Below are 144,179 nucleotides of genomic sequence, written 5' to 3' on the forward strand. Positions count from 1 at the left end.
GGTTTTCTACCTTTGTGGCAAACACAGACAGACAGTGAGTATAAAAGTCACCCTTATTTTGCTGTGGCTTTAGCCATGGCTTCTCGCCTTTTTTCCTACTGAGACATTGTGCAATGCACCTTTTGGACTAAAGAACACATGGGGTGAGGTATTATTATTCAGCCCAACCAGTTGTCTCTGCTATCTGGCAGAATGGTTTGGGTTGGAACAGACCTTAAAGATTATCTAATTCCAACCCCTCTGCAATGGGCAGGGACATCTTCCGCTAGACCAGGTCTCTCAAAGCCCCATCCAGCCTGGCCTTGAGCACTTCCAGGAATGGGCATCCATAACCCCTCTGGGCAAACAGTTCTAGTGTCTCACCACCTACACAGAAAATAATTTCTTCCTGATATCCAATTTAAATTTACCCTCTTTCAGTTTGAAGGCATTCCCCCTTGTCCTACCATTATATGGTAAAAGTCCCTCTCTGTCTGTAAAAGTCCCTCTCTGTCTCTATTCTGGGCCCTCTCAGGTACTGAAAGGCTGCATTAAGGTCACTCTGGAGTCTTCTTCAGGCTGAACTACCCCAATTCTCTCAGCCTTTCAATCCCAATTGGCCTTTACATGCCAGGTAAATGGCAATCTAGTTCAGTCAGAAAGATCTGCTTTTAAAACAAATCCAAGTTTACCAGAATTTCGTCTGGAGCACATTGGTAGCAGGGGGTTAGGAGCTGGCTCCCTGGATTTATGTATTGGCAGGGTGAAGGAGACACGCTCTGCTCCCTGCTCAGCTGCAGCTGGAGCAGTGTGTCTCCTGCTTTTCTGTCAGCCCTGACAGCTGGCCTGCAGTGAACCACCCTGCATGACATATGCTGAGGTAAGAGATAGGAACAGCTTGGATCAAAGCAGTGTTTGAATGTTCTGCTAGGCTCTGATTGTATCTGGTTGTCTGACAAGTCACTTTTACACTCCTTGGGTATGTTTCAGAGGGAAAAGGGAGAGCTATGCTTTGTGACAGGCGTGTTCAGCAGTAAACCTGCCAGCGGTGTGAAAGGTGGTGAGATGAGACAATGTGCTTTGTTAAGGAAAACCCACCTGGCAATGTGCTGTATGCTCCTTGAAGCACCATGCTCCCAATTACTGAGCCACTGGGGAGGATTGGACCCAGCCTTCCCAAACTCACGCGTGCTCTGTCTCCTGGCATGACACTTCTGCTGGTGGTCCCACGCCACTTTGTGTGAGCCTTGCCCTCCAAACGTGTCACATTTGGGGTTAACATCACCACCAGCTCCCGTGAGAGGGTGAACAATGCCCACGTGCTGGCAAGCAGCTTGGAAACCCTGTTGCCTAAGAGCCATATATAACTTCAGGCACTTCCCCCCAGCCTTCCAGCTTGCAGGGGTATCATCTCCTAATGGAGCAGCAGATGTGTACTTCAACACCTGGTGGTGACTGGAATGCATGAACTCAGGATTCCACAGTGGGGCCAGAGGGTGTTTTCCAGATTATGGCTTCACGTTTCTTCTTCCTCAGCCTGTCACCCTGATGGGGTGAAGGAGCTGTGGGCAGGTACTCACACGTGCCCTCAGAGATCTGTGTCATTGCCCTACAGGTTTTGGTGCCTCTGCAAAACTGGGTCATCTCTCAAGTCTGTGCCTGAGCTCCAGCTCTGGAAACCAACATGTGTTTGAACTTAGAACAGGCAGGCTGCCTAAAGACTCCCAGTTTGGGATAGATGCTGGGGATTGCAACAGAGTCCGGTTCCCCTACGGTTTCCTAAATGGGACCTCCCGCTCCAGTTCAGGGGTTAGAGGGGCTGTTACAATGGGCAGGATCACTTTGGTTGGTTTGTTGGTTCCTGTGATACTTCCTTTTGTTGGTTGGTTTGTTGGTTTCTGTGATGCTTCCTTTTGCAAAGCTGTAGTTTCCCCTTTGTCATGGTTCAGTGGATAGCATTTACGGTTCCACCACCACCAAAAAATGTTATTGCACTCAGGTTTAATAATGAAGAGCTTAACCAGGATATGTTCAGGCCTGTGACTCTGAATAATGCAAGCTAGAGTGTTATAGACATAGGTTAGACTGATAAACAAGGGAAACCAAAGACAATGAAAGTATCTGATAAAATAAATAAACAGAAGGTCTCAGCCAGAATCTAGGTAACATTGCTGAGCTCCAGAGTGTGCCTTTGGTCCCACATCTTTTTTTGCTTTTCTACTTTGGCTGCCAATGTGGTATGATCTAGTTCTGGGGGCAGAGGGAAGGAAGGAAGTCCTGTGCCCCCTTCCTTCATAGAGCTTTAACCAGTCTGAGCCACAGGAAGATGACTGCTTCCATCTCCCACCATCCACAGGGAACAGTGGCAGGAGCAAGGAGGTGATTTGGGGCAGGACAGGGTGAGGAAGCAGGGCAGCTGCACAGCCCTGATGTCTGGTGTTAGGACATCTCTTGGGGGGCTGGAGGTGAAGAGGGGAGCTAACACCTGCTGCTTTCCCTCTGCTGGCTCCCTGCTGGGTTTTGTGGAGGGTGTGGGGTGGAGTCTGAGGTGCCCCTCCTCTTGCAAGCACAGCTGCATGACAATGCACCTCTCTAGCACAGATCTGTTTGCAATCTTACAAACCCCATCAGCATTGGACCTGCTTGGGTGCCTGGTATGCAAGCACTGTGGTGTCCTCATCCCAGTGCCCCTCAATGGTTGCTTTATTCCTTGAACTCTTCTCATCTGTCCTGTGGTAGGTGCATACACATCTTGCACATCTGTTTCTCCTGGTCACTTCAGGATTTTGTGCAATTTATCCCCTTTGCAAAGACTTTTGAAGGGTTGTGGGTGTGCAAATACCTCTTTTTGTCTCAACTAGAACCTCCGTGGGCAGCAATTGTGTACAGTACAGCACAGCTGCAGTCTTTAAGAAATAAACTGGCTACCTGCAGGCAAACAGTTTTACTGGCCTAGAAAATATCAGTGAGATCCTCATATACTGCAGGATCATCTGCCTTCCCTCTTGCAAAGATATCTCCTCGTTTGTGCATGGGTGAGTGTGTCCTGTACCCTGCTGGTGCCTTGCAGCATGTTTATGAACACCTCTCATTCATGTGGGTGGCATTCCATCAGGAAACAGGAGCAATAATGGGCAATTAAGATAACCAGGTCACAACGTGAAATGTCACTGTGCCATTAACAAAAATCTATAAACAGCCCAAAGACTGTAAATATTTTTCACATTGATTAATATTAATTTGTGTTTCTGGCTCATAATGCAGTAAGAATAAGATGAGAATTAGATCATAAGTAATTCATAAGCTATGATCATTAGATCATAAGATCAAGATAAGGAAAATGGAAGATTGTGCAGAATTTTCTCATAATGCGTCATAGAAACAAATCTCAGTCTACCATGTAGTGTTTAGCATTGGCACATACAATAAGCATAAGAACGTGGTCTGTGGCATGACCATCCAATTTGGCAAACCAGGACAAACTCAGGAGAGTCCACACTGTCTGCATTTGAGGGTGGAGACCAGGAAACAGAAAGGGGGAAATGAGGGCAATAGAGACCATTAAACCTTAACCCAGATTTCATTTGGCTTTAGATGACAGTGCTAGTATCACATGTGCAAGATGATTTACCCAGACTTTTACTTTTGCTTTCACAAAGTCTAGGTAAGGTTTTGATTTTGAAGGTGATGGTAGATTGTCAGCATACTGCTCCACCCACAGTAAAAACCACAGTACAAACGTCTCTACCATGAAATAAATAGAGGCTCAAGATCTGTCTGGATGACTGGTTGATCTCAAAAAAAAAAAAAAAAAAAAAGTCAGGCTCTATTTATTGTAGATATCTTCAGACAGTAAAGGAGATGGGGAAGACTTTTTTTTCCCCTTTGTTTTCTGTTCATTTGCCACCTTTATCACAATATAGCATTTTATATTTGAGTTTGTAGTGTTGTTTATTGTTGCCATCAGTGGAAATTAATGTATTCCCATCCATTTCTTCTCCTTTACAAAAGTGATCTGGACCACAATGAAGTCATTTTGGTAACATGACAGAGATATTTATAAAAACTGTTGATGTGCTGGTCTCTGTAACTCCCTTTTTTCACTCATTTAGCACTTATTAAAATGTCTGAAACTATTTACTAATTGCTGTGAATCTATACAATATTTGGCTTAAAATATTGCTTCTTTAAATTTTCCAAACCCGTGTGAAGTTATGGCCAGTACCGCAAGGATGAATGATGTTGTTAACTGTGTATTTCCCAGCCTGTGGATTTTAATCCCTGATGTTTAAAGGAAACACTGTACCACAGAGCAACTGCAAGTGATGTTTATTCATTACGGAGTGAGGGGGTGAGGGCTGGAAAATGTGACTGAGTCATAGAATCCTAAGCTTTCCCAAAATTTGGGTGTGTTCAGAAGCACAGTTCTCATCCCTGTGACTGCACATGAGACAACTAACATGGTCTCTTTTAATTCTGGGGAGACGCTTGAAAAACATCAATATTTTGAACCCAGTTTCTCACAGGGAAAGATGATAAAATCTTTTCATAAACCCTATCTTACTAGCACAATCCCTCTCTTTGGGCATTGTGCCTTTTATTACTGAGGCCCATGGAGGCAATAATTGCCCCACACCTCTCTTGGCCTGGGATTTGCCAGTGTGGGATTTGTCAGGCTGGGTAATTAAGGCTGCTATTCACTGCTGAAGTTTGCTTCCAGCTCGTGCTGCATAAAACACAGCTGGTGCTCTCCCTGGGCATGGAGTGGACAAACTCTGGCTGGGCATGGTCTTGGACACTCCTGGGGAGTCTCATCCTAAATCCAACTCAGACCAACTGGCGGTGCTGAGCTGTTCATCCCTGTGGATGGAGAAGGCACTGGCAGCACTGAGGGCAGGGCTGTGGACTGCAGGAACTGCCAGTCCTCAGTTGCACAAAGAGCTGCTTCTCTGTGTCAGGCCAGGGGCTGGGGGTAGTTGGGCTCATTGGGAGGAAGTGTGGGTGCTGGATGTCACTTCTCATATGTGCGTGGCCAAGGAAAATGCTCACTGCTGTTGCCTCACCAAATAAGTCATTATTCCAGAGGAGACTTGGCTAGAGGCTTGGAAAACACCCTCCCATTTTGGCATGACTTGTCCCTATGCTGGGACTTCTCAGCATTATGGTGAAATGAAATGAACACAAACAACACAAACTCTGATCCTTGGCCACTGCCATCCAAAATAAACAGGGCCTGGGGATAGTGATCCTACTTGGCTTTTTTCTGCATCCTCCAGTTATGGCTGGGAGGGATGAATTAACCCCACTCCTGTTAAGCTGCCTTGCTGACCCTTCCAGGCAGGAGATGGGTGTGTTGCTGCTGGCATTGCTGCTGGTGTCCCTGCCAGCCACAGGCACAAGGAAGGGAGATGTCCCTGGGGTTGGCTTCCCATGCTGCCACCTTGCTGTGTGAGGTTCTGCTGGTGCTGACTGCACCTGTGGGGCTGAGCTCTCCGTGTTGTCTCTGAAGACTGGGGAAGCTCCACACGAAATCCTGCTCTGATCCTGGCACAGCTGTGCAGGGTCCTCTTCTCCCTCTATTTTTTGCTACCTGCAGGTGCTGTGGCTCCTGCATGGCCCATCTCTCCCTTCATCCCTCCCCTGCGTCACTAGCATAGAGGTGCTTTGTGATAAGAGGGTGGTAACATGGCCCAACAGTCTTATCAGGTAGAAGTGTGTAACTCTCATGGTGTGTCTTTGCTGCAGTCATCCCAAGGAGTGACATCTGTCTTTGCTCTGAGTGAGCTGGGTGGCAGATCCAAACTGCCACCCTAAAACACTTCTCATCTGCAGTCTTCTGGAGCAAGAACAAGGCATATTGCTGTTGACTCCCCAAAATGTGGTAAGTTTGTGCATCTGCTGTTGAGTTTCCTGATCTCTGACTGTGCAGAAAGAGCAGGACTTGAAGCTGCTCTGCCAGAGCCTCTGGATGTCCCAAAATCCCAGATGTGTGCACCCTGCCTGCCCAGTCCCTTGGACTGAGATGTCCGGGCGGACCAGAACTATTGCCGATGCTTTCTCACAGCTGAGATCTCCCAGGCAGAAATATGACTCTTTGTGTTCTGTATCCCCAAATATTTTAGTGTTTGTTTGTTTGTTTTCTTTCCCCAAGGTAGGGTACTATTCTAAACATAATGGGTTTAGGTGCTTCACCATCTGTTTTTCTGACCTATCTGAGTTACTGTATTTCCACAGGTCCCGATAATGAAATGCTGATGGCAGCAGCTCTGTGCATTGACAAGAAAGAGAAAGGTGTTTAGGAGCCTAGAAGATTACATACAAAGACAGGTAACCCTCAGTACCCCAAATAACAAAGTTTTAATTTAAGAAGGTGTTTATTGAAGACAGCCCGAAGGGCAAAGTCCTGGAGGAAGAGGTCTGTTTTGTCTGCATTTTCACAGATGACTGGACAAATGACTAGAGAAAGTATTAACAGTGCCAATCTGGCATCGCATGTTGATTGATTGATTCTCCGTGAATCCTTTTTTAAAAACAAATAAATAAAGTAAATAAATAATAAATATAACAGCTATTAGATAGGCTATGCTGTCCTTCTCTGAGCTGTCTTCCAGGAGAGTGGACAAGATGACTCAAGAGGGAGTTTCTATTTCTGTGCTTTTAATGGCTGTGTCAATGTTTGAGCTGAACTGAAGAAATCCATCCTGGAAACAAAACTAAAGAGTCCTTGGCTTTTTGCCAGCCACTGCTCTGGCTGTGTGCTTGTCTGTTCCCAGGACTTTCCCGAATTTAAGGTTTTCAGGGTCAGGCTGTGCAAGGGGAGGTGTGCCAGGAGCCTGGTGGTGAGGAGCCGATGAGGGGACAGAGACCTGCCCACCCAACACACTGGGCAAGACACAGGCGTCTAGCAGTGGCCAGGGAGCCCTTGACTTCCACAGCACCAGTGAGTCACACTGCTGAGAGCAACGAGACAGTGTGGGCAGATATCCTGCTTCTGCAAACTGCGTGGCTGAGGTTTTAGAAAGTGAATGGTCTGTATGTGACAAAGAGTACCGGAAAACGCTTGCACACAATGTCTTGCTCCAATTAATATTGGAGCTTTTTAGTATCAGGCAAGCATGAGCACTTTGTAGCACCAAACCTAGGATTAGAGTGGATTTAGCTGTCCTGTGTTAGGGCTTATGCTTCTAAACATATACTGATTAATTTTCATGCTGGCTGACACAGCTCCTAAGCGATCAGTATGTTGTAGGCTTGTTATTGTTTCCAGTGTTCCTTTACCTGTGCCTAGGATGTCCAATCAGTAGTACGGGAGCACATCTGGACTCTCAGTATGATGTTTCTTGGTGCAGTTTTCTTGCATTTGGCCAGTTCTTATGGGCTAGAAAAACAAACTCTGTAATGATTCAGGCCTCGGTGTTTGGCAGGGTTTTTTTACAATGAGGGTGATGAGACACTGGAACAGGTTGCCCTGAGAAGTGGTGGATGCCCCACCCCTGGAAACATTCAAGGGCTCTGAACAGCCTGGTCCAGTGGAAGGTGTCCCTGCTTATTGCAGGGGGGTTGGATGAGATGACAAGGTGTCTTCCAACCCAAATTCTTCTGTGATTCTATAAACACTTTCTCATTCATGTCTATATTCAGCTCTGAGCTTTATCAGTGCAGTGTGAATCCCACAATGCTACCATGACCCAGTATTTCTAACACCAACACACACACACACACACACACACACATACACACACATACACAAATTAGCAGTTGAGCTTCTAAAACTGATCTGAACATAAGTGTTTTTACAAACTCAGGTTTCACTTGCCTTTGGTTTTGATTCTTATAAGATACCTGCTTTGAAGCACTTCTGCGCTCAGGGAACTTAATTTTGTTTTAATGAGAGTCCAGATCCTCTTAATTGCGTGATACTTGGCACTGCTAAGAATAACAGTAACAATCATAAGACCTTTGATATTTGCCAGAGGTGTACCAGAACCTGTGGGTAATTTTTTATGTGTGTTATTCTCCAGCCCAGTTTTCAGGTGTGGCTGGCTATTACTGCTTTCCAGTTAGTGGACCTGAACTTTAGTCATGTGTAACTTTGTTTTCTACATCTGATATGACACATGGTACCTGGAAGTTCTGTTTCTTTTTTAAGGATAACATGAAAAACTGCTTTGTCATAGCTGACTGCCTCAGTGTTTATCATCATGGTGCTAAGCCCCACCAGTTCATTTAATGCGCGTGAGCGCGTGTGTTTGTGGGTACACAGCACTGCTAGCAGATTTCTCCTTCCCAACCCACGCTAATTAATCCATCCATTAGTTCAAAGTCTGAGAGATGGGGGAAGGCAGAAATGATATTTAATCATGGACTGGAAAGCTTGTGCTGTTTGAATTATAATAGCATGTGTCAAGAAATGGGCTAATTTTTGGTCATGCTCCATTGGAGCTGGATTCAGCGCCTGCTGGAGTTAACAGGCTTGGCTTTGTTGACTCCAGCAACACAGGATACAGCTTGTGGAGGCTGACCCACATCCAGCTCAGACAAAATTGGTCCCATCTTTAATGTCATAAGATTTTTCTGCAGGGCTGAGTATTTCCAGGCTCTCTTTCCCACTACTCCAGCGTAATTCCCCCTTGCTGGTAAGTCACCAGTACTTCTTTAAAGGAAGTAGGGTGAATGATGCCAATGGTCCATCTGGGCTTCATTGGGAGGGAGAGGCAGCAGTAGGGCTGAGGAAATTGGGAGAGACTGTGGATAGTTACATCAATGTGCCGTAAAAGGGAGAATCGCCTGTGAAGAAGAGTTAAGTGGGCTCAGAGGTGCCTCTGGGCTATAAAAGGCCTGGAAATGTATTACCATGTTTTTATTTTCCTGTCTGGAGGGGTGGAACAGAGACAGGAAGATTTGATGGGACCTGCCCTCTATGGCTGTGGCTAAGAGAGTGCTTGTATGTTAATTTTCTTATTGGCTAAGAGAGCACATGGTGACAAAAACCTAACCCAAAAGGTGTGATTATTGCTAATTTCTGTATGTGTTCTCCAGGAAGCAAGTACCTTTTCTTGTGCTGATGCTGTGCAAAATTTTAGTGAGATTTTATTTATTTTTCCTGATTTTTGTGAATCATTTGACTCAGCTTCATCTTCTTTAATGCCCTTGTTTTTTCTAATCCATCCATAATAAGGTAAATGAATTTATGTCAGTGTGGCTTCTGAAGGAATATTTGTTAATTAATTCAAGCTACCTCTATTGTTTGCCTGTACCCATTGAACTGGTAGTAGCTACGGACAGACATAATGGCCCTCCCTGAGCAATTATAGTTTTATTTCCTTCTGACAAAAACAGCCCAGTTTAATAAGTGTTTGAAGCCTGGACTTTGGTTTTGTTACAAAAGAGGGGTGCTTTTAATACGCCTTAGTTAGCACTTGGTAGGAGCCTAGGGAAGACAAAGCATGTGATTCTGGATAGTGAGCTGAGCTCATCAGCCTGTTAACTTATGGACAGGAGCATGAATGGGACTGACCCTCAAAACCACTTTGATTTCGCAGATTTGTTAGGTCCACAGATCTGCAAACAAATCTTTCAGGTCTAGACACCAAATACAGTGTATGTATAGCATAAATGCAATAAGTTTTTTGTGTGCTGCTTGGCTGCAGTCACAAGGAAATTCTGTCCCTCTAAATGTGAACAGAAGGGAATTGAAGCAAAAGTGAATTTGGCTTTCTGTTTCTTTATCAAATGCATGCAGCCCTGGCATGCGGGACTTGCTGTACATAGCTTAAGAGAACACTTTTTTTAGTGCCTGTGCTTACAAAGGTGGCTGCTCCTTCCTGTTTCCCAAGTGCTCTTCCTCCCTTCTCCAGTGTAATCTCTCCTGCTGCTGTTTGCTTGCCTAAGGCTTTCATTATCCCAGGAGTATGATCTCAGCCTGAAATCCAAACCAAGATGTAAACACAAAAGCAAGTGGCAGAACTGTTGGTTTGGGGTTGTTTTGTTTTTTATTTCCCTTAGCCTGTGCTGTCTGTTTTCTGGAGAAGTCACCCTCATGTTTAGCATCTTGTTTAAATTGCTGAGGTGTTCCCATGTCTTTGAAGGGTTACCCTGCACTTGCTTGTGGCATGCTGTTCCTAATGACCTCCATTTATTGCTGACACATACTTGGCTCGTTTTATCTGTCTGTGATCTGGAGATGGGGGCAGGAGGAAGAATTGTGAGCTCTTAGCCTGATGGTGGGTAGCAGTGCAGAGCCCCCACACGACCTGACAGGGTGAGATAACGCTGTGAAAGAGGGAAAGAGGATGTTTACTAACTACAGTTCTCCTGTTAAAGCCACTCCAGTGAATAACACCACTGTGTTGGAAGAGTCTGGATCCACATGGATGTTGCTAGCCAGCTGTGGCGACAGGGTGCCTCGTGCCAGCACTGGAAGGGAGGTTGTTCCCCCTGTGCCAGGCTCCTGACAGTGCTGTCAGCATGAGCATGGTTTCTGGGAGCCCCCTGAGCCCCTTTTATTCCTATTCTCCCTCCCTCCTTACCACTTCATGGAGCCCAGCTTGGGAGCTGGTTGCACCACCCCTGACCGATACTCGAGTCACCCTGGTGTGTATGGGAGCTGCTTGGCAGCGAGGGCAAGCCTGGGGCACTGAAATGCTTCTTGTTGCAACACCTCCTGCGTGCTGTGCTGGTTCCAGTTCTAGCACTCCTCCCCTCCTCACTGACAAACACTGCAGGAATGCGCCAAGCCAAAGTCGCTGGGTTTCTGTTTAAATTTTCACTGTTTTTTTGACTCCTTGAATAAAAGAAGCTAAAGAGATGCATGACTTTCTGGGCTCCTAAATAAGACAGTGCTGTTCTGCTGGTGTGTCTTCAAAAATTAGCCATGGAATTTTAGGTCTTCCTATTACTACAGTTAGAGAGAGCTCCCTTCTCAGAGAGCAGGTACTCAGCTCCCCTGTGTCCTGCTAAGATACATTAAGAAGAGCAGCAAAAGCATTAGCTGTCCCCAAAAGCTTGGCCTATGGAATTTAAAATATGCTGTCCAAGAGGATATGAAGGTTTGAAAGACAACTATATTGTGGCTTCTAATGCAGTCTTCTAGGCAGCACAGAAATGCAAACAACTTATGTTATGATGCTCTCTTGAAAAAACAAGTGCAATTCACATGCTGTGCTCATGTTTCTGGTGAGATCTTCCATAATTATTTCAATGTTAGCCTGATTAGCTACTAAGCTTTCAGAGTGGAGACATGAATTGCTACTGTGTGTTTTCTTTCTGCCTTACAACTGGCTGAACAGCGATTTAAAGTCAAGTGAAGGCTGGGAGTTCAAACTCTGAAAGACATTTTCGCACCTGGGAGTGTTTTCAGCCATCCCATCTAACTTACATACTTCTATAACCTGGCATAATGTTTTCTTGCCTCAGTCAACACCATCATTGAAGTAATTATATTAAATTAGTTATGATCCAGTAACTTACAGCAGGTTTTGTTCCCAAACGGGATGCTTTGTCAGCACAGAACATTGTGTGTTTTAGATTGCAGGGTTGGAGTCCACTCACTCACTTTATTTTTAATTTTTAAAAATAAATAGCACAAGTTGGGATGTTTTCTAAAATGAACAAAAACAGAGAAAGCAAATATGATTATTTTCAGGGTTCCAGCTCAAGGGGGAAAAGGTCAAAGACTTGCAATGGATTTAAGTTATTAATTAACGACTACTTACTGGATTCTTCCTAATTTATGACTTCATGTATTGTAACTCTTTCGGTAAAACATCATAAACATGCCCACTGAGTAATTGTACAGTATGAACTGACAAAAAAAGTTTGGAACACAGCAGCTACAAGTTAGTAGAGCCCTTTTTTTTGACTGGAGAGGGTCAGAATTTACTCAGCAAAACACTTTGTTGAAAGAACAACTTCTCGGTTGTTTTAATAAAATAGAGGAATCCCCTCGATAGTGGAGGGGAGTCAGCTCTGCCAGGGTGTGCTCCCCATGCCTGGAGCAGGGCATGGCTGCAGTGCTGGGGGCTGAAGGGCAGCCCCACAATCAGGCCAGAAATCACCTGCATCCTTATTAGGGATGCTCCATGTGGCTCCCTCCAGGTGAGTGTGACTGTACTCCAGGTGTGGGTGAGAGCTGTGGTGTGTGCCATAGCTATGCTGAACCAACTAAGACACACCCTGGAGGGCCAAGGAATTGCTGGGCAAGGTGGGGGCCCTCATGGGAGACCCCCAAGAGGCTTGTGATGACAGACATTTTTCTGTGCTTTTATTTAAACAGTGCTGTGCAGTTTGACCAGAATATTAAAGCTGAAAATGACTGGGAGATTATCTGCTTCCCCACTAGCCTGCATATTTTGATATTTAACTGCCCTTTATAACCAGAACATCATGGAAGTTTGTGTCCCTTCTAGCAGGAGGGGGAATGGAGAGGGAGAGAGGCAAGTCTGAAGAGTGAGTGTGGAGCTGGGAAGGTGAAGACCAAAGAGCTGAGACATTTTCCCTCCCTGTCAGCTGGAGAACTTTTTGTGTAGGGAGGAATCCACAGTCCATCTTACTTCGATTTAGCCATATTCCAATAATAAATGCAATTTCAGTGTGAGAGGCTGAAACTTGCCTGGAAATCAGTGTTAATTAGACAGTGGCCATTTTACTTGTGGGAGGTATGGTCTCAGACAGAATCCTCAAGGGATCAGGATCCTGCAGGGGGTGGATCTCCCTATCTGCCTGATTGCTTCTCTGCCTCCCATCATCATGGCTATTTGCAGTCACTAATAACCTCATAACTTGCCTGTAAGGCATTGTCTTTGTCTTATGGATTAGAAGCTGAAGTGCAGCACAGACAAATGACTTGCCCAAGGTCACACAGGAAATCTCTGTGTGAGCCAAGCACTTCAAAACCAGTATTTCTGAATCATGGCTTTAACATCTCTGTACCAGCTTTGGCTTGGTTAAGTCTGCATCCCTGCACAGAAGGAAAGAGAGGAAAAAGCTCAAAAAAGCACAAAAGACACCAACCCCCATGTACACATTCTTTAGTGAGAAACACTGCCTCTAAGTCAAGCTTTTCTCTTATGCTCCGACCCTTCATATTTCCCTAGATGCCAGTTACTCTAAAGAGCTTTCCCAGTGTGTTTACTTGGTCAATGAGTGGACCCTTCAGGGTCACAAAGCCTTCTTGCCTGCTGCATCTTGGATTTGTCTTTGTTTTCTTTTCCTTTTGGTGGTGTTGTTGGAGGGCAGGCAAGGGAGGGACCTCCGAGGCAGCCAGCCAAGGGTGTGAGCAGTGCCAGGTTAAGTAATGGCTTTGCTGACATGGATTCCTGTAACTGCTGCCTGTTCCTGCCCTGCCAGGAACAGCCCATCAGAAAGTCTAATCAGTCCAGACCAGTAATCTGTTGACCTATACAGGGCTGCAGGAGGAACCCTGCACATACGTGTGTGTCTTCTGAGGGAACTTATTAATCAAATGTAATAATATTTAATTATCTTGGTAATAGGTGGCTGGGAGCTACAGGATGTCTGATGAAGCACATGTGAGAAGCTAGGGAGGTGTGATTAGGGTGCAGGATGGAGGGCACAGGTTGACCTCTGGGGGGATGCAAGGGAGCTGCTCCCAGGAGTGCCTGACCCCAGGGGCAGGATGCTGGTGATCCCTGCTAAGCGCTGCCTCACTCAGCTCATATCTGCTCAGTAAAGGGTATGATTCCCTGTCACCTTTTTTGTCTAAATCCTCTTTTGTTCATTCCAGATCTGATGGTCTGCAGAGATGGGGCTACAGGCATTTTGAAATGCCCAGAAAAATCCTCTGTGTTGCTTGGAGATTTAAAGCCATGTGAGCAGGCTGGATACACCACTTTATGATGTCCACAGGATTGGAAACTTTATCTTATTTTTGGTAATTGCTTAAAATGGGATGCTATCCTAAATTTGCTTCATTAAGCACAGTCTAGCTCTTTGACTGACTGATAAAGCAAACCCTGATATCTCACTTCTGCATTTTTTCCTGCCCACTTTGAGTTAATGAACTTATCCATGCCTCCTCCTTGTCACAATGTCAGAAAAGCAGCTCAAAGCCTAATGCTCTGAAGGTGACTGTTCAAAGGAACAGCTTGATGGACATACTGAAGTTTAGATATATTTTGAAGTCCTCTACCAAAAAAAGACATCAGGTTCTGAATGCCGAAGTATCATCATGGAAAGATTTTGCAAAAAAATAAGTGTGTTCATGGACTTGTTTTTGAATTATCATATCTGTTGTGATTTGTAGTGGTCTGTATCTGTGATAGAGTTGCAAATGATTTCCCTGACTGGGATTCTTTCACAGGCTTTAGCACTGAGCAAGTCTGTGCATTTTTCGTGTTATTCCTTGGTTTTAGGAAATTTGTGCTTTCAGCATTTTGGCCATTAAATATGGCCACTTCCATAGGGGTGATGTGAAGAGCAAGTGAACTCTGTGATGCGCTCTTGACTCAAATTTTGCTGGGGCATGGGCCTTTGCACAGAATCTGAAGTGGGGCTGGAAGAAACTGGGGGACAGAGGTGGAGGTGCTCAGTGAGACCCAAAGCTCCTTCCTCTGCTGGGGCAGACCTGAACTGCTGTGTCACTGGGGAAGAGAAGGGTTCATCTGGGCCTTTTGTGTTGACACAAAGGAGCTTTGCATTGCTTAACTGCCATATTTTAGGCAATACTTCACCTTGTGGGGAATGTCTCTGAGATGACACCATGATTTTAAACATCTGTTTTGCCTTTGTGGGCTGCAGGAGTAGGGATGTTGTCCATTCCTCCTTGGTGTGAAAGGGTGTGCAAGCTTGCCAGAATCCAGCCCTCTACAGACACCAAACAGTTGCTGTACAGCACTTGTAGAGAGTATCACAAATCTTAATTTTTGCAGGCTGATGTCAACCAACTCATACCCATAAAACCAGGGAGAATAAATTGTTGTTCTTTAGAATTTTCACATAATCAATTAAAAACCCTTTAAATATCTGCTGTTAATTAAGATTTTGATATTTCTCAGAATAGATAATGTGAGGGCTAAATACTTGTGACGATAGGAATGAGTTGTACTCTAAACACCAGCTGAAATTTGCTTTCGATGTAGTTTTTAAAAGGAGCTCCACTCACTGGTAAGGAAATTTCTAGGCTGTTATTTGTGATGACTCAGTCCTGAACTAAAAAAAATATCAATTGGAGCAACTACTCCAGAAGAAAATGTGACTATCCTACTGGGAAATTCTGTGTTCAGTGCAGAACAACTTGTTTCATTACTTACTAAAATCAAAAATATTTAATGGTTTACTAATCTCATGCATAGAAGCTAGTGTATGTATTGTTTTAGAGAAAGTGTATTTACGGATGCAAAGGGAATAGGACTGGGAGGTCTTTGAAAGAATTTGCTCTTTGCCTCACTACACCCGTGGCTGATATGGCCGACGCACACAGCACGCTTTGGTTTCGCTATGACATAGAAGAAAATTCTATCTTTGACCAAGAAGTGACCAACATCAGTTTTGTTGGTTTTTTTTTTTTCCTGACCAAGTCAGCACTTCTGCTTCCTCCTTTGCTCTCCACAAGGAGGAAATGTCATAGAATCATGGAATGGTTTGGGTTGGAAGGAGCCTCAAAGATCATCTTATTCCAACCCCCTCTGCCATAGGCAGGGACACCTTCTACTGCACTAGCTTGCTCAAAGCCCCATCCAGCCTGGCCCTGAACACTTCCAGGGTTGGGGCATCCATAATTTTCTGGGCAACCAGTTCCGGTGCCTTGGCATCCTCACAGTAAAGAATTTCTTTCTAACATCTAATGTGAAACTCCATCTTTCAATTTAAAATTTTTACTCTCCCTCCTATCACTACACTACCTGATAAGGAGTCCTTTCCCATCTTCTCTCCAGGCCCCCTTTGGGTACCAGAAGGTTGTTTGTAAGGCCTCCCTGGAACATTCTCTTCCCTAAAAACTAAATAACCCCAACTCTTTCATACAGGAGATGTTCCAGCACTTGCATCATCTCTGTGACCCTCCTCCGGACCTGTCTTATGCTGGGGACCCCAGAGCTGGATGCAGCTCTGAAGGAGGGGTCTCATGAGAGTGGATTAGAGGGGCAGAACCACCTGCTTCAACTTGTTGGCCACACTTTTGATGAAGCCCAGGACGTGATTGACTTTCTAGGCTGCAAGGCTGCATTGGCAGGTCATGCCTGGTTTTCCACCCACCTAGTGCAGTGCAGCTGCCTGCTGGCTGTGTGCTGGTGGGGCTCTGGGGGGTTTGCTCTTCCAACAGGCACCAGCTACCTCCTTAACAAAAAGTTCACCAGTGATGGTCTGGAGACATCCAAATTAAATTTTGTAGGCCTATCCCTGACCATAACCTTCAGAAAGAGGTCATGGTTCATGAATTGTTGTGTCATACATCTAATGCAGGACAAAGCCTGCCTAGTTACAGTCATGATGGGGTCGTGTGTGCAGAGATGCCTTGGCTGGCTTTGCAGGTGTGGGTGCTGGCCCTGGAGGCACTGTTGTTTTAGCAAGGCACTGCTAGGGTGCTGGTTCTACACTCTGCATGGCTTTCAGATCCCAGCCAGGCATGAGCCACGTGGATGTCTGGGGCTCTCTTGGCTCAGGGGTCTCCTTTGGCTGCTCCTAACCAAGCAGAGACAGGGCTGTTTCTAGAAACAAGAAAAGCTTTGCACCCACATAAAATGGTTACATTGTCATCCTTGTTACATCACCTGGACTACTCCACTGCCGCTGACTATGAACAAAGTCCCTCTGGCTGCCTCAGTCTGAGACTGGCCAGTTTACCTGCTGCAGGGCTGGTGGGTAGGAGGGTGTGCAAGCAAGTAGTGTGCCCATATGATGCTACAGTAGTGTGGTCCCAGGGTATCTTGTTCTTTTTGGGAGCTCCTGGGCCAGCAACTCTGGCTACATGGTCATACCAGTAATCACAGTCACACAAATGGTGGAGGAATAAATTATAGAAACAAATTCTATCTGAGCTTGAAATAACTGGGTCATGCTTCAGGGTATCCAAGTCACAATTTGAATCTGATTTGATTTACTGCCAGTCACAAGAATTGATTCTGGCAGGAATAATCAATATTGCCTCTTAATTCTCTTGAACAGTGTCAACACATTCATGTCTAAGAGACACATTCCCTGTGTTAATGCATGACAGTCGAAATGCTTCAGTGCTGGGTGAGCATACTGAGGGACCTAAATACACAAATCTGTGTGCTAGCTCAACCATGATGAGGATATTATCTGATTTTAGGTCTGGACTGAAAACACACCCTTCTCAGTGGCAGATGAACTTGTCAGTGCAGGTAGCTCTGGGCAGAGCAGATGTGCTGTGCGCGTGCTTGTGTTGCCTAGCACATGGTAGGGGGAGAAACTGTGCCAGTACCTTGTGGCCTGGGTACATCTGGGAGAGATGGACCCCTTTTAAATGTGGAGCCTCATGTAACTGTACTGTTTAAACCTGCCTTATCCATGTGTTGTGTGCAAGTTGGTCATAAGGAGCTCACTTGAATGGGCAACTCTTCAGGGCAACTATCTCCAGCAGTGCCAGGGTGAGCACACCTGAACAGCTGCACTAGTTTGTTTGGACCCCGTCCTCTCTCCAGGAGTGGCCATGTAAATGGGTGCTGGGGCAGAAGGCAGAGCTAGGCAGGTGTGCATGTTACTGCTCCCCTCGTGAGGGGGTGTTCACAGTAACTTCCTGAAAGTCACCCAAGAATTTCTGTCATGCACGTGTTCAGGGTTTTTACAATATTATGTGCTCATGTGGTTTTACAGTCTTCTCTGCCTGCATGGGGAACTCCCCATGAGTCAAGGTTTTAAGCAGCAGGTAACCTCTATGAACAACGCAATGTTCTGCACTTCCCTTCTCCCTCACTTTGTGTCCCCAGCCCTCAGAGCCAGGTTGGCAGTGACAGGAGGCTCAGCTCTCCTGGCTCTGATGCAGGCTGGCCATGGGCTGTGTAAGTGGTTCAGTCAAGCCCACTGCTGCAGAGGATGCAGTGCCTTCAGGTGGGCTTTGGGACAGATAAAGAGAAAACCTCTGCTCTCAGATGCTGCTGCTGCTCCACAGCATAGATCTGGGACCTCGCTGTGCTAAGTGATGCACAAAAAAATGTCCCAGCTCATGGCACGCTGTAAGCTAAAAGAATTCTGTCACGAACTCAGGCTGGAGTACAAACAGACATCTATACATTCTGTGGCTTTACTAGCAAAGATTTGCCAAGTCACTCATGGAAGTGAAGCAGTTTCCAGAGACTCTGCAAACCTGCTTTGGCAGATATTTTAGTAGGCATCTTTGCCAGGAAACTGAAGCAATAGCATGATATGGTAAGGGACACTCAACTCCCTTTCAGGGTCAACATAGTGTGAACAAATAGCCAGCTGACACAGAGCTGTATGAAAAGATACACATCAAATAAATGCTTGTGGGGAACGGATGAGAGATACTTGTCATAACCTTAAGAATATAACAATATGTAGCTATCTGGACCAGAATAATTGTTAGAAAAACACTTCAACTACATTCTGAGTATTCTCCATTTCAGTGCTGCTGAGAGACGTATTATAGCCAAGATATGAATATTTTAAATGATTTAGCTTTACAGATAAGAGAAAGATCTCCATTGTAAAGGGATATTCTTGTTATTTCCCCCCTCTTTTCTTGAAGTAAGAGTGAACCCCTTTGTACTGAAGATCAGCATTTTGTCAGCTTATATAAGTTTACACAGCATTCAGTGAAGACTGGAAATTCTGCAGTTAGCTCTTTTTTAAAGGAATAGATTGGTAAATTAAAAGAACAACAGAGGTGCAGAACTATTTCTCCTTCAACAACTGATGTTCGTAAGTGGGGACAAAAAAGTCACTTGAAATTTCTTGCACTACTTAATTTGCTTTTCTGGGATTTTTAGAATAACCAAATATGCATTTTGTAAGGTGTAACTGAATTCAGTTCATGCAAAGAATGTCAGTATTACAATTTTTTTATTTTGTGACTTTCAAATTTGCTGTCTTTCTGACAGAAGCATATAACTTTTCACATTAAGATAGGCTCTCTGCTCTCTTCATTGTCTGAATAAAAGGCAGAAGCTGACACTTGTGTATTATGATCTTTATACTGATGCACCTTTTGATGCAAAACCATTTTCTTTCCCTACTTAACTGGCAGCTTCCTTTATGTGGTACTGGGTGCTAGACAATGAACCTCAAGTGATTGTAATACTCTCCAGACGCTTCAATTATGTCACTTTTTCAGATTTCTGATGTGGAACAGGATCATCCAGTCTACTTGAACAGCCATCCTCCTCCCTTTCACAACATTTAAAAATTTTTCTTAAAAGGTGAAGTTGTTTCAAGTGCTCCAAATGTTGAACCAAGGATGTCTGGGTAAATCAAATAGCAGAGATGCCTTATTTATCATGAAGTGAATAAAACTGTGATGGATTCTTGTATCATGAACAAACTGGTCATTTTCCCATCACCCTGGAAGTGCCCCAGTTTCACAGCAGAAGGAATTCAGCATGTGAAAGCTGAAAGTCAGTTGTGTTTCTACTTTTTAAAGAAATGTTTGTGGAAGAGCTGTTGGGCGTACTCTGATACGAAGGAATGATGAGCAGTGGCCAAGAAACATGAAGGTCCTTTGGCTTTATTGCCTGGCTAGGGCATAATTTTATACTGGGGCTCTCCAGGAGATGTGGGATCTGCCTTCAGGGCAGATGCCATTCATCTATTGGAAAGTACACCTGCCTGTTGTTGCAGAACTGCAGAAATTAGGCATGCTAGCTTGTTTTTTTGAGAAATGGTGGGGCTGCAGGGAAAGGATGCAGCTTTCCAAAACCCTGTGTAAAGTTGAGATCAATGGGTAGTCTGACACTGTGGCACCCACAGCCTCCAAGGATTGTGGTTCAGTCCCAGATGCAAGCTGTCACCTGTGGGGTGGTGGGCAGGACATGGGCATCACTCTTGTTCTCATCACTCTGCCTGAAAGAGCAGGAGCAGCTGTGCTGTTATGTCTCACTCATCCTGGTGGGATATCTAGGGAAAGGTCCTGATAGATAATGAGCAGTACCCAGGCTTGGCTCTCTCCTGCCTCATGTCACTTAACCCAGCTCTTCCACCTCATCAAATGCTCAGCTTGTGGAGAAGACTCTGCACAAAGAGCTCTACCTGAATTCATGTTGATCGTCTTCTAACCTGGGTTTATCCCCCTTTGTAGAAAGAATAGAGGTTTTTAATTGAAGGAATAGAACATAATGTGGTGGTTGCATTTTCAAAGGTATGGCAAGTGTTGTGGCACTAAGAAAAAGAGTGTTGCAAGTGGTGGTAACACTGAATGAGATCCAGCTGGGTTAAAGCTCTGGCTTTTCCACCAAAGCAGATGCCTTTTGCCCTCACATGGTGGGCTAACAGGCTGGGAGTGTTGGAGGCTGCTGTTGGCCAACTCTCTTTAGCACCTTCCTCCTTGAAATAACCTGTTTTGTTAAGGCACTGGGGGGACATAATGAGGAAACAAAACAGGTAAATATATCTTTACTCATCCTTCTGCTGCTGTGAAGGGAATTTGAATGCACTTTTGAAATCTGCATTGACACAATTCCCCTGAGTCTGAGGTAATAGGGATCAACTTCTGTTGTGCCAGGATGTGAGTCTTGAGATCATCATGGCTGTGAGCCATTGGAAATATTTTACTTGGTATGAGGAGAGATGAATACCAGAGTTGTATGGCAGGTCAAGCTGAATAAAGACTCCAGTTAATCTCTGCTGAAGATTTTCAAAGGGAAGCTTTTATCCTTGTGCAAAGTATCTGTACCTGATATGTCTGACCTTGGGTGTTGTGTATTTCTCCTCTAAAACATGTGAGATTTGAAATGCTGCTGATCTGATTTGCTAGTTATTTTCCTGAGAAGAGCAGGTGTGTGTGTGTGTGTACTTCTGCTCTGTTTCAGTGCACCACCGTGAGAAGTGAAGGCAAGCAAAGCAAGACCCTATTGAGGGGTGAAAGAAGGGAGACAAGTGTGGGTTTGCCTGGAGTTCAAGTTACAGCTTCAGACCCTAGAGTGACTTTATTTGGGTAGGTCAAGGTGTGCAACTGGCCTGCCAATCAATGTATCTCAAATGCATTAAAAAATGTAAGATAGAACTCTTCCAACTAGAAATTGTTATAGAAGTGTGGACATGTACACAGAGAAATAAAAAGCTTTGGGGGAAAAGTGTGTATCTGCTGGATATCACTAAAAACCAGAAGGGCTTAGTGTCTTTCATTTCTATTAAAAATAACAGAAAAAGACCTCTGTTTAACAGTGTCACAATGTCTTCAGAATTCTTTAGGTTATGGTCTCAGAGCAGAGGGATCTAATTACTGAAAGATTTAGCTTTGCTAGAAGCAGAGAGTGTGGCTCAGCCAGTGAGCTACTGGAGACCTTACCACTCTCTACAACTACCTGAAAGGAGACTGTAGTGAGGTGGAGGTTGGCCTCTTCTACCAAGTAACAAATGAAAGAATGAAAGAGAATGGCCTAAATTTGCACCAGGGAATGTTTAGATTGGATATTAGGAAACATTTCATGATGAAGAGGATTGTAATCCACTTGAACAGGCTTCCCAGGGAAGTTGTTGAGTCAGCATTCCTGGAGGTATTTAAAAGATGTGTAGATATGGCACTTAGGGGTATGGTTTAGTGGTGGACTTGGCACTGCTGGGATAATGGCTGGACTTGATGATGTTTAGCAGTCTTTTCCAACCTAAACGATTCTATGATTCTAGTTTTATGCTCTTTCTGAATGTTTTCAACATTTAAGGAAAAATTGTGGAAGTATGTGTACATATTAAAGCTGAAAGCAAGGTCTTATGGAAAGGAGCAAGAATATACCTTGGATGTTCTTGCAAGACAATTTTGAACTGAGAAACAGTGGTGGGCAGGAGGACTCTGTTTTGGAGCAAAAACCCCATTCTTATTCTCTTCTTTCCTGCAATCCAAATCAAAATTTGTAATGACCTGAATGTTCACTGAGACTTATGCTAAAAACAAATCCAAGCAGTGGGGTGGCAATGCATCATTCTGTGGGATTTCCTTGTATGTAACAGCAGGAAGTCTGATGCTTGGTGTAAAGCAGAAAGGAGAAACAAGCTGTGGAGGGGGTGAGAATCACGAGGTGGTTAAGCATAGGTTTGCTGAGACTTGGTAATACTGGAAGAATATAAAGCAGGGGGCTTCATGCTCTTCATGGGGTGATGCAAGCAGGCTGTAAAAAGTCTTAATGAAAATTATTGATGAAAAGGTTGCAGCAAAATGAGAAGTGAAAGGGTAGATGTGTGCATACTAAAGAAAACGTAAAAAAATGTGGCTAGAATGAAAAAGAAACTAATCCATATATTTGGGAATGGAATTTTCTCCCGTTTCCCAGACAATGCTGGCATCATGTGGCCACTTTATTTAGCTTGCCTTGTACTAAAATATTTCTGAAAAATCTTTGCTCTTTGTCAGTATCTTTCTGATTGGGATTCCAATTAAAAAAAAAAAAAACCAAACAACCTCATGAACACTCAATTCAATGCTCATGGTGTAACTCTTGGGGGATGTCCTGTGCAGGGCTAAGAGTTGGGCTCGATGATCCCTCCAACTCAGAATATCCTGTGACTCTGTCACTATTAAACTCAGCTGCTTGTCTTGCCTGGATGTCCTGTGACACTCTCTCCATTTTCTAGAAGACACAAAGACTCTTAAATTGGTCATTTGGGGTCTTTTACTTTCTGACCATTGATCATGTTTTTAGAGTGATCAGTCAGCCTCTTCTAACACAGAGAACATGTTTTTAGTTGTGCTTGCCTTTTGAATCTAAATGAGAGGAAGAAATTGCCAAGTGCATGGCAGGCTGTGGTGGGAGTGTTTTCCCACTGCGGGGATGTTTGTAAGGAGGGGGAGCAGTGTTAGAGGACAGTAGGTTTGAAAGGAGGGAAAGAAGCTGAAGCAGCAATTCTTCCTAAACAGAAAGAATGTGGGGTGCAAGAGGAGAGGTGAAGCTCGTTTTGGAGAGACCAGGAGGAGGACAGATGTTGCAGGGGCCAGGACATACCCACACATGGTAAAAAGGAGTGAAAACAAGGAGGAAAGAGAGCTGCAGCGATGCTTTTCTTGTGTTCTCTGTAAAGGAGCAGCATCCTGTTTAAAGATCTTACAGGAGCCTTCTGTGATTGCTGGGCTATGGAGAAGAAAACTGTGCATATAATCCTGAGTTGAGCTGATTACTTTAATAAATCAGCCTATATGGGAGTGTTTTTACAGCAATTCTACTGGTATTTTTGAAGAATGGAAATCTGAGTAGAGACAGCATTTAATACTACCTGAAGTAGAATTCTCTTACACAGACCAGATTCAAAGAACTTTGCAGAAATGCTCCTGAAGCTCAGGTAAATAATGCTTGGGTAGAGCAGCTTTAATCAATGATACTTACAGCTTATTAACATGCATCTCAGCCTGGCAGGAACAGAATCTGATCAGAGGAGTTCCTCTTTGAAAGTTCTGTACATCCAGATAAAATGGAAAACTTGGCAAAAAACATAAACAAGCATAAAAGTATTTCTCCCAACCAAGTTTCAGATTGTATAAGAGATGATACAGCAATATTGAATTTAGTATAAGATAGAGCACATGTGTAATTGCACACAGGTAATATGTACAGGGGAGTGGTGCATGCTTGTAAACGTTTCTGTATTTATAAACACTTGTGTATATCTATATATGCACAGACACATTCCTTTTTGTGAAGCTTTTTTAGAAAAACCTCATACAGGTAAAAAAGAAATGAAAGTATAAATGTAAAATGAATTATAGAGTTGTTAAAGCTGATAAAACCAAAGAAGTCTCAGTCACAAATAAGTGTCAGGTGTCTGGATGCCTGATAGCAGCAAGTGGAAAGTCAGTTACTAGGAAACACATGCCTCATTCTAAAGTATGCAGTACTTGCTCTATAAATAGAGGCATTTGTTTAAATAAATATTGACTATAATTATGGCTCTGTCTTTATGGCTTTTAGGAACTTTTTACTATGTGTTTAGGTGACAGGAAATCTTTAATCTCACTTGGTTGAGTTTTTAATGTTTAATCTTGTTCAGATTGGTTGCTCTTTGTTAAAATATCTAGCTTGGATTCTGTCAAAAACTAGCAGGGAGTAGGATACAAAATTCCATAATCCATGATAATAGAGTTACTTGGGCATCTGCCTTACATAGTGTAAAATAGATAGTTAAATGTTTTTGCATCTAGGTGAAAATTCAAAGCAGATCACTAAATTCCTTCTCCTTTATCACTTGGAATATAAGTGCAGTTTCCTGGGAAAGTTTTCTCTATCTAGAGTAGGTCCAGGAGAATCAGACTAATTGAACTCAGTACTGCAAATCCATGAATGCAGGCTCTTTGCCTTCCTATGGTAGATTCTTTTCTGCAGCTTCTATCCAAAAGGGAAGATATTTTTATTTCTTTGGCTATACCTGACTAAATACAAAAGTAACAAATGCACATACCTATTCTATGTGAGGCTTGCTTGACCATTTGTTCATAAAGACTGCTTTTTCAGCTCTTATTCTTAGATGTGTTGATAAAAAGGCAGTTAAGGTACTGTGTGTGCTGTTTTATGTGCTCTGTCAGTGCCGTTTAAGCAGGAGACTGCATTGTTAAAAGTTGTTGGGCTGGATGCACATTAAACTCACCAGTATGTAGAGGTTTTACTGTTGGGAGTATGACTTACTGGAAGCTATTAAATAAAATTTTCTGAGTGTTTTGAAGGGGTATAAATGGCTGAAAAAGGAAAATGAGCAAGTAAATGTGGCTGGGGAGGATAGAACAGGTTCTTCTGCTTTAATGTGGCGCTAGGGAAAAGGTGAGCTTTTTGGTAGATTATGCTTTCTTTAATTGTAGCTCGGCCTTCTCAGTTCTCCTGGTTTGAAGAATAAAAAATTAATTCCTCAATGTTTTAGAGGCTTTTGCCTAGATCTGTGGGTGAAGGGTGGGATGTGTCATTAACAATGACCTTAATAATTTTGGGCCACCGTATTGCTGACATCTGTGTAGCTTTACCAGAACCATAGAGAACAACCACTGGCATGTGGAAGTGAAGTGCATCTTTACAAGGGAAACATGCTTACACCTCCTTCTGCCACAGAAAGAAACTTTGGTTGTGAAAGAAAAATAATGAGCTGGTTGAGGGTTTTTTCTAAACTGTTACTTCCCCATTTCAGTCTGGTTTCTCAGTGGAGTCAGAGCAAGTAACAGCTAAAGATACCATTAAATGTGCTAGCAAAGCATACTCTATGTTCTTCAGAATATTTTCTATGAGTATGCCTTGCAGGAAGGACTGGGATATCACATGCAATATAAAAGGATGTGCCAGAAAAAACAGCATTAACATCTTTGTTGTAGCTGGTTTCAAATCTAAATCTATTTTCAGGGAAAGAAGAAAACATGTGAAATATTTTTTTTTCTTTTCAGGGGGAGGAGGGAGGAGACCTTCTTAGCTATTTCAGATCATGGTTTCTTACCTCTTTTGTTAAAGTTTTAAGGCCTTCGAGGGTGTGGCTCCAAATATCTTTGATGACAGAATCTCAGGTAGGGAAGTTTCAGCCCTAATTTGTGAATGAGAAACATCACAAGAAATAGAGTACAGATTGAGTAATCAGCTCAAATGCCCCACGGAAAATTTGACTGAACTGGAAATGATGTCAGATTCCCGCACGAACAAAACTACTCTTTCCTTAAACTTCTAGAGAGGTCAGCACCCTGGTAATGGTAGGGGAGTGAAGTAGCTCTTGCAAAAAAAACCCAAAACCAAACAAAAAGCCCCCAACAACAACAATAACAAAACTCTAAACCCAAAGAAATCAGGATTTGTAAGACTGCATTTCTGCAGGAATTGTGGGCTTTACTTTTTGGGGAAGAGTGGATAAAATGTTAGAAATTCAAGATCAAAGCATTCTTTAAAGATAACTTTGTGGCTACTAAATTCAGGCTGAATACCCCTACTTTCCTGGGTTGTACCAGTTGCTACCCAGTTTGAGGACAGACAGGGAGGAAGCTAGTGCTTAGTTAAATGTCAGGAGAATATAACAGCCCTGATTCAATATATGTGAGGATCAGCAGGAGGGAGGATTGCACTTGACTCAGGTTGGCACTATGCTGCAGAATGCTGCCTGCTCAGAAGGAGACAATGTATAGTGAGATACTCCCTCAGCTTTGGAATATGGGCAGGAAAGGAGTACCAAGGGATTTGTGTGACCTTAAGCAGTCATTTAGAGAGGCTCTAGGTTTTAGATCTCATGTGTTAGATAGAGACTGGCAGGGACATGATGCCTGTGCATTTGTTGCACTGCTCCAGAGCAGAAGAGCAAGCAGGTGTTAGGGCTTGGGGCAGGTACTTTCTGGTAGCCCTTCTGGTTACCTGGCTACCAGTGAGGCCTTGCACAGCCTCAGCAGGTGGATCTGGTCTGTGGGACTGGAGGCTGATGGAAAAGCTTGCAGGGCTGCTCTGTAAAATGCAAAATATGTACCAACCTGAGGGAAAGAGTGTGGGAACTATGCCTCAGTGGTAAGGCTTGAGAGTAAGTGAAAACAGGCAATACCATAAAGGGTAGCAGGTGTCTTATGGATCCTGGCTGTGGACTGACTTAGTGCTCTTGGAAAGTAATTGGAAGCAGAGTTTAGTATAAAAGAAACCCACCCTCGTTGTCTGTTAGAGGCACACAGGATTTTGTCTGCTTAACACACCCTTTCTTTTCTTTTCCTGGCCTTAGCTGTGTTTCTATCTCATTCCCACCTTACAATATATTTAATATATTTAAACTTTTCTTTTGTGTCCTTGCCATGGCATGTGCTCTTTTGAGCAAGTCACTTTGAGTTTTGTAGGCACTGTTGCTTGTTCCCCACACAATTGCTCTTCTGCAGTGTGGTTTGTGAAACTAAATTTGAGTTTGCCGCTGATATTCCCTTTCCCAAATACATATCATAAGATATATCAAAGCTGTCATGGGATTTTTAAACTTATGAGGTGGAGTGGATAATTGACCACGTGAGACATGGAACTCTTTTAACATCCCTGAAAGAAATTGGGTGTTTTGCCTCTCTAACATTTTTCCTTGGTATGCTTGAGCTATCTGTAATTTATAATCAACTCAACCCTTCCAATGTTTTTAATGAGAAAAATACCCCTAATCTATAGCAATAGCTTCAATGTAGTGTATCTTACCCAGGTAATAAAAACATTCTACAGTATTTTAATTGGATATTGTGGAATACTCTTGGGTATTTTTTTAAATGAACATAAAGGTTGAATGCTGGAAGATACTCGATGAAAACAAATTGTATTATTAATCAAACCAAAACACAGAATTCTTCTCGTAGTGATTTGAAAATGCCCAAGACAGTCTTTAATTGAAATGCTACAGAAAATAACAGAATGAGAAACTGTGTACTTGATGTTTAATTAACTTTACAATGTATGTTCAGAAGCTTGTTAGATGGATCAAAATGCAACTATAGGATGTAAGAGTGTGTTGGCAACATAAGTCCATGATGTGTTGTCCAATAATAAATTTCAACTTAGATTAATAAGCACCTTCTTAATTAAACAGTCTTACCTTGTTGCCTGCTGAAATGGCTGATGCTAAGTGCCATTTCCAGTCATTGTCTGCCATTAACTTCAGCACTTGCTCTTCCTTACGAGCGTTATCTGTCACACAAAGAAACCAGGTTTTAACAATGATTTTTCTCTCAGCACCTGTCATGTAGCTGATTTTTTTCTTGGATTCTCTTATCTAAATCCAGGCTATGTTTTAGCCTTCTGTGACTGCGAAAAGGATGCAGGAGATTTAAAGAAAGAACTCCCTGAAGGTAGGCACCAGAATGGCCTTGTCCACTTTGTGGTTTTGCTCTGGGTCCTTTTCAAAAAAGCTAAAGGAGGACATCTGGAGTTCATGAAAAGGTCCAGCTCGTGGACTTGCAGCAGTGATGGATAGTGGATGACTGGGGAGGAATACAAGGACAGGAAAACCTATGATGATGCATTCTGGTTATGCTCTGTCTGAATCACATTGCCATGACTTTGTTGAAGCTGTGGATCTCCATACTACCAAAAGCTTCTTCCATAACTGGTCAGAGCTTGGGCCCTCAGGGCTTTCTCACCTATGCCCACTGTCCTCTTGGGTTAGCAGATGTGCTCTTCCATTCTACCATCACAGCAGCTGCAACTCTGCAGAGGCCCAGGTCTGCCCTGACACTGCTGTTTTGGTCATGTCCTCACCACTTCAGCACCGGCTGGTGAAGCCCCTGGCTGTCTAGTGTGGTGGGGCCACAGGCTAAATCAACTATGAGTCATTTCTCTGCACCTCACAAAAGACTCTTCCCTCTTTTTTAACTTTACAGCAGGTTGTGTGGGATGGATTGTAGTACAGTGCTGGCACCTCTCTTGTTACCCAAGTGATATAGAATGAGCACGGCCTGGCTTAGAAGGGATCTGAAAGTTCATCTCATTCCAACCCCCCAGCAACAGGGACGCCTTCCACTAGACTTTTTTTGCTCAAACCCTCATCCAACCTGCAATTGAATGTTTCCAGGGATGGGGTGATGCCTCAGGTTTTAACTTTTCTATTTTTCAAATCCTGTACTGCCTAGTGTGTAATTCTGAAGTTCCTTGTGGCCTGTTAGCTGCTGTTCTCTCATGCTGGCTAGACATAACAAACCTCTCCAGGTTTGCTCTTCAAGAACACCAGGCCCCAAAATGTGTAAACTAAAGCCTTGAGAGGGGGGGCAAACTTTGGGTAATTACATAATCAACTGAGGTTATAATTGGAGAATCAACCCTGATGTGCAAATGAACAAAATTTATAAAAGTGTGAAGAACCCCTGACCCAGGGTCCATCTTGGGTGTACCCTTTGGCTGCCCAGGGTGTACCTTTGAAGGCCCTTCAAATAAATACCTACTTTTATTCTCTTATTCTTGTCTAGTCTCTGTTCTCAGGTGGCCACCTCAGGGATCAGGGGGGGTCTACAACCTCTCTGAATAACCTGTTCCATTGCCTCTCCACCCTCACAGTAAATAATTTCTTCCTCATATCTAATCTAAACCTACTGTGTTTCAGTTTAAAGCCATTGTCCTATTACTACATGCCCTTGCAGAAAGTCCCTTTCCAGGTTTCTTGTGGGTCCCCTCAGGTACCGAAAGGCTACAGTAAGGTCACCTCAGAGCATGTGCTGCTTCAGCATAGGACAAGGGGTAACAGTTTTAAACAAAGGAGGGTTGATTTAGAATAGATGTAAGGAAGAAGTTTTTAAAGTGAGGGTGGTAAAACACTGGAACAGATTGCTCAGAGAGGTGGTAGATGCCCCATTCCTGGAAACATCAAAGGTCAGGTTGGACAGGGCTCTGAGCACCCTGATCTAGTTGAAAAAGTTCCTGCTTACTTCAGGTGGGTTGGATTAGACAGCCTGTAAAGGTCCTTTTCAACTCAAACTATTCTATGATACCCCCCAAAAAGCAAGGGAAGATGGTGAGCAATAATCTTGCTCCTGTTCAAGTACCATTTGATAGCTGAAGGAGATGTTGAGGACCACTTCCCTGCTGCTTCATCCTAGCAGGCCTCCTCTCTAAAAGAAGGAGTGTCCAACCTACACTCACCTACAGGACTCAGGTCAGGGCTGTCCCTGAATCCTTGCTACAGGCAGTGGGCTGCCGTGGGGGATGACAGGATACCTGTGGGGTTTGCTGGGCTAGGGGAAGTGAAGTGCCCTTAGGATCCATGGTAGGCTACGACGTGGAGTGGGATGTTAACAGGGAGGGCAAGCAAAGGTTTTCCTCTTGCTCAGATCTCAGCCACCTGACCCAGGTGCATATCAGTGTTATCTTGCAATATCCAGAACTGCCTCTGCTTTGTATCTTCTACTAGTTATTAAGCCCTGCTTTTAATGGGAAAGGTCTTGTCTCTGTTGGTGCAAAGGTACCAAGCGAGCTGAGTGTGGCCTCTAGTGGTCTGTTAATATCAGATACTGAGAGTCAGGGCATTCTGGGCTGCTCACCTGCTGGGCCATTGGTGCTTCGTGTTAATTAAGATCTGCAAATCTGTGAAAGACAAAAAAACGACCACCAGAGAGCTGGGATAAGGAGGCTGCTTGCTATCAAGCACCTGCTCAGGTGAGCCGAAACAGCACTGTGGGCATCAGTACTGCACTAAAAGAGCTGCCACTATAACCCGTGTGCAAACTTTAACTGGCGCCGCAACCGGATCTCACTGCCAAAGCATCGCTACTTCTGTTAAATACACAGGAGAAGCTTTCAGTAACATAAAAGCTGTAGGTCACTGTAATAGATGAGAATGTTTAGACAATGACAAAGTAAATATTAGGTCACAGTATTTGTAATTTTTTAATGTTTACTTCTCTAATTTGCAAAGCTCTGTTGTAGGGTCTTTGGTCCACTGTATATCAGATATGTTTTCCTATAAGCTGTGCAGTAGTTTCTTAGCAGCAGACATCTGATTTGAGTGTCAGAGGATGTCGTTTCAACATCTCCAGCTCATCTCACTTGGTGTACAGCAGGTTTTACTGTCCTCCACAAGAGAACTGCAGAAGCAAAACTGCTCACTCTGAGTGTATTAGAAACGGAAGAAAGCCCTAGCCCAACAGGATCCATTCCCTAAAGAACAGATTAAAATGATAAGCAATAACCATGCTACCAAACAGCTTATTTGTTTATCTGCTATCTTTCATTTTAATCCCAAGGAGTATAAGCATCTAGCAGATAAGGTAAATCAAGTGGCATTTCTGTTTTGCTTTTAGTTTCTGGAGGCTTTATGCTTGCGGAATATTCTTCCCATCCTTCATAGCATTCTGCCACATATGTGTTCACATCTGTGCTTGCCCTTTGAGGTGCTTAGATGTCTTGACATTGAAGAAAGTTATTACTAGCACTTTTTAAGTACAAAACATTCCTTGCAGTAAGAAACTTTCACAATTCTGTGCTTCTGATCTGTGGTGCTGACTCACAAACATGAGTAAACTGTAAAATTGTGCTTTTGAGAAGTGAGCCTTCCCTGGACATCCATCATGCCCCTGACTCAGATGTTATTTCCCTCTGAGGTATCTGGCCCTGCTTCAGTAGTGACTCAACTGTTTGTGGCACTGTACAGCACAAATAACAGCCTGGCATACTGAGGAAAGCTGAAACTGGCACTGATTATATATTAATATGCTGCAGCTAGGCAGCTACTTTGTCAGAAGCTGAGTCATGCCTGCAGCTGGCCAGAAAAGTCTGAGGTAATAGGGAATCAGGCATGCTGCAACTCATGCTCCTCCTTTCTCCATCCAGAGCCCCGTGTCATCTCAGTACTTCAGCAGCTGGGGAGAGAGCCCTCCTTTACCCTGCAAGAGAGAGAAACCTGGGAAGTAAAAAAGAGCTTAACTCCCCTTCTGTCTGCTGCAACTTAACCTGCTTGCAGTGGTCTCTGCCGTGTGATTTGTGCTGAACAACACGTCTGCTAGAGCATTGCAAGCATCATTAGGGTACTTTTGAGTTTTCAGAAGTGTGTAACACAGAACCCATAACAGTGTTTCTAAATATTGGCTCTTGAGTATCTGTCTACCAAGGCTTTCTACCAGGTCAGTTGACTTTTTTTCTTAATATAAAAAGGGTTCAATTTTTTTTTTAAATCAATTTTTTGTACTTGTCTAATAGGGACATGGATGCTCTCACTGGTGAGGTTAGTCACCCTTGGACTTTTTTTTTTTTCTTCCTGTTTGAGGCAGAGCAAAGACTTCAACAGCTGCTTTCTCCTTAGACAGAATCTCCCTCATCTCTGCTTTTTAAAGCTGTGCCTAAAAAAGAAGAACTTTCTAGGGTTTGCATGAAAAATACAGTAGAAACCATCTAAGTGTTAACATCTGCAGAGTGTTATTTTTCTTTGTAACGAGACTGGGAAATGGCGATGTCTCAGATAACCCTGAAAAGATATGGCTGGCAAAATCTGGCTTGGGTAAAACTGGTAAACTGTATTTTAGCCACAAAAGTCTTCTCCACTTGATTCCTACAGAGCTTAGGAGGTTGACTGTAAAGAATCATGTTTTCTTCATATGTGGAAAAAGCAACAACATTTGGAATTAAAAAAAGTATTTAAATGGCTGACTAAAAAGTGTCAGTAACTGGCAAACTGGAAAAACTGTCCCTCTGTCTAGCCTTCCTGATGGAGCTGCTTTTCTTGGTGAATAGACTGTGCTCTCAGCACCTTCTGTGTGCAAATGCACGCTCAGGAGAGGCAGGATGGAGCCACCTTTATGGGTGCATGTGCAGGATAACACCATCAGTCTGGGGCTAGGAAAAGGATCTCTGCAAGGGAAAGGATAGGGAAATAGGATACAGGACAGGAAAGTCGACCTTTGTTTGAGCAGTGTTTTCTAGCATATCTTTTCCTCACAGGCCTAAACTTGATAAACAACTTGTTTTATAGCAAGAAGCTATAGTACCTTTGAAGTCCTTTAACTGAAGAAAGTTTTGTTACATTTGCCTTTTCTCTGCTAGCTCAGATCTTGTTTTTTCTCATCTGGTATTCTAATCTCTATATGAGTCGATGCTTCAGGGAAAAGCAAAGAAATAAAATGAACACCTTAAAATGTAACACAAGTGTATAAAGTGTGGAGAGCTATGTGTGAGAAATGCTTCCTTGTCTGCAAGGGTGATCTGCCTGTGTAGTGAAGCACGAAATTTGGTTATCATCTTATTCCAACCTTTATTGTAGCTTGTGGAGCTGAAAGCATTATTAATGTAAATAAAATGATTCAGCCTTTCCTAGGTAACATAGTACTCTTTAATTTCCAGAGGCAGAGAGTCCTGCAGATTCTGTGCATCTGGTTCTGTGCATCCAAGCTGGCAATTGTTTTTACCCCACAACTTGCTTTCACAGTAGCTGTGGGATAAGGGACCCACGGAAGGTCTTTGTGTTCTGATCCAGTGCAATGTAGAACTGAATGCTTTCAAATACAGTTTTTTTTGTTGTGTGCTGGTCTCTTTAAAAACAAAATCCCTTGCGTGCCTGGTCCGAAGCATCCCTATTACCGTGGTAGATCAGGAACACGTGGTGTGACTGTCAGCGTGTTTTGGCAGATGCTTCAAGTCCGGGTCGGTCTGTGCCCTGGGCTGGCTCTGCTGGGTGCCAGGGGAAATGAGTGAAATCAGAGCTGCAGAGGAGCCAGGCCCTGCAGATGGCAGCAGAAGAGCACCGAAGGCAGAGCCCCGTCCGCTCGGTGCAGCAGCATCCCCGGCTCTGCCTCAGATGGAAAACCTCAGACATTCTCCACTGAATCCCTCACTGCGAGGCTGAAGAGTGAGGGCGGTGAATTCAGATATTCAAACCGTGTTGGAGTTCAATGCTTTGCTGACAAAAAAATAACACTTTGGAAGAAAGTGCACTGTAAAGAGACAAATCCTTAAACACAAAGTACATACTAATAATGTATTATAAGGTGATATCTTGTCAGTGTGTCCTGTTATTGTCCTGAGTAAATACTGACAAAGGAACTCAAACAAAGGTGCTGTTTCCCATGATGTGGTTCTTAACTGTGGTTTTGATGAATGCTTTTGTTCCCAGGCTGAGGTCTCAGGGATGCTTTTGGCAAACAGGGTACCAATATAGACTGGGAGAAACCTACTTCCAGAGTAGCTCTAACTTCCCAGTTAACAATTTCTCCCTTGATACATGAGATCAGAAGCCCTCAGACAGAAAAAGAGGTGAAGTAATATCATGAATGGTTCTTTGACTGTTGAGTAGCAGGGGCTGTTGCTGCTGGGGCTAAAGGGTGAATTGCAAAAGCTGTAGGACTCTCAATATACCTTGTCCTCATAGCTGTTCTCCCACACATGTTACAAGGTGGGAGTCAGGCTTCAGCTCTGAATTTCCATCACTCCCAGGGTGAAGTTTATTCTGGGAAAATCTTCAGCCAGTTGCTGAAGCCAGTTATGAGCCTGTTTTGCATGGTTAGCTTATATGCCAGGATCTAGCTCTGGGTGTCTGTTATGATTATTTATTATTGTGGGTGAATGTAATCATTGTAGCAGGCTGAAGAGGCCATTTACTGTGTATAATAATGGCTGATTTTATTTGTTGGTATGTTTTACTGTTATTAAAAGCCCTCCCAGCAATGGATCTAGTGTTCTGATATCAATCAAAATAAGACTGCTATGAGAAAAGGCTATTGCCCATGCAACACAGCTCTTCTTCAGCAGCATTTTTATTATGTATTTTTATATACATGCAGGTGGTAGTACATAACCTCTGGAATATGTGCAATTAAACAGTGTACTTGCACTCTTTTCAGAAATCGTGCCAATATACCATTTTTGTCTGCAGTCATGTTTCTGGTAGTGGTTTCTCACAATCACCATAATAATTGAAAAAAAGGGCAGTGTTCTATATAATGGGGTTTATTAGGCATGTTGAGAAGTAATACACAGCTCAGTGAACTTGTGTGTAGCCAAATAAGTTATGGATGTAGTACTTGCTGGCTTGAAAATGAGCTCAAAATGGAGTTTGCTTTTAGCATAAGGGTCAGCAGGATGGGTGCTTTGCTTTGTGTTTACCACCTGCCCTGTTGACCTCTAGAGCACTAGACAGGCAGCTAGGAGGATATATTTCCCCCCATATATTTGTTTTAAATAACAAAAAGCTTCATCTGGCTCCTGATATTCTGCAGCACTGTCAAGTCAAAATAGTCAAGTACTTTTAGCCAAATGAAGGATGGTGAGTCTCAGTAGTGCCATCGAGTTATTGGTTTCCTGGTCCAAGTTGGTGTGATACTTAAGGCTGTCACAGTACCAGTGTGTAGGGGCAAACAGAGTGGATCCCAATACAAAAATTCAGCTGTGATATGAGACGTGTAGAGTTTAAACATGTAGGTTTGGCTTGGGTAGAGCCTGGAAAAAAGAACCATCTCAGAACAATACTTGTTGCTTAAAGGATGTCACCAGACCTGCAGTCTTTCATGGTTGATCTTGATCTGTTTTGCTTAAAATATTTATGATTTTGAGAGAATGACATCTGCAGTGGTGACAGCACTTCTTGGCATGAGAAATATTTGGATTCGTATTTTAGTTCTGATAAAGGATTCCAAAATTCTGTGCTTAAGGTAGAAGATCAGCAGAAAGGACAGAAGGCAGGTCCCACTGTACATTAGCTGGAAGTCAGGCACTTCCCTTGGAAGTTGATCTAGTCACGACGATCCATACACCCAGAGATGCTTGGCTGTTTTGCATTTAGTAACTGTTCCAAGCACTGGACCACCCTAGGCTATGCAAGTGAAATCACACTGAACCATTGCTTGGTCACAAAAAATCTTAATATTTTAATTTTTTAAGCTCAGCTTTTTGCCTCTGTCAAAAGTGGCCATCAGCTGGGGAGGAGGGGGGAGTGGTTGACTTGCCATGGATTGCATGGAGTGTTAAGTGAGTGACCTTTGCAAGATTGTGTTTGGAAATATTTCTGAAATAATATTCCCATTTTCCTTCCCCTCATTTTAGACCCTGGCCTTGAAATACGTTCCTTGAATGCTCTCAGATACTTAACTAGTTTTCATGTTGAAGCTCATGGAAACTGGGCTCTGCCCATGTGGTCAGCTGTGTTTGTGTGTTGCTCACATGCTGCAGCAGCTTGACTTGAGCTGCTTCTCATCCAAAATCCATTTTCAGTGTTAGCTTGGCTTGAGACAACAAGCTGATATGGCACCTTGCAGAGATGTGGGTGTGTTATGCCATAGTGCATAACAAGGGTGATATCTGTCCCTGTAGCCTGGCATACAATGCAAGAACTCTGTCTTAGGTGGGATTTTGTTTGTGATGTGTGTCTGTCAATTCAGGCACTGTTGACTGAAAAAAACAACACTGATAATTTCTAGCAAAGCACAGACTGCTAGCAGAGGTTGGCACTGAGGCAAGGAGCATTGGAGTTACTGTCAATAAAGTTTTTAAGACAATGGGACTTCCCTGAGTATTCACTGCTTCCAGAAGACCTCAGGGTCTCCTCTTGAACCTCCTTTCTTCTACCTCTCCCTGCACAGCATCTTTGTGCAGGAGCATTGTAGGAGTGCAGGTTACAAAAGGTGGAGAAGGACCTTGAGATCATGTGGGCCATCTGGGTGAAGAGAGAATGAGCTCTCTGAGCCAGAAAAGTGTGTTTTAGATGAAGAGGGTAATCCAACGGATGCAGAGATGAATGGAAATGGAATTCATGCTATTTTCAGTGGTTTGCCACCAAGATGGGAGAACTAAGTAAACCTGGAAAGTGTGTTCTGGAGCCTATACTGCTGAGAAATTACAGAAGATGGTCATTGAGTGTACTGATGCTGGATGTTAAATTTCCTGGGCTCGAAAGATCCGCAGGTAGCTTGGAAATGACAAATAGCTTGAGAAACCAGGAAAATCACGTGTAGCAGAGAGAAATACCATAGAATAGAAGGAAAGAAGAAAAATATAACTCAGCAGAACAAGTATGAGATACTCTGCTTAAGCAGGAACAATGAATTGCACAGAAGCAGGATGGGGGAGTAACTCTGGGTATAACTCAGGGAGGGGAGTAAATCTAGTCTCTCCTACAAAAGGAGATGTAGGGAATGGTAATTTATCACAAGTAGCATATGCATCAGTAGTGTTATGACATTAAGAAAACAGACAAATATGTTACTAAAGTGTATCGTAGACATAGTAGACAGGATTACAGTCAATCAGATGTGCTGAGCAGACATACTGCTTCACATTGCTACCCCGGCACTGCTGGAGTTCTGTGAGCTGTTCTGTATGGAGTGTTCAGGAAAGATGTTATCTCCTGGGGAGACCCCAGCAGAGAGCATCATCAGAGAGCTCAGCCATCTGGCAAACACAGCCTGAGACAGCTTGGAGCAAACTGATGGTGTTTGGCTCAGAAAATGGTATTCCTCTGTAGAGTAGGGTCATGTTTTTAGACCTGCCAAGAGTGTTGTAGAGGAGGGCAGTGATCTGTTCCCTGTCTCTGTGGTGGGTACGATGAGACCTGATGGACCTGAATTGCTGCAACAGTGGTTAAGTGTTAGGAGAAATCTGTGGTGGTTAAGATGGAAAGGATGGGAAGAGGGACCAGTGTTATTGCTCAGAGAGCACACTCAGCAACTGGAGGCCTTCAAGAACAGAGTAAGCCCCTGTCAAGAGTGACACCAGAAACTCACGATCCCCCTGTTATTTGGGCTGCCTCTATAATTTTTTATTTAAGTGCTGTCTTCATCTTTCATCATTTTAAAAAACTTGTTGGATATTTTTTCCCTCTCTCCATTTGGAAATACACTTTCACACTGTGCAATCCATCCCTTTCCCGCACAGCTGCCTTCTGCTGCTCGCTGACCTTCCTCAGCCGCCGAGCTTGCGAGTGCCGCTGTTGGGGGGCTCCTTGCTTGCTGTCGTCCCTGGGGGGCTTGGCTGCGCTTCCTGCCCCGCTCCCCGCCCTCCGGAGCCTCCCGATTCGGGGCGGGCGCCAGGGGCCGCTGCCGGACCAGGAACGCGGAGCGGGAGCGGGGCGGGAGCGGCGGTGCCGCCGGAGCCCCCGGGGGCGGTGCCGGGCGGTGCCGGGGGAGGACAGAAGAGGCCTCCGGGGCTTGAGTGGCAGCGGGGGCTGGTGTGAAGGTCACGGGTGGGAAACCCGTGCTGGTGCCCGACAGGGAACCGCTGGAAGAAGTTTCCCGAGGCAGGGATGTGGTGCGCTCTGTGTTGGCAGGCGTATTCAATCAGTAGGAGAAGGTTTGCTGGTTTCTGGCAGCATGTGTGCAGTTATTGTTCACTTTCCAAGCCTTGGAAAGCAGGAGCATGATCTCCTGGTGGTCCTTCCCAGCCCTACTATTTTTATTTATTTTTTTTCCTTTTTCTTGAAGATCCAAAGTTCATTATGAATGCTAGTCCCATTTTTCCAATTAGCTGTCCAGGCCTCTGAGTATTACATAGCTGTCACTCTAGGCACTTGAGCACCTTTTCACACCTTTGTTGCAGAGTTTTTCTGTCCTCTTTGGAGCGAAATTTGAAGCATCCCTTAGGTGAATTTGAGAACTTACTCATTGACAGAGTAAACCTGCCCTATTTACTGGCCACCTCGGCTCTGAATTCTTAATACTGAGCACTTGAGTAGCATGTGACAACCTCAAATGCAATGTGACACGGTTAACTCTTATTGCTCAGTATTATGAGAAGATGTAATTTTGTGTGACTCCTTTCAAATCCTATCACCTTCTCAGGGGCTGAGAGAAAATCCTCAAGATTTATGTCATTTTGCTTTGTTAAGTGGTTTTATCTTAGGAAGAACATTTGGGATGTACTCCAGGTCTCTAAGAACAGATTCTGGATGGCTGAAAGACCTTATGGTTTGTCTACAAACTGGTCCCACATTGCAAAGCTATCTGCAAATGGTGTCTTCCCTCTTGTTCCCTGCAAATGAAAGGAAGCATTTTGCTATTAATTCACTTTCAACTCTACTTAATATGAATAATAACGATCTCATTAAGGGCTGACAAACCTGTCTATTTTAGAAACTTTACTTTAACATGGGATGATCTGAATTTCCATAGATAAATTGGGTGCTAGCATTGAGTAAGTACAACTTTGTAGATAATTAAAATCAGGATTAGTGAGAGAAGAGGTGAAAAATGGGGGTCAGATGCACACCATCATGGGTCAGTCACCGTCAGTTTTGTTCTTGCATTTTTGTGCTGTTCAAAAAAAAGTTTTTGATTTTGCTGGTTAGAACAAGTTTCAAACAGTTTGGTGCACTGAGCTACTCATATCTAAGCATGGCCTTATCTCAGCAACAGTGGTAAATTCTCTCACTTGACTAAAAGTTGCAGACTAAAAGGTTCAGATATATACTGAGTGTCCTCCTAACTTTATGGAAATGTTCCACAGACACCTAAAATAGGTGCAAGAAGTTCATTTTAGGTTAGAATTTTTTTATTTATTTATTTTTTAGTAGGGGGATATATTCTTTGAAATTAATTTGGGATTTCCTATGGACAGTGCTTTAAGTATTAATGTCTGTTTCTTTTGTTCACTGCCTATCTTATCTTTTGGCAGCCATTTTGTATGGGTGATAAAATGGGGATTCAGCTTAACGTGCTTTGAAGTGGAGCTGTTATTCTTGGAATAAAGTAAAGTGCTCGAGGTAACATGCAAAATTCATGCGGCTTCATTGTTCAAGGAATGAGATAATCATTTATGAGAAGTGCAGGATATAGAAGTTGTTTCGACCTCTGGCTGATTTCAGTGGTCCCCAGCCTGAGACCTTTCTATGATATAGTTAAGAGTAAATGCTGGAAAATGTAAGTTTGCACACTTCTGATTTGAGCAATAAAGAACTTTATTTCTCACTGCTGGTGGAGCACCCTTCATGCAAGTCTATCCCTTTTTAATGCACCATTATAATGCTACTGCCAGCCTAAAGGTTGTAAGATTTTTAATAGACCTGATCCTTCTTATGGATATTTTTTTTGTTAAGTCAGAAACTATGCAACTTGTAAGTGTTTCAATGGGAATTATTTAGTACCATGCAGAAGTGAAGTCTGGTGTGGGAGACTCTCCTGTAGTTTAATCTAGGGGGTTTGGAGTAGTCATCAGAGCCTAGAAGAAATTCTATCTTGTGCTTTGGGTAACACAGCTTCTTAGCGTTGCTGAAATTGAACCTAATTGTATCACTCTGGAACAACAATAACATAACCTGGAAGCAGCCGTTTAACAGATGCAGTGATGATAAAAGTAAAGTCAGGTCACAAAATTCCCAGAAGGTAAAATAGAGGGAGAGGAGTCCTACTGACACAGGCTTCAGCCTTTATGGCTGGCTTAGGTACATGGCTTTGAGACCTTGACTCTAGACCAAATTGATATTCTTTGAATTCTGTATAATTACAGCATCCACATGCCACCAGTGACTCTTCTGGTAGAAAGAGATCAGTCAATTGAAGAGCCATCTTCAGTTTTTCTTTTTACTGTTTCCCTTTGTGTTAGGTATCCCAGAAGTGCAGAAAGGGGCTTGTTGTAAAAGCATGGTCTTGCTCCTCTGAAGACCTCAGGAATACAGCTGGAATTTGGCTGTTTGCTGAGGATTCTTTGGTTATTTTTAGAAATAGGACATCCATCTCCTGAGGTACTGAGGCTTCATCCTGTAGCTTGAAGAGAGTAGGGGGTTCCAACAGAGGGCTCATGAATCCCTAGGGGAGTGAAAAAATGTAATTGCTATCTTTCTTTGTTTCTGATATCTACAATTTTTATGGTAAAAAGCTTATTTCTGTTCTGTTTGAAGAGCCGAACCTTTGTTTTAGTTGTCACTTAAAAAAACCCAATCAATGAACCAACCAAAAAACCCCAACCAAGCTGTTGCATCTCCCTATTGTCCTCCCACAGCCTCCCCAACAACCAAAACCCTAAAAAGGGAAATGCATTTTTCCACTGTGGTAACTCGCAGGTTGAAGGTCATTGGAGTGGAGAGGGAAAAAAGCCCCATCACCTGCTGAGCTTCTAGCTACTTGCAATTCATTCATTTTCTAGTAGGAGAAAGTGAAAAGTTTCCCCCACGTGATATAGGGGTGGTAGGCAAAAGTCAATGCTCCACTGCATGTCTCCTGGATGTATCAGTGGCCTGGTTCCTACCTCTTGCAATACTTCAAGAGTTTAGCTGAGAATCTTCTCCTACTGTCCTTCAGTTCCCAGGCCATCAGTCTAATGTCTACTGTAGCTGCCAAGTTTCTGCCCCTCATTGTTACTTGGCCGTTCTAAAGAAGGGAACTGTGGAGTGTTACTGGGTGGCAGTTGTGTGGATGTGAGCTGAATTCCACTCCTTCTCCAAAAATCGGGAGCAGAAGCTGGTGAGTAGTAGTTAGCATATACTGAGGGACCTGGAGCTTGTCAGAAGCCCTTGAGAGGGGCACCTGGTCAAGGTAGAGCAAGACAAACAGTTGAAAGTGGGCAGTTGCCATTATCATAGGGCTGTGTTTGAGGGTAACTTGTTCCATGGATGCCCCTCTGAGGATGAGAAGGCTGCAGGCGTGGCAGGAAAGAGTGGAACAACTGCTTGTATGGAAATGGTGATTCGAAGAGAACAGGCTTTTTAGAATGTACACCAATCCCCTCTGCTTCTCACTGATGCTCTGTAGAGGTATTCTGCAGAAACTGGATTACTTCTGGATTAGCTGTGCCTTTAAGCCCTTGTGGCGACTTCCATATTTACAACTTTGGTGGAAAGTAGCTAATTATGAATAGCTGTTTTATGTCACTAGAGTTGTTAGAATCATATGTGGATATTGGCCTTTTAAGATGTAGCTGAAACAGGGTACAAACCCAGTAAATCAGGACACTTACTTTTCATCAGTTGTTTCCATGTATTGTGCTGTTTACAGCAGTGTGAGAATTAGAAACTAAATATATTTCTCTGTGATGGTACCGTTTGCAATAATTTCAGCACAGCCAAAGTTTCCTGCAAATAAAGAAGAGGTTGAGTTTTATGAATTTACTACTTTTATTTTAAAATTGCTCCTGCAGTTGTTGTAAGTGCTTGGAAAGCAAGATTAGAACATTATTAGAAACTTGTCCCTTGGGGCACATCTTTTGTAGTATTAGCACTGGGAAAGAGGTGGTTGGGAGGGAAGCATTTATACTGAAACAGCAAGGTCAGGAAATATTTTGTGAAGTAATACACTACTGAATGTACAATCTAGTGCCCCTTCACTGTCACAAAGAAATCCTTTTCTAGGCAGAGTGCCATTCATTTCCTAAGTGCCCTCTCACCTCCCTTACTCGTGCACTGGCAGTATTTTCTTCCCTCCAATTATTCTTAAGGCATTAGGCATAAGAGTCTCCAGCTGAACCTATTCAAACATGGGCGTTCTGGTGAACTGGGTTGTACTTTTTGGCTTTTCAGCATTCTCTCCCCTGGCCATTTATTGTCACATGGCACCCATGGAGAATTTTCTTCATCTCTCTGACAGTCCATACAAAACAGATTTTATCTGTTTTCAGCAGCACTCCAGCTGTGAAAGTCTCTAATAGGCTGTAGGATTGAAGAGGAAAGCAAGGAAAGAGTAGGCTGTGGGGAGGAAAGGAGGTGGTGAGAGCTGTCCTTTGGTTTCTAGGATTCTTGACTGAGTTTGGTCTTGTAACTTCTTTTGACTGTCGGTATTATGTTAAATCTACAGAAAAGGAGACTGGGGTCCCACAGAGCCAGTGTCATTTCCTGCTTGTGGATATAAGGATTGGGATCTGTCTTGTCCCAAGTGGTTTTTGTTCTGCATCTAAGGAAAATCTTCTGTGGAGAATGTGCTGGCTTGCAATGGACAATGTGATCCTCATTCCTTGTTTTCTAGTAAAGCAGTGCATTCTGAGATAAAAACCTTTCCTGCCAACCTCTTTTGGTTTAAATCTATTTCTACATATTATCCAGTTTTCTTTCATGAGGGTTAAAAACTCTTTTTGAAGAAATTTTTGATTACTTTGCTCATTTAGTTTACTGAACCTCTGGCCCCAGTCTAGGTGCTGTATAGAAAGAGGTACGCTCTCATCAGGTTCTTTCAAGTCTTCTATCTGTGAGGGAGTGTTTTTACATGCCCTTTCCCTTGAAACTTCCTAATACTGAGGTGGTAGAACAGATCAGCACCCCAGAAATCTCTAAATAGATATAGAGTAGCTGGGATAGCTCTGGGTTTTTTCCTCCCTCTCCTCAGTGAAAATGTTTGCCAGTTTTAATTATGAGCCCTGGATGTGCATCTTGAGATTTGCAGCATCTGGAGCACGGTGCAATGATTTTTGCTCTGTGAGAGGCATGCAAATAAGTAGGAGCTTAAACTTGCTCCTTATTCTTACTGGTATCTATGTCTCTTCCTCATGCACGCTGCCTCATCAGCCCATACAAATTTCTGCCTCCTTGTGTCAGTGTGGAGGACACATTTTCAGACTCCCTTAGCTTTCAAGGCAGAGGGATGGATTCTCTTAGGGGAAACCCTTACTTGGCTTCAGTGGTTGACTTCTTGAATTAAATGAGTATTTTCTAATTGGATAAATTCAAGTGAGTCACGCAGCTACATACGATAGGGGAGGGAAGATTGGCACTGAAATGGTTTGTTTATTGCTGATATCCATGGATAATAGTCTTCATCATACCAAGTTTTCACTCCCACTTCCCCGTCCTGTCCATCACTTCATATATTGCTGAGGATAACTCTAAATGGAACAGCTGTGCCATCTGCCTCCAATATTATTTCAGTCCTCACTGTTTTGGGATAAATTTCGTAAAGTGTATTGCACATGCAAATGTTTAATTGAACAAATGGGAAGCCTCTCCAGTTAAGAAAGCTTTGCAAATGACAAGTAGTGTCCAATTTCCATTCTAATGGTTACTCAGGGGCTTTAAAATATGTGTGAATTCATCTAGCAGGGGCTGATGGTATATTGGAGGCAGATGGCTTGGTTCTGCAAAGAAGAAATGTAAGTGGCTTTTACTATAAATCTTATTTTTTTTTTTTTGGCAAAGGGTTGACACAATAAAGATGTGGCTATTACTGAGAGTGCTGTTTAATAATTATACTACCTTATGTTTTCCCTCAAGAATATGGTTAACTGACTAGAAAAATCTATTCTGAATTTTTATGTTTAACTATAACAGGTTAGGAACACCCTTTTCTTCCTCTAGGAAAAACTGAAGACTGGGCAGGTGATTAAGCAAAAGACAAACACCAGTCCTTGCAGAAACATTGCAACCTCTGGAAAGGTGTTGGACCTCGTGAAAAATGCAGCCCAGCCACACTCAGTGTCCTTGCCTATCTGAGAACCTTAAGACTAAGCGTAAACCTCACCTTCCCTATAGATTCTCAAATTTTTAAGGCAGTTAGGAAGTGGGAAATCAGAAAATATTTGAAATGTTTCTCTTAAAGCTGGGCTGGTGACCTTTGCTTGAAGCTTCAATGTCTTATACATCTTACTGCTCACGAAAGCTCAGCTGTGAAGCAGAGGATTTCTCAGTCACTTGGCTGAGCAGGCAGGGATGAGTTGCTGAATGCAATGGAGGGGAACATGCCTGTGGGATGAGTAGAAGGGGAAGGTCTTCAGAATTTTGATAGTGCTTGTCTGAATTTGCATTCAGTGAATGCATAGAAGTAGTGTGTCTAATGCAGGTTTAGCTGTTGTCTATGGCTCTGAGACACTTATGATACCTTAATGGAATAAAACATGAGCAAGTATAAATTTGTCAGTAAATTTAACTGCACAATAAGGACAGATCTTGCTAGCAGGAGCAGGAAGGGTGGACATCCCAGGTTTGCATAACTGAGGATGTCTGCATGTTTGCCACAAATTTGGTCAAAGCTGCACGGTCATCACACCTTTCTTCTCAAGGTTTACTGAGCTATACTTCTTCCCTGATACTTTCCCTCCAAAATAAACTCCTATCATTTTGCTTCCTCCTACCTCAGGATTTGGATGTATGTGTGGATTTTGTGGATTCTGGTGTTAGGATTGTTAAGATGTTACTGAGCTCTCTCTTTGGAAAGTTGTGACCAACAACTGAGCTCTGGAGTTCATTTTAAATCTATCATAAAAATAAAATTAAATAGTAAGAGAGAACTAAATGTACTACCTACCCTGGGGACCAGCTCTTGGCATTAAATACAAAGAAGACTTGAATTGAATCCTAAGAGTTGCAGTAACTATTGAAAAACCCACAACAGCTCCACACAACCTTCAAATAATAATTATCTGGTAGAAAGTCTGGGCTTATGTGTTTGAATTTGTATACTAATGAATACATGCATATGTCTTAAATATTAAAGTATGCTCATCAGGGCTCCTTTTATAAGAACAGACTGGATTATTGAGTCTTCAAGTGGCATTTTTTCATTGTTACTTGAGACAAATTGCACTAGAAAAAAGACAGACACAATGAAACCTTGACAGACTCCTTAACTAGGGTAGTTTTGGCAGACACCAAACTAGTGTTCATAAGCCTTCTCAGTGATTCTTATTCTAACTGTAATAAGCAGGTATTGACTTTGTTGTAATCATCATCAAGATTCATTGACCTGAGAGGTAAATAGTGGTAGCAATAGAGAGCAAAGCCAGGGTCAATACAATCCTCAAGGGACTGTTAATCTCTGTAGACTGAAAAGGAAGTCAGTATTGGTGGTATTACCTGATTCCAGTGTAAAAATTTCTTTTATATGCATACGCAAAGGAAAAGAGGAATGATAATCCAAAAATGTAATGTAGCTATTTCAATGGACCCTGTGTATAGCACTCAGGTCATAAAAGTTAATTATTTTAATAATAATATTCTACATGTAATTTTTTCTTGTGATGCAGTCTGAATTTGGATCAAAAGCAAAGGAAAGCTGTGAGATAGGGTGAGAAGGAAATGACACTGCCCAAGTGTTTTTTCTACATGGTGGGCATAACCCTGACAAGTGCTAAATATTGCCCTCTCAATGCAGCAGACTGTTGGAGTTGCTGCCATTGCTCACATCAGAATACCTAAGTGCTTGCTGCTTCTCAGGCTCAAGAGCCACAGTTCTTATAGCAAGGCAGGATCTACCTTAAAGTTGGCTGGTAAACTGGTCTGTGCAGACCAGGTCTTCTGGTCAGTCTTCCTAAAAAATTACCTGAATTTTAACTGAACCATGGTTTTGAACAGTGCATGTTTTTTTGTGTCATCTTGATCCCTGCTTGTCCCTCCCATGGTCTCTATTCAGTTCTTCTTCTCTGATCCATCTCTATCTCAGCTTGGGTAAAATCTTAGAAACTAGCTAACTTGATGAATATTCCATAGTTTTGAATGCCATGCCATTTGAAAACAGTGGTGAGCTTTTGGAGAACTTATGTCCCAGTTGGAGACAAATTTGGAGGAACATCCAAAATGAACATCCTCTGATAGAAGGCAGGTTTCTGCCACCCCTCCCCCACCAGGTTCAGGAAAAAATTCCTTGGAGGAAAGTGAAGGAAAAAAAAGCTATTTATTTGACAGACACAATGCACCATGGGAAAAGAATAATGCTAACTAATAAAACCTCTCACTCTGGAGAGAATCTGGTAAATTTCCAGAGTCCTTTGTGGGTGTGGCTTTCTCCTCTTCGGAGCTGAGACAACTTGGGCCCCTCCGGGCTAAGGTGTAAGGTCTCCTGGTGTGTTCTGGCATTGTTGAACAGTCCAGAGGAGAAGAAGATAAAACCGAAGTCCCAGGAAAACAAAGGAGTTTACTCTCCATTTCTCTCTTCCGAGACAAGGAGCCAAGAGCTGGGAAAAGCTGGAAGGTACTTGCCTCTGCTCTGCAGCAGCAGCAGCAGCTGTCTCTGTGTCCTTGGAGCACAAACTGCTTTGAAAAGTTCATCTGGCTTTTTTCGTTCTCTCACACCCAGGTTTAAAGACACAGAAAGGCACAGGACTCACATCTGGGCATAGAGCGGCGATAGGGGATACAGCATCGTAAAGTCACCCCAAGACAACTTATTTTGGATGGGCTCTTGCAAGTCATGGTTTGTACAGTACAGCAGTAACATGGCACAAAAGAACCACGGGGTCACAGCGATGCCAAATAACTGCTTTAGGAACGTCTGCAAAACATGTCTTCTTGCCATTGTCTTAGGGAGGTCAGGGGTCTGAAGGGTCCTTCTGGGCTTCAGAAACAAAAGAAAGCCATTCTGAGAGCCTCCTGTAGCATTTTCCCTGCTGTATGTGTCTGAAATGGGATTTGCCTTCTGATGAAGCACCCTGCCAGCCCTGCTGCTGTGGTTCATGAGTCACACTTCTTGATGTGCTTTCTGAGGGAATATTGTCAGCTCCTAAACAGCTAGGTAAAGATGGCTTTTCACTAAAAAACAAAATTGGCTGTTCCTGATTCGTGATTTGTTATTCCTCCTGTATGGATATAGCAGCTTGAAGTTTCACTCATTCACTCATGGAGTAGAAATAAAGTTGTGTGGCTTGGGAACTTGCTCAAACACATTGGATAATAGGCAGGGAACAGTAAAAGCAAACAAGCTTGCAGGCAAACCCTTAAGGTGAATTTCCTTCATATAAATTATTCAGTGAGTAATTTGCAAACAGCAAGGATGTTTGTAGAGAATGGATTTGGTTCATGAGTGACTCAACAAAGTAAAAATATATTTGGAAACACTGGACCATTTACTCGCAAAAAGTAACTGGACTGACTCTTTTCTCTCTTAGGATAGCCTGTAACTTTCAAAATTCACATGTTTTTAGAAATGCATAAAACTCCTCTTTTTGCAGTTGGTAGCATCTACTTATCTACCCATCAGCCTACAAACACAGGCTCTGTGATTGTGTTTTGCATAAAAAATTTAATTCAACGCTTAAATAGGAAATAACACTTAAATAGGAATATAACTTAAATGATATAGATATAAATGCTTTACATGTGCTGTATTCAGATATATGTACATATACAACAAAAAATATTGAGGTAATTATATAAAATGCATTTTAAAAATGTCAATAATAAGAAAGGAAATACTGTCTTTTCCACTGTTGATCATCCTGGCAGTTCATCTTCTACTAGACTTTCTGTAGGTATAACATTCTGGAAAGAATGTTTTGAAAAGTCAAATTAGCTTTAAGTTTGGATCTTATTTGGTATTATTTCATATTTGTCATGGTACAGGATGGAATTAGATCAATAAAACTAGTTTAATATGGTGGTGCTGTGGTTCTAGCCATTTTAATCTTTGGCAGCTCCTGCTGTCCTTTTTATCCCACCCTGTAGGAACAAAAATGCTGTTAGCGAGGATTTTCTTGCTATTTTCTAAGTCCGTGAGAGACTTTTCTCTCTCACAGAAGAGGTAGCAGGGAATGTAAACAACCAAGCCACCTGCAGCCTTGAAAAGTCTTGTTTATGGTATAGTAGAAAAATATTTTGACAATGGATGTTTTAGGATTTTAGCCAATCACCCCCAAGGGGTGGCTGATCCTTTGTCCAATTAGACTATGAAGAAAAAAGTCTATGAAAGAGTTTGTAAAATAATTAAATCAATCAATCTTGCTGCACAATTCCTGCCTGCTGGATCTTCTCTCCTCCTCCTCCTCCCTATGGCTGCGGGACACGGTGCTATACCGTAGGAACCAGGCCTGCGGTAATGCCACCCCATCATGTCTCTAGCTACCTGTTTCTCTTCAAGAGAGAACTTCTATCTAGAAAATCTTGTTTTGTTGGCTCTTTAAATGTTAAAGCAATATTTTTGTGCAATACCTTGCAAATCCTCTGTGTTATATTCTACAAAATGTGAATCAGACTACTGAGAGGTAGTTTTCCTTTATTGTCTACAAATTAATTTCCTTCTCTGAATGTTCAGCTCCAGACTTCAAGGCAGTTTTCCTGCATGGGAGATTATATTCAACCCAGCCTTCTTCTCAAAAGTTGGTTAGAGCTCAGAAAGCCAGACTGTTTTGTCTCTTCAGTGCTGTCCCGACCCAGAGCTTTTCCTAAAATGAAATGTTGCATCCAATATTGAGAAGTGCAAAGAAAGAGGGTGCTGCTATTAGTGTTAGAAACAACCATGGATAGATAGAAAACATGAAACAATTGAACATTTTCTGTACAGAATTAATAGAGCTGAAAAACAGGAGCTGCATAACTGTGACTAACTTTATTTAACCTTGGGTTCCAAACAGTTTTGTTGAAAAGAGGAAGGGAAGGAATGATAGTTCTGCAAAATATTGAGGTTTTTGTTGTTGTTTTTGGTTTTTTTTTAAAGAGAGAGGATTGCTTTTTTTCATGTAGCTCTTTGAAGTAGTTTCCTGACACACTGTAGTCATGGGATTATATCCCAGAATGAAGAAAAAAACCCCAAAGCCCTGACACATTGTGTCTACTACCATGTTCAGATTTCTATTGCCTGACATCTCTATTTAATAGTAATAATGATAACTTCTGTTACATTCTCCAGAAATGGGGCAATTCCTCTTCCCTGAGGTAGAATTAATTGTATTTGAGGCAAGGAAAACTTGAGCATAATGGTGATCTGCTGAAACACCCAGTTTTAGAGAATTCCAGCATTAAGGAGGTAGATATATTACTGACAAGGCAATACTTAACTAGAAAATATTTAAAAGAATTTGATAGAAGATATTTAAAAAGCCTTATGTAAAAAACTTCCTAGGCAGGAAACTGTGCCCCAAGTGCTTATTGTTATGTGTGCATACTGTGAGTGCTATAAATTGTGAAATGTATGCCCTCTTAATCTGTCATGAGAATATCAATTTGTCAAAAATTGATCATCAGCCCATCCCAGATTCATGCATCTGCTTTTCGCTGTGGAATGGTAACACAGTTTTATTTGAAAGATTCTTGCACAATCCAAATTTCTTTTTTTCTTAAATACAAATGAGACTGAGATATGTATAACCTGGTAAAAGGGAAGAAATGCTTTTTCTAAAAGCCCAATATTTCAGTGCAAAGTGCTCATTCATCCCAGGAACTACTTGCTGGAGATGTTGTTGCTGTTAGCACTAAATGGATGTTCCATTTCCAGGCTCACAGCAATGGAGCTAAAGAATGTTGCACCAGCATGACTCTGTGAGTCAGGCACGTGACACTGGACTAACAAATTCATGTGCCCCGCTCAATGTTAATCAGCTTCTACCCTGTGGATTCTCACATTTGTTTTTAAAGTACGTACTATCCATTTTATGTAAAGAGCAGATGTGCACTTCCAACATATGGTGCAATCAGAAAAGTCCAGAAGACAGTAGAGTACACATTGTCCATATTTTATAAGGGTTTGCAGCATACCGATAGCACATAGAGCAACTCTCTCAACTTTTCTGTCTGCTGCTTTGGAATGCCCCATCTCTTTTCTTGCAAATTACAGTTAGAAGTTGGTAACAGTTTCACATTGCTTCCATTTGCCAGAAACACTGTTCTTATCAGTTTTTACCTTCTTGTGTTCTTTGTGATACTAATTCAGCAGCTGTAGGTATCTCCCTGCCTGTCTCCAGTCCCTTGTTTTAGCTTTGGAAACAATGTAAGATCTTTTTTTTTTTCTGCATGAAAGCCAGAAATAGTTTTATTCTGTTAAGGTCTCTTGGAAGGATGGACTTTCTTCACTTCTGAGTTTGCTTAAGGGACTGAGGGCAGGCTGAGGGTATTGTAAGTCTTGTAAGAGCCCTGTTGTCTGAATTCAGCTTTGTTGTACTTTGGTGGCAGCAGTCAGTACCAAAAAGGGTAAGATGTGTTGCCCACATTGCAGGCTGTGTTTATAGTGTGTTAAATCTAATTCTGGATCCTTTAGCCATATAAACCTCCTGTTCTGCCTGCAGGCTACAATGTTATCCAAGTCTTTATTTTTTTTTAGGTTATCCACATCAGAGGCTGATCAGCCTTTTGCCCTTGCTAGCCTGTCTTTGTGGCTTCCTCCTGTGCCCTTCACATTGAGAAAAACAGTGTAAATTTGTGCTCATCCGAAGGCAACATTCACCTGGGTATGCCTCTCTTCTCCTGATCCAAGATCTTGGAATAAGACAAGTCCTCATTAGGACTTGGAAGTTGGAGGAGGTTTTCGCTGCAGAACTCTCTCATTGTTCAATCAAAGTGGCCAGAAGTCAAAAAAAGCTTATTTAAGGTTGAAAAGTAATCCTTGTTTCTGTGGAGTTTTGATCCAAGATCTTGGAATAAGACAAGTCCTCATTAGGACTTGGAAGTTGGAGGAGGTTTTCGCTGCAGAACTCTCTCATTGTTCAATCAAAGTGGCCAGAAGTCAAAAAAAGCTTATTTAAGGTTGAAAAGTAATCCTTGTTTCTGTGGAGTTTTGATTATACCTCGTATCTGTTCTTCACAGATACTGAGCACTCCAAATACTGTTGGCAAATGATGTAACTTCCAATGCTGTCTGATCAGAAAGCTCTTCTGAATAATGACCCTCTAAACACATGGAAACACTGAGTAAAAAGACTATTTGCACAGTCTCACGTGTGGGCATTGACAAATGATGGGGTTAAATCAAAACAACTGGCAGCTGCATGCAGAGCTGTTTCCTCATAATAAACATATGGACACAGTTCCCAGAGGAGAGTAGAATAGAGTTTGTCGGGGTTTGAGATGACCTTGCTGGTTTCCACTTGGGAGGGTGGATGTGGCTGGGCTTCTCTGCCCTTCTTCTGCTGTGTTCCCATTCCTCAGAGGGTTAAGCTGAGAGGACCAGAGAATTGGTGTATCACAACTTGTTGCTTTCTCGGTGTGACTGTAGGAGGTAGCAGAGATAAGATCCCCCGCAAAGCTCCTTCTGCAGTGCCTGTGCACTGCTGTCCATTCTCTGTGTGCCTCTGAACCTGGCCCTTGCAAGCACTAACTAGTTGTGACAGACTGATGAACAACCAGAAGTGGGCAAAGGCTGGTAACTAAATTCCTACCCTGGGGCTTCTGCTCATACAAGATTGGAACTGGAGGAATAATAGCAGAGACTCTGGGCTCTTGTGTGTCCCCCACCCCCAACTTACGCATTGTCTCTGAAACACTGAAAAGGGATTTCTGGGGCCTTGTGTGAAACATGATTTCCCTCCTGTCTGTTACCCAGGTACTGCTATTATATGTGTATCAATTTTCATCTTTCTTTCTCCTTCTATAAACCCTCTTTTATCATTGGGCATTCTGCCTGTCTCACCTTATAGGTGTGTGGTGGGAACCAACCAGCCTTTTGTTTTCTGCAGATGGAAGGAATATGACACCAATGTACTTTTCTGGTATGTTACCAAAATTAACATATTTCCTTCTCTGCCTCTTCCTTAGCACTAGAAGAGTGATGGGAGTGATTTGCTTTGGTTCTTAAATCTGTGGCAGGAGGCATCAGGGAGAAGTATATAACTGCATGTTCTGCAATGGCACAAAGCTGAGAGAAAAGCTTCAAGGGTAATGTTCTGTCCTTAATCTAATAATGTTCCTTGTTCAGTATTAGTAGAAAATGACTCTTTCTGCATTCCTTCATATTGCTCTGTAATAAACAACAGCATAATACTGAAAATATGAAGTAATTTAATAAGTTCAGGTTTTGTTACAGATAATGGATAACTATGCACAGGAGTATAGTAAGTCTTGAATGACAGTTTTATTTGATTACCAAGCCTGAATGCAATGTTCCACGGTGCTGCTTTACTGTAATGCTGTGTCATGCTGTAGGAAGTCTGATTGCCCTCAGATCCCATTGAGCAGTTCTAATTCTGTGGCCTCCTGTCTCATCAAAGCTGACAGACTATGCTGCAGCAGTGCTTGGGTGGAACCTCTGGAGAAGATTTCTGTGTGATAGGGAGAAGTCCTGGTGACTCAAACCCATCATCCCCGCTTAGTCCAAACCGGACCAAAGTCTCTGAGATAGAGCTAAGGATGTTAAGGTTTGATGCAGTTTCCATTTTCAGGTGTGATGTACTGCTCAGACTCGTGCCAAATATTGAGCCATTAAAATAGCTTGTGTGGTTTCACTTCTTTCCTTTCTTTTCTTTCTTCTTTTTTTTTTTTTTTTTTTAAATTAAATGAAGGTTTTTATCAGGTATTCTCACATTGTCCCTTGGCTTCATTTTAATGATCAGTGAAATATTTTCTAGTGGAGTAGAAAGATGGCAAAGTGCTTTGCTGTATTAAACACAATATATCTTTCTGTTAGAAAGTCACCATTATGAAATAATTATTTCTCAGACACTGACAGGCAGATGGAATATGTTTCTTCCTTCTCTTGTGCCCATTTTTTCCATTCAGCCTCTTACCACTGTGCTACTTTGGCAGGGTGACTTTAAGCAAGACAAGAAGACATTTGCCAGCTTTCTAACAAAGCACTGACACTGTCCTTTAATCCTGCCCTGAGAGAAGTCATGGTATTTTGCTTTTTCTTGATAGGAGGCAGCCAAATGTTGTGACATTTTGTGATGTGCAGGAGCTGGGGATGAGATTTTGTCCTTAGGCACTGAATTAGTTAACTGGTACATTTGTTTTGCACTCAATAAAGTTCAGTCCTGGTTTACTGAACACCCAAGACCTATGTGTCCAGTTTGTTTAATTCCTCACAGGCACACCCTGTGGGTGTGGAAGGGTCTGCACTTCAGGTAGTTTGCTGTTTTCTTTGTGGAGATTGCCAATTTTAACAAAGATTGTGTTGCATGTGGTTACTTTGTTGGGTTTGTTCGCAATTTGCTGGTTTCAATTTTTGGATGTTTTGGTAAGGTTGGTTTGGTTTTTTTTGATTCCTACATTTACACATATTTTAAGGAGGTATAGAATGAAATGGGTTTCAAATTATGTTTTTGATTTTTTTTCCCTTTTCGTACCTCCTTGACAGAGATCCCAGGACAGGAGGAACTATTTCTCAATTAAAAGATGAATTACTGGAATGCTCTGTGCTAAAGATCGAAGCTATATAATACTGCTTTGCTGGGACACCACAAGGACACAGAACTTGCTCTTTGCTAGAGAGAGAGATTTGAGATTGGAGAGGTCATTTGGATATGCTCCTAACACCACTGTTAAGTCATAAGACTGCAGTAAAAACAGCATTGCATCAGTATCAGGTCTTTCAAAGTGTGCTGTAAAAGCTCAAAATAGGGACTTCTCTGTATCCCAACCAGTGGATATAATTTATTTTGACTTTCAAAAGGCTTTCGTTATACAGATTCATAGAAGATGGTTGAGAATTCTTGGGTGAAGTGTGAGAGGAGGGGGCCCTTTGAGAGAAGGAACAAAGGCTGAGAATAAATAGCTAATTCTCAGTGTGGAGGGAGGTTAATAGTGGGGCAGACCAGCTAAGATCTTGAAAGGAGTACTGGTAGAGTGAGGGAGATCAGAGAAGCTGTTTTAAAGTCCATCACCTACTCTTTAACATCTTATTCACCACTAAAGCTAACTTACACATCTAAGGAAACTTCTTTTGTCTTCCTAATTAGACAGAATGTTAAAAAGCAGCTGGAACTGCTGCAGCTAAACTGAGGCCAAGCAGATGAATATTGAGGTGTCAGGGTCCTCTGAAGGCAGTATAAATATAGTGTGATGAGGGCACTTGTAAGGCAGAGCTACCGCCTTCTCTCTACATTTGCGAAGAGAATGCAAATTTGCAGGATTTGACTCATGTTTTATAATTCTAGACAAGGCACTTAAATAGGGAAAAATCAGCTAAACTTTTTATTTCTCCTTAAAGAAGGTATTTCTATATTGTTAGGCCAAATAACATCTCTTGACAGAGACCAGCTGTTATGTTTTGTGTTTTACTAGTTGGTTTATTTAGATCACATTGGCGCATTGAGCAGACAGTGAGAGGACCACTAATATGCAGCCTATGGATACAGAACTCAGATGAGAATTTTGCTCTAAGGAGCTGTAAGTCAACCTGAAAAAAGGATGAGCATCACCTTTTTTTATCCACTTCTGTGGATTTCTCTAATGTGGCTCTTTTTATACATAACGAGGCTCATTTTTGCAGAATGCCGTGTTTGGATTATGCATGTCATGTTTGGGGAGAGGAAATAAGGACTGGAACGAAGTAAGGAATAAAACCTGATTTACTTCTGGTCCCATTAGATTTGAATGATACTTATTAAGTCAAGTATTTGGCCCCAATTCACTTGGCAGAATGAGCCCTATATACTAAGGCTGTGTGCTATATATACCTCAATGTCCTTATTTGCAACTAGCTGTTAATGTATTACAGTTGAGTAAATAACACAGAACCAGTGATTTATCCTGCAAATAGAATCTTGTTTTTCTGCTTTGGAAAATCTGTGAGCAGTGCAGTCATCTTGGCACCAAAAAACTGTTCAACACTTGCTTTTTGCAAATAAGCACCTTAAATTCTTTTCTTCAACCATATCTTCTAGTGTGACTCAGTGGCATAAACATATTGGAAAGTGAATGCAAAAGAGGTCCATGTGGTCAAAGGATGTCTTCTGCATATTTTGAGACTTAAATATATATATATGTATTTAAATTTTGTATGTAGTATTCACTCAGACCTTTACTCATTGCTCTTTTACTCAGGGGAGTTGCTGAAGTTATTGCATGTCTGCGAGGTGTTTAGTAATACGCCTCATTAAAAAATACTTTGGGAACGGCATATTTTTATCTAACCTGTATATTTTGGGTCAGAAAGTGTATCCAGAATGCAGCCAATTAGAGATTGCTGTGATGATGTAATGGCCATTGGTTGCCTGGGGAGAAAGTGGGTGGAGGTGACAGAGCACTGCAGGTACTCCACTCTGTTGCCTGCATTTCATCACGGCTTTTAATCAACTCTCGCTCCCCTCTTTTTCTCTCAGACTATCAAACTGATTTTGGAAAAAAGTGTTAAGCCAGGAACAGAAATCCATTCTTTGTTCTTGAAAGGGTGACAGTGAGCACAGACACGATCCCCTGTGCAGGTGCAGGTAGAATTTCTCTAACACGGCCAGATTTGTCTATAGTTCATATGATGGGGATAGGTCATGGCTAAATTGTGTCCATTTCACTTCAAGGGATTAAACTGTGCCCACTGAAACAAAGTGCATGGCTTGCCCAGAGGAGGAAGGATATGGCCCTGAGTGATGGAGGAGATGGTATTGCATATAAGAATGTCAGGCAGAAAGTCACTGGAGCTTTAAGTGTTGGTTTTTTTTCAGCTGGATTTGATGAGTTATGTCCTGTGTCTAGGACCTGTATAATGGACTCCTTTTCCTCCTTTGGGTGTTGGGTGTATAAGGTAGATGTGTAATAGGTACAAACAGCACTCACACAGAGGTAAAGAAAGCAGGCTTTTATTTATTTAAGTCTATCCTTAAGCAATGGGTGAAAGCATCCATAAGCATGGAGAGCAAAATGAAGATATTCAACAAATACTGTCTTTGCAATTAAGCAACAGGCTGAGTTTTAGCTTAATTGTTAAATTTCCTTATTTCCTGTGTGGTTTCAAGTAACCTTCTGTTACTTTCCCTTGGTTCTGTTGCATATAGATACAGTGTCTTATGCTAGAATGGCTGAGAGGAGTCTGCTATGACCATCTGATCTGTATTATAGAGAGCTGACACACATCAGAATACTAAGTTGTGTCTTTGGTGCCAGTAATCTACACAACTCAACAGGCTGTGACTGCATCAAATTGCTGTGATTTTTGACAGAAGAGACCTTGTTTGCATAAATCCCTTGAATACCGATGGGAGTGTGATTACAGCTTTAACAAAGGGAGAGGTTGAATACAAATTTGGGAGGGCCAGAAAGTGTTTAGTATCTCTTATAGTTTTCATCAGAATTCTAAATCTTATTCATGCTGATGACTCTGATCTTTATATCAATGCACAAAAAGAGAAGAACAGAGGAGCAGAAAGACTCTTCTCTTTTGACTGAAACACTGATTTTGTTATCGTGTTACCAATGAGGGTCCATTTGGGATATTATTCAAGCACAGAGATCAGTGCTGGCCTTTTGTAAGAGCCCTTAAATGTTTGGAATACATTTGCCCTTGAGGGAGAAAACCTACTTCAAAAAAGTTAGAGTCAGACAGGGAGATAGAGAAGGTGGGATTGTGCTTTGCACATTGATGCTTGCTGGCAGAGCAGTTCTGCCTTAAGCTTAAAGCTACCTGCATTCTTTTGCAGCCCTCTATACTTAATAGCTGGGTTCTGTTTTCTATGTCAGGTTTTGTTCATGAAACAAATTGGCAATTAGCCACTGGCTGAGGCAACAAAGCGTATTTGTTTGGGATAAATGTGGTGATCAGGATATGTCTTGCTGTTTGGTTTCTTTTGAGATCAAAAATACCAGGTATGTGGGGTTTTTAACCAAATAAGTTAAACAGACTCCTTATTATACTTAGAATACACATTTAGTTTTATTTTCTATGCCCCTTATTGCCTCTTGTTGCTTCTGGGTGGTAGGGGTGCCTTCCAGACAGACCTGGACAAACCTGAGAAGTGGGCCCACAAGAGCCTCATGAGGTTCATCAAGACCAAGTGCCAGGTGCTGCATCTGGGCTGGGGCAATGTCTGACATGAGCACAGACTTAGAAAATAATTGAGAGCAGCCCTGTGGAGAAGGACTAGGGTGTTTTCATGGACAAAATGCTGGACATGAGCCAACACTGTGCTCACAGCCTAGAAAGTGAACCACATCCTGGGCAGCATCAAAAGCAGTGTGGCCAGCAGATGTAGGAAGGTGATGCTCCCACTCTACCCTGTCATTGTGAGACCTCACCTGGAGAACTGCACCCTCTGGGGTCCTCAGCACAAAAAGATGTGTACCTGTTGGAGTCAGTCCAAAGGAGGGTTGGATGATTAGAGGGGTGGAGCACCTCTCCTATGAAGTGAGACAGAGTTGGGATTGCTCAGTCTGGAGAAGAGGTGGCTCCAAGAAGCTATCGTGGCCTTCCAGTACCTAGAGAGTGCTTTATAAAAAATAGGGAGAACAACTTTTCACATGTGCAGATAGTGATAGGTCAAGGGTAAATAATTTGAAGCCAAAAGAGGAGAAATTTAGACTAGATGTTAGGAAAAAGTTCTTTAATCAGATGGTCATGAAGCACTGGCACAAGCTGCCCAAGGAGCTTTTCCGTGTACCATACAGGTACAGGATTTAGATGCCCTTTTCTACTTCTGATCATTGTTTGCTTAAAGTTGTTTAAGAACAGTCCTGACTCCCCAGAATGTTCTGTATGCAAAATTACTTTCCATATAGGCAATGTAATGGCATACTTAATCATATACCATACTGACATAGGTTTTTCCCATAGAGTTCCACAAATGGACAGGATGTATTTCTGTCTTTTTTTCCTGCTTATCTTCCTTCTCCACCTTTCCAACCTAGAAGAGCTGCCAACAAGGGACATTTCTTCTTAAAGGAGTAAGATCTGAATAATTAGAATAACCTTTTTAAGGATTACCATGGGTCATTAAATAGCACTGTAGGGAAAATAGAAATATAAATAGCATTATTGGTTTATGCTTTTATCAATAGTGCCTTGGAAGTGAGCACTTTAGGTCATCAGTTTTGACAATCCCAAAGAAACAGTTGTTAAACAAATGCTCCTAATCGATAATGCAGGGTTTCTAGGAATACTTATTTATTTTAGTTACCTTTTTTTGTGCCAAGTGGATGGACTGCCATAGGTAGCAGCAAAACCAGCTCATGTACTGCAAAGGACACACAAATTTTATTGGTCTTATCCAGTTCCTCCAGTCAATGAGCTGCTCTGAACCTCTGAACCTTCAAAGTTTTTTCTTCAGCACTGCTGTCAGTCCCATAAATGCTCCCAGGGGAGCACAAGCACAGGAACAAGAATACTTGCAATGTCAATTGTCAGTCTAGCAGCAGGGTGCAGTTCTGTTAGGTTGTCCAGTGTTATTTTTGTCATGACACTGACAAAGATGGATAATTCAGCAGTGCTGCCGTTCCAGGGTTCCAGCTGATGCAGATGTGCCTAAATGAGTATGGGCAATGTAAAGGGTTGGAGTGTGGGTGTGTGTCATGCATGCATGTAGTGGTGACTGAAGGTCATAGCGGGGGGGGAACTGAGGAGAAAAGCCCTGCATTTACCTGTCTTCCCAATTCCTTGGTACCAAAATCCTGTTGTCTTTAAGTGCCCTTACAGCTGTGGAAGAAGTTGGACTGCAGCACTGTGCCATGAGCACTCTTTGTGCTTGCATAGGTTGCATGACACCAGTTTGACACAACAGCGGTTCCCCTCACTGGTCACAGGAAAATGATAGAATGCTGTCCAAATATTTCACTGTATTAATCCAAGACCACCATAAGAGTTGTTCTGTGTGATAATTCAAGTCAGAATTATCTTCAAAACTAGTCTTATTCTTCTTTTTTGCTTTCCAAATAGATTGATGTTTCTAACTAAGGAAGTCTTGGTGTCCTCTGTTGTATTTAAAAAAAAAGAAGTAAAAAAGATTAGGATTATTGAAGTAACTCAATGTCTTCCTGCTCAGTTACTTCTGTCTTTTCTCGGATTACTTCAAAATTAAGATGATGCTGTTTCTAAACTACTTTATACTTTACTAGAGTTACTAAAACTGGAGTTTTAGTGACATTTAAGTTGAATACCAGCCATTTGCAAGCTCCTAGTTTTAATTTTCTTGCTGTACAATGACATGGCTACAATGGAAACATCTGGGGTTCATTCTGATTCCCAGTAGACCACTTATGTCCTAAGATACTGTCACCTATTTCATATCTTGGCTCTTATCTGGGGCTCTCTAAGCAATTCATTAGGAACCACTTAAAGGAAGTCAGTGAAAACTTGCCACACTCCTTTAGCATCATATGTTGGCTTGAGTAGCATTCATTCATGAAGGGAATTCTCCTCCTCTTCAGGTTTTATTTGCTTTCACAGGAATTAGAGCCATGAATAACATGTGAAGCCTAGATCCTAACACAAAGAAAGAAATGAAGGCCCCATGGCCAGCATTCATTTCTCTCTCATGTTTTTCCATCTTCACAGTTTGCAACATAACACCTTCCATGCATCTGATTAACACCCAGATTTTGAAAGTTGAATCTTGAAGATTTTCAACTCTTTACCCAGCAAAAAAAAAAATATTCAGAGCAAATGAAGCATCTTGAAATTCTAAAGCACTGCTCTCGGTAGCCAAAAGTAGCCAAATGATGGGTGTCAATGTTTAGCTTGCTAGGGGAGATGATGTTGTCTGTAGGCAGAATGTAATTAGTGATTAATGTATTTTTTTTTGTGTGCAGAGATTGGAACTTCCTGAACATATGGAGGTTAATCATGAGAGATATTGAAATAAATAAACAAAAAATAGCGCACAATCATCACCACTGGTTCAGGGAACGAATGGGACAAATGATGTGCTGGATTCTTTCAAATTCAAAGTGGTTGATTGTTGTAAAGTATTTGAACCTTGATAGTGTGCCCCAGCCAAACCATTTTTAGTTATTTTTACCAGAGCCCTTAGAATGGGACCAGGCTAGAATTACCCTCACTGACTTCACCTGACCTTTCCATCTTCAGCTGCAGCACATCAGCCCCAAGAGGGTTTTAAGCTCCAATCCAAAGGTTTGGAAGGGAGGTGGGATAGGTATATATATCTGCTCCCTGTTCTTTGCTGTCTTGTTTGGATTTCCTGGACTAACTTGATTGCTGATCACTGGATGGGTTTTGTTGCTGTCATCATCTCAACATTGCTTGCCTGGATCAGGAGCCCCACCTGTTAGAGCCCTCAGGAATTCATCAAGGACTGAAAGGTAAACTGTGCTAAATTGGGAAAGCAGAAGCTGAAAAACTAAATACCAGGACAGCAAGGAATAGATAAAAAAGGACTGTGCTGCACTGGATTAAAACCAATCCTATTATCAGAAAAGTGCGTGCAGAGTGCAGGGACAAAATAGAGAAACCAATCAAGCAGTGTGTGATCTCATGCACAGCAGTTGCAAAATGTATATGTACTGTATTATGTAAAAGTTGTAAAATGTATAAATAGAACATCATGTAAAGATTGTAAGATGTATAAGTAAGTAAAATGCATAAGTACTGTGTTATGTAGAAGTTGTAAAAAGTGTAAGTAAGAAAATGTATAAGTAGAGTCATATGTATATGTATAAGTAGTATAAGATGGGTAAGTGAAATGTATAGGTAGGTAGAATGTATAAGTAAGGTATTATGTCAAAGTTGTGAGATGTGTGAGCACAGGGGTATTTTAAACAATAAGACACTTCTGCATAATCATATTGATTAGAAGGCATGAGTTCCCGCAGTTGATTGTTACATTCAATGGCATTCTTGTTTCACCTTGCTACTAGGTTTTATGGAACAATACTTTTAATAGAGAATGAGTATACAGCAGACATTCTGTAACTTGAATTTGTCCAGATTTGATTTGAAATGTTGCTTGTATAAGCCCCTGTTGATAGGCATGAAAGCATGTATTTATTTTCCAAATGTTTGATGAAATCAATGGACGTGAGGATTGTGCTTCAGGCCAAAACTTGACCATCACATCCAAGCCAAGTGTGAAGCACGAGTATGGCTTGAAAATCAGCAGTGGAGAGGAAACATAGTTGGGGGTTTGCCTTGCAGGGTCCCTGCTGCATTAGAGGTAGTGTTTCTCATTTATTTGCTTTTTGTTTTCTATGTGAGAGCTTGCAGAGGGGCCCATCTTGCCAATTCCTTGACAGAGCTTTTGCCTGGTGCCTCTGTGGACTGAAGATATGCATCTGGCCCAATTCCCATTAGCTAATGGGAAAGAAGACACTGCAGTCTATGGATCTCAGGTTGATTCAGGTTCTGAGTTCCTGCCTGAACCCAGTAGTTACCTTCCCAGTTCTGAGTCTCTGGGACTAGGATCTCCTCATGGAAGCAATGTACTGTCTGCATCTGCTTTGGCTTGCACTCAACTTGCACTGAATTGCAGGAGACCAGCAGGGAGAGTGGGAGAGCTGTGAAAACCTACTTAGAGAGAAGCTTTGGGAAGGAAATATTGTCCTCTCTTTGCAAGCATCTTGAAAAGCCTTGAGAAAGACCTTGTAAATGTTGGCATTGTCTCCTGTGTTTAGGAGTAGGAAAAAGGAGGGGAAGGAAGCTGTCCTTTGACTGTTGGAGGGGAAATGCACCTTATGAATAATGAAACACTGAGCCCTTCGGTGAGGTGTGACATAAACACCCTTACCTGCCTATCTTGCAGGCAAACAGCATTGTGGATTTTTGTTTTACTCCTAAGGAAAAAGGGGGAAAAAGACCTGTAAAGGTGCAAATACTGTAATACAGCCTTCACTACTTGCAGCAATTAGTTATGACTGTAGACACTTCAGGTTACAATTCTTGCTAGCATGTGGTACAGCCATCATTTCTCTGCTTGGATAGGGCTGTCTCATCAATCAGTGCTTGAGCTGCTTGTCCAGGCTGGGAAAAACATATTGTAATAATGACAATAATAGTAGCAATCAAAATAAAAGAGCTGCTAGAAGAGCACGATGGGCCCTCCTGTTGAGAATGCATTGTAAACATATTGACAAATGGAAATGTACTTCAGCCCATTTAGTGCTCTGTTTCCCTGAATACATTTTGATGTTATAGGATTGCCATGTCTTGTGTGGGGTGGGCAGTTGCCTCATGTTTTGTTCCATTTATGTGTGCTGTAATTATGAAGTGGGAATGGAATTTCAAGTTGTCTCTCACCTGGGGTATGAATCTTCTGCTCAGTGCAGCTGAATGCACACATGCTTTTTTTTCACAGCACCAACAAACAACTACATTAAAAGGGTGTTAAGGCTGTGAAGTAAGTGTGGAGAGGAAGAGATGAGGAGTGAATCTCCAACCCAATGATGTGGGGTTTAAAGGAATATCAGGCTACTGAACCACCCTCATCTGCTACTCAGCAGAAGTTTAACACTTGGGGGTATATTTCTGTGCTTATTTCACTACTTGAATGGATTTCCCCTGGTATTTAGAGTCCTATGTCAGCTGCTGTGGGTGGGCTGGTGCTTCTCTGGGCATTCTATGCTTTCTTATTTTTTGAAAGAAGAAAAAGCAAATACCCTTACGGAATGGCAAGGGTGTGTGAGCAGTGGCTGCCATGCATAAGGAACATGTGTAAATTTATTTGTATAAGCTTGTACTTGATATGTATTTACATTTTATAGCTAAGCAATTTATGTAATTGGCTATTTTCAACCATATATTTGTATGTAAAGAAACACATGCTCTTTACCAAGCACAGTTTAGGTTTTTTCCAATAGATTGTATTGTAAAAGGAACCTGACTATGAAGAACTTGGCCTTCAAAATAGCTGCTTGAAAATGTGGTGATTCTTATCCAAGAAATTTAAATTGAAAATAATAGTATAATTCTAGTTAATGCAGCTGTCAGAATTCTGTCTGGAGTTGCTGCTGTTCATTGCACATGTGGTATTTGTGTGTACAACTCTAATGGTGTTTGGAAGATCCTGTTTTAGGAAAATTGAATTAAATATCTGCCTTCTCTTGTGAGGCTACTAGTGCAAATTGCAGTATTTCTATCATATGGAAGTCTTTTAAGTACAATTTTACAAATGAAAAAATAGTATAGCATTGTAAATTAGGCATGTTTTGACAACTGCTTTTGGGCTTACAGAATTAATTTTGGGGCTTGGCAGGGCTTTTCTTTGCATTTTGTAAGCTTCTTTTTCATGTATTCTGCCTGCTTGCGAGCACAGTTGTTCCTAGAAGTTAATGGAATTTAAACAAGAACAAATGCAGTAGGATTTTTCTTGTTAATTTTCCCAATTCTATTTCTAGATAAAGTGTATCAAAATTCAGGGTATTTGTTCATAATATATTTAGGTTATCTGAGCCTCAAATGTCTTGGTATTTCATAATGGAGTACAATTTTTTTTAATCAGGTTTTTCATCGTGTCTTTTTGATCTCTAAGAACATGAATTTTGCTTTCCTTTTCTAATTATTTCCTTTTTTTGTGTGCGTCTGAACACTTATCTCTTCTACAGAGCTGGTGCCTGAAAAAGATTTTGAATAAGTGAGTGCTGCTAGATCCAGCAGACAATGTTCTCTTGCAGTAAAGACCAATCAATTTTATAATCAGTTTCTCAGCTGTTGAAAATGTAATTCTGTGGTTTACAGAGTAAATTTAAATAAGGCTATGCATTAAATTCTCCTGTAATGCTTCTGAATTAGTGGCAGATTCTAGGGGCAGAAGCAAAAACTGTAGGGAGACATTCCTGCTTAAGCCTCTCCCTTTCACAAAGGAAAGCTGTTCCAAACAGAAGTCGTACTTATTACTAGAGTCTGAGCTAAGTTTTGGACTAACTTTTACCTTGAAATAAAAAAATGTCTCCCACTGCTTTACATAGTATGCTCCTGTCTCCATCTTAGTTGATGCCAACTGATTTTATTTATTTTGGTTTTTTTTTTTCTGGGGGCCAGTGTCATGTTCAGTCCCTTCAAAACAGAGATATTTTTTCTGGTCAAATGTGCTGTGTTCTACCATTTCTATCTTTGGCCACACTCAGCTTCTCTGCTGATTTGGAACTTTAAACAAGAGAAATAATTAAGCACTAATGAGGTATGACTAAGTGTTGTGTGCCTTACCCCACTAATAATGTACGACTAAGCATTGTGTGTTCGTTAGTGTTCATCTAATTACAAATTTGATTTTGATCATTGGAGTATTTGTTTGAATATTGTGCTGTTTGGGATAGCAATTTAAGGGGACTCTAGTTCTCAAAGCTGATTGTGAAAGATTGTATGAAAGTAAGGGCATTTGTTTCTGTACTTATGCCATTTATATAAGGTGAATAAATTCCTGAATGCTATAAGGAATGCATAGATCAAACCCACTTTTGGCCTTTGATCCAAAGCTCTGATTACTGTTTAATTTTTCTCTGCCAGCACTAAGATTACAAAATAAAAGAAATCCAACAGTTCTTCAAGCAGGATTTCAAACCTGAAATAGAAAGAGCAGAGGAGGCTTTCTGTTCTGTTGTGCAAAAGCTCAGACTAGAACTTTACAGGGGTTCCTCTGGCTTTCCATATTGATTTGAAGTTAGAAGTCAGATTTATGCTGTTCTGAGATGGAATTGCAGCCTAGAGAGGGAACATACAAACGTTTCAAATTGTGGTGGAGATACCAGTAACTGATTTCAGGCTATGGAGCATGATACAGAGAACTCAGAACTTTGCTTCTGGCACTTGTAAAATCTGATGCTGGTCGTTTTTTCTCCCTACCACTGCCTAGATGGTTCTCCACTTTGGTACTTTGCAGGGTTTGGAACAATACCAGTTTTCATATGAGATATTTTTGCTGGTGGTGTTTTCCCTCTACTGTGCCTTTGCTTCACTGGTATTTGTTTTTCCTGGAGGTGTTTAGTGACAACTCCAGCAAGGAGATGCCTCAGCAAGAACACTTCACACAGACATGGTACAGTGTCTGTGAGTACATTTTGAGGGCCCTGGCACAGGCACTTTGCAGGTGAAAATGAATGGATGATGGAGTAGAATATTCATCTGGAGGCTGGTAACTAGGGTAATTAGTCAACATAACAAGGAGTCCATGACACTGATGTGTTTATATCCTTCTGGTGTATACATGACAAGTAAGAATATTTCTGATTATTCAGTAATCTGTCTTAAGAAATCAAAATAAATTAAGAGTAGCTAATTCTTAAGATGGACTTTTGGATGATTGATAAAACCAAACATTAGTCACTGTCTCCGAGGTACATCTTTATTTATTTTCTTGATGAGAGAAATAAGCATCTTAAATTTGGGAGCAGACCAGCTGCTGTGCTGTGCTCAGTCCATGGGATGGTGGGCTCCTGTATCTCCCATGCATGAGCAGCCAGCCATGCATCAAGGGCATGTGAGGCCTGCTGCCTTTCAGGGAAGCATGGGTAGCAGCTGCAGTGAAAGGCAGTGGGAAGCCAATCTCATTTCCTTGGATGTTGCTGAAAAGGAAGGTCTAGATCTGTGGTTGATGGGAGGAAAATCACCCTGCCCCACCTGTGACAGCCCAGCCCCACCTCTGCTTGGCTGGGTGAGCAGGGTGGCATCACTGCCTGGCTCACAGCAGAGTCTGGGAGAGAGCTGTGTGTGGTCCTGCCTGTGGCTCCCAGAGGGATCTTGGATCTGGTTCCTTTTCGTCTTGTCAGGGGGCATTGATGAACCCCATGACCAAGGTCTGCCTCTTGTCCCCAGACCCTGGGACCTGGTGTTGAGGGCCACCAGGGCTACTGGCTTGCCTTGCCCTGGTGAGCAGCTGGCTCTTTGCTGCTGCCCCACACTCAGGTTCCTGAAGATACTGTGTGTCTTTGTCAATGCTTTCTTGAGGAGTCAGGTCCTGGAAACCCCAGGGTTTGATTTGCCTGGTTGTTTATCCAAGGTGTTGGCTCTATGGGGGAATTAATGTTGGTATTTCTGGTAGCTTGTGACAAAAAATCTCTTTGACATCTTGCTTGCAGAGCATAATGAAACAATGCCATGATGGCCCAAGACCTTTAGTAGTATAATAACTGTGGTTTTCTGCACAGCAGGGTCTGGAACATGGTACATGTGCCATTTCTTTTGACAGACACGCAGCACTTGAAAAATCTGGGATTTCAACTACTGAATGCTACTTTAAAAACCTGAAACATGCTGGTGGTATGAAAGATTTGTAGTGAGATGTTAGTGCAATATAGTGAATGTGGGTACCAGCCAGGCCATCCAGAAAGGTATTTGCAACAGTTCTACATGTAAAAAACCGTGAAGCATATGCAATGTTTTCCTTTGTGACAGGAGGAAAGAAGGTGGCTGTGTGAAAGCTTGGCTATAGAGACAGTGGAACCAGTGGTTTGGTTTGGGGTCATCATGCTGCAGGACTGTTTCAGAAGTGCTGGAACAAGGCTGGGAATGGTTTGGAGTTCAGCCATTTGAAAGTGTAGAGAAGCTATGATCTTGTGAAATGTTTCAGCTTGAGAGGCCACCTAAAAACAGAGACTAGACAAGGATAAGGGAATAAAGGTAGGTATTTATTTGAAGGGCCTTCACAGGTGCACCCTGGGGAGCCAGAGGCTACTCTCAAGACAGACCCCAAGGTGGATGACAGGTCCCGAGTTCTTCACACTTTTATAGGTTTGGTTCATTTGCATATCAGGGTTAATTCTCCCATTAAAGCTTCAGTTAATGATGTGGTTTCCCCAAGCTTGCTCCCCCTTTAGAGGCTTTGGTCTACACATTTTGGGCCTAGGACAGTCTCAGTGTCCTTGGAGAGCAGGCCTACAGAAGCTTTGTTATGTCTACCTAGCATTAGAGAGCAGAAGTTAACAGGTTAGAAGGAACTCTAGGCAGTACAGGATTTGAAAAATATGAAAGTTAAAACTTAAGGCATCAGTGGAAAATTTTTTTCCTATGACAGCTTTAAAATTGGGGAGGAATTGTGCAAATTTTATTCATGTTACCCACATTAAGGCAACATCTCACCCTTCAGTGAAGTCTCCTGTATGCATCTCCTGAATGGAGAAGAGAAGAATAGCTACATAATGTATTGCAGTAAAATGGGAAACTAAATTGATGGAAGTCAGTGGTACAAGCTTTTGTGTATCAGGGAAGCATACAAACCATGTGAGTTCTGCAAACAACTCAGCTTGATTCCTATCTGGATCCTTTGTTTTGTGTTCTCTTGTGGAAGAAGGGAGATGCCTGTGGCAGTGACCAAAGCTGAGGTGCTAAATATGGAAAGTGTTGGGAAATGTGAATTTTGAGGAAAGTAGTTACAATCTGGTTGAACTGCCTATACCCCATTACCTCCCTACTTCCTTCTTTTCAGAGTACTGGATTATGTTGCTAGCTTCTCTGTACCAGTGCTGCTTGTAGATTATATACATTTTTTTGCCCTCTGTGCTTGCTTCCAAATGCTTATCCTTCTGTCCTGATGTACACAAGACTTATAGGCACTTCCAACCTACTGTATTCCTACTTAGTGTTTAAGAGGCCTTAGTCTGGATCTAAGCTGAGGTAATTTTTCTCCCAGATAAATAATTTAAAGGTACAGGTGAGGAAATAATCATGTAAATATAAGACACCCTAATTTAGTAGAGCCACTAAATCTTCTTCATCAACTATTTACTAGGATATTAAGAGCACACATGCATAAAAATAGGCTGAAGTCTCAACTAGGTCTCTGCCTAAATTTTTCCTAATATAAATATTTAGATATAAATCTTAAGTGGCCTGAAGTGTTATGTTGGTTTATAACCTTTTTCTTTAGGGCATGGGAAAATTGTGTGACCTAATTGTTACTCCTATAGGTGTATTTTAGCTCCCACACTTCTTCATAAATTTACCATGCTAACTTAAGTCAATAAATGAACTCAGATGAAACTTATTAAAAGCTAAGTCTGTCCACATCATTAATTGAATGATGTTTTATATCCCTAGAACAAGCATCTCTACTGTAAAAGAACCTGCCCTCAAGGTCATCTGTCCTTGCAAAGGTATGGATCATAAATCTGGCCCAGGTATTTATGCCCAGTCAGTTTTGTTCTTCTCTTGCTCACAGTTCATAGCATTTTTTAAATAATGGCATTATGGAACCTTATTTTATCCCAATATGAGCATTTGAGTTATTTACAAGCTGAGATCCTTGTCTGATAGTGTTAATGTAGATTTTTGAAATAAATTAGTGAAATGCTACAGTTTACTGTGTGCATAGAAACAATGTGGGCATAAGTAGAAGTAAGTGAATTCTGGAAGTAATTACTTTCCAACATTGGTATGCATACCCAGTGTATTGATCTGTGTTAATGTGATTATCTCTAGGCAGTGCCTAAGTACTGCTGCTCCCTTCTGTGTTGTGCAAGCAGATGAGACTGCTCTTGTCATTACAATCTGTGTCTTGTTCCAGAGATGGGGGCTCTGCATCATTTTCTGTTGGCTTGCTGGGTGTATCCATGCTCTGCTTGTACTCCTCGAGGATGTGAAAGTATGGTTTTATCTGGCTGTGTCAGTGTTGCCTGTTTCTTTGTTGACTTGGTGCTGCCTTCTTCTGCACTGACCTCTGTCTGTGCTCTTTGTAAGGTGCTTAGTGGCCTCAGATGTTACAGTTCCTTCCTCATTCAGAACTGGTAATGTTCCCTTCTCCCTGTAATCAGCGATATGTCCTGCTTAAAACTTAAAATAGTATCTTCATCATTTTGCTTCCTCTCATGCCAGGTAAGAAATCCTAGCAAATTTCTCTATATCTACCTGTTCCCCTCCCTGTTAAGGCCTGAACACATCTTGGCTGGAATCCTCATGGTCTAAGTCATTTCTCTTCCATTCCCAGAAGAGATGCTTCAACGTGACAGGAAAGAGCATGGAAAGGCTGGGAGGGAGGGACTGGGGCTATGGCTGGGGAAGGAAATTTTCTGGCTTATTTCCCCTGCTGCTCCAAGAGAAGGGCCCAAGGCCCTCAACTCCTCATGCTGCTGGGTGGGGTCTCATTGCTTTACTGGCTGTCCTGTCTGTATCCATGTGTTCTTGTGTACTGCAAATATAATTACTAAGCTTTTGGGACAGATGCTATCATCTTGGTGTTTATGCAGTCTCTGGCACAAATGTAGGATTATTACGATAGTAACAATATATAATAATCAATGGATTTTATAGAGAGTGCTTTATCTAGTTAAAGTTGTTTAAGCAGCGCTTTAGCTGAAAGAAAATAGAAATACAAAGCTGAAAGAGAATTGAAAATGTTATTTATTTAAGAAAAATGAATTTAAGTGTGGGCTTTTTTTAACTTGTGCATTATGTTGTATATTCTTTCCATATATTATTTTTATTCCCACTTATAGTGTTTGGCATTAAACTAGACAGTAAACTCTCCAAAGCACAATTGTTTTCCCAAATGTATTTGTCTTGCAAGTAGCATGCTTTCATCTTAAGAGAGCAGCTTCTTGCACAGAATAATAAAAAGCAATAGTAGTTACAAAAAGCAATAGTAGTTACTTTTTTTTTGGAAGTAAAGCTGAAAACAATGTGAGCTCTGTAGAAAAAGTGTGAAAACAGTAGGCTTTGTTTATGATCTCCCTTCCTTAAGCTATAAGCTACAAGTATAGTTGTGGTCTGTGGCTATACTGCTTTAAAACAGATACAAGATAACATCCTGATGCATCTTTTAAAAATTATTATAATTGTTAGTGGTTACAGTTGTAGATTATTTTTGTAAGAGTTTTCATCTACTTTACTTGGATTCCATTTTTTTTTACTATTGGTATTGTTGCCACGATCTTGCATCTACTTTGACATAAAAAAATTGATTCTCTCCATCAGATGTGATTGTCTCTGAGATTGTACATGGGTCCTGTTGAGGGAAGAATAATTTTTTTATGTATAAAAAGATTTATTACATACATAGGGTGTGTATGTTGGGCAGATTTTTAAAACATGATCTTCATTTTCTGCAGGTCTGCAACCTGATATGAGCTTGCTAGTTTTCTCCAGTATTTCTTTTAAGTTAATTGTAGGTCTGCAGCTCTCCATTGCTCCAAGGATGCTCTTGAAGCTGTGATTTGTATTTTATTCAGGAATAGTTTTGCTAAAGTTCTTGTTTCTTCTCTGTTTTGTGACCCATTGTTATTCATGTGTTCTTTTCTCTGTTCTAATTTTAAAACAGTCTGTGTTCCAGTTTAGCTGGAGTGTTCAATGTATTCCTTTTTATGTTACTTAAAAGTTTTTGTATCTCCGAGTGGTTTGATTTCAGAAGGAGATCTGATGGAGCCAGCTGGCTGAGAAATGGATTTCTCCATTTCACAGGAGAACTTCCCAACACTTATTTTAGGAAAACGATCTCTTTATTTTTCCAGCACCCCGATTTGAAATGGAAATGAAGCTCCAAATGTTCTATGAAATTCAGCTTCTGAAAAATATCTTTCAGATGTATCAAGCTAAAAAAACCCCAATCTCTGATGCTCTTTTAATGATTTATTTAACATTTTACTTGAGATGTTTTCAACGACCAACATGCTAATGTTTTGGTCCTTTTAATCCGAATTTTTTTTTCACTGCTCAGAAAAGTGTAGAGAAAAGAGTAAGTAGCTTTATACACAATAAAGTACAGGAGACTCTCCAGCCACAGTGTGAGAATACATAGAAAAAGAAATAAAACATCTGTTGAACATGGCTTTATCTAAAAGACCATGTTTTGGGAAGAATTATTGTCCCTGTGTAGCTGGTAACAAATATGAGAGTCTGTGGCTATCCCTGCATCATTTCAGCCACTGCTGCTCTGCACTCAAAAGCCTGCCAACACTTGTGCAAGTTGTGTAGGCACAACAGAGTGTGTTTTGTCCATGTAAATGTGCTGGGTATTTACCTGATTCTTGGATAGATTTTTAAAAATGCTTGGGGTCCCCTGCTGCTCTAGCCTGCCTCCCATGGGTAGAGCTGTATGCTTGAAACATGCTGAAGTTAGACACTGTCTCATCTTGTGGGAAAAGCCTTCAAACCATGCTTGGTGTGGTAAGTGTGGGTCTGTGGGCTGAGCAAACGGGGGAGGGCTGTCTCTCACAACAGTATTTCTCTATCAAAGAAAAATAAAAATCTCCTTTTACACCCCAGAATGTCTTTCTTGGCTGTAGCCATGCAGTGTGTCCTCAGTACAGCAAGCTTTTTGTGCTGCCACACATAACCGTGGGCTGCAAATTGCTGTGATCTGTAACTGCTGTGTTTAGTAGTAACAGTACTTTTAAATCAAATGACTTGTGAGTGGTTATCTTGATTAAAGCACTTGAATGAATAAATAATGCAGTGGACTTAATAGTAAGGAAAGAAATAGATCAAGTGGAGCTGTAATTCTTGAGGATATATTTTCCTCACTTTTTGATTTTATGGATTATTTTAACATGTATTTAATCACGATGTTTTTTGGATTTTTTTGCAGTGTTTTCATTTAGTGTACTAACATATACTTTGATCTGTTGCTATGGAACTTAATAGGCAATTCTAATATTTAGCCTAAAGTATCTTTCCATAGTGTACAAACTAATGAAGATCTGCAAGCATTCATTTCTTCTATGTTTTCCCTAGAAAATGAGTATGAAGTTTAGAGCTTAAACTTTGTAGCTCTTTGCACGGGTTTTGCATGGAGGAAGATAAAAATTAAGGTGTGTAGTGCTGAACCACCAGTATGTTTTCATTTTCAGTTCTGAGATGTTGCCTTGCAGACCGTTGTAATGTAACGGGAAAAATGGGAAAAAAAATCACAGACTGGGCAAGGTTGCAAGGGACTGCAATGGGTTACCTGGTCCAACCTCCCTGCTCAGGCAGGGTTATCCCAGAGCACATGGCACAGGATTGTATACAGACAGGTCTGGAATATCTCCAGTGAGGGAGAGTCCACAGCCTCGCTGGGCAACCTGTTCCAGTGCTCGGTCACCTGCACAGTAAAGAAGTTCAGAGTATTGCAGAGAAGGGCAGTTCAAAGTGGGGATTAGTCTTACCAGTTCAGACACATCTGCTAAGGTCTGGTGATGGGGCATGTTCAGCTAATGAACAAGGGAAGGAAGCATCAGCTTTGCGTTCTCTCAATGAAGAATGTGGGGTAGGTTGTTTCTGCAGTGTGAGATAGACTGTGCTATTAAAGATGCATGTTCCAGCAATCAAAGAGAGAGAGTAAGAGGTTCCTTCCCTGTCGTACCCCCCCCCCCCCCACCCCTGATCTTATTTTCCTGACTGCTAAGGGAAGGGACCTTAATCCTCATTATCCACTGCAAAGAGAAAGGATATGTCAGAAGATTGGAGTGCTCCTCCCCCTTGTAGTTCTGTGCCTTTTGCTAGAGCAAAATGGATTTTGAAGTGCTAGTGAACTTTGGAGTGCAACACCAGATTTAAACAGAAAAAAACAAGTCAGCAACCTATTAACTTCCCCCAAACTATACCATTTTTTAATTACTCTACTCTCTAGCAGAAGATAAATAGCTCCTGAAGATAAACAACATTTTTTTATTGATCTTTCCCCTGACAAATAGCTCCCTTGGAATCCAACCAAGGGATGAAGGTAACTCTTTACAAGAGCAAATTTTGCCTGCTACACAGCAAAGAAGTGATGTAACAGACAGTTAATACCCAGTCAGTGTAAATCCCTGACAAGAGCAGGGTGCAATCAAATAAAATGGAAGCACTAGAGGGTGAAAAAAGTGAGAAGGAGTTAACACTGAATTTTGTACAGATAAGTGTTAACTCTAAATACAAATTATAGAGGAATTAAAAGAACATAATGCATAGAGGAGTCAGATGACAAGACTTTTCCCTCAGATTCCAACCTTTCTCCTGAAAAAATCCAGTGAGCTCTTTTAGCATAGGATAATTGTGGATTGGTGAGAGAGGATGTGGATGGGTGCGAGAGGAAAACAAGCCTGACTCATGGTAGCAAGAACGTAGATATGTATATGGCTTTTGTGTGTTGCCTTAAAAGAAGAAATTAAATGTCAACTTGAATGAAAACACCATGTTATCACTCTTGTGATGTTATTTGTAAAAATTTTGGTTGCCATGGTAGAAAGCTGCCTCTGCAGTAACTTCTCTCAGTTAATCAAGTGTTCTGGCTGCTTGACTAAGATGTACAAGGCCTATGTTTAATGTCTCTCTAGTCTGAGTGCTTTATTTCAACTTTGTTTCTCAGGACAGTGCTTTAGGCACTGATCTTGAGCATATGCTAAAGTGGATTATTCTCTCATTTGCTGTAATTGACATTAGAGTCTTCATATAACCAGTTCAGTATGACTTGGCAGGGACAAAACCTGTTGCCACTAACCCAGGTGTAAGTTTATCCTTTGACCTAATGGAGTGTTCCCTAAGGTGGAGCTGGAGGAGGGACATTCAGTCTATTCTCCTGTGTCCTGGGTAAATGCCCTAATAGTTCTGGGGATGGAGTGGGATGAGAACACAGATTGTGGGGTTGATAAAGCCACAGTGATGACAGCACAACTGATTTTGTCATCAACTTGTTAGGATTAGCTCTTTGCTATATCTGTGAGGATGCCCAAGAGGGGAAGTAAATATGTATTCAACAGGGCACAGCACTGCTTTCATTCTTAGCTTCGATAATGACCGTGAAATATGTGTCTTGGGTCGATCCAAATTCATGTCCTTTTTAGGACCACTAAACTGGTAACTCCTCCTTGCACAGGGAGAGCTGTTCTGGCACATGCCTCTGCTTGGGGGGAGCCTGGGGCAGAAAGGTGTTCTTGTGCTGAGTGCTCGTAAATGATCTGCAGATGAGTGAAAATCGATGCACCCTTGGCAAATTTATGATTTGGGAGCTCATTATCTCTTTGTGAAACTCATTTTCCAGCCTACTGATTAAGCTTATAAAAGCACAGTTTTAATATGCCTCCTGCCCTGTTTTTAATTCCCTGTCTGACAGTAAAGAAAATTCTGACCAGCTCTCAGGACAATTTATGCTCTTCTTTTATCTTGATGGCATATTGATCCTGCTCAACATTCCTTCTGCAAAATAATGAACGTGCATCTTAAATGCAGTTCGTAGGGGCTGTGTAGTAAGCTTTTTTTCTTCCTAGGGGCAGTTTACTGCTTTTGTATTCTGAGAGCAGGTGCAGCCTAGGAGGAATGGGTCAAGGCTCTTCTGTGGAAAAAGTCTTTCTGATCTGTCACTCTTTTCAGTTCTTTATTAGAGTTTCCTGACATTTAATGGTCTTATTGTTTTGAAGTTTTAATCTTGCATTAAATTATAGAAAATTGTCCTAACAACTGTAACAGTGATTGTATTTGACTGGGAAAAATCTTATGGAAAGTGGTCTTAGAAATCTGTCCAAGAATTGACTAAACACGGGAAACTCTGCAATTATTCCACTAATGCTGCACTTGCTCTTTTTTCTTGAAAAAAAAGTAGCCTAACCCTCCCTGCCCCCAAAAGTAAGAGACTCCCCAAAGAAGCTTCTCGTGTAATGTAAACCAGGCTCTAAAGATGAAAGCCCCACCACACCAAAGGAGGTGGGGGAAACCATTTGGCTTGGGGAACTTCACTGGTGTAATAAAGTACATTAAACTCTCATCCTACCTTACTTGGTGATTGCTTTCCTTCTTGGAGAAGCCCCGGGCTGTGGGTGCACACATGGTCTGCAGCAGTGCTTAGTCAGGCAGCCCCTTTGCCCCAGCTCACTTTGGGCTCTCACTGAGCAGGAGCAGCAGCTAGGACTATCCTCATGTAATTTTTCACCATTGTGAGCAGGGCCTGACTCTCTGAAAAGGAAATAAAGGTCTCAGGATTCGTCCCTGGAATAATGACAAATTCAGGCATATTTCTTTGCAATGCAAGCTAAACTACCTGTATTTTTCTGACAAATAATTATTGCCTCATTCACCCTACACTCTGGAGGCAAACAGGCTCCCAATCATATGAATGAGGTGATCTTTCAGCAACTTAACACTAAACTTGAGAACAGATGAAATAAGGAAACCACTTAGAGGAAAATGACCTCTCTGTGATAGCCCTTTCTCAGAAATAGAAGATTTGCTGTTCAGCACCAGCAAGTGTGTAGGGAAACAGCTGAATGGGAGAATCTGTCCACTCCTCTAAGTACTTAATGGGACACTTATTTCCCGTTGCTAAAGAAAGGCTGGTGACATCTGCATTTAGCTGAAGAAGCTAATGGCAGAGTGAGACAAGGAAAAAGGCTATGCTGTAAAGCAAGAGAACAAGGTGAATGTTCCTTTCAGGTCAAAAACACCCTCTCTTTCTCATCTCAGGGATGAGAGGGCCTCTGCAGAAGAGAAAAATGCTTTAACTACTGGGAAATTAAGTATAATCTAGGACAGGAATAGAGACTGTGGGTTTGGCTGGGAGGTGGAGATGTGTTCATAAAGGAGGGTGCAATTATTGCATACAATTGTGTAGTGTGTAGGATTCATCTAATGCTACCAAGGAGTGTGCATATTTGGAAATTGTAGCCTTAAAAACAAACTTGCATCTTGTGTGTGAAAGGTGTAACTCTCTATGACTGGAGATAAGAGAGCAAATGGTAACATGGTGATTTTTTTTTGTTTTTTTAGATTTGGGACAAAATAAACATTTTCTGTATAATCCAAGAGGAAGTTTAATTCCAGATTTATTTTTACACTGGGCTGTCAAGTCTGTAATTGTCAACATGAAAACTCATTTTCAAAACACCCACAGGTGAACTGAAGTCATCTGTGGTGTTGATGTACATCAGATGTAGATTCTGCCAGTAGGGGCTTAAAAATCTAAAATTAAAAAGCAGCGTTGTGAAATAAAGAGGAATTCTCAATAAAGAAATGAGCTGGTTTTAATGCTGTTCTAGAGCATAGGGAATATGTATTTGTTACCACTGAGCAGGCAGGTTTTCATAAATCCAGAGAAACTGAAGGAGTCTTGCGTGTATTTTTTTATTCCAATCCCCAATTTGTAACCACAGCCATTTCTAATTCACATTTACCTCTGCTAATACCAAAATATGTTGGTCTTTTGATGTATGTTGTTGTGTGCTAGTAAAACTAACAGGGATTTGTCTATTCCAGTTCTGTAGTCTGTACCCAAATGAAACTGATGCCAGGGTTATTTACAATCTGTTAAGGCCACGTTTTTACCGTCGGTAAAACTTTGCCTAAACTGGATTTGGGTTCTGTGATGTTTCAGTGCAAGTATAATTTCATGATCATTTTTCTCACTTGTACTCCCTGTTCTGCTAACAGTTTGCATTAGAGAGATTTAAATTACAATTGCTTTGGCAAGATAGTGAACTAGATGATTTTGAGGTTGAATACTGTTCACTTAAAAATGGTGTGCATTTTCTCGAGATGCCGATAATGTAAACAGCCATGACAATTTTTAAGCCATGTGTTTGTGTGAGTATATTTGATTACAGCTAGGGAGGAATCTCTCATGCAGTATTGATTTAAATTTTTTTTTTTCCTTGTGGCTACAGCACACATTGATTAGGTATAGTAAGAATTAAACAAGTTGTTAATCTAGTTTAGCTGGGTTCTGAATTAAGTCTGATCTTTTAGAAAAGAAACCTGGGTAGTAATGTGAATTGCTTGTATCAAGGGGCTTAACGTGGACTTAATACTGAGATATGCCTAGAAAAGCAAGGGTCTGTGGGGTTTAAATGTACATGAATATAGCTATGAGAAACACAAAGCAACTGGAGAACGAGTGGGGGGCTGTTTGGAGGCTTCCAAAATTTAATTGTCAGAAGAACTGAATGTACTAATGTAGGCCTGGTTGCAAAAGAGGTATGTAACAGGGGATATAATAGCTGTTTGTGGATGATGATGATGACTAGGGAGGAAATCCATGAGAACACTCTCAAATATAAGCCTATATAGACGGATATATGTCCCAAAAATATGCCAAATTTTGACAGGTTTTTTTGTCAGAAAGATTTGCTCGTTTGTGTTTTGACAGCTGAGTTTGTTCTTTTAACTATCCTTTTTTTTTTTTTTTGACATATTTTAAACATTTGATATTCTACAAAAAGCATATGACTTGAAAAATTACTGATCTAATTGTGTGAAAAACTTCCTCCATTGTTCCTAAACAATGGAGATGTGCTTTGGCTGAATTGTTCCATTAGAAGTCATTTAGGCTTCAGAACTCATTTCATGAACAGTCTGGCAATCACTGTGCACTTTCAGAGTTCATTTCTAAAAAATCCAAATCCTTCTTCATAGAGTAAAGCATTTCACTTTTAAAATGAGCATGAGAATTTCATATGACTTAAGAAATTGATGAATATTTTATTTTGAAATAGCCTCTGTGCTTAAAGCTGGCAATCTAGCTGAGGTTTGTAGAATTTCACATTAACAGTGAAGTTCTGATGTGTTCTCTGTTTGGTAGAAATAAGTTTAAGATAATTCCAGAGATCTCTGTAAGAAGATAATAGTCATAAAACCCAGGATTTTTTTTTCTGGTTAATAATAAAGAATTATATTATCTATCTTATTTTTATGAAGAGAAATGCAAATCTGGCAAAATATGTAGTTATATTGTGGGCAGATCAGCAGTAGAATTTGGCTGGCATGTGGACTGGTTAATAATTTTTGGACATGACCTTTTATTTGAAATTTGTTCTCTTCTATTGAGTTTTTCTATTCTCTTGCAGTTTCTCTGTTTCCTCACAGGTATTTAGATATGGGTAGCAAGGTGTGGGGGCTTTCTAAGTCCTGGAGAAGAGGGAAAAATAAATGTTTTTGCTTATGTGTTATATCTTTTTATATGAAAAATTTCCTTAGAAGTTAATTGATAAAATTAGTAATCAAACTGCATCCAAATCTCCTCTAAAATGATGGTTTAGAAGAATCAGCTTGTCTGATTTCAAATTATACATAAATTATGACTGAGAAGGGCAGAGGGATTTGTGGGAGGGAGACAGATTTTTAATTCAGAAATGTGCAAGATGTCTCTTACTCATAATGGGTACATTTAGAAAGCTTATTGTGATCTATTCACAGAACTGTGGTCTTATATTTGTTCTGGCCAGAATAGCTGTTTGAAATCATACTGAAAACTTACAAAACTATTGAATGTTATAGAGGGTGAAAATAGTTTTCCTGATGAATATACTCTTAGATTAGAGAATCAAATATTTGGTGGCACATTCTCTCAAGGGTTAAGGGTAAAATAGTCAGGTTTGGTTTTGTTTTTTTTTTTCCTGTCAAAGAATTCAGGAATTTCTTTTTATTTTAAATGTAAAGAATAGAGAGAGAACTCATTATATAACAGTGAAATTACTGAATCCTTGACAGAGGACTTGAAAAAGAAACTTGGATTTTTGAGGGCCTGTGCTGTATCCTTCAGGTCACTTATAGGTACAGTGTTATAGCAGTGAAGGGCCTGTTTTTACTAAGAACAGAGATTTGTCGATTGATTGCTTCCTATAAATAAGAGCAGTTAATTACTGATGGAACATGTTGGGCTGTTTTTCACCTTGTCTATGGGGTTTTAATAGATTGAGGGGAAAACTGCTGCCCTTCCAGATGGTGAAAGCTGCTTGGGGTTGGGACCATCTAGAGTAATCACTGTTTCCCTGAGAAGGATAAGGTGAGAGGCGCTTGTCAGCAGTGATTTTCATGGGGGTGCATGTTGTGGCCTCCCGGGATGAAGGTGATGCAGCTGCTGGGGGCTGTGCTGCCCAGCCAGCTTTTAACCCACTTCTGCTCACACTTGTGGGCAGGTGTGCAGAAGTGTGCTCTCCTCAGCCAAGCTGCTCCTGCAGCTTTTGGGGAGAGCTGTGTCTCCCAGAAGTGCACAGCCACCACTCCTACATGCATAGCTGCTGGTGACCAGCTTCTTGAGTAAGTCTCACGTTATAAGGACCTGTCCTGCAGTATTGTGCTTTGTCTCCTTTATTTGTTGAAAAACAGTCTGCAGCAATGGAAAGGTGGGATGACAGCTGTCAAGATTTCATTGTGTACATACTCCTGCAGAGGGAGGAAACCCAGATGTTGCAGAAGCTGTGGTTGCTGTCAGTGGAAACAGAAATTGCACTGTGACTTATGATGATTTGATGTTTTCAGTAATCTCATCTGAAGACCAAACAGCAAGGGATGACTTTTGGTATTAGACATGTCTTAAATAATAAACCAACATAAACAGAGATTCTAATTTTGGAAACCTACTCAAGGTTAGACTGTTCTTGAAATGCACTTGTCTGTGAAACTGATATTACATTGAGAAATTTCAGTTTGGACTTGTGAGACGCTTCAGTGTTAAAAGGAAAATCTGCTTTCCTCAGTCATTGCCCTGAAACAGGAGGATGAGGAGAGTCAGTGCATCATGTCAGTGCTGGTTCTGCCATGTCTACTCTGTGGGGCCTGCCTGGGTTGCCATCAGTGTACAACAGTGTGCTCTGCAGCAGTTTGATGTTTAAGAGGAGCTGCCCAAAGCGAAGGCACAGAAGAGGCAGGGCTCTTCTCTTCTAAAAACTGTCCTACATTCCAACAAATCCAGGCACCTCAAAGCTATCTCTATGATGCAAAAGCCTACAAACTACTGTTTTCCCTGCCAAAGGTGTAACAAAAGCTTCCAGGCATAGATGGCTACAATATAAACTGAAGGGAGGGGGGCAGAAGGCAGAAAAAAGTCTAATGCCAGAAATGGGGGTTAAACACCCCCTTCCAAATCCCAGAAATAGAGGAGTAGATATTATGAAGCAGGCTTAGTTTCTAGCAGTTTGATCTTTGCTTTTGTGTGCACTTGGCTTTGTGTGCATTCATGTCCTCTTGGTAATTATCATTCTGTTGACACCTGTATTCATGATGACACCCCTATATCACATTTTCATCACAGTGTGAAATGTCGCTCTTTTTGCTTTTGTTTTGTTTAGTACTATGAGTTTAGCCCAGAGCTGAAAAAAAAAAATAAAATAGACACTTCTTACAACACACAACGGTACATTGATAACCTTGCAGTTTAGTTACTGATCCTATCTCAATGCTTCCATCTCTCTCCTTCCTCCCACCCCTCTTTTTAAGCAGACAAGGTTTTCCCTCAACAAGCTGATGACAGAATAATTTCTCCAGGTTGATTGTTTGCCCCACATGGTCCTCCGGAGATCTTCATACAAGTGAAGAGAAGCAGATCAAAAGCCTGCAAGAAAAAAACAGGCAGAGAATTGAAAGAACCATAAAGAGCCTACTCAGGTTTCATTCTGATGATGAACAGGCTTGTAAAGTATTCTGAGACCTGTCAAATTTTCCCATCTGAAATCCAGGACTATTTTAAAAAGAATTTTCATAATGAGTATCTCTTTTCCTCCATCCACAGGCTCAGAGTATTTTGTGAAAAAGTTCTGCAGGGCAGAGGAGTTGAACAGTTGATCACATGCAGGAGCACGGGATAGATGGAGTACAGCTGACTCAACAGCTACAGGGGATTTGGGTAAGTGCCCACCATGTCAGCCAACTAGAACTTACTAAAATATTGGTTAATATCACAGTATTCATTACTTTTAAAAGAAAATTCTTACTTTATCACCTGTCAGACAAATGTAACCTCACGAGGAAATCTCAGTGGTAGTTTGTTGGGGAAGGAGTATGCAGGGAATGACTGATGAAAACACGAAGGCGTTAGCATCCAACTGTGATTGACTTTTGCAACTTAGCCTTTACCTAAAGGCCAGACTCGCACTATTAATGCTAGGGGAGGAAGGTTATAAACCCTGTGCAATGTGGAGGCTATCAATGTATGTCAAACCCACTCATGTTGCTTTAAGGAGGGAAACAATCAATTGCTTGAAGGAGACAATGTTATCCAACTTGTGGTGTCAGTCAGCCTGTTCCCACAATCGTTGCATTGATGGAGGAAAATTTTGATAAGCAGGACTTCTTATCTGGCTCCACTGCCACTGAATGACAGGAGTTTGTTGATTGGAAATTACATTGTTTCCAGTCACAAAGCTGACTGGACATGGAAATTGCACCACCTTTGTTGATTTTTAAAGTAATAATAACGGCAATATATTCTTCAATGAAGATCGTGGGGATTTGAAATCGAGTTTCTGGTTAAGCTGATGAACTGATACTGTCCAAATTGACATAGTTACTATAATTGCCTCGTGGACTGTGGGGGAAAACCTTAAGAGCTGCAGAAGATAGGAATGCTGGCCCTGCTTGCATATTCTTGATCAAAGAATGGTTTTACCAGTGCATGATGCTTTGTTTTCTTTCACCTAGATCTTAAACAGTACCCCTCAGGCTTGTTTTACAGGTTGGCTCAAATATTACTTCAAACCTTTTTTTAACTCCCAAATGGCTACAACACAGACTTTTGAAATATGATGAAAGAAATAGCCATAAGTGAATCTCTTCTATTTCACAATAGAAATAGTTTTTCTTTTTAAATATAAGTCTGAGAACAGAATCTCTTTGATTTCAGAGTTTATGAAATCTCTGGTATTACACACTTTATTTGACCAAGATGTTAGCAGCATTATTTACTCCAAATTTGTTTAACTTTCAGGGATTAGATAAGGTTGTACTCTACTGCAGCATTATTCTACAACCTTACTGCTTACTTTTTGTTTCTGAAAGTGAGGAAATTGAAATAATCACGATGGCATAAATTCTTGCTGCTTTTTGTCAGGGAAGTCTTATTTTACAGGTACCTTTTCAAGCTGCAAACAGATGGCTGCAGTATAATCTACTTGCTAGTGACATCAAGCATTATTTTACTGAAGATTTATATTTATATTGCTCTCTTCAAAAGCATAAAAAGAGTAATTAAGTAGAATGATACTCATTTAGATCTTTATCTGCCCATGTGATTGCAGGGCTCTGGGGTCAGGCAATGGGATTAAGAGCACCTCATCACTAGATCAGTGTGTTTGAATCCAGACCATGGTTAGAGGCGACTGAAGGCCAGTAGAATGTGATAACACTTCAGGGGCCTATAGCAGATGATTTGATAGTTTCTGTAAATTTGCTAGCTGATGGAACCCCCATAATGATCAGTGGTCTGAGAAGGAAATCTGTAGACTGAATGTGCATGTGTGGAGAATGTATTTAAGCTTGGGAACAGTCCCTTAGTTCCAGGTTTTAGGGACAGTCTTTGTACACTACCAGTGCAGGGGACATGGCACAGCTGTTACTTTTGTATTTCAGTCCAAGATGATCCCGGACTTGCTTTACTCTCAGTGATTGTCAAATTGCAATGTCTCCACTAAAAGCAAAAGAGAAACACAATGCAAAACAGCTGCAATAGAGCTAAATCGGGCCATTTTTTCCTCACTGTTGGATTAATTAGACAGTATCTTAAACACTGTAGTTGTGTTCATTATAGATACTTCTAGATGTACTTGCCAGTCTGTAAGTGAATGTAGCACAGCTGGTGGTTATCTGATGGCTCTTGCTTTCTAATCAGTTTGTTTATAACATTTTGTAGCTGAAGTAAGATGTAGAAAAGCCAACATGACTTTCTTTTTTAGTTTTATGATGTGAGTCAGAAATGCAGGGACCTCAACAGAGAATTTATCAATGTTTTCAGCTGGTTTATATTCTTGGCATTTCAGTTGAATCCACTGAAATTGCACTAAAGAATTTAACTCTAAACCACAAGATTAAAGAAAAGCAGAGTGCAACAAGTCAAATGATGTGAATTTTAGTGATTAAAAGGAGATCTCGATTTGTCAAGAACATCCACATTTGAGCTAAAAGGATCTTTTCAGGCCACTCACTGAAATAGTCTCCAAATTTTGTACTGAATATCTTTTCTTTTTTTCTCAGGTATCTTGCTGATGTCAAAGTTTTTCTGATGCAGTAGACAATATGAAGAGTGTGAAAGTGAGAGGATAATGTGTTCAAAATTGTTTAATTCAGGTCCAAGGCCTTGACCATAAATCACTTCCTTAACACCCGTTTTTCTTGCAAATCTGCTTTCACTGGCAGCACTCTGTGCTTTGTATCTGCACGAATGTCCTGTGGGAAACACTGGTTAGTTCATGCAGGTTGGAAGAATGGAATAGAAATGAGTCTTTTCTGTGAGGCTCAGGAGATGTCATTTTGTGCATTTCTATATGTGGAACTTAAAGCTGATTTGTGGTTTCACACTTTATTGAGGTATCTGTGAACCATGCATTTGGAAACATAATTTCAAATAGAGACTTAAATTTTTTAGCTTATCTCTCAGATACATAGTTATGTAGTTTTATTGTATGATATGATTAGCATGATTTGAAAAATGCTAGCATTTTCTTAGGTTGTTAAAATAAATGTCTGGAAGAGAGATATAAATATAGTGTTGAAGCTGCTTTTGTGGGACTGCAAAGCATGTGTTCTGGCAATACTTAGACTAAAATTCAACTTTTCCATCACTAAGCAGAGCTATGATGAAAATAATATGGACTAGTGTAGGGGGAAGAAATCACCTTTGAAGAATATTATTTCCCTAGTGGAGGTAGGAAACACTAGAATAAATCTGTTATTTAGCACAAAATAGCAGCTAAACAAGTGAACATGTGAGCTCAACACTCACAAGTGAATAAATTTAAATAGACCTAGTAAGTCAAGATCTCTGGCTTGTTCAACAGATAGTTGTTTAGATTTATTTATGCTTTAATAATTGTATTTTCCCAGTAGTCTGTCTCCTTGAAAGAAGATATTGTGCGTCCTCGTATAAATCTCTTGGAAAGATTCCATAAAGGTGTGGTCTTCACTTGATCACTCGTTCTCTTCTTACACTGAAAATATGCAGTTAACTTAGTTTCATTTCAGACTAGATTAAAAAATACCTCAGTGCATCCAAGGATTGGTTGTAAAAATGAAGACATATATGTATACTGAGGTACAAAGTTTAAAAGTTTATTAGGAATGTTTTGAGGTGTTAAAATGTAGATTTTTTTTTTTAACAGCTTACTGGCAGTATGGTACACCAATTAAATTTCCCTAGTCATTAGGCAGGGGGAAAAACCATTTCAGCTGGAGTTTTGCCTATCTGAGGCTCTGAGATGAAGCTCCAGATGGACCTGTGCTAGTGCCTGTCTCTCTAAACACACCTGGTTTTATTAACTCAAGAGCTCTGCATGGCTGAAAGGTTTCTATTATTTACCCAACATATACATTTATTTCTCACTGCAGTAATAAGGTTTGAAAAAAATACTGAGCTGTGAATTTTGGAAGCAGATGTAGGTTTTCAGCCTTTTGGAGTTCAGCAGGGTTTAGAACTATTATTTAATTTCAATTCATAAGCACATTATAGGTTGCTTCCATATAAAATATTTTATGATCTTGAACATCAGTTGCCCATTGTAGTGTGCTGGTCAAAATTTGAAGTCTTTCAGATTAAAATCTAATGATTTTGATGTGGCTTCCTTTTGTGGAAACTTAACTTGTTTTTCTCAGACTGTTTTGCTTTTTTATTCTGTGAAAGAGATTATTGTAAAAAGACTTGAAAATAATGCAAAATTCTTTTAACTTACACTAGAATTTTTAAAAATTTGAACCAAAGCAAAAGCTTTGTTTTGCAAAAACTGCAAAAATTTCTTCCTCAGTCTCATTTTCCTTGGACAGTATGGGCATTTGCTTGATTCACAAAGCAACTTGGCATTTGAGCCTTTAGCTATGATTTAGACTTGGTATGAGAAAGCTCCTGTTTGGTTCTGGCAGGATTTTGATTAAGGAGGTGGTCCAACCTTAGACCCATTATTTAATTACAAATCTGATATGTTATGGAGCTAATCCAGGATTCTGGTTTATAAATCTCAAGAACTGAGGGAAAAAATAGGACTAGAAAATAAGTACAGGTGATTCTGGGGCCAAATAATTGATGCTGAAGGCAAGTTGCTGCCTGACTAATGTGTGTTTTTAAAGCATGGTCTTTCTCATTCAGCCCACAACTGCTGTGTTCTGAATAGCTCCAAGAGAGATTAGTTTACTTATTTAAAACAAAAATGTTTTCACATTTTGTCTGTGTGGGAAAAACCGTCTGGTTTTGTACATTCCAAGGTGCACTGATTTCTGATCTTGGTTTTATTATTTCCTCATATGTGACAAATTATTGCATTTGCTGTGAGCCTTCAAATACTGTGATTTTGGGAACATGCAGTCTGTTCACAGATTTAGCTCCATCATCAGCTTTAGTCCTCTGTTTAGGAAACTGTTGAAATTCAAGGTCCATGTGTGTGCCTCTGTGTATGCATTTATCATATAAGTGAGTGTCTGCATATATTTATTTTTCTGCTTTGCAGGTTTTTCTAGGTGTCAGAAATGTGATGCTACTATGGAATATAAAATCACAGAAAGCTCTAAAAAAAGATATGCCTGTTTCAAAGTCTCAGAACCAAAGATTATCCACAAACATAGAGAAATTTTATAGCTGAAATGTGTCTTAAAGTTCTTTGCATTTCAGGTGCCCTTTTTTCTGTAACAAACCATTTGAAAAAAAGGCAATTATCACCTTTTGATAGGCTTATCTTTAAAAAAGTTGTTGTAGAGATCCAAGTCCTGTTTTATCTTCATAAGACCCAAGCATATAAGGTGGAAGGTGACAGTGAAAACGATCTGGATAATTTATTTCAATAGGATGTACAAGTTAAAAGAGAAAGTTCCCCTGAAGAACTCGAGGTAGAGAGGCATTCTTCTGTTTTTGTTCACTCGGTTACTTTTAAGTGACGGCAAATGATGCCATGTGTGTTTAGAAGCAAAGTGGTTCTGGAGGACCTGACAGTGGCACAGTTTATGCACTTCACAACTATTCACAGCTTGGGTGCACGTGCAGAACAAAGTGTGGCAGCAAGATGAATGCAAGCCAGAAGGACGAGGAAATATTTTGTCATGAGATAACTGAGATGGACTTGTTGAACTATGTAGTGATAATTTGAAAGTATTTTAATGAGCAGAAGTAGTGTTCCTATTCCATTACTTGTAGACACCTGATGTACACTGCTAGACAACCTTTAGGCAGTTACTAGATATATATGAAAACACTTATAAATGTGCCACCAGCTTATTATGTGCTCATCACATCTATAATTTTCTTCCAGAAGGTTTCATTATTGCTATTAACTGTTCTTTTTGAAAGACTTATCCAGTCAGAAGGCATAAAGATCACCATATTATTCTGCTGAATTGCCACACCCTGTGAATTAAAAATAGAGAATAAGGAGTGGATTATAGGAAGTTCTTGTAAAATACAGGAAGAATATTTGAAATAATAATGTGCTCAGAAGTCAAAACTGGCTCTCAAATGCATTTCAATAAAAATGTAGGGCTGAATCAGTGAATGCTGTTGACAATGGAAAATTTTTGAAGATCTTTTTAGAGAGGATGAGAAAGAAGAGAAATGGATACCAGGTATGACAGAGGAAAGAAGAGGAAATTTAAATCAAACTACAGCTTCTCAGTGGAATTAAATTCCTAAATTGGCTGCAAAAGCTTGTCTTGTTTAAATCACAAACACCTTTACTTGGCAATTCTCTGCAGGTTTTCTGACATGGTGAAGTTTATCAAAGCAGGGATGAGGGCTTTGTAAAGTGATAACAATTAAAGTGAGGGCTGCATGTTGCAATTCTGACCTCTCTGTGCTCTTCAGTGATATGCAGCACAGAACAGAAGGACCTGAGTCTTGGTTCATCAGTGAAACATGATATTGGTTTGTCGTTTAAGAGTTTAATGAATAGAAAGGGTCAGATTTCCCTTGCAGTATGTGTTGGCATATTTTTAATCCTGGAAGTCTTCCTAACAATCAAATATATTTGCTGCTGGATCAAAGAATCACTTTTTTTTTTGAAACCAGCAAGGGTTACATTCCTCAAAAAAGGCATACTAGGAATGGCTTACTAAATGAAGAAAAAAAGGCAAATATCTTCCTCACGATTTTAACTCCTGGATTATAAATCATCCCATTCCTGACACTTGCATTCTATCTTAAATTTTTGTACATGGATTTTTAATTTCATATTTATATGCCAGCAATAATATTATATTCCTGCTACTATTTTGGTAAAACTTTTATGCTTCTATAATTGTATTAAATGTTCAGCCGTATCAGTATGGTACAAACCTTTTACTTAGGGTGCCTTATACATTTGGGGGACTGATATTTAGAAATTTCTGTTGAGAAATAACTTGCCAGGGCCTTTTAGGCCAGGCTGAAAAAGCAGGAATGGCTGCCTTAATTGTGTCTGGGGTGGGCAGATCAGTGATGCTGGCCTTTCAGGCTGCTTTCTAGCTCTGCAGTTCTCTTGAGAAATGAAAAATGATGCATGTTCCTAACTTATTTAACCAAAAGCAGCAGGAATCAGCTCAACTGGTGATGTGGATCTGCATGATGATCCATGTGCAGATAATTTAACAGCCAAAAAGCAAGTAGGATGTTTTTGGTTATGTTAAAATCTGAATTGTTCTGAATACAGCTAGAGAAATAAAGCTATAAATACTTAATGTCTTAATTCAGATTTGTTCCTTAGCAATCATCTATCCTTCCTCCAAAATGCAGCAGTATAAATTATGTTTAATAATTAAAATTTTAGAATTTATTGTGAAGTTCTGCTTTTCATTTAAAATAATAGTTACAGCTTTGTCAGTGGCATCTTTCATTAAATTATTTTCAAACAGGTTTTTTTGCTAGCAAAAAAACACTGCAGATGTTAGAAAATTAAACTTGGGTTTAGATCTTGGTAAATTGCCCTTGAGATATCCCATTGTAATGGACATCAGAAACCAGCCCATATACAAGAGAACAGTAACAGCCACTTTATTGATGTAACTGCTGTACAAGCAGAGTTAAGGCTCCAGGACACTGGAGAAATGTCAATTTTCTGAAGGTAAAAGTGTTTATTTCAAAATAAAGTGTGAATTTTCATAGTAAACAAACAAACAAAACACTGCCTTACTTCTCCATCTGAGTGTAATGGACAGGGTGAAGAGATCATGCAAATACAGAGGTTTCATAGCAACCCAGTAGGAAATTTTATTTTCTTTCTTATGTTTTCACAATTCTTCATCAACATTAGCCGCAAGTACTGTCAACCTCCCAGGGAACCTAATGGAAAAAGAGTAAAGGGACAAAGAGTGCTTTTGTTTAGAATTTAGTATCCACCTGAAACAAAAAGAAGGTTGCATTGTTGCTGTAACTCACACGTTCAGGAAGTTGTGAACTAGGTGGCAGAGGTGCTTTTGGATGTGATAACAGCAAAAGTGATATCTGACTTCCCAAACATGCATGCTTAGCTGGAAGCTGGTGTTTCCAATTCTGCATTTTATTCCATGTACACTTGGACATACATTTGACTTTTTAGAAGAATTTGGGTCAGTGTTGTGTTGGAGTTGATCTGTTTATTGACAAAGCACTTGGGAGTGTCCTCTAAGGGTCTTTCTTTCAATGCAGAGCATTAGATGAGCATGGTTTGAAAATCAGTAGAAGTCTTTGCATTATTGAGGAGAAGTAGCTCAGTCTTCTGGGTAGCCATGAAAGATACAGTTAAGAGTGAGGATTTGTCTCAAATGTTCTTTCCATGTGCTGTGGCCATCTCTTCTCACCAATGCATGACAACCCCTTGCCATGCCAGGTATGGCTGCTTTTTTTTAGGTGTGCTACATCACTGAAGTTTGCACTGAAGCTTCCTTATCCACTTGGAGAAAGGTGATCTGTAGTCTTAGAGAAAGCAATTTCCGAAATCTTAGAATTGCTGAATTCCTGTCTAGGTAAATGGAGAGCATTGCCACATTTGGGGGTCTACATCAGCAGCTATATTCTCTAGAATGACAAAATCTTATTTATATATATATATTAAACAAATCAGTGCACTTGGATTCACGGACAAAAATCTCAATATTTTGGGATGCTTTTGACAGACATGTATAAGAAAGTGTTTTTTTTTGGTTGTGGTAAATACCACAAGTATTACACCTTGCAGCTTTCCTAGCAAAAGGAATAATTACTGAGAACACTAGAAATTCATGTGTTCTGGTTGTCAGATACGATTCAAGCAGATGAAAGTGTCTGTACCAGCTCTTTGTGTAAGCACAATTTAATTGCATGTGTGCTGCAAAGAACAAATGTTTGGCAAATAGATATGAACTGACTTTTATTCTGGGATCTTGACCCTAAGAATTGCTGAGCTAGCCATTTATCTCTGTGGTTTTCCACAACTTGGAACCATAGTTTTATTTTAGCCAAGATGTCTTTCTCAAGGAATTTTTACATTGAAATGTCAAAAAACAGTTGGAATTTAAATATTCAAGCAATTCTAATCTATTAATATATTTTAGTTTTGATTATTTTTTTACCTTTTCTATTATCCTTGAGTAACTTTTATTTTGAAATAAAATTTATGATCAAAAGTTGTAGAAGTTAAGAGAAATTACACATTATTCAGGAACAGAGAAATGGGCCCTGCTGTCTGTGACCTGTTTCCCACAAGCTTGTGAGCTTTATCTCCAGTTCCTTTGCTGGAGACCATCTCCTCCCGAGTGATAGAATGTTTGCAGTAAGCATCTTATTGCACTGAACAGATGTGTGTAATAACCACTTAATGTTTTGCTAGGCTTTGCAATGGAACAGGTATGGTTGCTGCTCCTGCTGACGATTAAAGTGCTTCCAGTGACGGCTCAGTTCAATGGATACAACTGTGATGCTAACCTCCATAGCAGGTTTCCTGGTAAGTATTTAATAGACTTTTTTTTCTAATGGCTTCTTTATTGTCTTGGTGCAAGGCCGTGCTTATTTTTAAATACAGAGCTTTAAATCTGTCTAAAGCCTGGGGGTAGGACTCCACATTAAGTGAGTGTTAACTATCTTTGTGACAATGAACTCGTCTAATGTTGCACTTTACTTTCTTCTTAATTGCACGATGGGTCAAATTCAGCCTGGTAGCAATGCACACAATCCCCCTCACATCAGTGGGGCTTGACCTGCTTTTGCCAGAGCTCTAAACTGTCCAAGACATTTACCAGAGCTCATATTGTGGTAAATGTTCCCTCTGGATTTAGCACTCTCACACTTCTAACTGGGTTTTCTTTCATGTTTGGGTTTTATAATTTTCTTTCCCTAGGTAAGAGAATATAATTATATCCTTTTACTAAAATAAAGAAATGTGTGTCTATTTTAAGCAAAATTGACTTGATGGCAACATTTAGTGCCTCGCTTCCACATTAAGTCCTTGGTTAGGGACAGGTGAAACAATGGGATATGTCTGTGTATGATGTATTGTCCCTCCTATAAGAAAATGGGAATGAAATAATTTTGGGGACATTGGATGTTCAGAACTGTTAATACAGTGACAAATAGAAATGAAATGTCAGTCTTAGTGGCAGGTATCAGGGTTTACTCAGGCAAAGGATCCTTTTAGTTTCTATTACATTGCTCATCCTTCCTGCTTCAGCTGTATCTTGGGCAGAATAATAATAATAAAAAGAAGGCTGTGAATACTGTCTCTCTCATATCTTGTTTTTCTGAGACAGCAATTGAATTGAATAGTTTAGTGGTGAACACTCAGTGTAGTATTACACTGTAATACCTTTCCTGTTGTTGCTTTCTGAATGATAAAAGTTTTGATTTTTTTTTTCCAGGAAGGATCAGTTCTTTTATTAAATTTAAGTCGTCAGAAAGTCTGTTTATTGATTCCTGTGTTACTGTCACACTGCTAGGTGCTTTGTTGACATAAAGACCAACAGTGGGTTTGATTCTCTTTTACTTAATCAATATGAACATGAAGAACAGAGAAATAAGACATGCAAAGAAGATCAAATATTTTGTCTCCATTCCTGAGAAAATCACAGTTTAGCTGAGTATTTCACAAACTACTTATATATTCCTCTTCTTAGCACCAAATTTTACAGACTTGCCTCTGAAGTGTGAGTGAATTTTGCCCACCTGCTTCAGATCTACCTTTTGAGTTTTTATGTAATTGTGGATTTTTTGGTCCCTGTCAGGCCTCTTGAGAGGTTTGCAATAGCTAGAGGGAAGTTTATATTCCTCTTTCTGTGTTTTAAAATTATTCTGTGGTCATTTTTTGCACCTGCTCTGTGCCAATGTTTATTTGAAATGTGATACCTGTGAATTCAATTCATCTCTTTTTGCGGGTATTTAGGGGCCTCTTGCAGTTCTGCCTCATAAAAATGAGTCATATCAGATTCCATGTCTGCCAAATCTCATTACTTGGGAGAAAATCTGTTTAGGTTACAAGTAAATAGATTTTTTTGAAGTAAATTCTAATCACCCCTCACTGGCCATAGGAGCTGAGAGCAGAGTCCTGCTTTTTCTTGTTTCACGTCTAAGACAGCAAAGATTCAAAGGCTGGAATTTAATCAACAGTCTTACTGTTGGTTTTGAGAGCTAGGAAAGAAAAATAATTCGGTTTGTTAGTTGTGCATCTGAAATGGCGGTAAAAGCCAGAAACCCCTTTTGTCCCCAAATTTGACAGGTGCTATTTTCAGTATGCAGAAGGGTCTGCTAAGGGTTTGGGGCTCGTGCAGCTGAGAGGCTGTTGAGGATGGGTGAGAGAGCCTTTGCAGGGAGAAGGGGCTCACTCTTCCTGTGCTGGCTTCCCCAGCACTTGGCTGAGGCTGTGGCTTTGGGGGTGCTGCATCAGGGCCCTTGGGGTTCAAATGTGAGGGGAGAGGTGAGAGAGATGTCAAAAAGGAGAACATTTTAAAACCTGTATCTCCCAGACTGAGATACTACTCACAGTCTTGGTTATGGATTTCTTCCTGTTCCTCATTTGTTCCACACAAGGAGTCTTCCTTGGTGTCAGCTGGAGTTCCAGGCAGGGTGTGCAGATACTGAAGAAGCCATTGGGTCTTGAAGTTGTCTCTTCTTTTTCTTTAAATGTTGTTAAGAAACAGAAGTTGTCTTCAACAAAGAGGAGAAATGAAGCCTTCCTAGAGGAACCATGGAGCTCATCCATTTTTCATTTGTTTGTGCTTTTATCATTCATTGCTTAGGTGACTTCTTGAATAGGAATAGTTCTGCATAAATAGGATGACAATCAGACTGAGCTTTTGTTTCTGCAGTTTGCAGGTTTATTTTAGAGTGCAGATATGCAGCAGTCATCAGGAAGGAAGGAAAAATAGCCCAGTTTTTGGTAGAGTGAAAATACAGTGATTTTTTTATACCAGAAGCTAGATGTGTCCTAGAGAATATATAATTAAGTTAGATCTTGCTATCCTTCAGAGAGCTTACCTAGGGAAAGAACTTTAGTTCTACATTGCAGTAGAAGCTTTTAGAAGGCTTTTGGGGCATAGAGCAGTCTGTCTCCAGTTGGGAAATGCAGCTCTCATTCAGGGGGTTCTTGTTTTAAGTACGTGTTGAGAACTTAGTAGGGACTGAGGAAATGTGGCATCTTTTTCACTTACACTATGTATTTTAATTCAATATCAAGGGAGTGATTTGATCAAAGAGGAGGTTCATGCAGAGAAAATGGTTTTGAACGACACAGGTCTTTTCACGCCTGTTCTGGTGGAATGACTTTCATCAGTGGTGTTCTGTGGAAAACTCTTGTTCTCTGAGGGTTTTTTTGCTGCCTGTCCTGGAGTGAGTTGGCAATGTGTGCAGCCTAGAAGTGGTCAGTGGAGCTCCCAGCATTTGTCACCATGAGTCTGCCCATAGTTCAAGATGGTCTCTGTTACTGTAGGATCTGTGTACTCTCTTGCTTGAGACACATTAATGAGCACTGCTGGCTGTAGACATAGCTTGGGTGATTTGAGTTAGAAAGAAACCAAGTGGTTTGCCTGTATGGAAACTCTGTGACAGAGAGGTCATTATATTTAAGGCTTCATCAGTTGGGTACAATAACTTTCAAATCATTGCTCCTCTTACTGAAAAAACCAGAAGCTTTTAATGCAGGAATGCAAATACTTTTTTTGTTAATTTGTTTCCTTTAACTTATATAGGAATAATATTTAACTTCCTGATTTGTCAAGAAATGAGCTAGATATTTAACATCTAAGGGGGCATTAGGTCTGTCTGGGACTGGCTTAAGATTAATCTCTGAACAAAAAATGTTTTATTTCCATAATGGATTAATTTGGCAGCAATACTTCCTTATGAAGTAATGGGCAGAAAGGTTCAGTTTGGAAAAATTGTTTATCCTCCTGTATCACACAAAAGTTGCTTTTGTATGGTATGGTCTCATTTCCCATAGTTTCAAATGATAATTTTGCAAGCAGTAATGGTAACTTAATTGGTGAAGTTAATATCCTGCTTGTTGAAAAGGCTTGAAGTGAGTTATAAAATTAACTGAACTACTTTGTGTTACATCCTGCAATTTGTTACAATTTGTTTTGTGCATCAGTCCAAGGAAGCATAAATGCACTTTACCATTTGCCTTTCTGTACTGGTCCCTCTACCTTAGTACACTCATTAAATGGATCATAATAGTCCTCCTGTAGTGAAAACCAAGGCATGCTGCTTCCTGATCTTTGTGCATTACATTAGTGGGATTATGATTGTGTACAAACCAGGAGAATTTCATGCCAAATCACTTCAACTCCTGACTTTCCTCCAGTACTTTTCTGCCCAAATTTACACCCAGTGAGTAACATTTATCACGGCATTAGCTCAGGACTGAGTTTGGCCTGTTATTTCCTGCACTTGATTGTTTTGGCTTGAAAGCCACCATTAAAGCTGTCTAAATTAAACTGCTTGTGCTCCTGTACCATGGGGGAAGAACTAGTTCATTAGAATGGAGATTTCATTTCCTCTCTGCTGTGACAACGCAGTGAAACAATTCATTTCAGCAGGCTTAATGGTATAGTATTGACTGAAGTTGTTCTACAATTTTAAAGAGCACTTAATCTTTAAGCAGATGTAATAAATTAGTTGTTATGTAAAGGAGTAATGTCTGTGTTTAACACAATTCAGTATGTATTTTTGTAAAGCACTAGGGGGAAACACCAGAACAACACCCCAGTCATCTACAGGCGAAGAAGACCTTGAAGAAGAGCAATATCAGAGCTGTAAAGCAAAACAGTCTGTTGCTTGTGCCTGTATCTGACCCTGATGCTTTCCCATTCAGTACATAAAAATCTTCAGAACTTTTGAATAGAAGGTCAAATTGTCCAAAGATGGCTTTTGCTGTTCAAAAATTGATCAGTTTTAACAGCTGCTGCTTTCTAGGTCTTTTGTGTTGTCATAACGCACAGAATGAAAGATTGCAAGATGCTTTGTAGTATTGATCATTGTCTTTCAAGAGCCAACTGATTTTTTAATTAAAGCTCAAGCTGATGGTTCTTAACAAAAACCCTCAAAACCCAGGAAAAACCAACTTTGGAGACATCATAATAAATTGCTCTGATATGTTGTTGATTGTACTTCAAAGTCTGCACAGCCTGAGACTGTGATCTCATACAAAGTGGACGCCAGATAAATCAGAAAAATGTTTTCATGCCAGTTTCTACGCCGGAGTGGGCTGGGAGGCAGAGCTTGGCCTCCTCAGTTCCTCAAAATTGCCAGAAATTTCTGTTCCAGAGGAGGCTGCTTAATCAGACTCCAAGTATTTACCAGTTGCTGTTTTCTACTCTGTTGCAGTGTTTCATTTTATGAATGTGCTACTAAAAGGTTTGCTGGGGGATTTTAGATTAATGTGTTTCTTGCTTGGTTACACTATGTTACTATATTAATTCTTGGTTTTTTCTTTAGTGAGGTGGTAGAGTCAAATCTGTTCTTCAGATTTGCAATTCCTACCCTTATATTCTAATATTTTTTTGTGACTGAAGTGTAAAAATTTATTTGATTGGAAGTCACAATGCTAGACTAACTGCTACAATGGTTATATGATGATTACTTCAAATCTTTTTACAGTGGCTTCCCCTGTATTCTTCTTGCAGCTGAGCGAGACATCAATGTTTTCTGTGGAGTACAGACAATTACTATGAAGATAAATTTTTGCACCGTTCTTTTCTCTGGTTATTCTGAGACAGATCTGGCATTGAATGGGAAACATGGGGATGCCCACTGCAGGGGCTTCATCAATAACAACACCTTTCCAGCAGTGGTCATTTTCATCATCAATCTGAGTACTTTGGAATCTTGTGGAAACACTTTAGTGGTAAGACCAAATCAAAGTAGCATATTTAGGATCAAGTGAATGTTCTTCACAGCATTGTATCTTTTATAGATAATATTTACTTTGTCTTACCCAGCTAGAAACATATTGCATATATCAAAGAAAACCAGAGAAAGTTGGTAACTTATAATCTTGATTACTACTGAGAAAATATGGTGGGACACACATTTGTCCTCTGATTAGAAAGTACAATTTTAATTTAAGTATTTTCCCAAGGCGTTTCTAAAACTCTTGCCGTCCATGCCTTGGATCTTGCAGTAGTGGAGATTTTCACAGTTTGTGTGTATCACATTGAGTAAGCAGTGATGACTTGTATCAAAGTACCTATGAATAACTTAAGAAAACAAATGGAAAAATGTATTATTTTTAAAGCTTTTATTCTCTCTGGAATTCTTGTACTTGATCCCTGTCAGTTTTTATAACAAGCCCCCTGTTTTGTTGCTAATAATTTTACTGAAACTGGGCTGAAATGTTTGATATGCTCTGTGACCTCTTTGCCTTAGACTGTTTTCTTTTAAAATTTCAACAAAAAACCAGTTCAGCCAATTCAAGGCTCTCTTTTCCAAATGTAGCACCTCCATGACTTGCAGTAGAAAACCATTCCAGGAAGCCACTTCTTCCTGTTCTTGTGTAGCTGGTCACCTTGTAAAGTCCCTGGACTTGCTCTTGGTTATGTTCATAAGAGCTTGATGTCTGAAAAACAAAACAGGAGCCCCCAGTCTGACAAGTTCAAATAATTGTAGCTCCTCATGAAGTCCCTCAACAGGCTGCACTGAATACAGATAAAGTAGCAGCTGTGAAAAATATAACCAAAAATATTCCCCCCATCCTGTCTGTTTATTCATACTGTGCCCCAAAATGAAGACAAAACAGGAGCAGGGAGCATTTCTTATCATGTTCCCCACACTGGAGTAGTACGTTGCCCTGCATTTCTTGGCAGTGTTTCACAGGAAAGACCTTCAAGCTAATTTTCAATAAAAGTAAAGGAAAGACAACAGTTCAGGCAGAACTTGTGTAAAACCCAGGTCTTTCTGTAATACAACAGACTCAACTTTTTACTTTATGGGAGTAGGGTGGCAAGGAAGTTAACAGAGTTGTAGTTGACTGTGCTACCTTAGCCTATAGCACTTAGGCAAAACTCAGATCCTGGAAAATTCTATTTTCAACATTTTTGTGCCATTCAGCAAATTACTAAGTATGCTATTGGCAAAATGCTCGCCTGTTTCTGTCTTTTAGGTGTGTTTTCTGTGGACAAGTTCCTGCTGTGTGTCCTGTGCTACTTACTGCAAAATGTTGCAACTCATGTGCACCTCAGGATGATTCTTCAATAATGAATTTTTTTTTTAAGAAACCATGTGTTCTAATGCTACTGAGAACATCTGTTTTGCTAATAAAGTTAGACAACAGAAATGCTACAGTAGAAGTCCAGTGCCATGTTAATTTACCTCGTTGTATATATGCCTACTGACAAAGGAATTTGTGATGCTTCTCAGCTACTTTCAGACCACCCCCTTACTCAGATCAGTAGCTACAGATGGAGTGGAGCTGGGCTGCTACCAGGAGGAAAGTGTCCCTCAGTTTTCCTGAGAGCTGCGTGTTCTTGCAGGCTCTGCACACTCTGTGAGCTGAGCAATACAGAATAGCACATGCCCATGGATGGAATTTAGGTTGCATTGTGGTTAAGCTTGTATTACTTTTCAGCTCTGTAATTTCTGGCAGTTTATAGTTTAAAATTAAGATTTAGAAATGAATAATATAAACAAAACACAGACTCAAAGTTCAGCTATTCAGCTTGTGTCTGCTTATAAAGTACCTTGTTTTTGATGGGTCCAAACCAAAGCTCAACAGTGAGAGAATGTTGCTTCTGTGAATGAAATTGTTTGTGTATTTACCTTTTTCTTGCATATGGAAGCTCATTGTAAGATAATACTTTTTAACTATAACAGAAAAGTTCCTTTAGTTTTTCCCAATAAGTCGCATGAATTCATTGGGAATGTAGAGAAAAAAAATTATCTACCAAAAGATATGCTTCCAAGATCCATAATTTTTTCAAATGTTGCTCAGGTTTGTTCTAAGAACAGGGATACAGCTTGTGAATTGTATATGCATGATTCCAGGGAGGTGCAAATAGAACACAGGGAAGCTGTTATTAAACTAAATTAATTTTTGAAGGTTTTAGTGAAGATATTTCAAGATAAATTATGGGCTAAACCATCAGTGTCCTTAAGATCTTTTGTTCCACCGTTAACTTCCAGCTAATATTAATTTTCTGTCTTCCTCAATAGGTATCCTCAGCTCGAGGTATCAATGCTTATGGAAATACCTCAGTGGTACAGATAGGTAATGTTTCAGGCTACATTGACACACCAGACCCACCAACGATTATCAGCTATTTGCCTGGGCTTCTGTACAAATTTAGCTGTAGCTACCCACTGGAGTACTTGGTTAACAATACCCAGCTCGCTTCGTAAGTGTGCTTTTTCACTTCTATGTGTTTCCTCCCCATGTTTGTGTAAGCACGTATATGTGCATACCATAACAGCATTGACCATGTAGCAATTTTTAGCTGTGTAAGAGTAAAGGGAAAGGAAAAAAGCCCCAAAAGAAGAGGGGTTGCAATGAAAAAGAAAATTCTGTAGCATCATTATGTGAGATAACATAGTTTATGAAGAGCTGCTATTATGAAGAGACCCTTAGATAATGTGAAACTTCCTTTAAAATTCAGATGTTCTTCAGAAAAATTATAGCAGCAAAAAAAAAGATAATTCTTCATGAAATAGTTCATAAGCTTGTAAATATAGAATGCAAGAGAAAATATTTCTGTGAGTAAACCTTGTACATCATGTAAGGTGGGTTCCTTTTTGTCACTTTGCCTCTCTGCTAATTATTTTTCTGATTCGTGTTTCCATTATTTTCTGCATAGTTAAGACTGTCAGTATTTCCACTATAAATTCCTGTTTCTGAAGTTTATAACCCAAATGCATAAATTAACTCCTTGCGTTATGACTCATTGAGTTTTTTAATGATAAAACCCAGCACAGTATGCAAAACCAAAAATAAGGTATCTTTCTTCATGATGGTTTTTGGTTTCTGGTTCTGTTGTAGGTCATCAGCTGCTATTTCTGTAAGAGAGAACAATGGTACATTTATTAGCACTTTGAATTTGTTGCTTTACAATGTGAGTATAAAACACAGTATGACCTGGACTAAATTAATCTCTGCACTATATGGGTACAAACTGGTTTAGCAGACCAAAGTATAGATTCCTCTTCATAATTTGCTATTTCCTTCCCACTCCTCCCATGAACCAAGCCCTTCTTCGAGGCATCTTTCATCTCTGAATCCCTTTTCCCTGTCTATTTGCATGTACCTGCTGTTGTATTTATATGGCTGATCTTTGAGGACAGATACATTCTTTTTGTCCCGTATTTATACCGTTCCTCAATTTACTGCTCTGGCTTTCAGTTTGTAGTGCCACGTGACTAATCAACTGTAGCAATAACAATCATACTCCAGAGTGCATACTTTTGTTTGCATTTATTATGTTTCTGAGTGTGTATAGGTGCTTTGTGCCTAAACAGAGAGTACTCTGTAGTATTCTGTAAAATTATTCCAGACCTATTCCCTTAGCAATAAACTGTAGCCCTTTGGCTACATCAGAGTGTTTCAATCATTTGTGATGGTAGTGAGGGATGTATCTGTTTCAAATCTATAGCCTGATGCATATGTTGCCTTACAGTGTGGACTTTAAAGATTTTAAGGGTTAATAATTATTACAGTTTTCATCCAATGCTTCTTCCTTATGTTTTAGATAATTTAACTCGAATATGCGTTATTGTAAAAGCTTTTACCGTGTAAAATGGGTTGGTGACACTAAAACATGAAAAATGCAAGGACCTCTACTTAACATTAATCCCTAAAATTGTATTTTTGTGTTGATTAAAATTTTTACTCATACATTTTAAATACCTGATTTAAATATCAATTTTTCAATCTATCAGGCATCATTTTTGTAAATTATGAATCCGATTTTTTTTGCATTATTATTCATGCCATCATGCTGCTGAGTTATAATTCATGCAACTGATTTAAAAGTCAATGCTTTATGCTTTGAACATAATGAGCTATAAATATTGCAACAGGGCATTTTTCAATGGCATGCTCTAAAAAATCATGTTTGTTTGAAAGAGCACAGCTCCAAATAACAACCTATAATCTGTTAAAATGATGATTATAGTTCTCTCATTTTTAAATAAACCTGGATCAAAAAGATGGGGCAGAATGAGGGTGGGCAAATTTCTCAGTCAAGCCAAGCATTGACTGCCAAATGTTGACTGCCCTTCAGGGCCCAATTCAGCAAAGAGTCAGCAATAAATGCTGCTGATGCTCATAGTGAGCACGTCTTTTCCTTAAGTATCCCATGCCAAAATGTGCTGTCATCGTCCCTGCTCCTGTAAGGTTGCAAACTGACCATGAACAGTGCTGTTTTCTGTTCTGATAGCAGTCATATTACTTGCCCTAGTGAGTAGCACTGTCATGAATAATACTGCTAAGTCTGGCAGATTCCAGTGGTGGATATGCCCTCCTGCTTCACTTCCTAGGGCTGGATAAATGCATGGGGGGATTGTGCATTGCCTGCGTTGTTTCCTGTGGGGAGTGCTTCTTTGGACACCTGTTGTCTTGTGGGCTCCCTTCATCCCTGTTAGCAGTCCTGGTTTTGGGAGAGGCCTCAAGGCTCATGTCCAGCCTTCCTAGTGGTGAAGGGTTGTGTACAGATGTGTCTCTTGACTGCAAGCAGCTGTCTTTTCCAAATTTAGCTGTAGTGTTATTTCTTAACATTGACTCGTCATCTTCTCAGCTCACCTCTGTGCTCCCTCAGAAAGTGTTTACTTCTACTTTGTGATGCTGGTACATGTCATTGTTTGGAAAGATAAGAAGAGCTGTTCTGATAGACTCAGAGTTTAATACCAAAATATTTAATGGGCTTTCACAAAGCCTAAGTGTCCATGTGCTTTTATGTCTTTTGCAAACGTCTAAATGAATAAAAACTACTATTAAAGAATAAAAGAGCAACTATGGGATGTAATAGTGAGGGTCTTGCACTTCTTGATCATTTACAAAATGTGGCAGAGCTATGTGTTATAGAAATGTATAATTAATTTGAAAGAAGGCAAACCTACCGGAAGGCCTCTGATACTGCACAGATTGGATATTGGGCATGTTGTTAATTTTGGCATTGTTACCTTTAAAAAAAACCTCTAGATCTCTGGTGTAAACCTTCCTGTTGATGTCAGCTGCTGCTTGCCTTGATCTCGATTGCCACAATGAGCCCGGTCGAAATCCTGTTTACCAGATTTTTTCCTATGTATTGTTTTGACCTTTCACAAGAGGTCTCAACAGAGTTGCTGTGCTATCTGCATTAGCAGTGTGTTTGACATAAGTGATTTTACCAGATAGTGCATTTTGATATTCTGAAATAATATCTCTCACACAGATCTGTTTCATGGCTTTGTTGCTAAAGTGATATTAATAGTTCAGACTTCGAACAAAAAACCCCCAGTAAAACGACTATATTGAAGTAGTAGTATATGTGGAATTCCCAAATTTTGTTGAATACAAAATACAAAAGGTTGAATACAACTTTCTTGAAACAGCTCTTTTGAAATACTAGAATTTAAATGGAAATGTTTGTTACTGATAGTTTTCAAGAAGCCAGCTTCCATAGAAACTACATTTTTGCATAACATAATGTCTCTGTTCTCCCATACTATATCTTAAAATATATAACACCTCATGGCATTGCTGTCTCCACTAATTCAAATAAACTTAGCAAACATTCCTGGGAAGGAGTACAGTGTGACAACCCAGTAAAGCTCCTTCTTTAGAAAACCAGAATAGCTCCCATTTTTGCCTGTAAGTTCTGCTAGACTTACTGAAATGTCAATGAATGATACATTTTCTTTAATCACTGATCCAACTACCTTGTTAAATCATAGACTCTCCCAAATTATTGCATGGGGCAAAGCCAGTCTTTACAGACAAACTTGTAGGCAAGTGCTCCAGCACTGCTTTTATGCTTGTTTCCTTACAGAGGACATAGTAAATGATCTTTCTACACAGAAGGGTCAGAGAAATTGATGAGAACTCAGTCTGTGGCTGCAGATGGGTTGTTACAGTGGAAATTCTGTTACAATTGAGGCAATGTTTGTTTTACAGGATTCAACCTACAGCCAGCAACTCATTATTCCAAGTACAGGCTTGCCTTTGAAAACCAAAATATATGCAGCTGTAAGAGCAACCAACCTTGATGGCAGGTAACATAAAGGGTGTTATTTCTTGTCTTGTCTTGCTTTTCAGCTCTTGTTACTTATCTGATTTAGAAGCATCTGTCTTTCCTCATAGCTTTTGTGTTTCAAAGTAACAGTTGGTGTTCAATAACCACTGCTCTCAGATGGAGGGTGTCAGGTCCTTGACAGTGAACGCATATTTTGCTTCAGTTCTCATATGAAAGTTTTCCTGAATTATACTTTAAATCCTATATTGTTTTTTATTTAAGAAAAGGCCTCTGTATGAGAAAATCCAGGGCTTTTAAAAGTGGGTTGGTTTTGATTTCTAGTCCTATGTGGCCATGATTTCTGAGAGGAGATGTACAATGTGTGTTGGTGTGGTGGTTGACTTGCATGAAACCAAATGATTTGGTTTATACAATTCTGCTGCTGTGTTGTGCTGTTTAATTTTCTAAGTAATTGGAGAAACAGGATGACTTGTATGTGATGTGTTTAATACAGTTTCTCTGTAACAGCCTGCATTACTGTTTGTATGCTTTCCTGTACTGTCCTTTCATCTCACCTCGCTCACACCCCCAGTCTTGCATTGCTGGTTCCCTGATCTATCACTTTACTCCCTGTGCAGGTGGAATGTTTTGATGGACTACTGTTACACCACACCATCTGGCAATCCTAGTGATGATCTTCGATATGATCTTTTCTTCAGGTAGGCCCTGTGCAAATCCAATATTTTGTTGGTCTTTCTTTAAAAAGAATAATTATAAATCTCTTCAATGGTGGTGTCTTCAGCTGCCTGGAAAGTTTAAGCACTATTAGCAGGCAGGCCAAGGGCTAGGTTTATAGCTAACATGTCAGAACTTATTTGTGTGTGAATGTAAACATAGAAGCAAGTGCAAAGTCATAAGAATTGTGAAGGTAGAAAAGCATATAACCAAAATAGTTCTGCTAGAGATAAAATAAATGCTCAAAGTGAATGGCTAAACTGGCCTTTATTTTACCAAAGGTAAATGTCGTGAATGACAGTGATACAAAACATCAGGGACTCCAATCTAGGAAAGTAGTTAAGCAAATGATTAAATATAAATAGATGCTCCTGCTCCTACTTCCTGTATAACATTTATTTGAATTGGAGCTTTGAAAAACATCTTGGCAGTATCTCAGATTAAATTTTATCTGTGACACCTACTGGAGAGATACTGTCTTCGTTTGGAGTTACCTGTCTATACTGGTTAGCATACCTGATTGCTTTTTGCTTCAGGTCTCAAGTTTCTTTGGGCACTGGAATTAAATGGTACCTTGGTTATAGCTGCAGTGCTGCAAAACAAAGCATAGTGTTTTTGTGGGAATGCACTTCAGCACGAGGAGCTGCAGCCTAACAGGCAGATTGTGTCTGCAGATATTTGCACTGTGTTCTTTTCCAAGGAACTAAAGCGTTGAACTTGCTGCTTAAGTCATCTTATTCTCAGCTAACAGCTTCAAAATACTAACAGAGCTGCTCATCCCAGTTTTACTCTTCTCTGCAAAAACTAGCTGTGACAAGGATCCGCAGACAACCATAATTGAAAACGGCAAGAGTCAAATGGGCCGGTTTTCCTTTGAGGTGTTTCGCTTTGTCAAGCACAAGAACCAGAAGATGTCGACAGTCTTCCTTCACTGTGTGACGAAGCTGTGCAGAGCAGATGACTGTCCCTTTCTTGTGCCAGTAAGTTCTTAGTTATCTGGATATAAAATAGGCACAGTGGGGTTCTGCGTACAAGTTTCATGGAAGTTTGGATGGCACAGAATGAAAGCGACTTGCAGGGACTGAAGTAAGAATGTTTTTTGTGTCTGAAGTAGTGTGGAACAACTAATGAAGAATATGGAAATGAGCACTGTCATCTGGAGATAAAATAATACTAGACCTGCAAAACAGAGGTTACTGAATATATGAGAAATGACTGCTTTGCCTTGTGGTCTTTAGTTTTTAAAAGTAAGAATTCTGAGATGGCTTTCAGGTTAATATTCTTAGTAGTAAGGTATCCAGCATCACAGTGGATGAGGACAAATATCTTAAAATAGAATTTATGGAAAACTTAAAGCTATAGGAAATGCTGTTATACTGACAAGAAAAATCTGTGAGTTTCTCATAGTGAAAAAGATACTATGCCCCTTTTAGTTTAGTATCATCTCCCTTACCATTTGGAAACTACTCTTTTGTTGAAGTTCATGAGGTTATGTCTCTTCAAAATTAACTAGTTTTAGGAGTATCAGGCACAACAAATATATTTTGAAAATCTAAAAATTTAAATAAATATGTAAACACAAACTTCTGTGATGTCTTCAGAACACAGCATTGTTTCCTATCGAATGACTTCCCATTTAGAATTTTAAAGTGCTGTCAGTTCAGTATACTTCTGAAATTTTGTATGTTATTTCATATGATGTTACCCATTTACGTAACACATTTCGTTTTGTATTCAATTTGTGTTCTGAGGTTTTTGAAGTTCTTTCACAAGAAGCTGAAACTAAATGAATGCTCTTATTTGAAGCATGCTTGAGTACCTTAGATTAAGGTAGATGATAGGTTACAGATGTCGAAGGCGGATTCCAGATGAGAGTGCTGGGGATTTAGTGTGAGTCATTGCTATTTAGAACTCCATGGAAGATGTGCAAACCCTCGCTCGAGAAGCTTGCTAGAATAGGGATTGTCAAGCAAAACAGATTTGTTGGGGAAAACTTTCTGTAAACATAGCTTTGGGAAATTAACTACTGAAAATTTAATATACTATAAGATGGATCCTGTATGCAACAGCAATGTAGTTTGGTAAACAAAGTGAGGCAAAATACAACGGGAAGCCAGGCATTTATAAAATACACTTCTAGGCAATATTGTAGATGTTTTTATTGCAAAGTAATTTAATGCATACTAAGAAATAAAATCAAAGTCATAGTATTACTTATCAAAGAGTTTATAGTAAAGAAGGAAGCACAAAAGGCCACAATTATGTTCCATTCTGAATCTGTGGTTGTTTTGCTTGACCACTCAGATCTGCAGTAACAGAGAAAGAAGAGACACTGGTGGAAGGACAACTTGGAGCCCTCAGAGCACATCTGGCAATGCTGTAATCTCTGCTGGCCCCATCATTACAAGGAGTGGTAGGAATAAACAATCTTTCTCTATGGAATGCAGGAATTTCAGAAACCTGGGGAAATGTTTTGCAGTTTAATGTAAATTTGCGGTGACTTAAAGGGTGAATTCTGTGTTTGTTTGCTGTGTATTTTTTTTACAAGTGCTGAGTATTTTTTTACTATATTTTTTACTACTTTGTTTGGTAGAAATTTTGAGCTAGTATTTATGCTTGGCTCTCACATGCTTCCTCCTCCAATAAAATCATGGTGGAATACTGTTATACATATAAGACCATTATAAAAGCCTAAACTCAATGGATCGACTTCTTTTTTTGTCAGATTTCATTGAAGATAATAGAATTTAAGGTACTGTGTTCAGTGTTGCAATTTAATTTGGATGGATAATGAATATTCACTGTCACTTTCTATTCACCATTTCTTCCAGCTTTCCTCTGGGTTTTATCTATATTTTGTCTAAAATTAATGCACACTATTCTTAGCCTTCAGCTATAAGAAAGAAATGGGACAAAACCATTGTAAATTTTAAATAGTGGGCTAAAATCCACTGCTTTAAATTGAGGGTGAAATTCCATGATTTTCATTTTTATTGCTGAAGCTTTTAGGAAAAAGAAAAAGGCAGCTCTAAATGCAACCTTCAGTCTCTGAAAATAATTTATGTGACTGCAGTTTAAATTTTAGAAATTACAGGTATTTATAAGTAGCTGCAGTTAAGCAACTAATTTCAGCCCTCTTAGATTTAGGATGCTGAGAGTAGGACTGAAGCTGGTCTAGGAAAACTAATTTAAACACTTGAGAATAAAATTCTTCTTTAAATGACAAGTAGTTGTCCCCATCCACAAAGAGATCAACTGACCCTCCAGGATGGGGAACCACCTTTTAGAACAAATAGGTTCCATTAAGAGCAGCATTTCTGCAATGAAAATGAGTAATTTTTTTGCATTATACATGGTCCATTTGAGCTGCTGCTATCAGATTAGTCGAGAAAAAGTGAGAAGAACTAACTTCAAAGTTGCACACGAGTACATATGGGAAATGAGTGACGGATTGGCTCAGCCAAACACTCATGCTGCAGTAGTGCTGCCTTAGGCAAGGAATGGGAACTAGATACAGCTTGTTATATGAGCAGCCCCTGGTAGGTAATATAGTTCATGATTCAAATGCTATGAATGCTATTTTTACAATTCAAAACAAAAAGGATACTTATCAATTACCTTTAAATACTGCATAGCTTCCAGCAAAGAAATCTGCCCATGGATGTTTAATGGTCCCAAAGAAAGGATAAACAATTTTGTAATTTCATGGCAACAGTTGAGTTTGTTTAAATGAAATCATGAATAAGACTGAAAAAAGGAAACTATTTTTTTAGGTGTATTCTAAAAGTGGGTGGGTAAAGGTTTTTTGATTTCTCTATCTTCATAGTATGCTTTTGGAGCATTCCATTCATGCTGACAGAAAGATGGTTTAATGAGAAGTACTTGAAAAAAAATGGAATTCAATTCTAAACTCTGCCATGAATTTCATGAGTGACATTGGGCAAGTCCCTCAATATGATTTGCATTTCTCTTTTTCTTCTGGAGCAGAAAGAGGGAATTAGTCCTGCTGTCACTTCCCATTGTGAAAATAAGCTCATAAAACCCAGGAGGTTTATGAATAATATAATTAACAAAATAAAAGGGGGAAGATGGTGAGAGAACTTGACCAAAACTATCTAGATGATGAATAAATTTAGATAATTTTGGATAATTTTTTTTTTAAATTTAGGTACATTTTCAATGAGGAATGCCAGGGTGTAGCCCTGGTTTGCAGTGGTGATGCATGGAAGTGCTTACACTATTTTCAAAGCCAGCTCAGGTCTTGCTTTAGCAGACATACATTTGTCCTGAGCCCACCAGACCTGTTGCACCTGGCTCGCTACAGTCCATATGCCAGTAGTAGGACTGCAGATGCTCGGATGTGCAGCCTTCACTTCCCTCATTTAGGGTGGAGCTGCAGCTGTCCTGGGGCTGGCCTGTGCCCATCAGTGCCTGCAGACGCTCCTCAAGGTAGCCTCCCACAAATCCTGTCACCAGCTGTCCTGGCAATGGAGCTGCTGATGCAGCTGCCTTGGTAGGAACTGAGTAGTGCTGCTGCAAAAGAGTGATGATCCTTCTCCTGTGTAGTTCTGGACTCACATTTCCAACGTTTGGCTCTTTCCAGAGAAATGTTATATGTTTTTTGTTAATCTAAAATAAGTCATTACGGGAGCTGTACACAGAAGAAAATGTTTTAGTCTCTGTATGGAAACAAAGCAGCTACCTACTTGGGAAGTTGAAGTTATGTAGCTTTTGATGGATGTCTCACTTAAGCTTAGGAGACAGCGGCTCAAAACAAATGGATATGTGAGCTGTGCTTACAAATTGCACAAACCCCCCCAAAACAGTGACAAGAAATGTAATTCTGAAATGGACACTGGTAAGTAAGCAAAAACTGAAGACAAAATACAAATGTTACCCTAAATATAAAGCCACTATGTAACTGCCAAGAGGAAAATGAGCATGGTGAAAAGAGCTTTTTTGTAATAATTTATAGTCACTGACATATTTTTTCTTGTACAACTCAAGTTTTTTCCTATAGAGCTGTTTTATTATATGATTAACAGTGAAGGGACTTGCATATAACACTGTGCTTATGGCTGTATTTTTACTGAGGGAGACAACAGAACTGGCCACCTTTTCAATTAAGAGGTTCCTGATTTAATAATGGTGTTAGTTTGTTTTTCCACAAGACATTAAAAATATTAGATAATATTTTCATATCCATTTAATATTAAAAATGAAGCAACAACATGCAGTTAATGTTATTGTCCATATTCTAACAGAGATGCTAAAAGCTGCTAGTTAATGTGGCAAGTAGAGCTGATGTATTTTTAAAATAAAACTATGACTATTGGCTTTTGTGTTGCAAGAGGGGAGGAGGTAGGCAGAGGAATTTTAAAAATATAACACATGCCATTTTTTTTTATATAGATGAGACGCCAACCAACAATTCACAGCTTGGTAAGTTAATCAGAATTCCAAGAAACATAAAAGAGGGTTTATGAGGGAAGCAGAACTGAGGAGATGAGCCATTTAGATTAATATCTATGCACTGTTTTTTTTTTTTTTCTTTTTTTACCTTTTTTTTTTCTTTAAATGAGTTGATACCAACATGCTGAAAAAAAAGCAATTGGTGAGCAATTGCAATTCTCACTTTAATTTGTGCACCCAGCACCATCTACATTGCATCTTTTAATTCCTATGATGAAATAGAAATGAAGATCTGATGCTACAGCATACAAGGGTGAAGGGTACATTATAGCCACCAGATGCAAGACCAGACTTAAGCAGTAAAATTTGCTCATGCCACATAGGAGAAGAGCAGGAAAATGGTCATTATGGAGCAGTCCAGCTCAATTCACATCTCAAAGCCAGAAGGTCAGAGCTTCAGCTCTTGTTCTCCTGGCATTTAACCACACAAAGAGGCTGTGGAGAAACTTGGGTAGAACTTGTGAAGGAAAGTGAAGGAAATAGGCTGTGGTGGAGATCAGCTCCTTAAGTTTTAGGCTGCTTCTCCTTTGGACACTTGGAACACTTGTTTCAGCCTATCTCTTACTGTTCTCTCCTGGTAACAAGGAGTGGCTGATGGCTAGGAAAGGATTATTAGCACAGTAAATATCACCGTGTCCCGCAGCCGTAGGGAGGAGGAGAGAAGATCCAGCAGGCAGGAATTGTGCAGCAAGATTGATTTATTTAATTATTTCACAAACTTTTTATAGACTTTTTCTTTGTGGTCTAATTGGACAAAGGATCACCCACCCCCCGGGTGGATTGGCTAAAATCCTGAATATCCATTGTCAAAATATGTTTCTACTGTACCATAAACAAAGTTCTACAAGGTCGCCGGCGTTCATAGCTTATAGAACTTGTGCTAATCTCTTTGTGAGAGAGAAAAGTATCCCATGGCCTTAGAAAGCAGCAGGAAAATTCCTTTCTAACAGCATTTTTGTATCCACAAAGGATGAGCAAGGTTATCATTGGGTCATTCCACCTTGAATTTCTTCATAAGAGGACTGAGTGGGACAAGGAATCTATCCTGTCCTCTGAACTCTAACACTATTTGTTCCTTTCTTTTCTCAACTTAGAACATATAAAAGCAGCTACTGTTCTTGCCTGTCATGGAAACAAAGTTCTTCCTGTAATTAATTGCTCCCTGGTGTGTTGCTACCCATGGATATAATTAAAATAATAAAAAGCGAATTCTTATTTGCTGTGTACAGTTTGCTGTGTTAATGGCTGCTACCTTTCCTTCCCATCCAACAAAAGCAGCAGCCTCTCCATCCCAGAGCAACAGCCTTTCCTTTGCCTGTTGCTGTGGAGAGCACAGAGGTAGAGTGAGGTGAGATTACTGCTGTAGTGATCAGAAAGCAGCACAGTGTTGAGAAGGGAAGGGTAACCAGATCAACAGTGATGATTTCCTTTCAGCTTGGATGAGGAGGGTGGGATTAATGGTGTTGAGGGCAGGTGGCTGCTTCTGGGAGGAGAAGTCTTGTTTCTCACATAGAGACTGTGCTGTCATTTCACCTCACTCTCCACCACTGGTAATGGCAAATGCTCGTTGGTACTCAAATGGCTTTTTTCCCCGCCTGCTGGAAAAGACAGTACTGTCTGTAGATGTACGTGGCCTATTATCTCAGAACAGGGCCATGAACAGCTTGTTGAACTGCAATAAGCATTAAATATGTCACCTTTTTATCTGACAATTGATAAACATATGAAGAAGCCTTCTCTGAAGGTGTACAACAAGCTTCAAGATTGTCTGATATCCAGTGCCAGATATGTCTGCTGATTTATATAAACTGAAATGCTGATTTATATAGATAATGATAGTGGGGGAGAAATTCTTTCATTAACTTGATTAGGCCACAAATCCTTATATGTCTACCTTGTTAGCCCTTGGATAATGATAGTCTTGCCTTGAATAGCACAGGTCAAGGTTGGTCACTAGCAGATGAGGGATAATGCCTTAGAAGGCATATGTCTTTATCCCCCAGCATGACTGATATTGAAAGAATCAATAACTTTTCAAAATGTGCTTGGATAAGCTTTATCCAAGTAGATGGGTGCTCAGTCTGAGGTACAGTTTTAGTTCCTTCACTGCAATTATACTGTGTATTGGGTGTTGGAAGGGGAAGGCAGAAGTGTTTGGCACTCCTGAGAGATTATAACCAGATCTTACCTGAGCATTTTTCTTCTCCTTACAGCTCACCCAAACGGACCTCCTTTCCAGATGAACACAGTCACCAGTGCGCTGATTTCAGGCATTGTCATCCTAGGAATTTCAAGCATTTTCTTTTTTGTATGTTCTCTAACCCTTCTGCACAGAAACTGGCCCAACAGTTCAGCCCTGAGTGGCATCCGGAACCCAGTTTTCAACTGAAAGTGATATGTTTGCACTTTTTGTTTGGGGTTGCCTTTCTTGTCTGTGAAATATGATTCCATTAAAAAGTAATATTAAGGCAACACTCCAGTGGTATCCAGCTTCTATTCCAGCTATTCTGTATTTGTAGATTTGCTAGATGTTGTTTTGTAGGTAAGCAGCAGTGATGTTGGTAACAAGCCTAGAAAATGTTGAGAATCTCAATTGTGTTTGCGATCAGACTGCATGACATTTGCCCATGAATGTGCTGACAATAGAGCTCATGTCTTCATCTTCTCAGTAAGATCTAAAAGCTGAAGATGCTGCAGATGAGAACCTTTCCAAGTATGCCATTTTTACACAAAGCCTGTCACATTCAGAAAAATTCATAAGTTCATAAACACCTGGTAAGATAAGGATAACTTCTTTTTTGTCATTACATTTTTCACAAAAACAAATGTGTCTCAGGAGGAATTTGTTTTCAGCTGTATAGGCTAAAAATAACCCAAGAGAAACTTAGAACAAGTGACTTTTACTTATTAATGATTCGGAAACATTTCCTTAAATTTATTTTCCATTGACTTGTGGAGATATCATGTATCGATTATTGCCCAAACTTTCCTCACAGAAAATTATTTTTGGAGCACAATTTTTCGACTGAATAAAACTCTCACCAATATACTAATTGGTAAGGGCAAGTTTTGCCCCATGAGTTTTTCAGTTCTGAGATAAAGCTTTCATTTCCGCATGAAGAGTCATCAAAATCAGTTCTTGTTTCTTTAGCAGATTTTCTGCATGAGTTAGACTTGTTCACTGCGTGGATGAGGGGAAGAGGGCAGCTAGAAGGATACCAGGCTACAAGCAGTACTGTACTGTTGACTGTAGTTAATCTGATAAACATCAGACTTACCTGAAGTGAGTGTGAGTGGCAGGTGCCCTCAAACAGGAGCACGAGGCAGTGGCTTAGCTGTGTAGAGTAGACAAAAATGCTGGTACTAGAGAGGCCACCATAAGCACAACATATTAAGCTGGACTGGATAGACAGTTGGGATTTTGGTCACAAATACAGCAGTTCAATTTCATTTTTCATGTACTGTACATATTGGCCTAGAAACACCTCATTGATATTTATCATCATCCTGTGTTAACTGTGTCTGTGTCTTCACTGATGTGACAGAACTGGCCAGTGATCAGGGCTTTTGGGTCTCAAGGCTAAAGACAAATACAATCTTGTTCTCAGTTTTCTCTGATCCTGTAAATGCTGTATAAAGGCCTGTTGTTTGCAAATTCCACTGTGCTGTAGGGCGGTATCCCTAACAACCAATACTGTGCCTGTTTTCCTCCAGTCTTAATACCTCAGAAACATTTTTGCACTTCAGGGGTTAGGTCTGATGACATGTAAAACACGATTGTTTAATAAAATTATTTTAAACATTTCAGAATGGATGCTTTGTCTGAACTGTTTTCCTCCCCCTGTCCAATTGCTAGTTTTGTACATGCTTCCAGGGACCTCATTCTACAAAGATGAAAACTGGACCTGCTTTTTTAAGTTGGTTTGGTAAGAGCTTTCAATATACAGGATAAATTAATATAATTATAGAATTACTGACCTTTAAAGGAGTGTGGTAAACTCTGGAGATTTATATTCTAGCCTGGGGATAAATAAATTCAGATAATCTATTTTAATTTACTAATAAAGACAACCACAAAAATTCCATTAATGTAATTACTACTTAGTAAGGCGCAGCTTTAGCTGAAAGTTTCCAGTGATAGAGATAGCCATTACCATCCTTAGAAAGTTGTTTCAGCAGTTAATTGCTATCTTCAGTACATTTTAAAGGACTTACTAATGTGAATATGCCATTTTAACTTACCAGCCATTAAAAACTGTCAGGCTAATATCTGCTAGAGAGAGGGGGAGACCCTTTTTTAAACACAAATCCCATATGGTTTGACTAAGACCACAGAAAAAGAAAGTGAATGGTGTTGGAAATAAAAAAAAGTTGCTTATATAATATCATACTTGTCCTATTTGATTTCTCAGTGTTTCTGGAAGAAAGTTTGTTTTTCTGTAAAGAAATGTATTTCATAGTAATTAACAAAGTCTTGTTGACCAAAATTTTTGAGGCTCAGGAAACCTATTACAAAAATGGAGTTGCTACTCAATAATGTTATATGCAGAATGTTATTCTTAAGTTTGTTAAAATTTCTGGAGTGGTTTGTTTTTGTGAAGAACCAGGTAAGATATTTGTGTAACTTTTCCTCATGTGGAAATTCCTAGATACTAAAGGGTGATCTCCCTCTAGCTAAATTAGCAGACAGAGTTCCAACAGTCATCTGTAGGAGTCATTGCTGAGCTTGCTATGTACTGTGAATGTGTTTGTCTCCATCCTTCATTAAAAGAGATAAATATGTGTTCCTCATTGGTAAAGAAACATGGAGAGTTGCAGGTGAAAGATGATGCCTAAACCAAGGCTTATCCATTTACAGATCTGACATGGGAATGATTTATGAATTGTAGGAGAGCTGAAAACTTGAGCCAGGCTGGCAAAATATTTTTAGGAAGGTGAGGACTGACTGAATTTATAAAAACATCCCTATCCTGGTTTGTTTGAAAGAAACATACAGGTATTAAGGAACACGTGGAATCCATAACTTGTGACCTCACAAATTTCAAGTAACAGGTAAGCAGAAGTTGAGTGGATGTGCATGATGGTTATACCCTACTTTTTGAAGGGCAGGATGTGAGAAGGAATGGGGAATGGATTGCAAATGTAAATTACATGTAGTGGGCACTCGAGAGATCAAGTTTTAAATGAAGCACTGAAACTAAGAAGATACTTCGTATGAAGGAGCTCTGGCCAGATACAAAACAGGGGTCTTGTAGGCGTTAAGTGGAACAGAACTGCTAAAAGAATAGTGGCTCTGATAATGCAAGCACTTCTATTAGGGGTGACTGTTATGTGTGCTTTAATGCTTTTTTTTGCACAGAGGTCAGGTTTCTGCAGGCAAGCACAGTGTACAGGTCTGTGACCCATACTGGGGATCAGACTGAAAAGATACTGAAGCTTTAAGTTCAGTTCTAAATAATAAACCTATAAAAGGGTGAAAACATTTCACGGGTGCATCCTTGGAAGAGATAAATGGCATATCCAAATGGAGCTGTGTATACCAGTGCTTGGGATAAATTCAGTTGATATTTGAGAAACAGGCCTTGGCCCAGGAACGTGGAATTAAATCCATTTCCTGCTTTATTCAGCAGACAGTATTTCTTACTCTTGATATCTCTTAGGCTCCACAAATGTGCCAGAAGAAGCAGACTTGCCCTGGTTAAGCTACCGGTTTCTTCATCTGAAGGAGACATAGGTAGGAATATTGTGGAAAACTAGGAAATGCTCCAAGTGTTGCAGACTTTTCCTTCCTCAGTTTACTCCCAGGTTTTATTTCAACGCCATTTGGACTTTCCACCATGCCTTTCAGGAAGGAAGAGGTAGGATGGAAGTGGAGGAGACATCAGAGCATAGCTCTGCACAGACTGGACTGTCTGATACACCCGTGGTTTCAGTACTGTCATGGCTCTTTGCCATAATGTCTCTTTTGAAATGTTTTATTAATTTTTCTGTTATTAGTTAATTAACTCTTTCCTGGTCTTAAAAAGAGTATGCTTGTGCAATTAGGAAGCACACCCTTGGGATTAGAGAAATAGAAAATGTAAGGTGGAAAAGTTGTTTAAGTGACTTATTTTGTGAAGAAGGTAAACTAATCACTGTTGGTAAACCGAGGAAGGTGCTGGCCAGCCAGATTTCAAATGCTGCTACTGCATTTGTAACCTCTGCTTTTGGACCTCAGGGTGTTGCATGAAAAGTACTTTGTGCTAAAGCAGGATCTGCTCCTGTCCTTATAACCAAAAAATACCATTCAGCCATAGCTGAAATGTTTGCTGCAATCACCTGCTAAAAGGTGAAATCTTCACTCTTTTGAACTCATAAAATGCTGGTGGTTATAGGCATTCACAATCCTCACTGGAGTAGGCATCAGATGCTCTGTTTACATCATGAACTGCTTGTATATAGACTCTAGGTCTCTGAAGTATGTTTATCAAACTTGCTTGTTTTGCATAAATGAAACAAAAAATAAAAGTAGCTTTGCTTCATCATGTTTTCAACCCCGTTTTCTGGACTGAAGATTGAATCAGGAGAAGCCCTGTGTTTCTGCCAGCAGTCTGCTATATTTCCCATCTGGACAGAGAGCTGAATGATATCCATTACAGACACTCTTCAAAGTGGGTGAAGAAGAATCTGCTTTTGTGACTGTTTTCTCCTCTGTGCTGTAACCCCTTGTTTCTTGATTCAAGCTGAAGTTGAATCAAGCTCTATTCAGGCAATTTTATTACTTTTATCAGATGGTAATATCTCTCTGCTCAGCAGCTGTTTTGAGGGACAGGCATAGATTTAGTGTGGTTTTTAAACTGTTTTTTGTTTTTTTTTTAACTTTATGAAGTGGAATTAGTGTACTGGACCACTCAGTACAATCACAAGTTACTTTATAGAGCAGATATTCTGATGTGTTTTCCCCTCTTCAGATTCTAATAGATAACAGTAATGATCCTGTTATTTTAAATGCTAATGGAAAATGACTTTTAGGGCAAAAATTCAGTGTAGGATCTGTACTGGATGACTCATAGGATCATGCACACTCAGCAGGCGTGTATTCTGCACAGGCTCCATTTTGGAGCCACTGACAGGTCAGGAGTTAAGTAGACTGAGTGTTATCTCACTTCAGAGTCAAATCCTGCTTCTGGATGTTAGGGCCTGCACAGCTGAGTCAATGCCATGTGGTGGAGCGATGCCTTGGGGCTTCCCTCCCTCACCCTAAAGCACTGAGCACTGGGTTGCGTATTGTCAACACAGCACTGCAACTACTGTGGCCAGAACCACAAGACTGGTGGCCAGGACAAGTTCTCCCAGTCAGCCTCCTCTCTGTGTCCTGGTGCTTCCCAGGCTGCAGGTCAGACTCTGGAAGTGCTCTCCATGTGTGCTGTAACTTGGCAAAGTGAGAGCACAGCCTTGCCAGTGCTTGTGCTGCTTGTTTGTACAGCTGCTCGTGGACACTGCTGGGCAGCTTGTTCTGCTACACATGAACTCCACACAGACTTGCTCTGCTGGGAACACTGACTAAATACACAAACTGAAGTGTGTGAGTTGGTGGGAAATCACTGAAAAAGCCCCTTTCTGGATAATTGTGTTTGTTTCCATAAATGAAGGCAGGGCAGGGAGATGGGGAGGTGGCAGTGCTGTGGCCTCAGGTGTGAGGGCAGCAGCCCCTGCAGAGTGGGCTGTGGAGATGTCAGTTTGCAAGGAAGAGAAGAGCTTTATTTCATGTGTTATGTGGCAGGAATTTTTAATTTATGGTGTCAACGGGGCAACCAAACATCTGTTGTTGGCTTGGTATGCTCCAGGGCAGTTAGTGCATAAATGTAGGCTCTGTGGTATAAACTAGGAAGGACTGTGTCATCCTAGGGAAATCTGCTTTGATACTGAGCTTACATCAAGATCATAGGTGGAAAGATTGAAAACTTAAGCACTCACCTAGTTTTCTCTGGTGCAGATCACTTCTGCAACAGCAATATGTGTTTTGCTTCAGTGGTACTTGGGTACTCTCAATGCTGTCAGCTCTTTTATCAGTGCTTGCAGAGCACTGCACAGGTACAGTGCTCAGATAGGAAACTCTCCCTGGGAGCTGCTATTAAATTAATTTCACTTAATAAAAGTGTTTCTGGTCTGTCAAGCCCAAACTCTGGGTGTGACTTGTGCCTTGACTCCTAATGTGAAACTCAGACATGCTTTGGGTATGCTCCTGTTTCAGTTGCTACCTTAATTTTAATCCTTAGAGTGGAAATTGCTTATAGCTTATGATGGTGCTTTCTCTTTTCTTAAAATTTTTAAATCTTTGAATTCTTTAAGCCTATTAGGTTCTTCATTCCCTCAACAGGTGTTCTAGCCACTGACTGTCTTGTTGGCCCTCCACCAGACTTCTTCCTGTTTATTGATGTTTTCCTTCTAATGTGGGGAGCAGAAAATGACACTGTATATTGAGTTTGTACAGAAAGTGGTGAGTAGTGGGGGTGATGACTGTCCTCAGTCTCCTAGCCACATTCCTGTTCATACAGCCCAGGACACTGTTGAGCTGCTTTGCTTCCAGGATCCACTGCTGGCTTCTGTGCAGCCTTCTGTCCACCAAGATCCCCCAATTCTTTCCATCAGAGCTGCTCCCCAACCAGTCAGTCCCCAGCCTGTATCACTGCAGGGGTTACTCCCATCCAGACACAGGACTTTGCAGTTGTACTTGAATTTCATGACATCCCTGTGAGCTCATTCCTCCAGCCTGATAAGGCCCCTCTGAATGGCAGCCCTGCCCTCACGGGTATTCGGTGGTGATTCCAATTTGTGTCATCTGAAAATTTGACTACAGTCCGCTCTGTCACCTTCTTCAGATCGTTGATAAAGGTATTAAAGAGGACAATCTCAAGTAGACTTCCACAGTACTCCATTTGTTGCTGGTATCTAGGCAGACAATGACCACTACTCACTGAACTAAATCATTCCTCTGTCCAGCTGAAAGAGATTGTCGCTGTCAGTTCAAGGTTCATGTTCTGCTGATCTTGTGTGATAGGGACAACGATGATGCTACACAGCAGAGGTTGTTACACTGTTTATTTTTAATCAGGAAACTACATCAGAAATCCAATCCTGACAGAAGACTAATGGTACAAAATAAAGCACTGGGGAGTTATGCTCAGGCATGCTGTGTTTTCTTGGAAAGGCACTTATTTTCCTAGGAACCTTGCTTTGCTTGCTAGGTACAGTCTGAACCAGTAAACCAGGGTAGTTTCAAGGAGTTTCAAGCAATGTTTGAAAAGGAGGTCGTTGTCTATGGAATCCTATTTCCTTTACTAAAGAAGTTAAGTTTCCAGTGAATAAGGCAGGGAAATGGTTTAAAAGGCAATGGCTGAATGAAAACACCAGTTGATTCTGGTTTGCCCAGTCAGACAGTGCTTCTGGGTCAGTCTCTTGTGGGACATGGCTGGTATGACAGTTTAAATTGAAGTCATGCTCTGTACCTTAATTCTTAATCGTCTCCCCAGATCCTACATACTCAAGCCAAAGCCTTAATCCTTGGCATGATTCCTGGTACAGTTTTCCTCCACTGAGTGGGTTCTGACCCTGCTTGCTGCTTTAGGACTTCTTGGGACTGTAACCCCTGTGCTCTCCCAAGGCCATAGTTTCTGCTGTCCCTGACTGGGTGGGTGCCTGCCTTCTCTCATGCCTGGCCCCAGCCTGCCTTGACTGCAGTTCTGCTTCTGTCCAGCCAGCCCAGCTGGGACCACGCGGGAACCATGTCAATGTTGCCCCCATTGTATTTCTGGTTCTGGGTGTTAGTGTTCCTCTTCCAGGTGGTTAAGCCGAACTCTTCTTAGGTGACTGTTGCCTTTTCAATTTCCATTTACTTGGGATAGGGCACAGGAGACCTCTGGTTACAGTAATGAAAGCATACAGTGGCTAACAGTCTAGAAAATGAGTTTTTGTTTTGGTAAATGTCAAACTTACTGTTCCTCTGGGTAAGTCTTAAGGAAATAAATTTTGATGCTCAATATATTCAGCATGGTCTGCTGCCGTTGTCATACTGCAAAGAAGATCTAATAGTGTTAAGAGGAAGGAAAACATGTTAAGCAACAGCAACACCTTTTACTAATATTTTTTCACTTGCCTCATAGTTAAAAATTAAACTGAAATCTATGTGCTTTAGTAGCTTTTTTGGTCTATTCCATTTTGGACTGGAGTTGTGCAAAAAATGTCACTGATACATTCTGATTCACATGGATGTGAATACACCATGAGGGGCTTCTAGAGTTAATAAAATAAAGCAAGCAAGATACTTGTGTTCTTGGAGGGTATCTTAAGTACTCTCTCTTAAGTATTTTCTCAGCTCTTTGTCCATAGAATTTGAACAGGTTTGCTCTGATGCTACAGAGGCTATTTGCCATTCTTATTGTTTTACATGTTTTGCCATGGAAGAAGTCAGGACAGAGACATATATCCTGCTTCTTGTTTCTGTTTCTATGATTCACTGTGTTAATTCTGCTTCCAGGTGTGTTGGAGCAGCCAATAATCCCTTTTAAGGTAGGTTTGGAGATCGCTTGTCATTCCCTGCCTGCAGGTAGAGAAGCTGAATTTTTGCTGCTGTTTTGCTGTCTGGAAAGAGCTTCCTCCTGTGAGGAATACCTCTGTAATGATTACCAGGCTGTGAATATACAATAGAATAGCTAATGGTATCTGTATCTGATTCAATCTGGTAAAAACAGTCTGGCCTCTCACAGAGTTGCCTCACAAACAGTTCCCATTTGAATTGCTGAAAGAAACACTGAAATAGGTGTACTAGGAAAAGCATTGCCAGCAGGTGGAGGGAGGTGATCCTCCCCCTCTACTCAGCCCTAGTGAGGTGCATCTGGAGGGCTGTGTCCAGTTCTGTCCTCCTTAAGACAAGAGAGACATGGAGCTCCTGGTGATGCCATGAAGTTTTTTGCCTTTTCTTTTATACCCCTGTTATACCTTTTTACAACTTCTGTATTCCTAGTGCTTTTTGCCTACATTCTTGGACTTGTTTGTTAAGCTAAGAGACTAAACATTTTAGAAGCTTTGTAGGTAGGGATCAGTGTGCCCCAGACCCCAAGGTCCTCTCCAGAACACATTCTGTAAACCAAGATAGAACCATCCAGGGGAAGGTTCCTTGGGGAGGGGGGCTCACTTGAGCCTCTCATTGGGGAATCTTTGATAGATATGCTAATTAGTAAAACCTATAATGTTATACCCAATGTTGGGGGGGAGAGGAACAGACAGACAAAGAGAGAGACATAGATAGACTTGGCAGGGTGCATCTCGATGCATATGACCTGGACGTGTACACCTAAGGATCCTTAAAATAAATACCAAGGTAAACTCCCTTTTCCCCTTCTAACCGTGTGTGACTCTTGATTTTAAGACCAGGAAAAGGCATCACTGGAGCAGGTCCAGCAGAGGGCAACAAAAATGGATAATGGACTGTAGCATCTCTCTTATGAGGAAAATCTGAGGCAGCTGAGCCTGTCCAGCCTTGAGAAGAGATTGCTGAGAGGGGACCTTGTCAATGTCTACGAGTATCTGAAGGAAGGGTTTCAGGAGAATAGGTCCAGACTCTTGGTGGTGCCAATCTATGGGACAAGAGGCAGTGGGCAGAAACAGAAGCACAGGAATGTCCACCTGAATATGAGGAGAAACTTCTTTACTGATCAGTGACTGAGCATTGGAATGGACTGGCCAGAGAAGTTGTGGTGTCTTCCTCACTGGAAATAATCCACATCCATCTGGGCACAGTCCTCTGCCATGTACTCCAGGAAGACCCTGCTTGAGCAGGGAGGTTGAACCAGGTGGTGCACTCTGGTCTCTTCCAACCTACCCAGTCTGTGATTGTGTGACATGGGTGTATTTTATAGAGAGATGTAAATTTTGTGGTATGAGCTGCATGCTTCTTTTTCCTAAATATTTTTTTTCTTTCTGTACATGATTCCCTTTCCTTTGAAATTTTGGTTTCCTATCTCAGAAGCTCTCTGAAAATTTTCCTTCTCTAATAGTTATCTTTCAACACCTTCCTCAGCATTGTTACAGCAGTCCTTCACCCTCTAACTTCTGCTGTAACACACTGCTGTAAAATGCCTTTTAAATTTATAGTGTTCCTGTTTCTCTGTTCTTTTTAAAGCTGCTAGGGACAGTATAAAAGGTGTCTACAGAGGAAAATAATAAACAGCAATCTGAATTTTTTTTCTCAGTTGATTTTTGTAAGATATCCTTGATTAAGTATCTTCTGAGGTGTAGCAATGAAACTCAGGATTAGCAAAGTAGCCTTTGGGTAGGCTTTTCTTTGGAAAAAAAAATCTTTGTATCCTTCCAGCTTGGATGAAATATCTCCTCTGTCTCCCTAGGTTATAGAGAATGCTTTATCTGCTTTTGATTGTAACTGGGTGGCTTGGCTGGTAAGGGTTTCTTCCACACATGAACTGTGAACGTTGTGAGGAGAGCTTACAAAACAGGTTATTACCATTTTATTCATTCTGAAGAGTTATGCCACTGTAAAATGGAGGAAAGGGATAGACATTCCTGTGAGATACAACAGACCTCTCAATGTCATGTGCCCTGCTTGACCAACCAGATCTCCTTCTATGACAAAATGACCTGCTGATGAGGGAAAGCCTGTGGGTGTTGTCTGTCTAGCCTTCAGGAAGGCATTTGACGCGGTCTCCCACAGCCTTCTCCTGGAGGAACTGGCTGCTCATGGCTGGGGTGGGAATGCTCGTTACTGCGTAAAAAACTGGCTGGATGTCCAGGCCCAGAGAGCGGTGGTGAATGAAACTAAATCCAGCTGGGAGCTGGTCACTAGTGGTGTTCGTAAAGGCTCAGTATTAGGACTGGTCCTGTTTAACTTCTTAATCTGTGATCTGGAAGAGGTGAGGGGGAGCATCCTCATGAAGGTCACAGATGACACCAGGTTGGGTGGGAGTGTTGATCTGCTGGGGGATAGGAAGGCTCTGCAGAAGGATCTGCACATGCTAAATTGATGGGCTGAGGACAATGGTGGGAACTTCAAGAAGGCCAAGTGCTGAGTCCTGCACTGGGGTTGCAACAACCCCAGGCATCGCTCCGGACTATGGGGAAATCGGCTGGAGGAAAGTGGCCCAGTGAAAAAGGACATGAGGGTGTTGGTTAAAAGCCATCTGAACATGAGCCATCATGTACCCAGGTGGCCAAGAAGGTAAGTGGCATCCTGGCCTGGATCAGCAATAGTGAGGCCAGCCAGGGCTAAGGAAGTGATTGTGTCCCTGTACTTGGCACTGGTGAGGCCACCACTTGAGTGCTGTGTCCAGTTCTGGGGCACTCACCTCAAAAAGGACATTGAGGTGCTAGAGCGTGTCCAGAGAAGGGCAATGAGGCTGTTGAAGGGTCTGGAGCACAAGTCTGATGAGGAGCAGCTGAGAGAGCTGGGTGGGTGGGGTTCTTTAGCTTGGAGCAGAGGAGACTCAGGGGGACTTTACTGCTCTCTACAACCATCTGAATGGAGGGTATAGCAAGGTGGGGGAATCTCCTGCCACATCTCAAGTGAAAGGACCAGAGGAAATGGCCTTAAGTTGCACCAGTGGAAGTTCAGATTAGATATTTTAGGCACTGGAATAAGTTGCCCAGGGAGGTGGTGGAGTCACCATTGCTGGAATTGTTCAAGAGGTGTCTGGATGTGGCTCTTGGGGATATGGTTTAGGGCTGATAATGGTGGTGCTGAGTTGACAGTTGGACTAGATTGTCTTGAAGGTCTCTTCCAACCCTGATGATTCTGTGATTTTGAGGTGGCAAGGAGCTGTTTGGATGTGGTGGTGTCATGAAGGTTTGGTTGATATCCAAACGAGAAGAATGTGAACATGAGTTAGCTGGAACTTGTGCATTTCCTTGACTGGAGATCTGGTAGTGTTCTGAGTCCTACTCTGTTGAGACAATCCTGTACAGTCCTCAGCTGAAGGATTATTCATTGATATTGTAGCATCTGTCTTGAGCAAGTGACTGGGAGGAAATCTGAGGTACCAAGTTGTGGTTTGTGAACTACATTGTGGTACTTGGGCAACATTCATCTGCTCCTAGGGCTGGGTAAGACAGCTGATGTGGGGTAGCTACCAGAAGATAACTAAAACACAAATGCATGCCCAGCTTAGGGTGTAACTTCCTCCTGGAGCACTGGGAGGACAACCACTGGCTTTTTGGAGTGCAGAGTGCCCATCTCCTGCTATGCTGGAACACCACCTACATATGTTGTAGCACAACTTTCTCACAGCATATCCCAATGTTTAACACTGTGGTTGGATAATGATGGAAAAGCAGAAAGGAGGCAGGATTAAGATGAAGAAGGAAGAATGAAAAGAAGTTTTGCATGTGAAAACTGAAAATGTGTCAAGCCTGAATAATTTCCTTCAATTCAGACTGGAGTTTTAGGGGTGTATTGCAGCACCTTCCGTGTATGAGCACATCAGCTAGATGGAGTATGGCTCCTGACAGCAATGCTTTGAAGGTTATTTTACTGATGAGGGATTAAGGAGTCACACAGGTAAGTTAGCAAACACTGTGATAGATGCAGAGATATGATCAGGTCTTGCAAATTTGTTTCTGAGCTAGCACATTTCCAAGTCAGTCAAGGCAGCATGAAGGACTGATGGGCAGCTGCTCTCAGTTTATGGTAATGTTAGTAAATTTACTGAGGAGTCAGTGGGAATCATTCGGGTTAGTACACTTAATGCTGTGGTGTGTGATGTTCATGTAAGATCAAAAACTGCCCAGAGTGGCACTGCTGATAGCACCAGCTATACGAGAGAGTTTCTTGGAGTAGAGTTGGGAAAAGTACTTCTTTTGCAGTTGTCACACTCTATATTCAGCAATAGAGAGAGGGCACATAGTGATAATAAAGATGAACATTTAAAAATGCAAATATATGGTATCTACTGGGAATTTATATATCTGTACATAAAGAACTAAAATTCTTGACCTTATCTCTTGCCCTCTTTTGAAAGATAGGAAGCCTCTGTCCTCTGGCTTCTGATGACAGCTCGATACCTCTTTCCTATTGCTACTGGTTCATCCTGTGAATGGTGAGAGAAATCAGAGCCCTGCAGCTCATATTATCTATCTTGATATTTTATATCAGGTTTGTCAATCTTTACAGTACTGTACAAGGCCATTTCACATCACCCAGATGAGTTCTGAGAAAATGATTTTGTGCTGCAGAGTAATATCTTGTTTTGCTTTTATAATGCTCTGCGTTGTACTGCAATATGAGAGGATGGTTTTTTCTTGTTATCTGGTGCCGTTATTTCCTTTTTCTATGGACAAAGGCCATCCAGATGCCCTTTGCATGTGTAATAAACTCCTTGGTGGCAGCAGCAGGAAGGAATAAGTTGGATTTTTCATGAGCATTGCCTGAGCAATTAAAAAGCCAGCTGAAAATGCAAAGAGATGTTTGTCCTCTTATATTAAAAGAGCTAGGGTAGATAAATAAAAGAATCAATTATATTCTCTGTAGAAGAGAGACAAACTTATGAAGCAAATTGCAGTTTTGAAGAGCATGGCACTGTTTTGACTAAAAATCCTTATGTGTCTGGAGGAGGATAGTCTTCATGTTAAGGCCTGTCCTTCCAAAATTAGACCTGGAATAAGCTGCTTTCAAGGTGTGGATCTCCAGGCTCTGGGGAAAGACAGGAAAGCCACTGCTGGAGCTGGAGTTCTTTGGAATAACTGTCAAATACCAGTAAGTGACAAGAAAAGAAAAAAAAAAATCTCTTTTGCTTCAGTGACCTCCTAATCAGGATCCTCAGGATTTGGCTCCTCTCTGCTTGCAGGCAGGTATGGGCAATAAATAAATGGTACAGCACAGAGAAGGTTTGTGTGGTACTGAGGATGTCCCAGGGCAGTGAGGCCCAAGCAGTGCTCTGCTCTCTCATCTGAAGGAATGGATTTAAAGGCTGTAATTTCAGACTTCATAATATCCTTACTGGCCAAGGCAAAGTCCTGTGTTTGTTCCACAGTGAAGCAGGTGGCTTCTCCTAGCATCCCTCTCCTGGAGCTCAGGCCTGGCCACGGTTTTCAGGTAAGACATCCTACCTGAGGGTAAGTGGGATGCAGCACCACCATTAGCTTAGTGTTGTTTCAAAGTTGCTGCTGTGCCATAAGCTAAAACCAAAACTGCTGGAAGCCTAGTAGATCCAGGAGATTTTTGACCATTCTCTTTCAGATTGAATTCCTACAACTACCTTTTGCCTCTGCTTTTCTGTGATTCATTTTCTTGGGGCTCAGGATGTGTTAACATATCAAAAGAGCTAAAGAAAGTTCTTACAGCCTAAACAGGAAGCACTTCTGTATCCATTAAAAAGTTCACTTAACTGTTTATAGATCTGATTTTAGCAGTCTAGCTTGTCACTAGCCTGATTTTTCAAATTATTTACTATGCACCCAAGATCCCTCAACTTTAGAGGAAACAGGGGAGATAGTTCATTGCCAAGCAATGATACCATGGAAGAGGGAAGAAGAGCATTCCTTGTTATCCCCTCTCATATTTGTTCATTTCAGGGCTAACTAGATTGCCTTTGATCTCTTTAACCTGCACGCCTGTAGTGTGTTGTAGAGCACCTCCAGAGAGGGCAGATACTTAAAGCAGAACCGTCACTTAAAGTGATGAACTTTCAGCTGATAAAGAAAAGTGTTACTGCCCTGACACAGAGCATCAACTCACAGAAAGCTGAGTACCCCGTATCAGCTACGGCTGTAGCAAAGAAGCTCTCTGGGCTCATCACTGCACTACACAGAGTAAGTAACTGCTAAACCCTGAGCTCCTCAAAACATAAGCAGAAAGCCTCAGAGGCTTTGGGTTATAGTCTCTGGTTTGTTTTTGTTTCTGATGTTAGTCTGCCCTAGCTAGAAAGGCAGTGGATGACACACACATGAGCTTATTGCGTTTCACATTTTTCTCATATTGTTGATGTCCTGTGTGAGAATGGCAGGAGGGAAACTGTGTGCAGAGACTTGTTAATACCATCAGATGTTCTCCACAAAGCAGGGAGCAACCTCTCTCTCCACACTAGAGAAGACAGGAATATTGTTTTATTTGTGAGATGGTGGGGGTGAAGTAGTGGAGAACAAAAAGCCTCAGCATGATATCAATCTATGCCTAGGAATAAATATAGAGGGTATTGTACAATAAAAAGTAAAAATATCTTAGGGATAGCTTACTCAAGCTAACAAAACTCCCTCAACATTAAATGATGCACGAGAAACTCAGAAGTGTATTTTGAAGACAGAAATCTTCCCAGTTACACTCCTTTGACTCCTTACAACAATTTCTGTCAGCAGATACTGCAAAGTCAGTACCATTTCATGAGCTGCCATTGATGTTGTAGGAAATTGCTTCTCTCTGTTTGGGATTTTTTTTTTTTTTCTTTGCTGGAGATTTGCCTTTTATTAGCCAAGACCTAGCAGTGACTGATTCTTGGAAGGAAGGAGTGACATTTGAATAGTTGAAGCTGCAGTGACCTACTTCACATAATAGCTTGACAAGAAGCTCCACAATGGGTTGTGCTTCTGAACAGCTGTATCTTTCAAAACCATTTGCTTCGTGGGAATTTTAATCTCATCTCTGCCCCTTTGTATCTAACTAAACATGTAAAAATATAAATATTTTCCAATGAGTACTGAGTTTGTAATGAGTTAAATGGTGCAGAAACTGAGCCCTGACTGATATTCCAAAACGTGAGAAATGCTGTAATGTCACAGCAAGGGACTCCCCCTTGGAACAGGGTGTAGGGGTGGTGGCAGTGTGTGTGTCTGTGGCTTGTCATGCTGTTTTTGCTCAGATTGCTTGCTTACCTCCATCTTCTGCCTCTGGTTTGGAAAAGTTCCTTAGCTGCTGGCACTGTTCTCTGCATTTCCTCTGATCCTCACACCTTTCTCCCCACTACCTAATTTTCTTCCTTTCTTTCTCTCGTAATCATTATGCTTTCCCTGCTTCTTTCAACCCAGAGTAAAGATGAATCTATAAACCTCTACTGATAGTTTCAAATCAGGTCCTGATTTTTAGATGAAAATTGGGTTCTAGAACTTGCTCCTCTTAAACATGACAAAATAGAGATATAATGTATTAAATAGTTTATGGGGAAATTAAAAAAGGAAAATCTAAGTGTATAATATCTTGACTTTTCCAACTTAATTATTTTCTTTTTTTGGTCAAATAGTGTTTAATAGATCTTCCTAGAGTTAACTTTTTAGTTGGTTAATATTGAAGCTGTTTATGTCAATAAGTTACTGCTCTGTAAAGTAACAAATCTGCAAAAGGTTCAGGACAATGATCTTTTGGCTGTTTTTCAAATCAATAGGAACAAATGAGGCATTTCAACAGTTATTTTTCCATTGAAATTACATTTCACTCAGGAATAATTTTGTGAAAATAGGCTGCTACAATTAGAAGTAACTTAGGTTAGTGATGATCCATCCCACAAAATCTTTCCCCAAAACAGAACGGACAAAAATGCCTCTCCCCAATAAAAATACATCCTCAAAAAAGATCTTTCTGTTTGTGCTTTTTCATTTGAATACAGAAAAAAAATCAATTTGATGTTAAAGCTTTTCTATTTATAAAAAAAAGTCCACCCTCAACACAATCAAGTTAACTAATGGCAAAGCTATTTTTCTGCCAAGAGGCTGCATCATTAAACTGGGAATTAGACAAATGAGATCCTAATGCATTTTAATAAAAACAATATATTTCTCCCTTCACTCTAAACCCCTGTAGTCTTGCATATTTTTTGTACTTATGCTACTGGCTATGTGGAGCTTGGTTATAATTGCTCACCTTATAACTCCTTCTGACACTTATACCTAGAGCAGATTGCACTACAAGAATGTAGATGTATTCTGATTGCATGAAGTATTTTTTAGTTATTCTAGAAATGTTTTCAGGAGAAATTAAGGTAGTTTTGAATGGCTTTTCAACCACTGAAAATGTGAATCTGTTATGCATTTTATGCATATTATGCATATCTTGCTGTTCTGCTTTGTTCCATTAAAACTGGCGTTTTGAAAAGAAATGGCAATATGTAGACATAGCATTTATCTATGCAGCAGTTCTCTTCCTCGGGCATATTGAGGCATACTTATAGCCTTTTGTAAATAAAACTGAATGTTGTGACTTTTATTTCTTTCACTTGCAGCTAATGTTCCAGAAAACACCCCCATGAATGTGGAGCCAGACCCTTGTCTCATCCCTGCTCCATTGGTTTAAGCCATTTCACTGTCTTCAGCATCCAGGATCCTTCCTGAGAATGCAGTAGCCCAGGACAGCTTGCTTGCCTTTGGGTCCTGAGCTGGGTTTGATGCCTATCAGTGGGAGGCTGTGAAAGACAGGGAAACTGGTGAAAGGAGAGCTCTCTCATCTTGTAAGTCACGTCTAATTTGTGAAGCGTGTTTAGATGTGAATGGCTTGCACATAAATCTTATACAATTCTTCAGTTTTCCCATCTGCATGAGAGGTTCTAAGCCATGCTTCCTAACTCTGTGAATCCATGCTCATCATTCCTTTCACCTGTTTGAAATTTCCTCCTATGTGTCTTCTGCTGCTTAAGAATATCAGTTGTTTGATGCACCTGTTAGGTTATTTGCTTCCCTGTTTCAGTTGGTTTGTTTTTTTCTTTTTTTCTTATATGCACAGCTCATGTAAACTCCTTGGGATTTTTTTCCTTCCGTAACTTTACTAGTGTTCCACGCAGGAAATAAAAAGCTTTCAAGTAGAAAACAAGTTTACATGTTCGCAAAGTAATCACAGAATCATCAAGGTTGGAAGAGACCTTCACGATCACCTAGTCTAAGATGGGTCTTAAACACCGTTCAAGAAATGCTAGTGATTTCTTTTAATTCCTCTGTGTGGAGTTCTTTTTCCAGTGGAAGAAAGGGTTTAAAAAGCAGTTCCTGAGTGGGAAGTGAGCAAACATTGTGCAGGGGAAGCTTTGGCACTGCTATTTCCCATTTCTAGTTTGTAGTTTTCACTTTCAGCGAGCTTTAAACACAATAGATCAAGCACACTGCAGTTCCTTGTCCTGTACCTTTCCCTACTGTGCCCACTTCAGGCAGTCCTCCAGGAATCCATGAGTTCCTGGCTGTCAGGGCATTTCTCCAGGCTATGCTGAGGTGTACAGATGTGGCCTGGTGTTCCCGTCCTCAGCAGTCTTGCTCTTTTCTGGTAGTTGTTCTGAGGGAAAACATTGAAAGGGTGCTCTTCTCCAGCCAGGAGCACTCAGCTAAGAAGTCTTGGCTGTGTGTGGAGGATGGTGCTCCTCATTACAAGTATGGCCAGAGTGTGGGCCATAAAGGTAAGCAAAGTGTGCCGGTGGAGAGCATGTTGAGTGTATGGATGGGTCCTGGTGTCTGGCTTGGTCACGAAAAGAAGGGTAATGAATGTGGTGCTTCTCTTTTAAATGTTTGCCTGAGCTTTTCCCATGTTTTCTTTTTTGTGTTACTCCCTATGATGAGAAGAGCAGACTGAGCAGAACTGAGGAAAAACAAAATTCCGGTGTAGTGCCTGTAGTCCTTCTGGTGCTCCTCACAGATTTGAGTTCATCTAGGTTACTGGTAGGGAAGGGAATGAAGGGAGTCCATCAAAAAGAAAATATTTTCCTTTATGCATTTGAAGGTGAACCCCAAAGATCAAATGTGTGCTCAAAGCACTGCCTGTCAGTGTGATGGAGAATCTGAGCAGAGCCTGCACATTGCCCAGGCATCCTGCACAAGTACAGGCAAAAAGCAAAAGCCAATTTTAAACCTTCCCCCTGACTTTACCCCACCCATAGGGGTGGTGATGTCCAAAAGCAACCTGAGGCTTCAGGAGAGGTTGCCAGAGGGCTGCTCACTCTTTTCTTACTCCTCCAGACAACAAGTGCTGCAGAATTGATTACATCACTGCTAAAAATAGGTGAGGCTTTGTGTGTACCGATGTCCCACTAGATGTCATTGGGCAGACAGTCTTCTGTTGTGCTTTGTAGTTTCTGTGAATTTTAGAACATTTGTTACCTTACTCTCTGAAGCTGATGAGTTGTATAAAATATAACAACATGCTTTGCACAGTGAATTGTAGAAATCTCATCTCTTATACCGAGTCAGAAGTGAAGCTCATGACTTGCTTTGTCTGTCATGCTTCATCTATCACAATAGGAACAAAAAAAAATGTTTCATGGTCTTGATTAAAACCAAATATAAGCATGGAAATTGCCCACTAATTACCATCAATGTCAAGTAATTTTCTCCTATGCAGTAGTTATATTTGTTTATTATGCATGTTTATTATAGTCTTCTGGCCAGTGCTTATGATCAATACCCATTAAGGAAGAGGATGTAGAAAATTCAGGGTCTGACCTGCAAAGCCCAGTCAGAAGTACCATAGTTAAGTTCAGACTGAGAAATATAACATGGTAGTATTGTGAGTTTTGTTATCCTGTCCTAGGTTCTCAGATACAAAACTCCCTTGAGTGCCTGAAGGCCTTTTATTTTGTGAAATAGTGTAAGTCTATAAAATTGGTATAGTTCTTGGGATAGTGTTGTAATTCCTATTTCACCTGCTGTCCTCTGGTGCAGCTCTGAACATGAGTCTCCCTGTTCATTCCTAGTCTTTACCTAGGGACAGTCTTGCCAGCTCTGTGTTGCTGTATGTCCATTGATCCTTTATTCTGTAAAAAAAAGTTTCATTTTCTGGAGTTGCATAGTTAGATTCTCAGGCTTTGTTTAGAGAGTTCCTGATCTCTTTTAGTCATGGAGAGGATTTTGAAAATTTGATCTCTAAGGGCTCAAAGGCTGAAAGAATGAATGTCAGAGGTATTACTTTTAGATTTTATGCCTTCGGATGTCTGATATAGCTTTTTGTGGCTTGAAAAAGGCATTACAGCCTTAAAGCATCTAACACAGTTTTATTATGATGAAAAGGCAATAATTTTGCTGCTTTAGAAAAAAGGCTTGGCAGTCAGGCACCTGAATCTGCATTTTTGGTGCAAAATGGGTGTGTCTGACATTGTGGAACAAAACCATTCTGTATCATTGTGAAAGGGCTTTCCTCTGTGTTCTGCTGGTTGCTTTGCACTACCTGCACTGGCTCTGGGAAATGGTATCTTCACATAGGAGAACCCTATAGTTCTACTTAGGACTAAGACAGGGAGCCTTCTGTTCTAATTAGGACCTCGTGCTGTAATAGCTATGGTGAGGTATATTCCTTTAGTTGTTAGTTTGGTGAATCTTGATTCTATTTTTCTCATTTCAGTAACCCAACAATTTCCCTCCCTGTTGTCTCCCAGGGAGACTGACCGGGAAAACATTCCAGAACAAATGAAATTCTGACCTTCAGTCATCAAATTGGTGAGCAGCTTTTGTGGCATCTGACTGGTGTGGGCAGAAGTGATTCCGAATCCCGCATGATGCTTTGGGAGAAAGCTTGATTTGGGAAGAGGGCTTTGTGGGCTTTTTTTTGTTTAGTCACATGTGTTATGGGGTCAACAGTAGCTCCTGGTAGTTTGATAGGTGCTTCACACCCTTTTCCATGAGATGGATCTTCTGGGACGAGAGTCCGGTTTGTTTAATAAGGTTTTATGTGCCACGTAGCTCACAGCCTGAGTTGCTTTAATCTGTGACATTCAGAAAAGTTTTGCTGGCATCCCCTCAGACTTAAGACTGAGCCCTTACTGAAAGTAAGTTCCTACTCACTCTGTTGAGAGCTGGCTAAAACGGCCCCTCAAGGGGGTAGAAAGAGGGATCATCCAGAAACCATTTTGGCACAGGGGTATACCAACCAAGGTATGTCTTAAACAGACTTCTCACTGGGACACAACTGCACAACAAAGCATCTCAACAGTTTCCAGAGAACAATGTTATATGACAGCCTTGGAGCCCAGGCAAAGCCACCCCTGGGCATAGTGCAGCTCCTGAAGTAGGTGTGCCCTCCAGTTCCTTTGAAATTCCAGTTTTCATCTCTATAAATCTCTTGGCAATACTTGTAACAAAATGCCTCTGTCAGAGCAATTTATTACTACTACTGACATGATAATACAAGGCAAAATCATACATTGCTTAGAAATTTGAATTTCTGTTATAAAAATGCCACTGTCATGGCTGTGCATTACACAGTACCTGCATTTTCTCATTTAAAGTAGTACATCATCTTCAGCTCTACTGCTCTGGCTTTCAGCTCTTTCCCCCCCCCGCTAATAATTGGCAAATGATGGGATGTGATTACATGGCCATTTACAGTACTTATTAGCATTTCATTTATAACATTATCATATAAAACTGACTTAATTGCCCTCTGGGTGTAAACATTTAAATTTTGTAAATGGCAGCTCCATTCACTTCTCTGCCACTGAGGAATACAGTATATTACTTCTCAGAAAAGAAAACACAAATTTGTCATGGATGGCTACATCCACTGTATGTGAAGAAGAAAGGGCTTAAAAGATGCTATGGCTCCTTGGGAGTATATACAAGGATAACAACATAATTTGCATTCAGGCATTTGCATATATGGTACAGTAATTTGGCATGGCTCCTTTGGTTTTTATCTCAAAGGAGAGAAGGATTGTCATTTTTCCAGTTAGTATCCTAAAAATCACATAGCCTAGCGCTGAAAAAAGCCTTTGTAAAACCATCCATGGCTTTGTCACTGTAGAATTGTTCTCAATAGAGTATTTATTGGAGCTTTGTCAAATCTGCATTTAAATATACCAGTTGATAGCTTGGCATTATTTTCTGTTGGAGAGTATTCCAGAAGCTAAGCAGAGGTCTGGGGACGTAAAAATCTGGGGACTTTTTTCTTGGTGCTTGGTCTGAAATTTCATTGCATTTCTTCTTCTGTTCTTACCTGTCTATGGCCTGTGTGCTTATTCAGCCCAGCTGGGCATATTTTTAGCCATGCATCTTCTTGCAAGGGATTTCTGAACCACTTCAGGGAGCTATTGCTTTCCACCTCATGGTGCTTTTTAAATGCCCCCTGCCGATCTCTTCCATAACACTCTGCCCTCGCCTCCAAATTATTGGCCATTTTCTTCTGAACTCTCTTTGGATAACAGCTCACTCAAACCAGCCATCAATGTGCCAGATGCTGCTGTGCCAGGGCTGTCAGCCTGATCCAGAAAGCACTGAAGCCAGAGGAAAGCCTCCGTTGATTTTGGATCAGGACCATAATGAGGAACCAGGGAATTAGATAATGGTCCATAACTTAAAACACTGAAATGTGAGCCTGCATCACAGTGCAAAGATTGAATAGCTGAAGGGTAAAGGTCTTCTGCAGCCATAACCAAGAGGCAACAGCAATTAGCTAATAAACCTAAAAAAATTAAAAATAAATGGCCAGAGAAATTTTTGTGGCTGGAGGAGGCTGAAGATGTTTGGCAGGCTGGCCAGAGCTCAACTTTGCAGTGGTGGGCTAGGAGCAGTGCAGCTGGCAGTGCTCCCTCTGGCTCTGGGGTGAGAGGAGAGCTGTGAGGGCTGTGGGGCACGGTGGGGAGCCATGGGGCTTCCTGAGGACTGGAAGGGTTTGGTCACAGACTGACACAGTGTGACAACATTTTGCTTTTGTTGGAGTTTGGTGGGAGCAAAGGGAGAAGAAGTCTGCAGTGCTGGTGGGATCTCAGCAGCTTTGGGAGGGTTGTGACTGTGATGAGGGGGTTGGTGGGGGTTGTCTCTGCTCCTGAAATCAGCCAGTCTTCACTCCTGCCCCTGAGTATGGGGAGGAAACAGCTGTGTCTGGAAAGGCAGGTGATGGGGACTAGGCCAGTGGTGGCAGCATTCCTGAAAAACAAGGTGTTTGCTTCTGAGGTGTTGGGGCAAGAGTCACTCCTGGGAATCTCTCTCTCAGTAAAAGGCTGTGCAGATGAGAGATGGGAAGAGACTGCCTACAGGAGAGCAGTCATGAGTGTCCTGCCTTCTTCCTTCCCACGATGCTGCTATTTCAAGCAGTGCTAACTTGTCTGCCCATGGGTGTGGCATTCAGAGGAGGGGGGCTGACATCTTCTCAAGGGCTTCTGCTCCAGTCTCACCTCTCCATCTGAGCATGCATCTGCTCTTGCCACGTAGCTGTATGCCTTTCTCCTGTTTGTGCCTAGCTTGCTTCCAGCATCTTCCTGTTTGGGCATGATCCTACTGGCTTCCTCTTTTGCCAGAAAGCCACTCTTGAGCTGTCCTGTCCCAAAACTGCTGCCCCACATCCTTTTGCTCTTTTCTCTCAAGTGGCCAGCCCAGCACTTGAGCAGTTGCTTTGTACACTAAAGCCAGGATGGGGAAGATGAAGAGCAAGGTGATTTAAACCTGCATAAGGAGCTTCTTGGAGTTCACTGCAGTCACATCATTTGGGGGCAGCATCTGAAGCTGCTTAGTGCTCTGCTTTCCCACATCTCCCCTGGGCTGGACTGAGGGCAGCAGGAGTGCTCCTGCTCTACAGCCCAGTCCATACAGTGCCTTTCAGGTGACAGTGTGACAAGTTCTTCCTCATCCCACCACCCAGCGCTGGGGCCCAGAAACAGAGCCTGCAGTGCATGGAAGTGGTCTCTGGTTCAGGAGATGCTGCTGGGATGCCCCACTGTTGTCCCTAAGGCATTGTTTATGGTTACTTGAAACACAGACTGCTTCTCTGCCTGGGGTGAGACAACACACAAATGGTATCAGTGTTGTTTTTTCTCCTCTTCTGCGGTGTTTTTAGTCTCATCTGGGCTTCCTGAAGAAACCAGATAAGTTTTTGCTCTTTTATAAAGACCAGCAATGCATATTTCCATGGCAGACTGAGCTAGCTGGTCGATATTGTTTGCATCAGCAAGATTGTTATTTCTAATTTTTTTCTCCTTTCGGCTTTTGCCCAAAACAGCTTGATTCATTTCAGTGTCTCTCTTACTGACCTTGCAGGTTAACTTTTTCGAATGTCATGAGAATAGAGGAACTTTAGGAATAAACCAAAAATGTTGTTATACCTGAACATGTGCAGACAGGATGTGAAACACATTGTATTAAATTGTTTTCCATGCAGGAATAGGGAGAACAATTATTTGAGATAAGGACGGAAAATAAATATGAAAAAGAAGAAATGTGAAATGAAAGAGGAAGGAAAAAAGAAAAACAGACCACCCCCCACATTCAAAAAATGATAAATGATAATTGCAGTGGCCGCGTTTCCATGGCTAATTCCTAAGGATGCACTGCCACCTGCCAGCCTTTAAGTGAAACGCATGGAAAAAAAAGTGGATTTGACTCCTAATTGTACTGTTTAACTGCCCAAATTGCTACGTGGCTGATATACCCATTTTAAAAAGGAAACGGCAATCAAGGATTTACCCATGGGTTTATACTTTTGCACTACACATTATGCAAAGGAGCAGAATACATTTGCAAGATGAAGCACCCTGAGCCCAGCCAAGGCTGGCCGTGGTTGTGAATCAGGGCTGAGGGCCATAGGGCAAGGCTTCCCAGAGACCCTCTTGCCCTGTCCTCTGCTGAAGGTATGAAACATTGTGAGGGCAAGGCACAAGTAACGGAGGTGCTGAGGAGTTGCTTATGCTCCTAGAAGAGATTAAATCTGCTGCACATTATGGGATTGTTAAATGGGAGCAAAAGGGGTGCGTTGCTGAAATGTGAAGGTGACAAATAATGGAAGGAAAAGAAATATGGATTTAGGGCGGATGCCCAGGAATAATGGGATGAAATTTCAAAGGGAAACAAGAGTGTTGTGTATTAGGAAATGCTTCCACATACTGAGATCTATCAAGCTGTGAATAATATCTCAAGGGAAACTTCTTTACCCCAGGCACTTTAAACTGGAAAAGAATAAACGAGATGAAATTATTATAGAGTGAAGTCTTATAGTGGTAAGGGGATGAAATAGACAATCTAATAGGTTTTTATTTCCTCTCTGAGCTGACTCTCCATTGTCTTTCATTATGCAGCACAAGCTGTTCAAGCTTGCAAATCCAGCAGAACACTACTGCTGCTATGCACTCAGATGTCCGTCATACAGCACCTGGTAAAGGGTGCATGGAGTACAACTTTGCCTTGAACCTGCTGCAAGGCAATGGAAATTGCATTTCTGATCTCTCAGCCTCTTAGTCCCAGCTCAGATTTAGCTTTTCTTTAGCACTGTGTAGGGTCCATTATCATGAAGAATCTCATACATGCTTTGTTCAGTACATTTCTTAGATAAAAATACTTGTGTAATTTGAAGCAGTACACTGCCTTAAGACCTGATTGAGTCAAAACCAATTTAGCAAGGACGATCCGGTTACCTCCTCCTAAAGTGATGTTGTCTTCTCTTGGTGGGGTTGTGTGGGATGTAAAAATTCAGAAATGCCTCTGGACATTAAACAAACTTTCCATCTCCCTTTTAAACTTTGAGTGTTCTTCTCTAGGTTGGGAGTGGGATAAAAGTAACTGTCTTGTGTTCGTGACTGAATGAACATTCTTGTGTCATTCTTAACAAATTAAAGAAATGGTTACTTGTGAGAGTTTGTCTTTTTGCATACAAAGGTGAATATTAGTGAAAATGATGGAAACACAGTTGGAAAAACATATTGAGAACAGAATCAAAGCCTGATTTTTATCACTGGTTAAGTGAGCTGACTCCAAAAACATTGACTACAGAGTCTTTTTTGTTTTTGCTTTTATTCTGAAATACAGTTTTAAAAGAACCTCTAACTTTTGTCAAAAGCAGTCTGAGTTCATTCACACCCATTTTGCTTTCCATAAAGGCACCACACCAGTTGACTGTGGCCTTACAAGCCTCATGCATTAGCTGCCATCATAACACTCTGAATTCAACTGTCCTCTTCCCTTGTGAAAGTGCCTGTAATTTTTTTTTCCTTTTTCTTCACTCTGGGAATCATTTTAAAACAAGCTGCACTTAACAGATACTAAGAGAAGTCTTGGTTTAAGAAGGCAATTACTGTATGGTTAAAACTAGGCATATACTGAGCCCTATTTACCTTAATTGACTATTAAGAACATGCACTTGTTTCTAGAAAGGAGTGCTTGTCTGTCACAGAGCTTTGGGAACTGAGTTGACGGATTTATTCTTGGAAAATGCAAAATTTAATCTGTACTGAATATAGGAAGAAAAATAGTTACCATTACCTACAGAGTGATGGCCAAGGCTACCTCACTGAAGACCAAAATTGGCTGACCGCTCATGGTAGCATCTGAACTGCTGCTTTATCTCTGGTAAGAGCAGCAAAATATTCAGAGCCTCAGCTCTTGGTCCTCTGGCTGAACAAGAGGTTGTCATGTGATTGTGTTTTCCACCAGAAGGTCTCTCGAGTCTGGTTTTTCTCAGACACATCTTGGAGATCTCGCACACATTGTGGAGTCCCTGCTACAGATTAAAATCCAGCTGTGAAAGTCAGAAGAGCACCAATCCCCAGCATCCTGTGTGTGGGAGCTCACACTTCTCCTTGCAGTGCAGACATGATCAGTGACCAAACCAGAGGACAGTTTTAGGGTACAACAATGCAAGTGTAGTTCTCTGGGTCACCAAGCACAGTGTCATGGCAGAGCACATAAAAATTTAAGCTGGGCCTGAGCAGTATTTCCTTGCAATCTCTTTTAGAAGCTGATTTGACATTGGGACAGCTGGAAAATGAGGTGGTCCTTGCTGCAAAACCAGTTTCTATCAGTCTTCTTTCAGGACAGGGGCACTGGATGGGGAGTGCTTTGGCAGGGAAAGGTGAAGTTAACGCCTTGTGGACAAGGGACAAAGGTGCTGGGAAGAGTATGAGGAGGAGGAGTTGGGTGAAAAGAAAAGCAGCTGTAGGGGTTGGATGACATACTAGAAGAAAGAATAAATCATATGGACTGTATTGTCCTCATTGTTTTGCCTTCTGGATGGAGTATGCTGTGACTGGGGACACTGGGATAATTGAATGCTTGATTATAGAGTATTTTTTAGGACTTCTGACTTGGTCATGCCAGTGACAACTTATGCAGGAGGTTGTTTGATTTGTATTCTCTGCAGGACAGGAATAAAATGAATACCTACCTCATTAATCCCTTTAAAAATTATGTGTGGATGGGCTAAACAAACTTCTGTGGTTCTATTTCCTAATAAACAAGGAAATCATTACGAAAACTTTATCGGCTTTACTTTGGTTAATCACCTCTATTGTTTCACTTCTATTGTGTAGTCGGCAAGAATAAATTAAACTAAATGAGCCTTTATGAAAGTCCTTTTTAACAACATTTTTGTTTAGAGTTTCTGTACCAGCTCCATAAAACTCTTTACATTTCCAGGTTCCCAGATGGATCGTCCAACATCTATTGTGCTTGAGTAAATGTAGAGTAAAAAGGAAACCCTAGTTCTCTTAGATCTACCCTCTGGGACTAATTATACTCATTTGACTAGAGTAGCAGTTAGATCTGAATTATAGTCATGAATAAGTTAGATCTTAATTAAAGTCATGTTTGGGTGCAAAAGGCAATGTCATACATGCAAAGAGGCTGCTTTGTAATATGCGGAAATTAGTGTTAATAATAATTTGTGTATGAGATTTGGATTTCAATTTATTCTTCATATTGCTCTCTCTGGCGCTTTACCCATTTAATAGTGCATCCTGCTCCCGTTTCCATGTTTGAGTACTCTCAAAGTAATAGGAGGTAAAATATTGCTAAGCCAAAAAATAAAATGACCCACTCAATTCACATCAATATTTAAGGAGCTCTGTAATTGTCAAGACCTTATCAGGTGTTTGACAATGTCTCACTTCTATTTGGAATATGTTGAAAAATTAATGATATTATGGTGTAATGTAACGTCTTTCTTCTGAAGACTTTCAGAGTTTCCCAGGAGGAGAGCTTAATCTCATTTTTTTTTCCTGTTCTGATCTGTGCTCATCTCTCCCATAAAATTGCCAATAATACATAAATTAAACTGTAAGAGGGTAGGTTTAGATTAGATATCAGAAAAAAAATTCATTATTGTGCATGTATGAAACAGCTTGCACAGAGTAGTTGTGGATGCCCCATCCCTGGAAGTGTTCCAGGCCAGGTTGGATGGGGCTTTGAGCAAGGAAGGGAAGGAATGGGGTCCCTGACATGGCAGGGGGTTGGAACTAGATGAGCTTTGAGGTCTCTTCCAACTCAAACTATTCCATGGTATGTATATACATAAATAATAATACAGCACACTTCAAAACACTGCTGCATTTGGGCAGCCATTAACCTTTGCTTTGCTCTGGATGATGATTAAGGCTTCTTAGGGGAATATCTACTCCACACAGAAGATAAAGACAAGTCAAAGGCATGGAGAACTTGTGTAAGGCCAGTTAACACTGGGCTGAAAGATCAACATGGAAATGCCATCTAGATTGGGCATGCCTACATGGATAACCAAAGCACTCCAGTAAAACAGTGGCTGTGGCTGGTAAGTGACTGTCTTTGGGATCTGTTCCCCTTGCTGAATGGCAACCTAGGGTCTTGTAAAGAGAAGTCACCTGCTTAGTGTGAGCAGGTAGCCTGAGCCACACTGTGAAAGCTTGGCAGACTTCTTTCCTAACGTGTTTTCTGCCAAATTCTGCATCTGAATATGTTTGGTGACAAAGGATCTTCTACATTTTTGTGACCATCCTGTCATTCTTTTTTATTTCTGAAGAAAACTTTGAGAAAGTCCAAGTACTTTATTTTTATATTCTCTAAGGAACATGTTGTTTCTTGAAAGAAGATGCTATCTTTTAATCCCAAGCAACTTCTTTTTTGACACTTTGATATATTTATTTATAAAAATAAGGAGGAGTTGAAGAGATAGGAAACTTAAAATAGGATAAGCCTTTCTGACACCATCCTGAAAGAATTATTTTTGCCTTGTGATAATTTTTTTCCCCATTAGATGCAATATATATATATTTATATATATGTGTGTGTGTGTGTATAAGTTGAGAACAATCCAGGCAAGTATGATACTCTTGTATTTGTTTCACTAATCTGGTCAATGAGTCTGGTTTTCTACTGAGTATCATTGAAGAGCCTGAGTTTGTCCCTCACTGTCCAGTGGGTGTAGATCTCTGGAGATCATCTTGGAAGATGGATCTGGTGCAAAAAGTTGCACTTGGAAAAAGGTCATATATCATGGTGCATATTTAATTCTGCAACCATGGCATCACTGCCAACATTGTGCTTGTGGACACTGCAATTCTCTCTCTGTACTGCTCACTCCACTTTTAATGGTCATTTGAAATCACTCAATGTCCAAAATACTAAAGACAAGGATGTCTAAGACAATCTGGTTTAGGAGGGGTTGTTTGCTCTATAGGACACACAAATAGGGAAATCTGGGTGGGTTTAAATTGCAGTAAGGGAAATTTAGACTAAATACTGAGACAAGTTTTCCAGCAGATCAGCACTGGAATTGTCTATCCAGAAACCTTCTCAAATTCTGCTTCCTAAAGAATGTAGGAACGAATAAATAAAGAATGGTTTTGGTTAACTTGATCTGTACTTGTCTAAAAGATAGATTGGAGGGTTTCCTGAGGTCTTGATGCTTAGTTAAATTGTTCAAATAAATTATCCACAAGATAACAAGGCTAGCTCTTTACAGAGGTTTAGATTTAAGATGTAAAATATCTTAAGGAAATAGTAGAAATTTTAGGACTTGATCAAATGGATTGTAATGAAAAATAAAAGTATATAAAGCAAAGAAATAATTAAAGGTATAATATTGACCTGTCTTTCTACCATTTATTGTAATTTCAGAGATTAAGATAACTTGGTAAAATGAAGGACAGTATCATGAATTTATATGATTTTTTTTTTTTTTGCTTCCTTTTTTTAAAATTTACAAAACTCACTCTTTTGGACACTATTACTGAGGTTTTGCATTTGACTGCAGAGGATTCCACTCAGGTGAATGTCTATAGTTGCACTAGCTGGGATGAAGTATAATATTAAAGATTTGAGTCTTTCTGCTTCAAGACATTAACTAGATTTAAGCACCTTGGTTTTGGAAGAAACCTCCTCTATGGTGACATTACTGCATGACTGTCTATGAGGATTTGAAGCACCTGCTGTTGGTACCTGTCAGGGACAAGATACGAGCATAACAGACTTATTGTGTGATTCAGCCCAGCAATTAATTTCCTTTGTAGGAATCCAGTAAAGCACAAAGCAGAGCAAAGCCCTGCCACTTCTCTTTTGTCTTAGGCATTGCTTCTTTTCTTCTAGGAGAAAAGTAATTATTGCAACTGGAGAACGTGAATTGCAAATACAGGTAACATTCCTGTAAGTGAGTCTGAGAACAATTCAAATATATAAAAATATCCATAATTTAGAAGTTAATTACAGGGTATGGGTGCTCTAAGGTGCAAAAGAAGAGTGTTTTGCATGGATGCATTGTGCCATGAGGGAAGTGCAGCTGGCCCTCTTCCTTGGCCTTGTGTGTGGTAATGTTTACATGAGTTACTCAAATTTGTTTCAAATTCTCTTTTTGCATTTATTTGTGGATTCACAACAGTCAGCATCAGTAATATTTTTACTTTTTTTTTAGCTAGAAGTATCCATGCCTGTTTCAAGGTGCTTTATTCCTGTTGGCAAAGGCAGAATCTCTGAAACTCCCATTCATGTGAATAAACCCCGAACAAAACTCAGGGGCTCATATAATTAGAACACATTTATGCTTGTTTTCCAGCCTTGGTCTGCTGAACAGCAATTACTTTGAAAGATAGTTCCTGTGCCCATTTTTTCTTTCTTTCTTTTTTTTTTTTTTTTTTTTTTTTTTTCCCAGTGTTCCTTTTATTCAGGCATGGGTTTGCAGTGGAAAGACAGAGGGAGCAGAGAAGGACATGTTTTGCATATTTCTCAGAGCAATGAAAAAGAATACAGTGTACCAGATACAATAATCTGCAAGTATACAAAGATAGCTGCAAAGAGTAGGGCCTTGGATGGAAAAAATGATTTATGAAAGAAGACTAGAAATAATGGGCTTATATTTCCCCAAGGGGATTTGAGGTTGGATATTACATAACCTCACATGTAGCACGAACCAATGATTCTTTAAGAAGTCAATGGGCTTCTATCACTGACAGTCTTCAAAACAGGTTAGACTAACTGGTTGGGAAATGCTCAGGAGTACTTGACCCTGCCCTGTGCAGAACAATGGACAAGGTTGCCTCTCCACATCTCCTTTAGTCTTCATTAGTTGATGTACACCTTTGTTTTGTTGTGTTTCAACCATATAGGCACAATACTTTTCAAAATGTAGTTATACCGCTACTGCAGTGATGGAAGCAGTCTAAGTATATGCCACCAAGACACAGTTGCTCCTGTGGAAATGCCAGCCCTTACCAAGCATTTTCAAACAGCAGAAGGGATGATTCTTAACTAATTACAACAGCACTGACAACAGGGTTCACACACAAATGAGTCTACTGCATGCCATCTGCTCCATTGATGAAGGTATAAATGCTTTGCACTGGGACAGAGCTTTCATCTGAGGATTTCAAAGCATTTTACGAAGTGGAAATAGAAAATGACATTACCTTAATTACAGAGTTAGATGAGCAGGATTGCCACCTTCCTTAATTGCGTGCTGATATCATAGCCTGGCATCTTCCTAATGAAGGATTAGGAACATGAACAAAGGTGGCTTTGCTTAAACTCTTCTGGGGATACTTGGAGGTAAAATTGTTCTGTTGTGCCACAGGCCATATACAGGGGGGTGTGTGTGAATGAGCACAAGTATATTTTACCAACAGAAATTCTTTACGTAGTGGCTGTGATGTAATTTTGCTCTTGTGAGGTATCTTCCTTACAGAAGAACATGTGCACCAACACTGCTGTTCTCCTATGTCTGCACCACTAGCAGTGTCAATGAACTGACGTGTCTGCTCTGGGGCAGGTTAGTTCATGCCCTTGAGAAGGAGTTTAACACAGAGACCATAGTACCTGGAGATACTTGGGTGAATAGTCCTACGTAAAGCACCACCATTTCTGAACTAATGTATTTTCTCTCCTTTGGCACAGAAGCAAAGGACTGTTGATGGTGGGGAAGAGAGAGAGAGGCCCTCTCTTTTGCAGCATGCTTTCTACCAACACAGGTGTAGCATGCTTGTCAACAGACATGTGTGCATCTCTTCCCTGCTGCAAAAATTTATATAAATAATTTCCTAGCCTTTTTGCTGTACATTTAGGACCCTAATCAGGAGAGAAGTTACCATTTTACCTGGCAGTGAGTAAACACGTAAGAGAGACATCATGACAGAATGTGTGTCAGTGATGAACTCATATCTGCTCCAGTTCCTTTTCAATATCTGTCTAAGCCAAAGTGCATGAAAGATATCAAAGTACAGCATGGAGGCTACATAAATCTGTATTTGGACCCTAATAATGCCCTCTGAAACTTCCTTTCAGCAAGTAATTTCTCTTCCTGCTCTCATTTTTTAAATCCACTCTGTAGGTGAGATAAGAGGATTCTTTTTGCCCTTAAATTATGGCAGTTACAAGTAATCCTTGCCATCTCTGTATATATAGGCTTTTTTTTTTTTTTTTTTATTTTTTTTTTTTTTTATTTTTTTTTTTTAATTTCGGTCTTTATTTTTTTTCACAAGGAAAACAACTATTTCATGCTCATGGAAAAAACCAGAGGTTAGCTGCACCAGAACACAAAATATGAGTTAACCTGAGGCAAAGCACAGCTGAACAGCAGCAATACAAACTTCCCCTCAACTCTGGTGCCAAATGTCTCCAATGCTAAACCTCTGCAGGCCATTAACTGGAAACGAAGTGTCCTTTATCAAGTTTCCTTTTTTATTAAAATCAGTAAATCAAGCTGTACATCTGATAATAAATAATTTCCCTCCACCCATCTATAGATAAAGGAAGGATCCGAGGGGAAGCAGATACTTGCTCTCATAAGAAACAATTTTGAGATGGTTTAGGCAGCAGCTGCACTTGTGAGCAGACAGGTCAGTGACACTAATATGGTTTCAATGCATATTTAAAGACTCTCTGACCTACATACAAGTATTTCTAGGCAATGCACATTCTTATTCTAGCTGGCATCTTTAATGTGACTTGAGTGGCCCACACCTTTCTCTGCAGATAAAGGTGTTATCTCCCCTGTTTATCAGCTATGGAGAGGATTTGGAAGTTGCTTGGACAAGTTATTTTTTGGTGGATTTTAACTGGGAAACACTAGTTCAGTTGTCTAGGAGCTAGGCACAAACTTAAGTTATGTTCATCAAATACAAGAATCTGTATTTTAAAAGAGAATGCCCTGAGAGAGAGATGCCATTCAGAGAAGGGCAATAATGATGGCAGCATGTGCTCTTGTACCACTACTGTAGGCAGAGACACCTGGGGACACAGGAGAGAGGTCGAATCACATTTGCCTGGTTTAGATCAGAGGCTATAGGGCAGTCGGAAGAAACATCCCTGTTGCAGCTGTGCTGCTTTGTATGGATGCCAGAGAAATATGAGCAGTAATTAGGCTCTTCACTAGGACAACTTTGTCAGAGCCTGTGCTCTGCATTAAACAGAGAGAAGCTGTTGAGACATCACCAGCAAGTGTCAATTACTATGCTATGTGGGCAGGGCCATAGAGCTGTTTTCTCAGGTGATCTGTGCCTCTCAAACCTTTGTCTTATTAAAAAGGCAAGACAGCTGTTGTGATTTGTTAAAAACTTGAAAGAGGAGAAAATTTTAAACTTAAGAGGCTTACTTTCCTTCCTCAGGAGAATGGTATTCTGACTGTGGTGGGAGAATTTGGGTTTGTCTTGAGCTTGTAGGATGTTGGGGAGGATAAAGGAGCTTGTCAACCTCTGGGACTAATCAGCAGTGTGTGGTAACTGACCACCTTTCTCCAGGTGTTTGGGGATATATGTGCTTCAGATGAAATGGGAACTTCTCCTCAAAGTGTCTCTGAACTAAGTCATTGTCCATGTTTTCCCAGGGTCACTGTCCCTTGCTGGAGTAGGGACAGTGTAGCTCTACTAGGGGATTGTTAGAGATTTCAAATTTGAACAAGGGCTTTTGAAGCTGGCACATTGTCCCAAAGGGCAACATCTGCATGTTGAGAATAAGTCGGAGAAAAAGCAGCATGGACATTTTGGTTGCCTTTCAGGACTTGTAGGTAGGAAGATTTTTGACTTGGCCTGGCAGTTGTCTTGATAATAATGAAAACAAGAGGTGGCCAGCATAAGAGTAAGAGAGTGCAGAAGTGTTGACTTCTGGTTTATGACCAAGCTAAGAGGGAGAACAGGTGGTCACAGACTCACTCATTCAGAAGAAAAATGGAGACACGCTGGGAGAACCTTGAAAAATAATAAAGGGAAGATGAGAGACATCTTCAATGGTATGCAGTAAAACATTAAGGGAAGAAAAGCACTTTCTTAGTTTTGGTTGTTTGACTCCAGGAGGACTATTACTTATTGTTTATTTATAGGACTGTAGATAAAAACATGGCTGAAAATTACAAGACACTGGTTTCATCCCCTAGAAAGAAAGGATTAAACCATTACTGTCATTCACATTTCAAGCAAAACAGAATTGTTCTTCTGATGCCCACTCTAAGGAAGTTGGCAGTCAGAAGGACAGGGGATTGTGTTCCCCTGTTACTCTGAAACATGTAATGAGATTCCACTGCAAAATAGCCATGGAAATGTTAATTCTAAAGTATATGTGGTGCACTGTGGAAAGAGCAAGTGGGAAATGATAAATGAGCAGCATCGATCAAACATCAGCATGTGCTGTGATTGCCAAGGGCTTAGGCAGATTT

The 144,179-nt window shown here is 40.7% G+C and overlaps 1 protein-coding gene across 9 annotated transcripts; it reads left to right on the forward strand.

Annotated features, from left to right (window-relative positions):
* The first annotated feature begins 20,419 nt into the window (after nucleotides 1-20,419).
* ZPLD1 (zona pellucida like domain containing 1) lies at nucleotides 20,420-111,209 on the forward strand. Of its 9 annotated transcripts, none has more exons than XM_069022008.1 (14): nucleotides 60,052-60,216; nucleotides 67,877-67,932; nucleotides 79,934-80,098; nucleotides 80,223-80,336; nucleotides 89,437-89,550; nucleotides 94,718-94,938; nucleotides 97,242-97,423; nucleotides 98,062-98,134; nucleotides 101,173-101,270; nucleotides 101,869-101,949; nucleotides 102,774-102,945; nucleotides 104,270-104,378; nucleotides 107,378-107,407; nucleotides 109,651-111,209. In XM_069022008.1, exons 5-14 carry the CDS (start codon nucleotides 89,445-89,447, stop codon nucleotides 109,824-109,826), a joined length of 1,248 nt encoding a protein of 415 aa, XP_068878109.1. In that variant the 5' UTR covers nucleotides 60,052-60,216; nucleotides 67,877-67,932; nucleotides 79,934-80,098; nucleotides 80,223-80,336; nucleotides 89,437-89,444; the 3' UTR covers nucleotides 109,827-111,209. The 9 variants fall into 9 exon arrangements, with proteins under 9 accessions (XP_068878146.1, XP_068878126.1, XP_068878109.1 ...); XM_069022014.1 differs by having other exon boundaries at nucleotides 79,979-80,098; XM_069022048.1 differs by lacking the exon at nucleotides 79,934-80,098 and adding an exon at nucleotides 104,691-104,717 and having other exon boundaries at nucleotides 109,651-109,708.
* Nucleotides 111,210-144,179: the final 32,970 nt, after the last annotated feature.

The sequence above is a fragment of the Aphelocoma coerulescens genome, chromosome 1 (genome assembly GCF_041296385.1).
Source record: "Aphelocoma coerulescens isolate FSJ_1873_10779 chromosome 1, UR_Acoe_1.0, whole genome shotgun sequence".
Taxonomy (NCBI): domain Eukaryota; kingdom Metazoa; phylum Chordata; class Aves; order Passeriformes; family Corvidae; genus Aphelocoma; species Aphelocoma coerulescens.

Bases quoted from the DNA above. Each gene is read 5' to 3' on its own strand.
- ZPLD1 (XM_069022045.1), top strand. From the start codon at position 89,445: ATGGAACAGGTATGGTTGCTGCTCCTGCTGACGATTAAAGTGCTTCCA. The intron at 104,379-107,377 runs GTAGGAATAAAC...TTTTTTATATAG, and splicing joins CCCCATCATTACAAGGAGTG to ATGAGACGCCAACCAACAAT. The intron at 107,408-109,650 runs GTAAGTTAATCA...TTCTCCTTACAG, and splicing joins AACCAACAATTCACAGCTTG to CTCACCCAAACGGACCTCCT.